Source organism: Oreochromis niloticus, linkage group LG15 (genome assembly GCF_001858045.2).
Source record: "Oreochromis niloticus isolate F11D_XX linkage group LG15, O_niloticus_UMD_NMBU, whole genome shotgun sequence".
In the NCBI taxonomy this organism is placed as follows: Eukaryota; Metazoa; Chordata; class Actinopteri; order Cichliformes; family Cichlidae; genus Oreochromis; species Oreochromis niloticus.
The window spans coordinates 22,980,309-23,124,487 of NC_031980.2; the positions used below are offsets into that span (position 1 = coordinate 22,980,309).

Here is a 144,179-nt window from a genome sequence, read left to right on the forward strand (position 1 = left end):
TCTGGAGCCTGAAGTTTGACACTGGACCTGCAGTTCAGCACGTTAAATGCAAATCAGTCATCATTAATTTTATTATTTACACCAGTGAGTTTCCTACTTTGACCTGTTAAAATGTCCAATAGCAAGATCTCATAATCAGAAGAGTTAGGAAAGTTCTGGTAGAGATATTATCATGGCCAGGTCATGGCAACCTAATGATGTTAATGGTGTTGATTGATTGAGAGGCTCTGATTGTGTTCATGTGTCCAGGCAAGAATGATGAGTCTGTTAAGGGACCCACAAGTGAGTAGGGAACAAGTGTTGTTGTCTTTTGCTGGACCTCGGCCACAAGCACAGCCTGATCAGTATAAGAGCGTGGAGACGTTGTAGTACCCTCAGAGATGACTTGCAGTATTCACTGAATCATTTATAAACAGTTTTGTCGGTGCATGTAAAAATATTAAAAAGAGCATTTTGTCCTTATTCACTTCTTGAGGGATTTCTTTATATTAAAGCGGAGTTTCCTTCACAATAGTCCGTCTCTTCATACTGTCTGATTTCTTTATTCACACTGTGGTTCTCAGCTACATGCATATTATTTCATTTTGAGGATGTGAAACCTTAAAAAACACACAAATGTACAGCCGATCGATTGAAACCGCTGGGAGATGAAGCGATTAACACTGACGATCTCATTACAATACATGGTTTTGCTGGTCAGCTTCGGATCCTGGCTTTCATGTGAATGTAAGACCTTCATGGCAACAGCACATCCAGATGGCAGCAGCCTCCCTCAGTGGTGCAATACCTCCTCCAAAACTGCAGAAAAAACTAGGAAACATTGAGAGAAACACGATGATTTATCTGCATTACTGTGGGATCTTTACCACAGCTCCAATATAAAGCATGCAAAGCATCTTGATGCAACTGATTACATTAATTCAAATATAAAACAGCCATAAGAAATTAGTATTTTAGGTTTGGTTACTGTCTTTCACACAATTTTGTTTGTGTTCTCTGAAATGTTTTTTCCAAAATTTGTTCTTTTCTTTTTGTTCTTGCATTTTGAAACCTCGAGGCCATCATAATGCGCATGGCATCTTTATTTTTTTATCTACACAAAATAACCCAGTCATCCATTTTCTTAACAAATTTTTCAGGTCAGGGTACCAGTCTGACACACACACAGAGACGTTCACATTCGCACCTGCTGAACAGGCAAAAGAGAGTCAACCACCACTCACCTGTGCCACAGATCAATACAAAATAAAGATTTCCTTTAATTGTTATAATTGTGTTGCATTAGAAAAATGCAGAAGAAGACACTTACAGGTAAATTAGAGTCTGATATTTACTGTAACTTTACTCTCTATATTTTTTCCTGGAATAACACAGACTGTTATACACTCACCCAAACAAATAATTACTTATGACAAATTTACCTCTGTGGATCTCAAAAACCACAGACACCCTTCTGGAAACTTCCCGTCGTTTGCAGGCAAATCCCATGAATAGTCAATAAGTTCAATGTATTTCCATAATGAGTTTTACTTTCATGGCAGAATCTGGGTTCTTCTTTTTTTTTTTTAATCAGAGTGGGCGTCATAATTTTGAAATGCTTGAAATCTCATTTTGGAGTGAAACTTTACAAACGCCGAGATGGCTGCAGGGGCGCTGAGCCTGCCAAACTTTCCACGAGGGCACAGATTGATTCATACGTTTCTGTCCACGATGCAAATCAGCAGGGAGACGAGATAATGAAGCCCCGGATGACAGGAACCTGCCAAACTGCAAATAGCTGATCCACTGATTGGTGGGTATGAAGGAAAAATTGATCAGACAGAGAGTCCGACTGAGGCTGTCGGTGCGTTCAGTGACCTGGCTGACCAACAGATTCATCCATCCAAGCGTTAAAAGCAGAGAAATGTAGTCTTTGTATCCTTTGTTGCCAGGAAATACCATCACATGGTCATATGGCCACAACGACGAAAGGGTCAGACTACATACATTTGCATACTATGCTTCAAATTTGTGAGCCCAGAGTTGGAATTAAGCTGATGTCAGCATGACTGATTAACATCAGCTCAAGGGAACAAATTGAGATTTTATTTTTAAAGATAAATGTGTTAGCTTCTTAATGAGCTGAGAGCTGGCGGGGTTTTGACCTCGAGTATTTTCTGATTTCATTGATTAGCACAAATTTACCCAGAGAGGAAAATCTGAGCCGCTGCCTCTTTGCTTGATTTGTTAAAGCAAAAAAAGAAATAAAAAATCAGGTCCCAATGGGAGCAAATTATTTAACAAATCAGAGAGAGATTTTGGCCAATGCCTTCCTCTTAGGAAACCAGAGGAGTCAATAAAAACCACAAAAATCTTTAAGAAACGTTGACCACAAGATTTGAATTATAAGGATCAGGACGTGCGGTGGGTCCGACCCCCCACTGAGGTAGTGAAAACCTCCCTTATAAGGGGAAAATATATATGGTATGTATATATGGTATGTGGGGGTGGTATGTTATCACTGAGGGTAACAAAAACAGACACAAGGAGCTCAGTTAACCTCGAGAAATATTCCCCAGTCACCTCAAAATTACCCTGGATTGGATTTTCTTCCTGTGGAGGGAGCTGGACACAGACAACTGTCATGGAAACAGATGCCACTTCACATCTCACCATCTTTGGTTGTGACTCCTTCTGTGCCCCGATCGCCACTGATGCCGTGCTGAGCTACACTTCTGCCTCATGCCTGATGAAAAAGGAAGCGCCAGTGACTGGAGAGATGGGGAAGAAATCATTTCAGAGCAGGAGCCTGGCTCATGAGCTCAGCCGTGATCAGACCCGCAACCAGTGATACGACCCCAGATATTTCTGACAATACCTCAGAGGATGACAGCAGCTACACCTGACATGAGCTCAGACTTACCACGGCTTCACTAACTCAGATATGAGGCTCTGGCATGCTCTCATCCTGCGGTTTGCTTCCTGTTTGGACCTATGAACCAACTGCTCTTGGATGTTCCCGGGTCCATCCCTAATTTTTCATAGAAGAGCTGCCCAGACACTCAGTGATTTTCAAAACACTCGCAAAAACCTACTTAGTCTCGATGGCATTTGTTTCTGGATTAGCAGAATATAATAGAAAATGATCATTTAAATGTATGTTCTATTGTGTGTTTTACTGCATTTCTATTGTTGATTTAGTGATTTTATAGCATGAGTAAAATTTGGTCAGCTGAGGTTATTTTAAATGTGCTATAGAAATATAGAGTTGACTCAGTCTTTAAGTGCTCAGGCTGATGCACCAAGATCGACTTACCTTCCAGAACACAAACCATGCATGTTGAAAATGACGAGTTGGGAGTGCCAGGCCCCTCTCACTAATGTCATAAACCAGTGTGTAAATGAGCCACAGCATAATGTGCATATCTCCCATTCACTGTCTGTGAATCCAGGCAAGCGTCGGATTCTAGAAAAGAGCAGGAGGTACAGCAGCTCATGCATTCTGGGATATTTGGCTGCACCAAGTCCACATAAGTCTCCACTGATGCATGCTCAATAAAACAGGAGGAGCGAGAACACATCTGGGAATTTTGAGCGTACTTTAAATTTGAACAGTACTTGGTCTGCGACTGATGACGTATCACAAGTCCACCAGAACACAAGTACACACAAGTACGCATACTGAGACACGGCCAGTTGTTTGCACAGTGGAAGCAGAGGGAGAGCACATACTGTGACACGCCCATTAAGTGTCCAGTGCTAAGCAGCAGCACAGATGCTCACATATGAAAACACCCCGGTGTTTATGGACTCAAACACTTAGACATGACTTCAGTGACTTAAGGATAAACTTTGCAATTATTGGTCCTGCACTAGTGTCCATTTTTCGTAGCTCTGCAGCTACATGGAGGGAAGGATCATAGGAATTCAACTAGCACAGAGTCCTCCAAAAAGCCAACAGCATGTAGCTCTGCGTTGGTAGACTGCTGACTGGTTAAAAGGTTTACCAGAACAGGGAAGAAGAACCACATCGGAGCTCCACGAAGAGGAAGAGGTGCTAAATAAAAGATAAAAAAAACTTGCATGAGGAGCACAGACAGCTGCTGCAGTAGAGTTTCACTTGTTTCCAACACTGTGTTTCATTTCAGTGGAAAGAAGTCAGCTGTGGCTGAAGGACCAGCAACAGGACGAAGATGGACACGAGCAGCCCACATTGCCAGTTATTGAAAATCTTCTCAACACTGCCCCTGCTGACAGAGTAGAGCTATAACATCTAGATGCGGGTGTGCAAAGCTCTGTGTAGCACCATGTGAGACACTTTAGCTTTAACCTCTAAGGAACTTTGGTGCAGCCTCTTCAACCTGCACACGACTGAAAGCAGGACCTTAAGTCCGAAGCCTCAAACTTCGTGAGACTTTACTTGGACTGGAGCGACTTGGCTAACGCAGCGGCGTAGGCCAGGTTGATTTCCTGTCAAGCGGCTGAACGCCTGCGTGAAGTTTTCTTTTCTCCCCGTCAGCACTGCGAGCACTTCAGCGAACATCCCCCGCTCAGTGTCAGACGGTTTGCGGTGTCAGAGAGTTCTGCAACCCCGGCAGAACATTGTGGTTTATTTTAGAGCAGATGATCTAAAAATTGACAAAACCTCCAGCTGAAGTGTGAGCAGGATGTTTCTAATGTCTGGTTAGTTAAGTTTCTTTGCAGTTTGTTTGGTCTTCCTCCCCTCCAGCAGGGCAGCGGCGGAACGATGCCAGAGCTCATTCTGCTAAGGAGGCATGTATGTGTTGAGGAGGAGTGCTAACGAGTCTCAGCCAACGAGGAGGTGAAGCTGCTGCGGGGTGACCTTTGACCCTCAGAGGCACTCTCTTTCAGACTGGGCTGCCTCTGGCGGGGTCGCGGTGCCCCACGCTTGCCGGAAGGCAGCGGTCGAGGTCAGAGCGAGAGACCCAGAGCCTCCGTCCTGTTTCCAACATCGACACCGACCAATCGAAAGGCTGCAGGAGAATGGAGGAGGAGGAGGAGGAAGGACAAATGAGTCTAATTCCTCTTTCTCCGTGTTGGAGAAACAAAGCTTTTCTCAGTGTGTGCAGAAGTTTTGGGCCTACAAGATGTTTCCATTTATTATCCAGTAATATCAGGGAGGCATCTGATTGGCTCTGAATTCCTTCTGAAGCAGCTGCAGATGAGGAACTAACTTCAGCCATGAGAAGAAAAACAAGGCAGAAGGTTTAGGCCTCATGGAGAAAAAGAAGACATTCAGATGGGTTTTCCAAAATGTTCAAAACAACATGTCTGCCAACTGCAACTAAGTGTCATTTTGAACCCTGTGAGGTCACAAACCTAAGCCCAGGTCTTAAAGAAAATGAAACAGGACTCATTTGGAAAGAATTTCATTATTTTTTGAGGTGTGTCAGTTAAAATATCAATTTTTTGCCCACTGATTGCTAATATTTGGAAGCACAATTTAAATAAATAATAAATTCCATGTTCTGATTGCAAAGGGTTATCACGAGAACATCCCACATGCTGGATCACGTTCCAGCTCCAATGCTGTCACCTCCTCAAGACAATGTTTGTCATTCCACAAGGAATATTTTAAGCATCTGATTCACTGAGCTTCACTTAAAATATAGCCGTGTCTTTTTTTTAGGCTTGTCGGGCTGCACAGACCAGATGAGGAGGCCGGGAAGCCTGACACAGGACATGCTGGTCAATTTTCAAAATAAAAGACTGGGTGCATGGGTAAATCCTCCGATTCTGAGGTGCTTCTTGTGTGATTCGAAGCTCTGCGGAGCTCTGGGTTTACTTGCCGGCTTAGCGGTCATCATCGATGTTAAGAGTTTAAAGGGTGCTTACGCCAAATATCAAAAGGACTACATCAATTTAAGGGACACAAGTGCACAACCTTTCACTGTGGTAATGACATAGTAGTTTTAGGTACTTTAATCTCATTCTGTGAGCATGTATGAAGAGTTAACCTATCAGCAGTGATGCATACAACAACGCGGCATATTAAAGAGACTGCACGCTGGAATGGAAATATCGGAAACTGAAATCTAACCCAGTGCAGCCTCAGATTAGCACTTTATAATTGGTTAATATAACTATATGTAGCTCCTGCCAAGTTAAGTAATAAAAATATAAAAAGACATATGTACTAAATGCACAGTCAAACATTTAAAAAAAATTATCCAGTCAGTTACATTTTGTTTATAGCTTCAGTTCACAGAGACATTCATCTCAAGGCTCTCCTTGTTGTTTTTTGGTCCCTCTTTTCATTTTAATTGCTTTTTGCTTGTTTATCTCCAGCGGCTTGACTTCCTGTCTTCGCCGCTTTGATTTCCTGATTGTTTCTACCTGTGTCAGGTTTCTCTCCCTTGATTTTCTCCCCTGCCCTTGTTAGCTTCCATTGTGTCCAGTCGCCTTTCTCATTTTTCTAATTTGTGGCTCCTAGTCTGCACCGTTCTCCTGCTTATGACACGTAAATCAGTCACAGTGCGTCTCAATTGTTAAAAAGCATCTGGAGGATGGAGGAGATATAATCAAGAGGGCACAGGTGTATCCTCAGAGGGGGAGGTTACCTTTAAGTATAAAATTATGCCACAGCACGGCTGAACTCTTTAAGCAGCACACGTTTAGTTAAATCACTGTTTTATTTGGGAATATAAAATATCCTATAGGCACAGGTAACATTAATTACCTCCAAGCACTACCTGGACTTTCATAATATAAACATCAACTTGAAGAAAAAGGCATCTTAACCAAAAGGAAACTACTGAATGTCCCAACTTACAGTAAATGAGGACTAAGATTTTATATCTTTGTTAGAACATTTATGTTATCTGTGTGATGTTTTTCTCATCTGATTTGGATTGAATTTGATTCATTTTGGTTGATTCTAGGATATTGAAGACTCCTCCTATTGGTGGGGTTTTCCTTGTGGAATTTTCCACTCTCACCTAAGTGGAAGTTTCCTACTGGTAGAGCACCAACTGGAAAATAGTCGGTGTGTTCATGGAGTCTGTTTTCTCCCAGGTGTGTGCGTGTGTGTCTAAACGAGTCAGAGTTTTAGGTTGAATATAATGATGCCATGAGATTAAGGAAATATAATTTCATATAAAAATGCTCCATCTGAGACATAAAGATTTAGTTGGGCTACTTAGGTGGTTTAAAATGCGGCTCTGAAAGAAGGATGCCTCATTAAGTTAAATGCCTGTTGCTTTGACTCCTCTGCTCCTCTCTGGTGGACTACAGGAAGGCTAAGAAGTGAGGAGATTAACTGAGAACGTACATTTTAAGCACTGAAAGGGGGGGGCTGTCCTTCCTCCTTGTCAGCTGTTAGTTCTACAGATGTCTTCCTTTCATTATTTATGCTCCTGTTTAGGATTCCTGTTTCTTTTACAATAACGGCTCAGTTGTTTTGAAAGGTGATGCCCGTCTCTGCATGGAGGCAGTGTCCAAGTCTTTAAAGATAAACTCTGTCTTATACGTCCTTGTAATCGGGTTCATGTGTTTTTGTGCTTGTGAGCTTTATAAGTGGCCTTTAATGTTCTTTATTATGCTTCTATCAATGATGTTCTTTTGTCTTCATCTTTGCTTTTCTTTTACCCTTTATAAAAACTGAGCCTGCATGACTGAAGTGTTCAATTTAATTAACGTGTCCTTTTTAAAATAAACTAAACTTGTTAAGGCGCCATGTCTCTTTCAGTCTCTGGGAGGTTTCGTGTTTGCCCTCAGCAGTATGTCAGTTTCCTCTGAGGGGAATTTACCTGCTGCTAGTGTAGTGAAGGTGTTTTTCACAATAAAACTTTATTTTAGAAAACTGAAATAAATGTACATCTTCAGTCCAGGAAACAAGGATTACTCTGATAAGCTGCCCATAAGGAGAGTTAATATTGTATAATGTGATAATGATTACTGGTTTGTCAGACTGGGAGTAGACATCTCCCAGTTTAATTTTGTGACAGAGCAACAGGATTTTCTGGATTCACACGCTGATCTCAAACGCCTTCGTTCTCATTTCAGTTTCACTGTAATAAACTTTACTTACATGTGATTTGAAAACAATATTCCCCAAGCACCGGCGTGTTTGGGACGACGTTCATCAAAATGTGTCAATCAGCACGCGAGGAGATCCTTAAATAAACCCCAAATCCTCATGAGCCCTTTGTCTGTGTTCCAATGATGACCTGGAGCGCCTCCTGCTGGAGGGCTGCGGGCATTACAACGAGACAGAATAAACTAAACATGATTTCCTCAACTTCCCTCTGCTTCTTAGACACAAGAACTGTCTTCTCACTTCCTGCTACTTCACATGAAACAACAGGTGAAACTTAAAATCTTTATTCAGACCCAAAACAAATCAAAATTTACATTTAACACAAAAAAGAAAAAAAAAGATGAGCATGTAGACTCTCTCCAACCTTCAAGCTTCAGTACAGTCACAACTGACACAACAAGAAACACAAACCTCTCAAATTTATTTGAAAGGTTTGTTTCACAGCTAAAGAACCAAAAAAAGAGCATTAAACAGTCCTGCAGCAGATTTATTTAAAGGTGCTCGTCTTTTTCTACTGCAGAGGCTTCGCCGCTCCTTCTCTCGACAGCCTGTCGGCCTCCTCGTTGCCTCTGTAGCCGGCGTGACCTGGAATGTGCATCTGGAGGAGGACCAGAACAGAAGACAAGTAAGTATGAAAACATGAAGACAACAACTAATAAACAATCACTTGGAAGCTTACTGAGCATTAAACACATGATTGGATATGACTGTACTATGCAGTACTAAGACTGTTTAGTACTGTGGTCTGTAATGCAGTCACAGTAAATGATTACTTCAAATTATTGCTGCTAAATCATGGTGTCCTCATCACATGTTGTATTTAAATCATTAAGACCTGCAAATGATCAGAAGATTTTTAATTACATCCTGATACATACAAGCTTCAAACAGGCTGTTTTTACCATTACCGGTTGATCCATCAGATAAGGCATTAACAATACTGCTGCTGCTTTCCTCTGACTGTTACTTTTAACTTGAACTTGTTACACCGTTCCCACATCAGACTACCTGGAAATACTCATTTCTGTTTGGTACACCACATCAAAAAAATCTACCAGGAGTGAAGAGAAAGAATTTAATAATGAGCTCATCATTTTAAGTTACATTTTCCAATTTCCAAATTTCTCTGGCTTCACCTTCAAAAACCCTAAATATTCACATTTTTGGGGCCTAATTTGGACTGAGGGGGTTGAATTCTTCCCTCACGATAAATCTAAACACTTTCGTAATATCTTTCTGGCATTCCCGTATTTTAACGTATATCTTACATTTTTAAGCATTCGAATAATTGAATTAGAAAATAAGTGACAGTCAGCTTTGTGTTAGCCTGACTTTGTACAATTAGAATAAAAACCCCGATGATCCAGCAGCAAGAGGAGGAATAAAAATGCTTTGGTTTAAAAAAAAAAGAGAAAAAGCACAGAAAAAGGTGAGGCAGTGCAGGAACCTTTTACACATTTGTGAGACTAGTCTGAATAAAATGTTGTTTATTCAACATTTATGCAAATTAGCACATTTAATTAGTACTAATGAAAGAAACATTAGCATATTTTAGTATAAAATGTGTACTTGTTGAACACTTAGTCTTATTAACAAACTAGGGAGTTACTATCATTTAAAATTTTTATCATTCAGAGCTGATTTAAGGAATAAAAATTTAGACGATATTTTCTGAATTATGAATCTAACGTGCAAACAAAATGAAACAGGAACGCTGAACCTGTCTTCAGCCGAATGCTCAGATTTTTCTTTTTTGAAGATGTTTGAAACAGGAAAATTATTTGGGTATGTAACACTTCATCTCCTTATCAAAAGCATAACAGAAAACTTACAATATAAGAAAAACAAAATATAATCATCTTAATCCAAGTAATCCACTGAAACTGTCCCTTTCATATATACAGTTTTAGCCCCTGAGGAAACCTGTTCAGCTGCTTACTCTGACTGTATTGAGCCTTCGGTGCCCCCATGTGGCCATTTTTCAGGCCACGGACAGATTTATCACCTCCCCAGCAGGGGGCGGTTGACTGCAATAAAGACTCATCCTGCGGTAAATGTAAAAACATTGTTTACTTCTGACCTGCATGAATCCAAAGAAACGCTGATACTTACCCAGACCACCTCCACCTGTCCATTCAGCCTGTCCAGTTTCATAAAGTCATCTTTGTTGGTAATCTGACCTCCAGATTTCAACCTCCAGCCGTTCAGCTTCCAGTTCTTCACCCAGCTGGTCACACCTGCATGAAGAAAAAAAATAAATAAAAACCTTTAACCATTCAGCGGGAAATTCAAAAGCTGGAATCTGAGTGGTAATGCAACATGACCGCAGCGTGACTCGAGTTTGTGACTCACCGTTTATCGTAAACTTGCTGTCGGTGTATAAAACCAGCTTCTTGATGTTATTCTGTTTGGCCTGTTCCAGCGCTCTGCAGGCCGCCTGTTGCAGCGAGAGCAGAGATGTCAGTTAGTTATGCTTTATAGCTTATAGAGGAAAATCCGAGCATAAAATAACAAACAGACATTTACAGGCCTGCATCTTGCTATTCTTTCCAATAAATAGGTATATTTACGTATCTGCTCCTTCAGGAAACTTTTCAGAAGGTGAGTTTAAAAGCTTCATTCTCGTGGCACCATTTTTAGTTTTGTTCCAACTATGACCAGCAGGTGGCGCTTCTTTGTATTTGCTGTACCATTTAATAAGCCTCTTTACATGTTGGTCCTCAGTAATTTAAATTGGTTGAAAGTGCCGCAGCCTCTCCTCTCTTTAACCCTAGCACACTAACGTGCAGTTTTATAACACTATCAGTAATGTCAGGTAGATTTTACCTGACACACAAAAAACATACTTCCCATTAAAATATATTAAAGCACAACAATAGCTGGCAAAGTGAAGTGCTCTTCTTTTATTTCTCTCTACACATCTCACAAAAGGAAAAAAGGCTATCATGGTGGTCCCTTTAAAAAGGTTCTAAAGCGACAGAATGGAAATCACCCCGTGTTAGTGTTAAAAATAAAAAAGTACTGCTTAAGTGCAGACCTGCAGAGTTAACACTGAGCTTTAAACTGCACTTTTAAGACAAACTCTCATGCTGAGGTGTAAATCTTACTTGTATCTCTGCACGCTGGTTGGTCTGCCTTCCCTGCAGCCTCTCTGCAACATTTCTATAAAGCCAAGAGGCAACAAATGTGAGAAACCGATGGGTCCATTTATGCAATTAAGATTTTAGGAACTGTTTAAAACACGGTTGTTGTAACACGTGCACATATTCTCACAGTGGGTTGTTGCATCCCCAGTAGACCCCGATGCCGGCCCGTGCTCCGCTCTGTCCGTTTCCTGAGCAGCAGCCATCAGTGTAAACGACCACAGCGTCACCTGTACGGAGAACGCAGAACAGCTCAGACTGGAGTTCAAGTTTTATTGCTTCCATTTTCTACGTTTACATTTAAATATTTCTGTATGTAGTAAATAACATGATTTTATACACATAACATCATGTTGAATGGAGTTAAGCTCTAATATTAAATCTTGCACATCTCACCCATGTACGTGAATCCGTCCGAGCGCTCTGATGACGGGTTTTGTGATGTCGAGTTTTCTGATGGCTTGACTCGTTTGGGCTGGTGCCCCACCGCCTCCTCCGAGTGACATCTCTTTTTGCCAAGAGGGATGTACTCGAGCGGCTCCGGGCCTCGTTTAGGAAGCAGAGTGACATCAGACTCCACGCTCTGAGTTACTGAAAGCCACAAACACAAAAAGTTCATCAAGAACAGTGTGCAGCAAGTACCTGATTCTCCACTTAAAATCACCTGTGAGCTTTGTGTGAATCCAGACCTGCATGCTGTATTACCATCCCCATCAGACACAGTAGCTGGGTTAACATATTCTTGGAATCCAAACTAACGAGCATTTCAGTGCCAAGATGCTCCAAGTTCAGCCTCAATCCCAGCTCCAATTAATTATAGATTCTCGAGTATGTATTTGAAGAGTATAAAATTAGAAAATATTCACCTTTCTTCACGTCTGGAACTGCAGAAGGCTCGATCCCTCTGACGAACGCCCAGGCATCTCGCTCTGAGGCAAACTTCTTAAAGGAGGCAGATGGAAATTTGTCCACTTGGCTCTTACACTCGTCCCTAAATGACAAAAAAATAAAAATAAAAAGTAAAAAATCAGAAGAATTAAAATTTTGAGATGTCTTCTTTCTCTCCTCCGGACACTTTAATGATACACCTTTTCAACTGCAACTCAATCTATTCAGGCACATAGACATGGTCAAGATGACCCACTGAAGTTCAAACTGAGCCACTGGAATGAGGAAGAAAGAGAATTTAAGTGAAATTGAACATGGCAGAGATTGTTGGTGACAGACACACCGGCCTGAATATTTCAGAAACTACTGATTTATGAATTTCCAGCATTCAAAATGGTCTGAAAAGAGAGAAAATATATAGGGCAGACTCCAATCCGGCCCACTGGACAGCTTTGGAGGATGACTTTAACTGTGTTTTAACTTTTGACTGTTTCCTACCATTTACGGTACATGAAACTAATTAAGTAACAGAAAAACAATAACAGAAATGTTCCATTCTTGTAACAATGGGTCCAAAGTTTCTTTTCTCAAATTTTAAATGTGTAGTTAAACTTCTGTACACTAACAGAAGGTGGAGTTTCACTGGTCTCGTCCTGGTGTGTTGTTTATTTTATTTGTATTTATTTGTAATAATGACAAACCAAAGACACACTACATTTCTAGTTTTGTTAGAATAAATCCATTTTAGCCCCATCCTACTCACAAATTAGCCACATTAATGGCGGAAATACATTTAACTGTCTGAAGGTTAACCACCTGAAAAACGTGAAAACGAAGTAGTGTATGTTCTGCTTCCATGCCGAATTAAAGGGTGGGATGTACTGACAGGGAAACATTGATATGATCTTAAACCCGGTGGGTTGTTTTACTGTAGCTCAAGGAGAAAAATAGATCTTCGTGTATCTGAACGGAAGCTGGCATCCACTCACTCTCACTGAAAGAACATGCACTTTGAATAGCCAATAACGCTGATTTTTATTAAAAACAAATGTGCAGGCATTGAGGTGTGTCCAGTCTCACCATGAAGTGTAGACTCCCGTTTTGTGTCCTTTCCTAACTGCGTAGAAAAACTTCCCTTTCGCCATGTCGTCAGCAGCGCTACAAAAGGTCCTGCATGCAACTCTGAAAAGACCAGTCAGCCTAAACATCACTGTCTGCCAACACACCGCAGGGTAACGAAGGTGGCTAGCATCGTGATATTAACTCAGACACATACAAATGTCAATAAATTTGAGTAGTCAAGGCGTGATTTGACATAAAACCTTGAAATATGGGACCAAATCAGCAGCCAGGTGTACAGATGTCCGGGAAAGCTAAACCCCCGAAAAAAGCCCAAAAAAGTATTCCTTAAATATATAACATCAGTCTGATAAGTCTTGCAGTCATCTTAGTTTCTTCATTAGCTGTATATCCCTATCTGAAAATGCTGCAGTAAACAAAATTAAAAGCAGTGCAATCAACTGTCTGTAGCTTCCCCGACTGTTTTCTACTAAACTCACGCGATAGTTCTTCTTCTTCTTCTACATTTTTATTGGCGGTTGGCAAACAACTGAAAGGTGCATTACCGCCACCAACTGGTATGAAGTGTGGTCTGGAACGTCGCTCAAAAAAACAAAACACACACACACACACACACACACAAAAAACCCTCAAATCCTTCCAAACAGTTTCCTCTCTCTTAGAAACTGAAATAAGGCCTGATAACTTTTACTTCCCGATTCCTTTTGCAATAAATCAATAAGATCCGGTTTAATTTTTATGTTACTGAGGTTTTGGATCATTGTCTCCTCTCGACCTGATACTTCTGACAATGCAATATGACATGTTCTATAGTTTCCTCTACCCCACAGTAATCACATTTCCCGGTATTATGTTTCCCTATCATAAATAATGTAGTGTTCAAGCCAGTATGTCCAAATCTCATTCTTGATATGATCACCTCCTCTCTCCTAGTCTGTCTTGTGGTTCTCATTCCTCCCACTCTCCTTTGAATTTTATACAGCCATTGTCCCTTCCTTTCTTCCTCCCACTGTTTTTGCCATCTTTTCCTCATTTCTTGCCTTACAATACTGTTTATCTCTGCTTGGCCAAAGCTAACAGCCATGTCAACCACCCCATGTTTTGTGGCCTCCTTTGCAACTCTATCTGTCCTTTCATTTGCCCTTACTCCATAGCGCGCCGGAATCCATAAAAAAACAACTGTAAGTCCCATCATGTATATTCGGAAAAGTGTTTGCTGAACTTCTGCTAAAACATCTGCTCTACCTTCTGAAGAGCAGAAGGTCAGTCATTGGTCAGTCTACAGCATCATTGGTCATGCTGTAGACTGACCAATGATGAACTAGAATCTGAACAAATGACTGCATGTAATGGCCTCATGTCTTCTACCCACTGAACAGCTAATAGCATTGCGAGCATTTCTCCAGTGTATACGGAAAGTCCATCATTAATCCCCATTAATTTTCCCTATTTCCACCATAAACTCTGGGACCACAACTGCTACACCAGTTTGACCGCCTGTGTTCTTTGAGGCATCTGTATATATTTGAACATGATTATAATATTCGTCAATGTAAGCCTGTACTGTATGAGGGTTTAAAATAAATGCCTTTTCCTTATTCTTCTTGTCCAACAATGTTAAGTCTACTGTGGCCACGCGATGGTTCTTATCTCTCTGAGCGTTTCTACAATTCTCGCGATAGAACAAAACGGTCGCTCCCGATTGGATTAATCCAACTCTCGCGATGTTCCGGCCTCTTCCTTGGCCGTCGTTGACAGAGGTTAGTCGTGCCATTTTACCCTGGACTGGCTTTTCTGTTTTAAAATGTACTTTAAATGTGTTTAATGGCAAGGTTTACCCACAGTAAGGCAAGTGAAACCTGTGATAGCTTAGATTGTGTGATTTGCAGTATCGGATGGCCCATTTTAATGTCTAAATAAGACATAGTAGAGGGGCTCTGCTCAATGAGTTCGGCAAGCGAGTAGCAGCTAGCAACAGGCCGTGCATGTGTTCAGTTAGCCGCCACAAAACCAAGGGGAGGAGAGCTTAATTTTCAGGTTCGGCGGTTCAGCTCTTTTAATTTTGGCTAAAGTAGTTAATATGTATGTGCCGTTTTATGCCCATTGGGCTGTTATATCTATCTCCTTTGCTATTGTGGGCTAGCCCGGTTAGCTCAGAGGTGTTACGCCTGGAGGTTAGCGGTGCTCTGGGCTTTCAATAAAGGGTGGATATTAAATATGTTCGGATGCCGGTGGGTCTAACCTAAATGTTTTTATTTCTCCGTGCAGACACAAAGGCCATGTTCAGTACCAGCGCCAAAATAGTGAAGCCTAATGGCGAGAAGCCAGACGAGTTTGAGTCTGGGATCTCTCAGGTAAGAAACTCTAACGGCATCACAGATCCATGTATTATTGAAGCTTCAGTCCAGCTGAATGAGTAACTGTGGGAGCTTTTGGGGAGAAAACGGTAAAGGGCAGCATGGATTTATTGATCATGTTACATAACTGCACTATCTGTTAATGTGAGGCCAATTTTACATCAGATAACATTTAATTAAAACGGCACTGATTTTTTTTTTTTCTAAGTTTTCAAAGTGTGAAGGGGTTCATGTACAGTAACAGAACTCTTGTCTGTAAGTGACTATTAAACAGGAATTGTACTGTTGGTGGAATGTAAGGCTGTGTGTGATTGAGTCTTTAGTGTGATTTAATTATGACTCACATTAAACTCTCAACTGCGGGTTCTTCTCAGTCCTGTAAGGCTGAGTGTTTCATTGGGACAGCCTTGTTTGATGGTCTTGTCCACATACTGGTTGGTGGACTGATGGGGTGATGCAGCCTTAAAATTATATCATATTTCTGCCGCTCCTTTTCCAAAGACCGGCTGTCGTTGAAGTGTCTAATTTGAAGTGTGAACCTATTGAAACAAAGTACCAGCAGCACCAGCATTGTAGTGCAATAGTGGTGATACAGTATAAGTTCAGTAAGCAAAAAAAGTAACCAAGGTCATGTTTTGTCTTTCAAAAAAAGAAAAGGCAAGTAAAATAATGCACCTGTGAGCGTAGATCTAGTCCTGTTCCACATCGTCGGACAGAAAGCTGTATCCCTGGCTTAACTGATTAGTTTAACAATAACTGAAGTGATGTTTTAACCCTGCTCACTAGGCGGCTGTGGTATTCCTCGTCTAGCGTTCCCTAAAGCTTACCTGGTTGCTCTCATGGCGATCACTCAGCTGTCTCAGATTCTAACTCTGCTGTCTTGGACAGCAGCTGGTGATGGAAGTCTTTCTCCTTGCTGTGGAGAGATGTTGGAAGGTGATGTAATTCTGAACCTTCAGCAGCTGAAGCTCACTGAGGCTCAAGAGCATGACCATCACCAGTTGGAGTCCAAGATGGTGGAGTTGTTAGTCTGTCTTCAGGATGAAGAACCTACTGGTGCAGCAGCTGATAATTAAGTCTCACAAAATAACTTTCATTTTAAAAAAAACATTTTTTTAAATGGGGTTCTTTCGTCTCCTTTAGCGACCACATGGAACAGCTGCCATCGGTGGGATTGGGCTCGCCTTTTTTAATGTTAGAAGCAGAAATATGAAACTAATAGAAAATGTTTGAGCCAGTCAGAGGTAGGATGAGTGATGTGGTTCTGCTTCCTTTACTCATTTGACTGGTCTTTCCATAGGCTCTGCTCGAGCTGGAGATGAACTCTGACCTGAAGGCTCAGCTGAGAGAGCTGAACATCACTGCAGCAAAGGTGAGAGTTCACACGAGCCTGTGTGCATGAGCTTCATGTCATTTAATTATTTACATAACTGATACACAGATTTTGTTTTAACAAGCATGTTGCTGTGTTTGCTGCTTTTCACTGATTTAAAATCAAGGTTTAATTTATCTTTATGATAAGTTTTAAATCTAATCCGACGTGGACATCCAGAGAGTTGCTCTCCTGGCTCTGTCCTGGTGGCGTATGGGAGCGTAGCTCTGAGCCGAGACGTACAGTCCCGTTCCACAACGTCGGAGAGAAAACTCTGTCCCCGGCTGCTGGCTGGTGAGGACGAGCGTCCTGCATATTCCTACATCTTCCCAGAGTCCTTTGGGGCCATTACTGGGGAGCTAAACCATGCAGTGCACACTTTTTGATACGTACTGGTGTTATAAGTTGTTGTGTTTTACTAAAATTCTTTCGTACTAACCTAGAGCTAAATGCATGTTCATCCGAGTTTTAACAGCCACAGATTTAGGAAACATTAGGGCGTTTTCCTTCAAGGATCCAAAGCCGGGACTTGGGCACCTCGTGGAGAGCTCCTGCCCTGCCCAGATGGCATCACACCACACTTCAGAGCCCCTGTGCTCTTAAATGACTGCTGCTTTATTCTTTTCAGGAAATTGAGGTTGGTGGAAACAGGAAAGCCATCATCATCTTCGTTCCTGTCCCTCAGCTGAAGTCCTTCCAGAAGATTCAGGTGCGCCTGGTGAGGGAGCTGGAGAAGAAGTTCAGCGGAAAGCACGTGGTCTTCATTGCACAGGTGAGGATACCATCGCTGTGACTGTCAGGTTGATGACTGACTTGATATCCAGAAATATTACGTTTTGCTTTCAACCTGGATGCCTGGAAAAATTATTTAAAATGCATAACCCTGTTAAGAACAGGGGTGAGCTCAGGTATGTGTCCATGTGTTGCGGTGATTCTTTTATCCGACATGGATATCCAGAGAGTTGCTCTCCTGGCTCTGTCCTGGTGGCGTATGGGAGCGTAGCTCTGAGCCGAGACGTACAGTCCCGTTCCACAATGTCGGACAGAAAGCTCTGTCCCTGGCTGCCGGCCAGTGAGGACGAGCGTCCTGCATATTCCTACATCTTTCCAGAGTCCTTTGGGGCCATTACTGGGGAGCTAAACCATGCAGTGCACATCTTTTCAAATCAGGGTTCAACTTGTAGGTTGATAATGAAATAAAACCATTTTATCTAAGCAAGAATATCAGCCTGAACCTGATTGTTATCTTCATGCTGCTCTGTAGTTGCTTTTGTTTGCCCAAATCCTCGTTGGATATTAATTGAACAATTTCTGACTTTCAGAGGAGAATTCTGCCCAAACCCACCAGGAAAAGCCGCACAAAAAATAAGCAGAAGCGTCCCAGGAGGTGAGTGCAGAGAGTTGGCTTTAAATTTGATCTCACAGATTTCTGCCGCAAACTCACAAGAGTGCTATAATGGATCTGGAGTCTTTAAAGTTAGAGACTTTCCAGCTCTGACACTGATTCAAGTGAAAGAATGGAGGGAAGATGGTGCAATGATGAGCATTTCCACTAATACTTTTTTTTTCTCTCTCTCTCTCTTTTCGAGCTCATACTAAAACACTATAATGAACTTTAGCTGGCAGCGTTTACACTGTGCATAGTTTACTTTCATTTTTCTGAAAGTCAGTGTTCTCTGGGTTTCTTTCTATGGTTTGCAAAGTGATCAATCTTCTGTCACCTTCTCAGACCCCTTTTATCAGTCCACCTTTGGGTAGCCTGGTGGTGGTTACATGCGATTTACCACCACCTTGTGGAGGTACTGATGCAATGCATGCTACCAGATGCATGTGATGAAAATTAAGTTCTTCTGATATTCATTTTCATCACATGACTTTCATGCATCTGCAGTGCTCTCTTTAAGCTTTAGAAAGTGCTTTGTGTATAAATGATTTAAAAAAAAATTAATGTTAATACTGTGTTGAACCATCTTTTTTGAGGTAACACCCTTAAGATTTATTTCTCTCTGTCCTTCAAAATAAAATGTGAGGATAACTGTAAACTTAAATCTACAAATGTGATTCTAAAAAAAAAAAGGGGGAGAAAGGTTTATTAACTGGACAGAATGATGCTATAAACCCGGTGTTAAATCTAATCCGACGTGGACATCCAGAGAGTTGCTCTCCTGGCTCTGTCCTGGTGGCGTATGGGAGCGTAGCTCTGAGCCGAGACGTACAGTCCCGTTCCACAACGTTGGAGACAAAGCTCCGTCCCCGGCTGCTGGCTGGTGAGGACGAGCGTCCTGCATATTCCTACATCTTCCCAGAGTCCTTTGGGGCCATTACTGGGGAGCTAAACCATGCAGTGCACAGACTGATCATTAATAGAAACCAAAGATGGTATGACTGAATGTTTTTATGTTCTTTGAAGAGCTCATTTGTGCTGAAAGTTGGATCTTTGAAACGGCGCTGCAGGTGCTTTAGAAGGAAAACTTTACTGCTGTGATTATTGGTCCCCGGTTTATCCGAGCTACATCTTGGTAAAACAGAATAATCCGAAGTTCAGCTCGGACCAGGCTGACTAAAACTCGCAGTAAGATTTATTTAGAGGAAGTGAAACTCATTAAGGTACAATAGGGGTGCCCGATGCTTCTGTAAGTCATGGTCTGCCACCCCTCCAGTCTGCTTGAGGTGGCGGCTGTCTAGATTGGCATCCTGTTGATTGGCCTGTGGTTGTCGTGCAGGTCTGCAGCCGCACACATCGTGCAGTGGAGGCAGGCCTGCAGGGACCCATGGCTGCCCTTGGGAGACAAGCTTTGTGATCAACACCATGCCTCAGGTGTTGACCCTCAGGGCCTCACTCCCAAGATTAATGCTGTAACATAAAACTATTATCGGGAAAAATGTTTTACTTTACTGAAATAAAATAAAAACCAGACTTGAGGAGGAAGAAATGTCTTGTGTTAGTATTGCTCAAAGTTATTAACACGAGCAGGATGTCAGCATGGTTAAGTGTTTCTGCCCACGATAAATACCCCACCAGTGTAGAGAAGTAATAAAAGCTCAAGTAGAACCTAAAGCTTTCAACCAATAAGAACTGAACTGAAGCGCGCAAACTCGCTGTGGACACACACTGAAACTAAACTGAGTTGGAAATGAAGCATTAATGATTTTTTTTTTTTTCTTTCCCCCCATTCTTCCCTCAGCCGCACTCTGACCGCGGTCCACGACGCCATCTTGGAGGACCTGGTGTTCCCCAGTGAGATCGTGGGTAAGAGGATCAGAGTGAAACTGGACAGCAGCAGGCTCATCAAGGTCCACCTGGACAAGGCTCAGCAGAACAACGTCGAACACAAAGTGAGTTTTAAAGCAGCGGAGGCGTCTGCATGTTCAGGAAACATGAATAACGATGATTTCAAATGTCAGTCTTTAACTTATTAATCAATGGATGGATTGTTTAGTGTGGAAAATGTCAGGTTGTCACACCAAACGCCTCCCAAAAACGTGATTTATTACAAGGATAAGACATGGAGCACGTGTCCATCGGTTAAATTTCTGGAGATGTTTTAAGTCAGAAACCTTGTTCCGACATGGACATCCAGAGAGTTGCTCTCCTGGCTCTGTCCTGGTGGCGTATGGGAGCGTAGCTCTGAGCCGAGACGTACAGTCCCGTTCCACAATGTCGGACAGAAAGCTCTGTCCCTGGCTGCCGGCCAGTGAGGACGAGCGTCCTGCATATTCCTACATCTTTCCAGAGTCCTTTGGGGCCATTACTGGGGAGCTAAACCATGCAGTGCACAGACTGATCATAAACAGACACTGAATTTATCGCTTAACTTGTTCTTTACTTTGAGTTTTATGCAGAGATCAAAGTCCAACTTCAGTTTCTGTTTGTGTCTGTTCAAGAAACCAAAATCCAAGGGTTGTATTAAATACAACATACTGGCATAAAAAAATCGACCTGTTTAAATCCTTCAGCTGCAGACGGGAGTATGTCCTGCAGCCTTACTTGTTGTTGTAGTTGTTTTTATATTATGTAAAGAAAAAGTGATGATGGTAAATAAGAGGCAGGTTAAGTTAAACTAACGCTGATTTTAATGTTTCCTGATTCAGGTGGAGACCTTCTCTGGTGTCTACAAGAAGCTCACAGGCAAAGACGTCGTGTTTGAATTCCCAGAATTCCAGCTGTAAATGCAGATGACAAAATAAAATTTGTTTACTGTCAATACTGCTGCAGGTGGTGGTCTTTGATTTCCTTTTCAGAGGACATGTTGGAGACCAAAGGAGCACTATTAAGCTTTTCAAACAATATATGTCAGTTATTAATAACCTGTTGGTATGCGGGAGCAAAATCTTCAGCCCTGTTGAGAATCCATGCAGGCAGGCAGGGATGGGACTTTATTTTGATTGGCACGCCATTCGCAAAAGCTCAGATCATACCATTACGGGAAAGAAATTTTGTACAATTATAGTCCAAAGATTTCATGCTGAAAGATTTCTTTGTCACAGTAGCTTTTTTTTTCCTATCAAGAAATGCCACCTTACTGTTTAAAAGGAAAACCTTTTTTTTTTAAATGACAAGAACTGATATAAATCATACATTTACAGACATCATACACACACTTCATAAATACTGATGTTGCCCCTGTGTGCATTTTACCTGTGGCCCTCAATCATAAACAGGATCCCAACATTGGTTGTCTTTAATCTGATGACACCTAGAGGCCAAATCCAGGAGTTTTAATAAAGCGTTTTGTTGGAGCCTCAACCTCCTGAAGCTGGTTTGTTGAAATCGCTTTTTCAAACTTGAATGAATGTGGAGAAATGTCAGTACTGGGTTCCTACAGTGTGCTGTAAAACAATGACTCAACAAAATGAGAAACTTCAAACGTTTTACTGCAAATATACAATAAATACAGCAAAACGCAAAATATTTACAGACTTTAAAACCTGTCTTTCACCAATGCAGCACCAGTTTAGACCCAGTTCTACTTTCAGTGCTTTTTGGGAACCTGTTCCCACATTTCCACCAGTTTTGAGAGCAGAATATTTTCACAGCATTTCTAGAGTTTATAGATGTATTGCATTCAGAAGACTGAATAGAACATGTTCTTACAGTGTTATTTCATTCCGCTCATGGAAACAAAGCACGCGTATGATGAAGTATCCTATACCTGAATGTAAAAACAAACGCATGAATTATTGTAAATGTTAAATCAAGGCATCGGCTTGATGATGAGCAGATTCAAACCCAGCGTTCGACCGCAGCCCCAGCTTTAATGGGATTTTTGTGTTGTGATAAAAATGTTAGACATCCCCAAGACGACACTGCAGTGAACAAGTTCAGAGGTAGAAAACAAGCTGCCGTAAAATCATTGCTTCAGACTTGTTCACACAACAAAGTATCAACAAATATAAACAGATCCCGCCTCTCCTTTCACTGAAAATGCATTTAAATCTTTGCAAACGTCAACATTTGCTTTTACTTTGAGTAAACTTTAACACTGCTGATAACTGGAAGGGACACCTGACATGAACTCAGCTCCTGAATCCAGATTAGTTGTAATATTTTATTTACAACAACAAGTTAAGGCGTAGAAGGTTCGACTCCTGGCTGCTCTGGTGCATGTCAAGTCGTCCTTGGGCAAGATCCTGAACGCTGAGTTGCTCCCGCATCCATCAGAGTGTGAATGTTAGATAGAAAGCACTTAGACATAGAAAAGGGTGGATGTGGATTTGTGTGAACGTGTTCAATAAAACGCTTTGAGTGCTCAGGAAGAGTAGATAGAAAAGCACTGAATAAGAACCAGTCCATATACTGAGTTAATGTCTACCAGATTTTTAAAATTTAAACAAAAGTATTTGTGAAGCTGTGACTCAACACGTCAATTTTTTCCAATTTCAAAGAATCCTTCCAAAAGTTCCTGAATCCAACACTTTAGTCACTTCTAAGCTGGAATGAGCCCCACTTCACATAAAACCATCATGCAGATCCATCATTACCTTTGGAGTATTCCTGCTAAAGAAACAAACTGAAAAAAGTCACACAAGCTACTTGGTGGAGGTCATCTCTTTTTAAATAAAATAAACAGAAATCATATATAAAAAATACATCCACAAAAATAAAGCAAACCTACTAAAAAATACAAATTAATCAAATACAAATTAAAGTTTTGGCTTGAAATTAAAAACAGTGTTTCCTAAGCCTTGAAGACCCGCAAACATTCCAATCTGCTGCGTGAATAGAAGTGAGGTGAAAAGCGTTGTTTAAAGGTTAACCTCAAGTAAACTTGTGGCATTGTTATTCGATCCAGAGTAGAAACCAACTTCCTCTCATCACAGGATGATGGTGGGGTTTAGACATTTCTGTCTTTCAGTGTCTTTCAGACTTCATAAGTGTGAAAACGTTACTGTACAGCAGTGTTGAGCAGGTCTAAAATCTCAGACACTATCTCTGTGAAGGTTCTCACTCATCCAGGTCATCGTAGTCAAAGGAGTTTGCAAAGAAAAGCGTCTGGACTTCTTTAAGTTGCTTGAAGATGTTTCACCTCTCATCCGAGAAGCTTCTTCAGTTCTAAGGTCAAATGGCCGAGAGTCCCAGATTTAAACCCAGTGGGAGTATCCCCCCAAGGAGGGACAAAGGACCCTCTGGTGATCCTCTAATCACATGTGCCAAGGTGTGAAAGCGGGTGTGGGACCTAATCAGCCAAGGTTTCGGGTGAGCTCATTGTGAAACCTGGCCCCACCTTGTCATGTGAATTCCTGAGGTCAGATGGCCCAGGATGTGAGTGGGCGTTAAGTCGACTCTCGGCCATTTGACCTTAGAACTGAAGAAGCTTCTCGGATGAGAGGTGAAACGTCTTCAAGCAACTTAAAGAAGTCCAGACGCTTTTCTTTGCAAACTCCTTTGACTCAGACACTATCCCGTCTGGGCTTTGTGGCACCCTCTGCTTCCTGGTTGCGCTGAAGGATATCTTGCAGCAGGATGGTGTTGGAGAGTCTCCACTCCCTGTACATGAGCGCTGTGAGATTTGGTTCATTCAGGATCTGCTCCAAAGCCAGCAGCTCGGACTCTTTAGCCTGAAAAACACGAGTGTTAGAAACATGCAGTGATCCTCCATCAGGCATCAGCTGATGGAGGAAACCAAACAGGGTGTAGATTACTCTAATGTTTATAGTTGTGGGTGTCCCCAAAAGCAGGTCAGTTCCCATTAACTCCCTTGTTAAAATGTCCAGCAATAGTTTGGAGATATTATTATTAATAAAGATAGAGGCAGTCACAGAAGTAGTCTCCTTGAATAAAAATCTAGGGATTTATTAGAGAGTCAATCTGCGTGTCAACATAGATTGACCCTGTATTATGCCAGATAGCTAGCATTAGCTGATAGCTTAGCAATTCAACATTGCAGTTGGCCATTGATCAAAGACCATCAATGGCCATGAGTACCATTAATTATTGATCACCAACCAAACTAAATTAACACGGCAGTCGCCAAAAACACTGTCATCGAGGCCTGAAAATGTGGTGTCTAGAAATGCATGGGTATCTTGCAGGCTTTTATGTTTTAAATTTACATCTTTTAAAGTTTTATTTTAATGACTTTATTACCTGATAAAGTTGACTTCTTGTTCTGAGTGAGTTATTTGAAGGTATAAGTACAAGTACATAGGGCTTGTAAAGTCAAATTTTAAAAGTCGATTAGTGTTTTTTTTAAATTGCTGTTACAGCAATCACCATGAGGAATGTGACAATAATATGAACAAGCTTGGTGAGCAAATTAAGACCAGTGGGAGCAGCTGACGGAGAGGTCTTCCAAACAACTCTGGCCGTGGTGAAAGTATGTGGATAATAAAGGATCTTGAACACCCTCTGCACCAGTTACCAGACATGCAGCCGAACACTAACATCTGTTACAGCTCTGCTGCTTCAAGGACAGGTGCAGAAAATCCTTACCACCATGATACCTGCATTCATTTTCAAGAATAGCTCCTTATTGTATCATATTCGTATGTGTATTTCTATGTAATTGACTGTTGTTACACAGTAATTTCCCAAATTTTGGGATAAATAAAGAATTTCTTATTTGATATTATCTAAGTATGTGGTTTAGCTTCATATATTAAACTGGCTGTAAACATGTTTATTTCGACTGTAAAGTTGGACACTTTACCACGTCTTTTGTGATTGACTCACTTTTGGAGCCAGGCTCAAGCAGCCATTAGAGGAATCAACACGCTGTTTGGATTCCTCCATCAGCTGATGAATGACGGCCCTTTGACATTTCAGCCCCAGGGTCTGCTGCTTGATAACAGTACGTGTAACTGAGTACCCTAACCCTTTCATTTTTTGGCATTTAGTTAAAGACAAAAGTTCAGACTCACCTTTAATGTGCTTTTGAGTATCCGGACCAGGTGAACCTTTTCATTGACTTTTTCATTCTTACATCGCCGGATAAACGAGGCTCTGAAGTCCCTCTGAAATTTCTGTCCAGTTGGAGAGAGGCTGGCTGCTTTCAGATGGTTGTAGAGGCTCTCCATCTCATCTGGCATTTTTTCTGGAAACAGGAAGAAATCAGTAAGTTTAAGTAGCAGCAGACGACATGATAACCACGTGTAGCTGCAGGTGTTTACCCTTGACTGTGCCCTCCTCTTTTTCCTCTCTAACATCAATTAGAGGAGGAGTCTGTGCTCCGCTGGTTTCATCCTGCTTGGGGAGGTCCAGCCAGGACAGACGACCGCCGCCCTCGGAAACTGGCCTTTGTCTTCGGTTTTTGCTCAAAGAGCTTGCAGCCGAGCTGGTTCTACTTCTGCTTTCAGTGATTATTGAGGAGACAGTGGGGAGTGAGGTGCAGGATAAAGACTCCCAGGGAGGCTGAAGACGGTTTCCCTGTGAAAAGGACAGAATGTGTTTCAGAATATGTTTTCAGTAACTTTAAATTTAGGATTAACCCTTGATTAACCCCTATCCCAGTGAGAGATACACCCTGCACAAGTTGTCAGTCTGTCACAGGACTAACACAGAGAGACAAACAGTTCACACTCACGGGCATGCTAGAATCATCAATCAACCTGACCCCATACACATCTTTGGAATATGGGAAGAAACTGGAGAAAACCCACTCAGAAATCAGGAGAACACACCTATCAAATGTTTAAACTGAGCAAGTGTACCATTTTAAATAAAATTATGATATCTCTTTATCTCTTTTTGAATCTTCTTTTCAAATTTTATGGCAGGAACACATGTCAGAATAGTCTGATAGAGGACTCTAGCTGCTCAGCAACTCTGGATCTTCCTTGTTGTATTTTTGGTTTCATGATGCTCCAGAGTTTCGTTGACCTACTAATGATCATGTGCCAAGGTATGAAAAAGGATGTGGGTCATTATCAGGACATGTGCGCGCCATGACCTCCCCTGTGTTACCCATTCTAGCCAACCTTTGTATGGAGGAAGTGGAAGTGGCTAGGTGGAACAGTAAAGGAACAGCACCTAGACACTGGTACAGATACGTGGATGACACCAATTGTTCACGTGAATCATTGTTCACGTCAACTCAGTGATATAACAAAGGATAATAGTTTGCTGTTTCTGGACTGTGCTGTGAACACTGAGGAGAATGGAAACCTCAACATTGAAGTTTACCGGAAGCCCACGCACACAGACCATTAACTAATCCTATACTACCACTACCATCTGGAAGAAACTTAGAATAATCAGGACCCTGCAACAGCAGGCAGAGACTGTTCCCTCTAAGCCATCAGGGAAAGAAAAGGAACACACACATGTAAAGGTTATCCCAGCTTTCATCAAATCAGCAAAGATGTATAGTTAAGACTTAAAGAAACTCAAAGAAGTCCAGTCGCTTTTCCTGCCAAGATCCTTAGATTATCTGAAATCAGTGTGCTGGAATAATTAAGTGAAGTTCGAGCTGGGATTCTGTGAGGGTTGGAGTAATTATTAAAGGAAGAGAATTACAATGAATGCAATGCTTTTGTTGTTTTCATTAAGTGCATAATACGTGGTCTCTCCTTTAAAGATGGACAAAGCTTCTGTGTCTACAAGTGAACCCTCTGAGATAGTCCAGCATAATTTCAGACCTTGGTTCTCACCATGCCAAGGTGTGAATTGTTTGTAATGGTTTTTCACACCATGTCATCATGGGTCAAGGTGTGATTGGGGGTTAAAACACAATGTAATTGTTCTGAAGTCTACATTAAATGTGGCTGCTAGTTGGTTTAGGATGTCACCACCTCTGGTCTGTGATGTGACCATCACAGACCAGGTGGTCTCACCTGTCTCATGTAATCAATCACATGATGAGAGGGCGGTCAAGCAACTTTGAAAACCACTTATAAGGTGACAAAACCACGAAAAGTTAAACACCTGGGACTAATACCACCTTCCAATTACCTTGGAAGTCGAATGGAAACTTGACAGTAATGTCACTCCTGAGTTTAGTGCGGTCCAGTAGTAGGTTGGAAAAGAAGAACTTGTTTTGGTTCTTAGAAAGGTAGATCCAATCATGTATCGTTCCCTGCTGCCATTGTTAACTTTGGGTTAGTTGGGCTGCTCCAACTTTATGAATAGGAAATCCAAATTGAGGGGGAATTCCAGATGAAGATCTGAATCTGGAACAAGGCCTAGGAGCTGGGTACTCAGCTTTTAGTGCCCCAGTACACCCACCAGCACAGGTTGCCACAGCTACGTACCATTTAAACCAGCATTTACAGTGTGCGCACCCACCACAGTATCTTTCTGAACAATAGGTTTTCCCATTCAGTCAAAAGTTCCACATCAGCACTGTTACAGAAGGTCAAAACTGAACACAAAGTAATCACAGAGTTTGAGGATTTTTTGTTTTCAGAAAGGGTTGGGGTTAAAAAACCAACACAGTCTTATACAAAATTGAGAGATGCACCACTGGCTGAAACAACACCAAAGCAACGACTTGTTCCAGTGGATGTACATCACTTTTGTCGTATGGCGTCAACCATGGGGGAAAACAGCGAGCATAATGTCCCCATCACAACTGAAGAAGACAAAATGTCATCAAAAAGTCCACTTGACTTCAAATCAAGTACTTAACACTACCACGACCTGAATGACTGAAAACCTACTCAGGAAGAAAAAACCCAACCTCCAAACCCCCCAATTCCCACTCAGAACGAGCCCAGTCAAGATCTGGTACCGGACCCCCTCAAAACATTCCCTAAAGTCTCATGTTCATCCCAGACAGGTCAGAACTTCTTTGGCCTCATCATGCACAAAGTCAGCTTGTATTAATGTTATTGATCAGTGTACATAAAGATGGGCATCATGATGACACCCCAAACTGATGCCAAGGTATTTCAGAAACTGGTGTTACCAACTTTGGTTTCAAATCAAATCAATCAAAATCAATACAACAGCCTGAACAAACTTTGCCAGAGTTTTCCTCAGTGGTCATCTGTGGTACTGCAACTAAAAATGCTGCAGCCCAAAGACCATTTGTTCCCAAATGTATAACCCCTCTACGGTATGGTTAGTACCTATTTTACTTTCACATTAAGCTCTTTTTTATGGACTTCATGCATTTACTTACATTTTGGGTGGCTACTGAATCCAGCTGAGAGTCAAGAGAAGAAAACGACATGTCTTCTTCATCCTGATCACTGCCCTCACTGTAGCGCTCTGCACACACATAAGAGAAATGCATAAATAGAGAAAATGTAAAGGAACCAAAGCAGAAAATAAATAGATGATGTGTGAAGGAAACTAGAGGATCAACAGATCGGCGAAAGAGATAACATGAGACAAGAAATGGGAAGACACGTGAAGATGTGATGAAAGAAAAAATGAAAAAGAAAGAAAAACTGAGAAAGGGTAAGGGAAAGGGTAAATGCGAAAAAAGGAATGAAACTGGAAAGGAAGATTTAGCAAAGGGAAAGGGAGAGGAAGTTTTTCAAGGAAAAACGATATGAAAAGGGAAAAATAGGAAGACTGCTTCAAAGGAAGGAAGATAGGCGAAAGGGACAGGAATGGGGAAAGAAATTTTAGAAAACCAAATGTGTAAAGATGGAAAGGAAAGCTGGGATGATCAAAGAAAAGAAGAGGGTCCAGTGTGTAAAAAGTTAGTAGTAAGACAGATACATTAGTGAGAAGTAACTGTGGTCAGAAGTTTACAGACACTCATCATGAGTATGTCATGGTATTTTTTGGCATTAATGATTCCTCTGCACAGTTCTTTTTCCACAGTGGAATGATTGCACAGCACACAACTCTAATGACTCTGAAAAAACAGGACTTTTCGAGCTTTTGAGTGTATCCACATATTTTCATTCGGGCTGAGGTCAGGGCTTTGGCCATTCTAAGAGCTTAATGTTAGTTTGCTTTAACCAGTTTTAATGTATTTGGGATCACTGTCCCACAGGAACACCCAAATGTGTTAGTTTCAAATGTAGAGTTGAGGCAATGTAGAAGAATTGGCAGATAGTCCTTCTTCTTTACTTTTTGTGGTGGACAGGGGTCAGTATGGGCACCCTGACTGGCCTGTAACTATGCACACCATGTGTATTCTGACACCTTTCTATCAGAACCAGCATAAACTTTTTCAGGAATTTAAGCTACAACGTCTCGTCTGCTGGATTGGCCACACAGGCCAGCCTTTGCTCCCTACGTGCATCAGTTAGCCTTGGCCCCCCGTGACCCTGTCACTGGTCCACCACCGTTCCCTCCTTGGACACCTTTTGACAGATACTGACCCCTGCAGACTAGAAGCACCACACAAGAGCTGCACGTTTGTAGGTGCTCTGTCCCGGATGTCTAGCTGTCACAGTCTGGCCCGTGTTGTTCAAATCTTTATGCCAGTTTCTGAGAACAAAATGTTCACCCTTATGTGCCTCACACACTAACAGTTGCCACCATGAAGATCAGTGTTATTCATGTCGCCCTTCAGTGGTCATAATTTTACGCCTGATTCAAAGAGTTCAAAGAAATTATTAAAAGCCCAGAGTTACCCTGACAGTCATGCTCGTGAGTGTGTGGAAACTTCAGCTGCAGCTGTGTCACCATCATCACTTTCTTGCTGTGGTAGATTCTTATTTTTAATCCTCTCACCTTCACTGTTGATTGCCTCATCTAGTTCAGCTGCTTCTGTTAGTTTACTGATCCATCTGGACACACACATGCGCACACACACACACACACACACACACACTGCATTAAATTCTATAAATGACACACAACATTGAACATACTACACAGTGTACTGCAGTGACTCAATAAAAAGAAAGATGACATTAAAACTCGGGGAAGAGGAAATGAATGTACTTTGTGACAAAGAATAGTGATAGTTATTAGTTCAGAGTAAAGTTTCTCAGCCACCACTGGCTGAACTGCAAATGTCACTAATTCGAGGCTTCACTCTTTTCTATAAAACTAATAAGCCACTAAAGTCAGGAGAGGACATTCTGAGACAAGCATGTCTGCAAAATCTCAACAGTTCCTGCTTTATGTGGATCAGTTTGAAAAGTTATAATGACATTTTCTGCTGGTATAAATCCTGGAAGTGGGCCTAAGATGCTGATTTCCAGCATCGCATGCATTACCAGAGTCAACGACCCCATTTAAGCCAACCTCTGATTGGCTGCTCTATGTGTAAGGTTTAAACAACAGATGTTAGGGGCAGCTCTATCCAAATCTCTATAACATCATTCAGCACCAAGTGTATAAAAACTGTCAAAAGCAATATTTTATAGAAGAATTCATTCCTGTAAGTGTACACAGTCAATGGCAGGAAATAAAGAGAAGCAGAATTGGTCAACTTTTTCAAAAATACATATGATAAAATAATAAAAATGGGTTAAAAGTACTCACTTATTCATTTCTATGTAGCTCTCAGCACCAATAATAATAGTCACAACAGTCGGATGACTGGCTGTTATGACACTGAAACACAACACAGAGCAAAGTAATGATAAATTCAATGCGCTATATAAAGCAAACAGTTGGTGAAGATGTGGAAAACAAATGCCTTGCAGCGGATCTCTCACCACTGAGATATTTTTTTAAGATGCTTTAGCAACAGAGGGTGCACAAACAGCTGAGTAAGTCTTGTGGTTTAAGAGGGGGGGAAAAAAAAACATGTCATACTATTTCTTCCTGGAGGTTTTGGCCTGTTCGATGGTAAAGCCTGACAGGTTGATGAATCCATCAGCTTTCTCAGCCTGCAGAGAGGAGCAAAAAAAGCTCAGAAAAACTGACTAGAAACCCTTTAATGCAGTGAAGTCTGCAGAAAACAACGTGTCTGTATCTCAGGTTCCTGTGTGATCTCAGCAAAGTGTCAGTGGTCAGAGTCAGAGGATGCACATCGCTGCGGACTGTGCTCTGTCTGTCTGTTTGGTTGCAGTTTGACCTACTTTGTGTCTTAGTGTGGTTTGACTATATGCTATTTAAATTTACAGCTTCACAGAAACAAAGGGATTTACATATAATTCTTAACTTATAAGAAATGTTTCTATTTAAACCCATTTATATGGAATATTAATTTGTATCAAAGCAGAAACTTAAAAAGTTTCAAAACCACGTAATTTAGTTATTAATTTTTCAAAAAATTGTCATGTGTGTCACACACAGGCAGCACTTCCTCTAAGGCTCACTTCAACAGTGAGTCAGGCCCCACAGACTCCCATGTTAAAACCTCAGCCTGCTTCAACAACAGTTTGGACTTCAACTGCAAAGGTTATTTTTGTGCATAACTCACCCCCTTAAAATCTATTTAGAGCTCCCCTCCACTTTTTAAAGCCACTAAACTAGATATCTTGGGCATGTTCATGGCTTTTGGAGCAACTTTGATGCAATTGTCTGACACATCATATCCAAAAGTTTCACAAGGTCACTGCGTGTACAGGTAAACATCGTGAGATATTTAGTTCTACTTTTGCTCTGCGTGATGTCACAGAGTTAGGTACCCATAATATGGTCAACTCAGACACCAAAAGCCCCACCCAACCTCTATTTAAACCTTTTTAGGAGGGGCAACCAATCAGAATTAAGCTGGCTTCAAGGTAGGGTGGGCAGCTCAAATAAGGATAGAGGATGAAATGAGGGGTATAAGATAAAGAAGGTTTATTTTGAACTGTGAATCATGCAAAGCTACTCTAATAGAGTCCAAGACTAAGAATACAGCGCTCATTCATGTTTTGCAAAGGCTGCACAAACCGGGAACAGATCTTCTGAAGCTAATCGCACCTGTCACACCTGAAATCTACTGCACGTTGTCTGAGCTGTAGGGTTTAACTGTGAGATAACTGTGGCTCACCATCTTGTCACTGTACCAGTACAGAGAGCTCCTCTGCAGGACAAACCAGTATCTCTTCCACCTGCTTCCCAGGAAGCTACGGCTCTCCTTCTTGCGGTGCAGCCAGCCCTGACAGTCCACCGCTCCCAGGTCTTTGACTGAAACCCGACGCCGACTCATGGCTGCAGATGACTCTGCAGGAGAAGGAGGAAGGCAGGTTAGAGGTTCAGATATTCAGATCAGAGGGAGGAGCCAACCAACAATGATGCTCCTTAGGGGCCTCACATGTACTCAGACAACTGGACAACTATTTTTACTCATTTCAGAGCTAGTTATTTTATATTATTTTTGATTTTATATCCATTTTTATTTATTCAGCTCCTTATTAAATTACATATTTATCTTTTTTAGACAGATTTTTATTGTCTGTTCTTCTTGCAGCTAATACCTTCCTGTATTTCCATTTTTAATTTACTTTTAACATTATTTTATTGATTGAAACTTATTTTTTAAATTTTAATGCATTCAACTGTATCAGCATTTTTATTTTTACTTTTATTTTATTTCACTTTGGTTTTTCTTATCAGTTTAATTTAAGCAGCAGTTAAGTAAATTTGTATATTTTTGTTACACTTTTGTCAAATGCCCCACGCTGTCTGGCTGCCTGCACCTGTGAGCAGCAGGCTGAAACCCACAGAGCCTCGGTGCAGTGGTCATCCTAAGTTGAGCCACTTTTGGTTTCCTGATTTGGTATTTATGAATTTTTAAACAGGCCCCTGATCTTCTCTGTAGACCCCAGTGTGTCCTAGAAATACAAAAGCCTGGGTAGTGCAAATGTTTTTAAATCATGCTGTCCTAATTCCACTGTTTACCTGTTTATCTGCACACTCTGACGTTCGGTTTTGACACTAATTTTAGAATAAACAACATCATTGTGCTGCTTTTCTGTCTCTTTTGATTAACTCATACAGATGAGACCGTTTCATTCTTTCTTTGTTGAGTCTGCCTTTTCATTTTCTATAAAAACAACTTTCAGGAAGTATTGAGAGATAATTTGTGGTATTATAATAACCATAGAGAACAAGCAAGGCGCTCTGTCATAAGATAAAACTTTTTTTTTTTTTTTACCTTTATTAGGATCAGTGATGACTTAGAATTGATGCATGTTGATAGATTTTCTGCCAGTCTGCTTGAAGAATCATCTCAAAACGTAATTTTACCTGTAGACACAATGCTTGCGCTGTTATGCTTGCAAGGGTTTGGGTTTTGTTGTTGGACTTCTACCCACCCCACTGAAGAGCATCTGTCACAAGAGCCATCAGAGCAACAAAACGTTTCCTTCCTTTTTTGTTTTTGTAAACTTTCATTTTTATATTTGTTGGCTTCAAAACAAACTAGAAAAAAAAAAGCCAACCTGTGCAGTGCGATCAGAGGTGCCGCCATGATAACCTTCAGCATATCTGAAATTAGGACCATCTCAAAGGTGCCGAGTGCCATTGTGGACCCTTACCATCCTTGGGGTTTGCTTGTTTAACCCCCTCAAAGGTGCCACTAATAGAGTAATTTTCTGTGTTTTTTCTGACCCTTTTTAGTATATTTATACTGAAAAAGTGGGGTATTTAGTGTCTTTTGTATGCTGCATTATCTGCATAGCAAGTTTCCCAACTGGGACATTTTACTTATTAACATCTGTCATATAATCTTAACTCTCACATTACTAATATTAATGCTCTGCAATTCTATCAGCAGAGAAAGTTAACACCTGAAGTCAACCTACCAAAGAAATGCATGACTCATACGCTTATGTGGTTACAATAGAGAACAAAAAAACATATGAACCAAACAAAAATAGGAACTAATGCTGTTCTCTTCTCACGTGAGCCAAACTTCACTCAAAGTGAAGTTTGCCCCCTGTTGCCCCGATGAATTTTGTCTATGTTTCGAATAAATTCTGTCTCTTTTCTCTCCAAAATGTATGTCACTACCAGGTGTAAGTCTTCTATATTATTGCTAACCCTGGGATAAGCTTTTGCAATAAGAATATTCGTTTAGGGTTTATTTGTTTACTTCTTCATTTCTATTTGTGTTATTTAAAGTCATTTCCCCCTGAAGGAGAGAGCCAAGAAACAACTGGCTCAGTAGGCATCCCCATTTCCCACACCCCACCACAGGGGGTGTAGGGTCAGCCCTTGGGTCCCCTCTTGGGGCTCATCTGCACACTGCGTCACAAGACCAGCCGTCCACTCAATTACGACAAACACACACAGCCAGGCTACAGAGGAAGTGACAGGTAGGTGAGACAGGTAAGTGGGGAGAGCTATGCTGGAGTAATGAAGTCATGAAGACCATGAACATGAGCATTAAATCGTTTTGTTTTTTTTCTTGAAAAGGGTAACCATATATTCAATGTAAAATGAAAAACTAACAAACAAACAAAAACAACAAGTCCCAGGTAATCCACCCACACTAATCCCAACCCTTGATTCCGGACAGATATGCATGACGGGTAATTACACACCAGTTTTACCAGCATTAAAAGTTCACTTCAAGTAAACCTACTAAAGGAATACATGACTCATGAACTTATGTGGTTATAAAAGAGAACAGATGAGTATATGTACCAAACAAAAATAGGAACAAAAATAGGAACTTAAGCTGCTCTTTTACCACAACAACTAAACTTAACTCAACAGTTGCTTCAAATAACACATCTAAACAAAATGTTAAGCTTGACCCATGAAAGCCATTCTATCTAATTTAGCATTTAGCAAAGACAAGGAAATGGGGTTTTCAACAATGATCCAAACACTAACCTGGTGTGAGTATCCTGAATGAGCCCCCATTCATTTCAAATGTGCGCACAGTATGTGACAAGAAGCTTTGCTCAAGTAGAAAATGATGTATTTACCCAAAACTAGCGACACACAAACAGCAAAGAAGACTGCTGCCAGACAGGATGGAAGAGAGACCTGCAGCAGCTGACAGCATTCTCATGTCAGCTGTCTGATGTTAGGTTCACTCACACAAACAGAAAGGAAGAGGAAATGAACTTATGTATTCATTTATATCACAGTGTGGAAGTTTGTTTCATGAATATTAACACGTTCACACAAATAGGATAGGGCAGGGAGGGGCATCACAGCTCTGCACTGTTCTGCATAAGTTATTGGGGAAACTTCAGGTTTAACCTTTCACTTCTAACGGGGGTGGTAATTCATACGTCATAGTAGTATGCAGAAGTCTCCATGTACTGTCCAGTCACTTATGTGTACATTATGTAAATTCCGTTGTTAAGTGTGCAGGTAGTAGGAGGGTCTGTAGGTTTTAGAGATAGTCTGACGTCTTTGAAGTCTTTGTCTTTCCTTAAGCATAATTTACAGGAAACACTGATTTTCTCTGTGTGTGTGTGTTTCCTGTAAGATTACAAACATTTTTTGTGTTAAGCATGCCTTGAATCATGGTTGCTATAGCAGGACACTTTATAATTGCTGACCTTGCAAGTAGGCTAAGCGGACTTCCTGGTCCGAGTTCTGTTTTGATATTTAAACTTCACTTGTCCTCAGCCTGTATACTGAGTTTCATCTCTGTGAAGCCAGATAAGGCAAAGATATCCTGGATATGCTGATCATGAATATGTTGAGACCAAAGTTTAGTATACAACATCTCTGTGGGCGTCATGTTCCACTGTTTAGTAGGTGGTATACATGTGTGCTATACGCTCAGGCTGCTGGGGGACTTCCCATGATGCACTGTGCACTTCTTTTCCACTCCCCATGCATTTATAGCTAAACATGTACTAATATTTACATTGAATTATTTATCCTCTTTTTTGGTCGTTTTCCCCATCACTTTGCAACCAGTCACAGCATGGCTACCCATTCCTGAGCCTGATTCTGTTGGAGGTCTCTTCTTCCCCACCATCACCAAGTGCTTACCTTACTTTACCTTACAATATAAAGCACCTCGAGGCAACGGTTTCATTGGGTGCTGTATAAATGCAACTGAACTGAATCACAAGTTTCTGGTAGGAAAATGTATGAACACATACCTGAAAAGATCATGTGGTGTAATTGAGAGGTCCAAAACAGGTAAAAATAATATATGATATCATGAAATTTGGTTTCTTTGTCTGTTTTTTAACACTTTATCTTGCACTTTACAGGTTCACAGTGTTGGAGATATTGCATGATGCTGCATATTTCATCTGTTAACGGTTGCCTTTTTTGTTTTTCCTGTGTACTGTAAAACCAGTTTACCTCGGTCAAAAAAAAAACAAAACCTCTAGAGACTGGGCAGATGTTTGTGGTCTCATTAGTCATAACTTTACATGTCTCTCTCTATCTAAGGTTTCTGTACACACGCCAAATGAAAAAGAGGGGGGACTGAAGCAAGAAACTTTGCCAAAAGAAGCGCCCTTACCTGCAGTCTGGGTGTCCGGCAGTGTAATGCGTTTCCTGCAGACAGACGCGCAGCACAGGAGGAACTGAAGTGTGCTCTGCTTGTGAGAAGTTATATGTTAACACAGCAGCAGACCACAAAGTCACAAAATCACACTCACGCTCTACATAAACGCACCACTCAGACTCCGCAGCGTCCTTCCTGTTTCGGTGCTCTTCGTGATCTTTATGCCCTCGTCTGTTTCTCAGAAACTTCCCGTTTGCTCTGTAGAAAATAAAACTTATTTTCAGCAGATTAAGCAAATTTATGCAGTGCTGTTTAGTTACAGGGGAGACATCTGGCTTCAGTATCTCACACCATTTTTCCTCTTACACTCAAATCAAAGAGACACATGTCATTGACATTCAGCCTTCTTGTAGGAAAAAATAAAACTTCAAGGCCGCCTTATTGCCAACTATAGTGGAGTGAAATGTGTTCATGCACCAGTCTGCATATTTTAGCTCTGAACATTTGCTTTCCTGAGCATCCACTCAAACATTACAGAAGAAAATATGGACTATTCTAAAGATACACCTGAGTCTGTCTATTACAGAGCTGGAGAGCTGAATAAGAGTTCAATAATAGGCACAAGTTCAAACTGCAGTTCACCACAGGGTCCACGTGATGGAGCTGTTAGCCTTTGAAAGCTTCATATGTGACCTTTAAGATTATTACCTGAGGGATTAGTTCAAACAGCAGAATTCACTAATTATTTACAAAAAAATACCAGAAATTCAAAAGTTTGATTTAGCATTTAATCAGATTAAAGTGGACCGGTTATCGCCTTTTCTTGTTTTCTGTCATATATCTACTCTTAAAATGGTGGATGTTCATATTAAAAATGGCCAAAATAAATAAATCAGTGAATGTGCAAGTATTTTCTGTGAGTTCAGATGGGTGTCAGACAGTTTTTTTCCTTGAGTCAGTGGGAGGAGATATTCCTAACATGGTCATCTCAGTTTTTCTTATGAAGGTTTATTTGCAGCTATAATACAACTCCAAAAATAAAATAATAAATAAATAAAAAACAAAATGCCAATATTTTATTCCCAGTGAAACATAAAAATCTATCAAATATTTAGATAATACCCTGTTAGCCCTGTGAGAGACTGGCAACTGTCCAGAGTATGCCCCTCCTCTCGCTCACTGGTAGCTGGAATAGGCTCCAGCCTCCCCCCGGCAACGCTGATAAGGATAACCAGAAGAGAATGGAAGGATGTAAACAAATACATTATCATATTCCATGAAAACTATGAGCTGCAAAAAAGATGCATCTTTAATTTCAGAATAAGGTTCCTCAATGAAAATCTGTGACCATCTCATGATCTACACTGCATAATATCATGAAAAGATTCAGAGAATCTGGGGAAATTTCAGTGTGCAAGGATGAAAGTAATTATCGGATGCCAGTGACCTTCATGCCCTCAGGCATCACTGCATTAAAAACAGATACAATTCCATCATGGAAATTGGTGCATGGGCTCAGGTACACTTGCAGAAATGCAGGTTAACCCTGTAACACCAGGGGTATCATAACTGATACATGAGGTTTTGGGAGTTTATGAAACTTCTATATCATCAGTGTGACACAGAATCTAGGACAGGGCGTGAACAGCACGAGTTGAATGGTTTTGTCATTTGTTAGTATTTAAATTAGCTGCAGTCACCAGATTAAAATGCTTCTTCTAAAATATATATTCAAATGTTTTATCCCATTTGACTATCAGGTATAAATAGAATATCAGTGTTCCTCACATTTATGAGAACCAAGGACCCTACTGAACCTCTGTACTCAAATTAATTTTTTTATGCCTACCAACATTTGTTTGGCATTTGAAGTTTTTGTAGCTTAAAACCTTTCATTATAATCCAGCTGCTAATTTAACTTAAACAAATATAAATCATAAGCTTTGCTATAACTTCCAAAAAATAAAAATATTGAACGCAAAGTTTCAAAATAAATTGCACTTTATTTTTCCAAAGCATTACAGAGGCAACAAAACGCAGAGCTCTGAAGAGAGACCATTTGTGCTTACATAATCAGACAGAGCAAAATCAGATTATGATGCATGAAGTTTGGCAAAAGGACAACTTTACAAACCACCTTCACTTTAGATCAACAAGAAACAAGGGAACTTCAACACTTCAACTATGTTATTGTCGCTAAACAGCTGTTGCCAAAAGTGGTCATTACAGGAAAATAAATAAACGTATACCCCTTATTCACTTCAGCTGATTTAAAAGGGATCAGCTCCACCCATTTCCACTTCCAGGTTTTCATTTTTCTCCACTGGGCCTTCCTGCACCTCCTCATCCTCCCTCTGAAATGAGGCATTTTAACTCCTCCGCCTTTATGGCTACTATACATTTAGATCAATTCTGCAACACCCCACTTCAAACACAGCATTACAGTTGGCACCTCACATGCTCTACAATTTATTTATGTATTTATAGAACTAAGCATGAAAAAAAAAAATCCTATTCATTTTTCTGCAAAAATAAAGGATGGTGTCAAACTTCTATTTTTCTCTACAAAACTCATTTACTTCACTCAACTACGCCCTACATTTTTAACCTATGTCATGGACTCTGGGTTTTGTGCCTGAGCTTGTACTCTTTGTATTAATATTTGGACTCTTCGTTTTTATTGTTCTTAGTTTTGGTTCATTTCTAGTCAAGTTTGGATGGTGTTGGTTGAGTTTTGTAATCTTTGTAATCTTTATGTATCAGATTTTTTCTGGTCGGTTGATTTTGATCTTCTGGGTTTGTAGTTTTTGTTATGCGTTTGTGATTCAATTTGGAGTTTATATTTAATTCACTGAGTTTCAGTTTATGGTGGCGGGTGTGGTTCTGTGCCTAACGTGACCATGTTCGTGTTATCACCTCTCAGTATACATAATATAAACATCCACAATCGGAACAGGAGACTTGGAAGAAAAGAAAAAGAGAAGCGGGTCCTCTTTAAAGGCTACTAATACTTTCGTAAGTTGCTAACAGACGTTCCTTATGATGTCACGCCAAGTAAAGCTGTAGCAGAAACTCAATCCACAAGCATTCACAATGAAGCAACTGTGTTTTCTATTGTGTGTTCATTTAAACTTTATTTTTTTTTTTTAAAAAGTAAAGAGATTCATGTTCACTTTTAAAAATTACACATTAAAGATTTTCTCAGAAACAACACACGGTTGCCATTTAAAAATTTCCTATACATGCTGAGAATCTTTTATAATGCTTGCATAAGGTTTCGTTTGTATAAAACCAAATAATGTGAATTAGAAAAACCCTTTAGAAAAGTTAAGACTTAAAAACAAACAAACAACAACAACAACAACAACATTTAAGTCCACAGTTCTTTAATATCAGTGGATCCAGAAAGGTTCCCTGAGGGACGCCCTCAGGAAATTTTTCATTATAGAAACCTTAAACCTGCAAAGAATTTCTTCAGAGAATATACATTTTCTTGAGTCCATTAATAAAAAGAAAAACAAATACTTGAGATGAGAAAGTGATCATTTTCTTCTTTTTTTAAAGTATACCTGAAATATCTAGCAGCTTCCTGCAGACAAATCCGCCAAATGACAAAGATAATTAAATCTTCTTATATCAGATACTTCAAATCTATTTAAATCCATTAAATCTGTTATCAAAGTTAATTCTAAATCTATTTTAGGGGTGTAACAAATAACTTAAACCACAATTAGCTACAGTGGCCTGATCACTCGATCATGACTGGATCATGAGATAAAATGAATTCCACTAATGTGCTATGCTTCCAGTTCATTTATTACCTCAATGTTTAAAAATCACAGCTTCCACAGTATGACAAGTTGGAACCACAATGCAATACTGGGGATGTTTCTATCCTGATTTCAGTTTCGGATTCAGAATTGTTCCACCACATAATATATTTACCAAGTCTACTCTGTGTCATGGTTCAAGTTTTTCTCTTTACTTTGTGTTTTTAGCACAAAGAATAAATCACAAAGTGTTTACATTCTGAGTTTTTACAAAAGGATGCAGCATATTTTCAGGTAGAGTAGCTTTAGAACTGCTTTCTGAAATCATAATCCTTGTACTAAAACACTGGTTAATCATTTCACTGTTTTTATTTGCTGTGTTCCCTCTGTTAAAAAGAAATGTGCATTTTTTAATCTTCTTTTTCACTTTCATATCCCTGATAAAGTTAGAAATGTATACAAATCTTAAGTTCTTTGAGAAAAGAACAAAAGATAAAACATTTTTAGAAACCATTTTATGCATACAAACCAAAATATCTAAAGAGGCACTAATAGTTCCTTAACTACAAATGGTGTTTTTACTAGAAAAACACTTCAACAATCTTAAACCTGAAGGCTCTGATAATCCACTGATAAGTTTTGAAAATTAAAAAAATAAAATAAAAATAAAACAAAAAGTCTACTGAAAACAAAGACCAGCTTCATCTTTAGCAGATTCAGAATGCTATAATCTGTCATTTCAGATTTCTTTAATGAGATCAAAGCCCCAAAATAGAAGTTTTGCCTTTAATTTGGATGGTCAACACGTGAAACCTTTATTATTTTCAATGTTAAAAAAAAAGAACCAATGCTGAGAAATGTTTTAATTCAACACTAAACAGATCAAAAACCGGATCTATTCATTTCCATCATAATTTCATTCTTGGACTCTAGTAGTGTCCATTTCCATGACTGGCAGTTCAAAAGAATCCTTATTTATGTGATCATGGGCCTTACTGCTGAATTACTTCATCCTCCTAAAACAAGCCGTTTAAGCTCCTCCCCCTTTAAAGCCTGTCTCTTTTCAAATCCAGTGGGTAGACCATGTAGAAGAACCATAAGTCAAAGCATCCAAATCAACCCACAAATTGGCCATTTTTAATTATGAGCAACCACTGTTTAAACAGTAAATATGACAGGAAATTAATAAAAGGTCCTCTTAAAATATAACAGTTAAGCTGTATTTAACATCAGTATATGATATATGATATGAGCGGCTAAATTTTCTTCTCCTAAAAGCTTGAAGAGGTTATTATTGTACACTGTGACAGAAAATAAAATCTTCCACATTAGAATCACAGCTTCGACTTTGACATAAACTAATTGGAACATGGAAACTCACTTCTGTTGGTCAACTCAGAGTAACATTTGAGCTATTTTCATTGTTAGCTGTTGCCACCCAAAGTATTACAATTAAAAAAACATGTCCAAAGACAAAGAAGAAAAAGAAGATTAAAATGAAAACAAAAAACCACTTTAGTTTGTAACCATATTGCCCAGTTTCTGTGGTAAGAGTCACTCTAGCAGCTTAGTAGCTTTTGCATAATGTTTCATTAGTAAAAAAGGCACCAAATATTCATGACCTAGAAACTGGGTAAAAATCTAAAAACTTGAAGAGTTCTGAGATGGTTCCCTGAGGAACGCCTTCAAAATGCTTTTTATATTTGAAGTTTCTGTCATGAAACATTTTTTTAAATAATCTTTAGAAAAGCCTTTCCTGAGGAAGATCAGGTTATAAAATTAAAACTTTAAAGGGACAATTCACCACAAATTCAAATCTCTATATTTGACCTCTTGCATGTAGTCCTCTGTATCTGTCTACAGACTGCTTTGGTTTGACTTGTCCAAGTGAGATTTTTTTGTGCTGTTAAAAGCGCAATAAACAGGCTCCATCTACCTGTGATGAAGCTGAGCAACAGAATCAAACATTAATTGAATCACCTTGGCTGAGGTGCATTTAGCTTGCTGCGCTCTTTGTTTAGGTGTCAGGTGTAGACAGTGGAAGGAAAACAGTTCCATAACGAGGTTTGCAGAGGTCTTTTTAGAGTAACTGGGCCACAACAGAGGTGACATTTAGTTCTGTAACATAGACTAGAAGGCAAAAATATATATATAGGTATCTAGATGAATTTACAGCACTACAGGCCAAAGGGAAAACATGGAAGCTGGAATTTTGCAGCAAACCAATCCTTCAAGCATCCATACATCTGCAGATAATTCTGCTAAATGACAGCAGCAATTTTAAAAGTAACTCTGAGATGTAACTTTCCTTTATGATTAAAAAATATATATATAAAAACTATAACAGTTGCAGTGTTTTCTTCCCCCAGGTGGCAGTTTTTCTCTTGAGTCTGTTGTTTTCAGCTTGGTGTTGTCAAAGGTTCCTTGACGACTTTGAAATCTTCCAATTTTCCATGACTGATTAATCAAACAGAAAATGAGCCTTCAGTAGATTCCAGTATGAGGTTCATTAAGGGGAAAGCACTATGCATTTTCCGGATTAGTTTTTTCCTTGCTGTGGTGCTAGATTTTGAGATGAATTCCTCACCATCTTAACATGTTCAGTTAATTCCAACAGTCCACGATCTGCTGTTTTTAATCCAGAACTATAAAATGATGTACTGCATTGCCTTTTATCAGGACCGTGACTTTTAAACGGATATTTAAAAGCAGAATATTAAAAACTCTTCCAGAAACCAGGTGAGAATAATTGTCTCATCTAATAAAATTCAAACGCAGCTTTTCCTCCTCAGTGGCTGAGCAGTTTGAGTCGAGCCAGCCAACCACTGAGCAGCGACGTGGACTGTTTGTTTACACCCTTAGCGGGAGAGACAGCGGCAGAAGTGGAGGCAGAAGCCTTTTTGGACCCCACTTCCTGGTAAGGTATGGTGGCCGTGTTGTGCAGGTTGGCGCTAATGTAGCACTGGCTGCCCCTGATATGGTCGACGCCGCGTACAGATGGGTGACCTCGGTACGGCAGAGGGAAACATGGCTCCTCCTCCGTGATGGTGCTGATGCCATCATTACTCCGATACATGTGCAGGATGTCCTTACCTGTTAGAAGACAACAGGTTATTTATTTAATTATTTGGCTTGTTCCATTTTAGCTGTGAGACCTTCAAATGACAGCTGTCATGTTGCTAATTACGACAACCTTGTACAGAAGAAATGAGGTAGTCCTACTACTGGATTTACATATGAGTGAAAAGACATAATAAGCAAGTCCTCCTCCCTAAACGAGCTTCTATCCTTCCATCCTCCCTGTTGAATCGTACAAAACAGCTAAAAGTAACAGTTGACTTGTTAAGTTGCAGGTCAAAGTGAGGCTTGTTAAAGAAACAGATGAGATAAATCTGGACATAACTGACGTTCCTGTTCCAATTGTTCATTTAAAAGAAAAATAATAATGCAAACAAAGCAAAAAAAAAAAAAAGAAAGATAATATTTTTAGAAATAAATAAGACGCTGAACTTCTTAGGATGACTCAACATTAAACCTCACAGGTTCATGCAGCAGTGTGTAAACTTCGCTCTATTGTCGGCCTCATGTTTGCCATCAGTGGAAAACAGCCCACCTCTTCACGTGTCTTTATTTAACCGTTCATTAACTGCATGTTATCTTGGACAAACTGCCAACGCGCACCGTGCTCGTCAAGGTGAAGTGCTCTAACGCTCAGACTGACCCGAGTATGAAATGAGTCGCGTAGATGCAGTGGCAGCTTTCGGGGTTAATGATTAACCAGGTAAAAATTCAAAGCACGCAGCCCATCCCTGCTACAGTCTGTCCTTGCCTTTTAATGAGTCGGACAGATGGCTATTACTGATAACTGTCAGATTACTGGCGCTCGCTGCGTCTGGTCCAGCTGGACAGGTGGGCCTTACCTTTCCTTCCCTGAGAACTGGGCCTGGAGAGCCGGTCAGACACGCCTGAAAATGCCTCCACAGGCATGGAGATGGGTCTGGGTTTACCTGCGAAGAGTCCAGAAAGAGCAAAACGTCAGCTCCATCTCAGAGACACTACTCCTCTACTTCCACCTCAGGCTGACACTGAGCCAGATATTAGAGCACAAACCAATACGGCCCATAAACAGCTAGCTGCAGTCAGTCGAACAGAGATGATTTTGGTTTTTTTCTTTTTGGGAGAATCAGGCTGGGAAAAATTTTCATTAAAATTAAAAATCTGCTGTTTTCTAAATCAGCGATTCATCTTTAAATCCTCAAGAACCACTCCTGGTGTAAGGTGTCCTTGATTACTATGAACCAATAAAGCTTCAAAATATAATACAATGCATTCAGGTTGCTTTGTGGTGACTCGAGAGACAAAGGTGGCACTATATCCCAGTGTCTCCAACCAAAACCAGAACAAAACTGCTCCAAACTCAGCAGGGAGGAATTACTGTTCATGAAATCAAGCCTTCAAGTCAACAGAAGCTCTTTGAAGATACCCAGTCTTATTAGTAGAAACGCTTTGTTTGGTTTGATGGGGCTAGATTGGGCCAGACACATGACATCATCCGACCTGCTATTCTCTCACATGAAATCACAGGGACTGAAATACAGAGCTGGCAGGATTGTAAGGTTAAAGTGAGCCTCTGACAAAAGTTCAGGGCTGCTGTGCATGTGTGAGAACAGTCTATGCATCAAGCAAAAAAAACAACAACAAAAAACACTTGATTGTGGTTTTATGTGCTCTCACTTCCTGTGGTAATGTAAGTGTTGTATAACTCATCATAACCCACATGTTTTTCCCCTCATTGTGATGCTTTTTTTGTCTTTGTGCTGTAATGAGCGGCTGCTGGCTGTCGCTTCATATTTTGACCTTTGTGCGTGGAATCACTTGACTTAGTCTGGATATTTACTTGAGTCAGAAAAAAATAAAAACACTGGGACAAGACTAAACTTTTTCCTTCTTATTCAAAGTATAGCTTGAGCTTTGTTTTCATTGTTAGACTAAGCTCTAGAGCAGTGGTGGGCAACTCCAGGCCTCGAGGGCCAGTGTCCTGCAGGTTTTAGATGTATCCTTAATCCAACACAGCTTATTCAAATGGCTAAATTACCTCTACAACATGTCTTGCGGTTCTCCAGAGGCCTGGTAATGAACTAATCATTTGATTCAGGTGTGTTGACCTAGGGTGATATCTAAAACCTGCAGGACACCGGCCCTCGAGGCCTGAAGTTGCCCACCCCTGGTCTAGAGTAAGGTTAAGATTAACAAGAGCCTTTGTGTCCTTACAGCGTGAGGAGGAGCGCTGCCTGAGGCGAACTGGGATAGGATGGCTGGATTCAGGTGGAGGGGCGACAGACGTCCGGTTTTCCTCTGCTACAGTGAAGCGTCGCTGCCGCACGTCTGCATCCAGATGCGAGTTTGGAGACTTGGGACGCATTTTCACACCTGGAAACACGTTTGTGTTCCCATCTCTGCCACAAGGAGCGGGAAACTCAGCAATACAGGCATTAAATTTAAAGAAAAAAAAAAAGATGATTCTGAAATCCTGAAGCATTTGTGAGGTACTTACAGCGGGACATATGGCGCTTCTGGGGGAGGAGGGATATACAAATCCAAGATGGTCGTCTTCCCTCTCTTTCCAGGAGCGTCTGAGGTTTCTGACTCTCGTGATTTATAGAGACTTGGCGCTCCCTGAGAGGTCTAATAAAGGAAAAGAGAAATTTAAGCCATTTTTATAAAGGAAACAAAAGAATCACATGTAACTAACACGTTTGGTTTGTTTCTTCTAATCTGTGTTTTTGGTTGCTTCTGTGTCTCAGCACACAGTGGACAATGACTTTGTGAACTGCGTTTATCTTCAAACAAAAGCGAAAGTCGTTCCAGCTCAGAGGAGAAAGAGCAGAGGAGGCTTTTCTGTTTCCTTCCTCACTTTCAAGTTCTCACAAACACAGGAACTTCATTCCGCTTGCTTTCTGTTTCACCTGCACTTTGAAAAACACGTCTGAAAGACGTTTCGATGCAGCCACTTTTAACCATGCCACAGTTAATCTAGTCTGGCGATACTGTGAATGTTCCTAATTGTGAAAAACAAAAAACAGCATCATAAACAAAAAGTGTTTCAGATGTTTAAGTTTAACCCTAGAACTCATGTACAGTTAAAACTAGCAAAAGTTTACTTTTTTTCCTTATTTAAACAGTGAATTTATTAACTCAGTGTTTAAATTCATTACGAAACAAAGAAAAAAAGGAAACAAATAAAGTTACTTCACAAATAAGCAAACAGCTGACGTCCTGCTGCAGTTTCTTATTTTCTTGCTCTTCCATTAACCCACATAAAACACGATGTTTAAAACACAGCACTGTAGTTTTTGGGACAACTTGTTTGTCATGTCAACTCAATTTATGCCATTTTTTCCCCCGTTTTCTGAGATTACCTTAATTCCCCAACACTGACAGATGAGTTCACCTGGGTGGGTGTGGCTCCAGTGGCGGAGCACTTGTCTCACAAAATAAGAATAAGAGGTTCCATTAGTGACCCTGGTCTTTGCTACTTGATTCAGTCATCTGTTCTTAACACCAAACTGACTGAGCTAACTTATTCTTAACTTATTATTACTCATTCTAATAGTTTCAGGGCTTGTCATTGTTCCCACTTCACAAAACAAAAGATAAACGAATGTAAGTGCAGGTGGCGTAACCTTTGAAGTGAATGGTGGGAGTGACGATGAGGTAAAGAGATCTCAGATCTGTTTTGAAAGACTGAGATTAGACCCTGAGCTCATCAGCTGAGCTACCCAGCGCCTTTCCGGATGCCTATCTCCCCTAAACACACACATCCTGGACCCCTGTCAGCACAAAACCCCTGAAGGTGGTTTGGTGAATGCAGGATTGTCACATTGTGAACTAAAAGTGTGAGTCAGCCACCGCAGATCTGACATCAACGCAGAGTTTTTCCTATCTTCCCTTTTTTCAGGAAAATGGAAGAAGGGCTCCATTGTTTCACCCGCTCACCTCAGAGTAGCTGCAGACTGAGCGGCTGCTGCGTTTTCTGCTCGAATCGAAACCTCAAAGCTACGACAACGGACTGAAAACCACCACGAGCAGCTTGATTTAGTTACCGACACAGTCTGCTTCACTTTCATACAGTGACGTCTGTCACAACACTACAGCTGCTGCAGGTTCAGGACCTGCGTCAACTACGCCTCACCTGGAAATTCTGCAGAAAGAATCCATTAACCTTCCACATTTACTGTTATAAACCGGAACTTTGTGCACTCGTGCTTTTTCTTCTTTTTTTCTTTTTTCCCCCCCACAGGAAAAAACTTCGACTTCTCTAAAATCAAAAACACAATCACTCCCAAATGTCCAGTTTGAAGCAGGAAAAAGAACCTCTCCTCACTTCTTCAGGGCCAATAGATGAATCTGAAGGCCAAAGTGTCAATAAAGTTATGTAGAGCTAATTCGAACTATGTTTCTTAATGCCATTATTTGTACTGACAACATATAAACATGTAGGAAATGATAAATGGTGATTCTAAATATCATGTTAAGTTGAGCTCTTCTTCAAGGTCAAACTTTCAGAAAATGTTGTATCTTTAAAATTTGCCCTTTACAAGCTCATTGTTTAATTTTAGAGGTTTACAAGAACATGCTTGCATGTTTTAATACTAGACGAACAAAAATAAATAAATAAATCTTAACAAGGACTTTATCAGACGACTTCTTTGTTATACAGTGAAGAGAAGCGTGTTAACAAGTAAAGGCTGGATTGTAATCAGTCAGTTTTATTGGGTGAATTTGTGTCACGGTTTCAATCCTGACGACAAAAACAGGAAAGTGAATCATAAAAGCTTTATTGTGAATTTTGACGTTTTAAAATTCTGTTGATGCGCATCAGGAAAGCAAGAGAGAAGCAAACAGGTTTTAGTACGTGTTATGCCAAGCACTCATTTATCTGTCGACGGGGAAATAAAACCTTCAGTTTCTCAGCACAAAAATGTTTTTGTGTAGGAAAAAACCAGGTAATGCAGCGTATTTGAGATTTCAGGATATACAGACTACCTGCTCAATTCTGCTGTGAAGTTTTTTGCTGATGGAAATTCTCTTTTCGTCCATACAAGCACACAAATAAACGCTCCTGAGCCGGGGGCTGTTAGGACTGTTAGGGAAGTCTGAATACTGAGCTCATGTTACAGCGAAAAAGAGAAGCGAGAATACATTAGAAAACAAAAGACTCCAGATCATGTTCAAGCGTTGCGTTTTACACAGAACTTTAGGCCTGAATTCCTCATTTTTATTGTGCAATCATTATATTTTTGGTTTCATCAAACTTGGCCCTCGAACTTGTAAATAAAAAAGGTAGAAAAACTGCAACACAAGTACTTGTTCATTTCTACTCCAGCTTGGGATTTCCCACATCATTTGACCTCTCCACGACAGCAGAACAATCTGCCACCACAGAGGGCCTCCGTCAGGAAGAATCAAAAGGAGGAGACAGTCCGTGGAGTTAGTCATTTATTTTGCTGAGAAGCACTTCAGCACAATACAAGCGGCGGCTCACCTGCACGAGCGGCGGCCTCCAGCGCAGGTTTTTAAGTGGAGCCGGTGCGAAGCTGGCAGAAGGTCCAGAGGGCCTCTTCTTCAGCATCAAGACAACACCTCCAGACTCTGCCCTCAACTTCTCCACCAGGTGCTTTAGCTGCCAGCCCACCTGAACCAGTCAGAGCAAATGTCAGAGAATTGCAGCCTCTAGAGAGCGCTAGCATGAGTAAAGACCTTAAACTTCACGACCCTGAACTTCAGCGTTTAATGAAGCATTTCATGTTCGGTAAGCTGTGAACTGTCATGAAACCTGCGGAAACGGATCCTCCTCTTATACTTGGCCTTGGTTTAGTACTGTCTGAAACAAGCTGTTTATTGGCTTACAGTCAGTTTCATGTCATTCACATCACATTTACACTTACATGATAATAAATATTTTATTAACATCAATGCATTTGCATTTTCATGATTGTAAAATCTGTAAATTTCACTAACAATTATTTGGAGAATGTACATTTAATAAATATATGATATCTACATTAGTGAAAACGTTAAAAAAAAAGTTTTTAGCTCCACCCCATAAAGCCAACTTCCTTCTGATTGGCTGCTCCTGCTAAAAATAGGCATATCTGAACTGCAGGTGGGTGGAGCTTGTGTTTTCATGAGTGTTCACTGTTGTGCAACTAAATATATGACAGAAAGGAAAAAGTCCTGTATGCTGAAAAGTCACAACACTTCAGTTTATACGTAAGACAAAATAAAGAAGATACAACTTGTTGCTTGAAAAAAAAGAGACAGCTGGACTTTGTGAAGTTTGTGAATATGTTTCATCTGTCATCCAAGAAGATTGTTCTACAGCTAATACCTGGGAATCCTATAGTCAAGTGTTGAAGCTACATCCTGCCTCACAGACGTGTGGGATCTTTCCATCTAAGAAAATGACTAAGGCCATTTCCCAAAATGATGAAAAACTTGTGGCTATTCGACTCACCACTGTCTGTTTGTTGACCTGAATGACTTCATCACCAGCGTGAATCCTCTGGGTTTTATCTGCCGGAGACTGAACAGCACACAAAGAGAAGCACAGAGTTTAACAGACTAACATTTCATTGACTGCATGTTTCCATGATCTCTGGTAGTGATGAAGACTTTTAGGAGAGATTTTTTTAAGTCTACAAATGGCACATGAGTGGTGAAGTAGACCCAGAAGCTCACTCACATTCTCTGTTGTTCCCGTGATGACATGAAGCCCATCGTAAGTGGATTTGATGTAAATCCCCTGAAAGATAAAACAGAACCTAAACATGGATCTTCTGCATAAATACACCTCCCACAGTTCCTCTGTAATTCCTCGCTGCAGCGGTGGCGGTGGGGTTTTCCTTTCTGGACCTACATCTGTTTCTGTTTTTGATTCAACGCTGGCTGTGGTTCATGGCGTAGCACTAAAATACCTGTTAGTGATTCTGAGGGGAAGTGGGGTCAGATTGTGGGTTTTTCTTTTTACAGCAGTCAGTACTTATTGGACAGCGGCGTCCCGCTGATAAAGCCCAACGGGGAAATGATCATTTGTGTATTTTCTTTTTTTATTCTATGCCCTTTAAAAAAAGAAAAAAAAAGGAAAAAAAAAATCCTCACCAGTCCCTCCCCAGGCTTGACATTGGTGATGTGGACCTCCTCCAAACAGGACATTTCCCTTTTTGCAGGGTCAGAAGTCGCTTGGACAGTCTTCTCACAGATGCTGTTGAGCGCTTGGGACTGAAAAACAAGACAAAATATACAAATAGGTTCAGCTTGTCCAATGGATGGATACATGCAAGTGTTCACCAAGTGATCAGGCGCCAAGTGTATTACAGTGTGTTATTACACTGCTCACTCTTCTGTCCCATACTGCAACCCCAAAAATTATTTCAAAAGATATCCGATTCAGATTTTATACACTTTTATAAAACTGGAAGCCTTTTTGAAACCACAGGTGTCACCCACCTGGTAGTTATTAAAAGAAATTCCAGGGAAAACATTGTTATTTTGTATAATCAGTGGTTTATAATTATGCATGTACGTGGGTTACATTGATTTTGTGTAGCGGTCATTCATTATATACGTGCGTATTTGTGTAGGTTTGCGATATATACACCTGGGCTTTTCCATCCTCAAAATGGGCCCGAGGTGGTGACTATGCACCTGACTGGTTTGTGTAAATATGAGTTAAAGTCTGTGTTGCCTTATTTAACACCAGTTTTTCATATTGCTGTTGTTGGTTAAACCCCACCCTGCTGCAGAAAAAACATGCGCACATGTAAAAATAGATGTGTTGGTTTGGATTTCATAATTGTAAGACTTACAATTACCATATGAAACAATGTCTAATTACATAAATAATAAAATAATAATAAAAAAATAATGCATTTCATCTGACTGATAACCTTCTGGAATCAAACTCTATACACCAGCTTGTACACTGCATGAGTTTCACGGTTACATTTTAAACGACATCAACTGAATATTTGATTTTATGACTTGTCTTGTGGTTACATTTTAGTGTTTTATAGCTTGTGTAATATCGTGGGACTGAAAACGAAACAAGGTACTTTTTGTCATGCGTTTTCTCTCGAATAAAGAATAAAACATGATTCAAGACAGAAAGCCATTGGCAGCATGGTGGTCTTAGCTTACATCTCCCATGATGACTCTAAAGTGCTCTAAATTTAGTCTGAAATGCTGAATCACCTCCTGCACCAAATCTGCCTGATCCAAAACTCTGACCTTTCAGTGGAAAAGGGAAAGAAAACCACAGATGCAACAGGAGTTGGAAAAGCATCCAAAAAAAGCTCCAAAAACGGACGTGGGGAAGGTGCTTGGTTTTGTTGTACGAGAGAAGAGCTTGAGGCCTCTGCAGAGCGAGAACAGCCTCATATTATCATCACAAATGACCAGACACCCAGGCCTGGAGCGCAGCACCGAGCCCGAGCTCATGGGAAGCAGAGAGCTGACCAGGAAAACACAAACCAACAGGAAATTACAAGTAAACCAGGAAAACATGCTCCTCTGGGGATATAACTGGTCAGCTTCCTGCTGTTTGTTTTTTTCAAATATGGTGAGTTTATTGCTCCCCTTACAAAAACGAAGTAACTTTGCTTCATAAATATTTATCCCATAAAGTACTGGAAATAGAACTAAAAAAATAATGCAAAACCAACGTTATACTTCAGTAGTTTTTAGGACTAAATCTTTAGTTCATGAAAGACACTTTTATTCACATTATACTCGCCCATCTGTCTCCATGAGGATTAAAACAGTGTGTGCATAAAACATCAGGTCCATTTCCAGCCACGTTCTGTTTACTGTAAGCTGAAGCTTTTCTGTCCACTTGTCACTATAAGCCAAGTATGCCCAAGTTAATGTCTTATAGATGTGACGCGTACAGAAAAAGTAGACTCGAACAGTTTTTCCTGTGTAAGAAATTTCCAGAGCCTGGACAAAAGGGTTCATTCACTAAAACATGATTTAATTATCAAATAAAAGACACAGGTTTGTATTGTACCCGTTGAGGGGCTATCAGGAGCCAGAAAAACCCTGATTACTTGCTGTAACAGCCCACAGCTGACAGGGAGCTGGCCTTCTTTAAGGTGACTGAGCTACTGTATAAAGAGAGGTAACACGAGAAACAGGCTATGAGAAGGAAAGTGACTGAACTTCATCCAAGTATGAATCCTGAAACAACAGGAAGTCTTATCTAGGACAGGAAGTGGATGTGCCTGAGCTGAATAAACAAACCTGCAGCTTTAAGAAATATATACACACACACACACACACACACGCACGCACGCACGCACGCACGCACGCACGCACGCACGCACGCACGCACACACCTTCTGCTATGTTCGAACAGAGGAAAGAAAAGCAAAAGCAGCACTCACCACTTCCAGAATCTTTTCCTCCATCTCATAAACTGTGCAGTCCTGGAATTACAGAAAAACACAGAGACTCAGATACCTCAAACACCTGTCCAGACATCTGCTTTATTATCAGCACAACGTGAGTGAAAAAAAGAAGAAAATAAAAAAAAAAAAAATCAGAGAAACAAGGCAGCCACTGTCTTTGGTTTTTTTAATTTTGTGCTTTTATTTTGAAGTGGTGTATGACACAAAAACAACTGATAAGAGTCGGGTAATTGCCCATGCTGGTAAGGAAAACAGAGTCACATGATTAAACTATGTGACCCAATTTAGTATTGCTTCAAAAGCAAATACTGTTCACACTAAATCGAATTAGGTGTCAGGATGGATGAGAAGTTCATGAACACAGATCTGAAGTCTGGAGATCACTGCTTCACCCTCCTCTTCTTTAACTCTTATTCTTACCGTTTTCTGATCAATTTTCTAATATTGTCATTTTTTGAATCATTTGCTAAATAAGGCTTTTTCCACACAACATTCTGGTGCCAAACAACTACAGCTGTGTTTTGCATGGGCTCTCACCTTGACAGTCATACCTTTACTATCAGTTATGGAAAAGAATTAATAGTCATGACGACAGTACATTTATTTTTATGTTGCTTTGTATTAGGAAATAACTTTCAGGTTAATATTACGTTACTGTACAGCAGACAGAATATTTTTATCTTGCTGGTTAAAGAAGTTGTTTGTTTCAGAAAACAGATGCAGTGGAGCATTTTCACATCTGGGGAAAAGGAGAACTTGAAGCTCTGCTCATATCAAATATGGCAGGTTTTCCATTCAGAAGCCAGAACTGTGAGTGTGGCAAACAGACACGGGACGGGAGAAAGGGAATCAGTGGCAAAACAAATATTTGAGAAATGACAGCCTACAGGAGAGTGAAACCAGGAGGCAGGGACGGTGAACGCCTCCCAGAGACACCGAGAGGATTCCTGCTGCGGTCGGAGAAATAACAGTTCCCCGTAAACACGCTGACAGGATGATTGCATGACAGCGCAGCAGGGCGACGCCTCAGAAAGCTCTGCAGACGCATGCAGGGAGGTGGCACGCTGCAGAAAACATTCAAGTGCACAGCTGCTTCAGAATACTTCAATAAATGAAGAGAAATCCAGCTTATTGTAAAATGTGAAGCTCTGAAACAAACTTCTGCGTCCCTAAAGGAAATTATAAAGTTTCAAACTAATGAAACGTCTGGCTGATTTGCAGCTGAAGTATTCTGTCGTTGCATAAAACATGTCTGTACGCCTCAGCTGCATTAATATGGATCATGTTTGAACTTCTCATACAATTAGTTCCCTCATATTTTGTGTGTAACCGAGTGTGACAGCACGACTGCCTCAGGTAGACTCTGCAACGATGTAAAGGGTTACATACAATTCATCACTGATTCATGACTTCATGCGTGGTTGCACAAGACTTTGTATAGAATAGATCCTTAAGCTGTGGATTTAGCATTGACAGAGCTGAGAAAACCTGATTTTTTTCACTTTTCTTTATGGGATAACTGATAGCTGAGAGCAAGGAGATATGAAACAAACTGTTCTGTGAAGCTAATTCCCCTCCTCATGGTAACAGTGAGTGACATTTTTAAAAACTCTTAAGTGGTATTAGTTTATGCTTGTGTATAATTAGGGGCCTGTCACTTTAAATGACAGGTGAATAGCACGTGAGTGGTTGTAGCCAGTTTCTGTTTGTTAGGCTTCACCTCAGGTAAACTTCCCAACTATGTTTTTGCTGTCAGTGCGTTTAGAGCATTTTAATGCAACTTTCTGGCAAATATTATTACTCTGTGTGGTAAAGACATCGAAATTAAGAGAAATTCTCAGATTTTATAATCAAGCCAGCTAGCATTAGCTGATAACTTAGCAATCCACTACCTCAACCAAATGGTCACTTCTGGCTCCAGTAAAGTGAGACTATCAAAATGTGAAACCTGAGGCTTCAAAAGGTGTTCAAAACCAGACATCAGGGGTATGTCCATCTTTTAAATACAGTCTATAGCTTACTCTGTCCCTTAATGACTGTAAAACAGCTTAGATGACATGTTCTTTGGGCAGCAACGTTTAAGGATGGTGCATGAATATACATTGTCACAGAATTTTACACAGAATGTAAAACTTTTAAAATGTATTCAGGACACGAACCTGACATTTCCCACTCTCCATGAACTGGTTTTGTTGCAGTTCCACATCGTGTGCTTTCATTTACATTTTAGTAATAATCTCAAAGTTTCTAAAGTATGAAACATGTCAGGATCTCCATTTCTTGTTTGTTTTGGTTTATTACAGCTATCGGAAGGAGACATGCCATCAAAATGACTTTGTTCATGTATACAGTAGTTATCTGGAGCTTCTTCATGATCATCACCACCACCAACAACAACAGATCCAGAAAATAAACATTTTAGTTCATGACCTCCTTCCTCTCTGTGATGTGTCTGTATGACAAGTCGCTTCACACAGAAAACATCAGAGATCTGTTTCTCTTTTAAGATCTCATGTGGAGATTGGATTTCCCAGAGTGGATCTGTTAATTACTCAGGAAAGCACAGAAACACTGAAGAAAACACAGAGCAGCATCTGAGCGTCACTGACCTTCTGGACGGTGGAGGTGAGCTCCAAACACAGCTGGATGATCTTGCCTTTGGTTGAGGTGAAGTCACTGGCACTCGACAGAGGAGTCCTGGCGAGAAAAGAGAAACTAAATTATAGAATCATGTCAGTGCTGGCAGACAACAAGGCAACGTTTTAAAACGGATTCAAAATACGAGCAGGGCCGCGGACTATTCAATCTTTATTTATACACTACCTCTGATCTTTTACTCATTCACACTGATCAACTGAACAGCCAATGGTTAGCAAGAGAAAAACAGTGAAACAAAACAGCATGCAATGATGAACACTTTAAAATAAATTTAAAAAAAGGACAGAACATCAAATAAATTAATGAAAATGTGACTTTCTGTAAGTTTTCATTAACTTCAGATCATAACAGCTGTTCAAACCCAAACATATCAAGTATGAAAACATTTTGGATGAGATAACTGGATGCAGACTGAATAAGAAGTGGCCCCAGGTGTTTCTGGGTGAGCGAGCTGACACACTTCAGATGTCAGGTGCATTATGGGGCATCCATGTTTGTTTCCAGCTGCTGCAGCCAAGCTGGAATGTGTTTCAAGCTGATACAAGCTGCAAAAAAGCTGAAGGAGTCAAAGCGGCGATGCAGTAAACTGGATCGGCGCTGCAACGAAACACGATACTAAAATAATCAGAATGGAGGGGAGAGTACCACCGCTATCTTAGAAGGAACAAAGTCGTGCACTGAGCTGCACATTATTACTGAACTTCTGACTGACACGTTAATAAAAACAAATGCCATGTTAGTGAAAGTGTTGTGTGAGTAATTATGACATCATGGTATCCAGTTGTTGTTTTTTTATGCTTTTTACGAGATTGCGGTTGTTTTAATTAGCAAATAATGTTTAGTTTTTAACACCAGGATACTCTGAATGCCGCCGTGGTTACCTGTCCAGCCAGGCTAGCAGATTCTTGGCGGTGCCGATCAGTTCGACCACGGCGGTGAGGAATTCATTGGTGGGCTGATTGGAATTTTTGCTGTGGTAGGCGGGGTTCTTCCTGCGCTGCGTCACGGCGCTGCTCAAGTTGTGGTGTGCTGTTCTCATCTTCCCCACCAAAGTCTTCAGGTTGTCCGACTCCACGCCATAGTTCTGTTAAAGAAAGATGAAAGATTCAGTGAAACAAACCTGCTTCTTACTCAATTATTAAGCATAAAGACTACACTTCCCATCAGCACTGTCAATATTTCCTGGCTCGCTAACCTTAGCACAAGTATGCTGCCACAGGAAACTCTGAAAGAGGCACTGCGGAAACGTTACACTGCACAAAGCTGCAGTTTGAGGAGTCCACATTGTGTTTTGCACCTCAAAGTACTTTTTGTTTAAGAACACACAACAATGTTCAGGAATGATTGGAGGGAATTTAGAGATTCCCATGACCCTTGACCACAAACACACCCCGTCTCCCTAAAGAAAACACACACACACACACAAAAACCCCACACACATTCCTGCAAACCAGTCACCATAGCGATTATGCGACTAAAAAATATTCCCCACCACATCAACTTCAAACTAAATGACTCAGAATGAAATGACTCATCAATGCCACGTGCTTAATTAATCAGTTTAATGAATCCGATACCTTTTTGTTTAATTTTATGAGTAAGTGCAGATGTGTTACGTTTATGTTTTACTACATCTGCAGGTCTGAACACGACCTTAGATTCACTTTATCGCCTGCAGCGATTCAGATGTTTGAGGCATCGTGACGCTCAAAGACAAACAAAACATCTGGAGCCAAATCAACGTTCCACCTTGACTGAATGCAGAAAACACATCCTTTGTAACACAACATGACACCTGACCTCACGTTTCAGGCAGAACTTTCAAATCGTGTTAGAAAGGATGTGATCACTAGGCGTCAATTAGAGAAGAGCTCGGGATGATGCCGGGCTGTGATGGAGTGAAATAAGGAGCATTCTTTTAATTTCATCATGATCCAAATAACTATCAAAAGGTTTTTAGAAAGTTCAGGTATTTTAAAACTTTCAGAAAATGACGGCACTGAAGGGAAAGATCTCTAGAAGTATTATAGATCAATCATTGTCTTGCATAGTGTTTCTATGCACAACAAACAAAATTTATAAGGTCATCAAAAACAGAGAAAGTACCCAATCTGCAAAAAATAATTTATAAAATGCAACATAAACCACAAATCTTGCCAACATCTGGATAATTAATATGCCAAACACATCAAAATCTATAGAAAATGTTTAATGTAGCTGTCAATATAAAACAATGCTCTTTTCCTCTTTTCTTCCACATTATTATCCCCAGAGCATCATCTCTGTAGTTTCTTTTTACATTTCTTATTTACGTCTGTTGTGGAACAGAGATGGCTGCCTCCAGTCAATCAGGAGATCTGAGCTGAAACAAAAACATCTTTTTCCCTCAACAGCGGTGAACCCAACTGCAGGCCTCCCTGATCATTGAGTGCATCATGATCGTAACACAAAATCTGGGTCATTAAGAGCCTGTGGCTGCCTAATGTCACTCCAATTATCAGAATAACTCTGTGGTATGTACTGTGGGTTAAAGTCGGGAGAGAAAAGGCCTCTCTTGTTCTGTTAAATGAGCCTCAGTTGAAAACTGATCATGTGACAAGATGCTGGAACAAAACTCTTCCTCTACATGCTGAAAACTGTGTTTGAATGTGTGTGTGTGTCAGGGGAAGGGTGGGGGGGGTCTTTGACAGGTGGGAGGGTCACATCTGTTTCCTGCTCCACCCCAAAACGCAGCAAACTCTGCCTCATGCTGCAAAAAATACCCACAACACATCATTTGACCTTGCTTGAGTGCTGCAGGAAAACGCTCCCTGAAACTTTGGAGCTGTGTGTGCTCTGATCGCAGCATTGATTGGTTAGTTTCAGTGTGATGTCATAACTGTATTTTTCCAGAGGTAAGTGAAAGCATTTCAGAAAATGACACGTCGCTTGTCCCCGTCACATGGCTGAGGGAGGATGTGGGATACAGACTAAAGCTCTGAAATACGTTACTGTCAGTGTCAGGTTGTTCAGCCTTACCACGGGTCAGGAATCGAATAAAGATCAGCTAATTGCAAACACATAGCGTATAAGGAGGGTTTTGACTAGCACTCTTTAAGTTACCTTTCCTTACGACATTCCTAAAGAGCCAAAAGCAGCCCTTCTTGGTGGAAGGCGTAGAGGGAACAAGGAGAATTCAGCAATCCAAAAAGTATTCAAAAAATTTAAACTAGGCTAAAAAAACAAAACAAACAAAACCTCAGAAAAAATAAATAAATAATTTTTTTTTTTTTTAAAGACTTTTCCCTGAAATGTTGGGAGTTTTAGGAATCTTATCTTGGTATTCTGTGTTTTAATGCTTTTCACATTTAAACAAACATTGAAAAGTTCAGTTATAAACAGATGTCTGCGTGTAAATGTCATATTATCAGATAGCAGTCAGACAATCTGACCAACTGTACTGGAGAAAAGTTGATATGGTGGACACAGTAATTTGTAGTTAGTGGAGTTGATAAGTGTCTGTTGTGGTTACTCGTTCTTTTATTGTCACCATTTGTTGGCGGGTACAGCAGAGTGTCAGTCTCCATTTAAAAAAGGCCACTGAATCCCATTCAGGCCAGTCACAACATTAAACCTCAGCACAGACTGTAAATCCTCCTTTTCACCACCACACAGACGTTAGAGCTCATAAACAGCTGACTGAGGGGCTCTGTGTGGGCTTCAAAACTTTAAACGGGTCATACCAAAGACTGCAGCCACCACACAGCCATTATGAAGCCTCAACGTTAGTTTTTCAGGGTCAAGAATTTACCATCTCTTAACGAGGGGGTGGTAAGGTAAGACCACAGACTGGAGGCATCTTCTGAAACATGCAAATGCCATAAAACTGCATTGTTGTCCAGCAGGGGGCGACTACTGTGGTTGATTCTGTTTGCCTATAGATAATTAGGGTAATTAGCCTTTTGTTGTTTTGCAGTACTTTTGCACTACTCTTCAAATGACTTCATGGGCTCAGCCACTAGTTTCAAGTAATACTGATTACAAAATGAAGTGAGTTTTATTAAGTGCAGTTATTATTAAAAGCAGAAAGATGGATTATCCATGATATGCTTTTGACTGACAAGTCATTAGCCAAGATGCGTGTGGTGTCACACTACAGCCCCTGCTCCTCACATCCTGTTTCAAATCACTATACGACTATTAGTGATGTCACAGTGGCTGTTTCCATGTAATACATTGTCTGTGGATAAGAACTGCTAGCTAGCAAGCTACAGTCATAAATATACATAAAACACATGTGCTAATTATGCCAAGTTATAGATTACAAAGAAAAAATATATACCAGAATGGCACTCTCCAAAAATGAAGCATAAAGCTGTCAGGTTGTAGCAGGGATCCATAACAAAATTCAGAAAACTACATTAAAAAGGTCTCAGCAGAGGTCCAGGTGAGACAGTGGGATTAGCAAAGGTTTAAAGTTAACAACGGGACCATGGCTCTGACTTTTAGCCTTGAATGAATAAATTATAATTATTTTTTGCACAGTTTACACATTTTGGTGTTATATTGGGATATTTAGGATGTCCTCTAATGACTACTGAGTCTCCAAGTTAAAATGCAAAATTTTAGCTACCTTACACGTTGACAACCTTTTATTTTAAGGCTAAGTAGACACAGTCGGGTGAGTCAGTCCTTCTAGGTTTGTTGATGGTGCCTGTTTGAGGTTTTAATGCAAATATTAAATATTAGTCTCACTCTCTGTTTAAACAAACTAAGAGAACTTCCAGAAAGTTCACATTCATTAGCTTGTTTTTTGTGTGATTCGCAGATACAGTCTGAATGTCTTTTGCTAACCAACCTACCTGCTAGTTAACTCCACCTTTGTGTCTGGATATGGTTAACCGGCCTTAGCTGGAGTGGCTTTCAGAATAATTTAATTTGAACATCACTACTGCCCTTTCTGTTTTCCTTCCAATATTAACTCTATGATAGATGAACTTTCCTCTTATGACGTTCCCCATGCTGAGTCACCGGATCATTTACTTCTGTCGTCTCTTTGTTTCAAATGTCCACGTGTCATCGGCTCAAGTTACTGATTATTTAATTCATTACTGATTTTCATGCAAAAATGATGTGCTTTTAAACAAAGATTTCTGCTCCTGTTTGACACCTTCTGGAAATTCTCGAAATCATATAAATGTTTGCCGCTGATGTGTTCGAGTGAAAACAGGAATACAGAACTTTTTAGTCACGACCAATTAAACCAAAACTCAGTTCCACTAAAGGCCACAACAGGAGAATCACATTAGGGCCTAACAAACTACTGCTAAACTTTCATTCATTTGTGACATTAAACCTAAAAAAGCCGAAGATAAACTCAGTAGTTTCCTAGAAAACCCCTCTCTTGCTCAGTTTTCAGACTTTCTGAGAAAAACTGTCCAAATATATCAGACGCAGTAGGATTCTGATCACAGCACTGGTCTTATGATTGTTATGATGAACATTGAGCTGTTTTAATGCCCCCTTAGGCAGCGTGTAATGTGCATGGTGGTAGCTGTGGTGCTGTTTTTAAATGCAATGAAAACTTTTATTTAAAAGACACAAATCTTTGCTCTAGAAATTTTTACACGAGGTTTAAAGCACTGCCATCAGTGATGGACAGAAAAGGATCATCTTCTGCTCTGCTGCTGAACTTATAAGCATCAGCCAATGAGTCTAAGCAGAGATTCCCAAACCTCCCTCCTTCCTGGACTCTCCAGACTTTCCAAGGCATTTCCAATCCTGAGTCTCCCCTGGAGTGGGCTCCAAGGAAAAGCCAGATAAACATGACCATGATCTCAATGTGGACAAGTGGCCAAAAATGGATGGAAGCTCAAACTTAGATCCTCCCTTTACGGATTGTGAAATCTAATGACTCAGTTAACTCGAGTGCATGCATCCGCCTACAACATTTTTATGGTTTGTAACACAAGGCAGGTGTTTGTGGGGTCCAGACAACATCTCAGCAGAGTCTCACACAGAGAGAAGCTTTGGCAGTTTCTCATCAGAATCACTAGAAACTGTTTAATTGAACCAGAATTGGAGGTCAACACTGCTAAAGACATATCTCAAAGGACCTGAAACAGGTATATTTAACATGCTGACTCATGAGTGATGACAGCGGACACTGAAATCCACAGTTATATAGTAGAGGAACATTTCTAAACAGGAAAGTATCAGAAGTAAAAAGAGAATTTGGGATTTTCTGATTTCTAACTGACCAGAGCGCAGAGCAGATCCACGGCCTCCAGGATCAGCTCCTGGTGGCCGACCCTTGCCACGCCCAGAGACAGCAGCTCCTGGTGGGACATCCTGAGCAGCTTCTCCCCATCCACCTGCAGCTGTTGGAAGGATGGGATGTACTGCTGCAGGCTGTCATCCAGACCTGAGAGAGACAAAAAGACAATGAAGCACATTTAATGTTCACAGAACAGGTTATTGATGAAATTCACCTTTTTAATTCAGCAAATCTTGGGTTTGAGATTTATTTGAATAAACTGACAAATTCATCAGGGATGCAATAAAATTAGTGTTTTATAACAGAAGTGCTTTTGATCGCTCACATTCCTAGGTTGTATATCATGGATCACCAATCAGCTTGGAGTTCTTAAGGCACACACGCGCACACGCACGCAAGTAAACCAGACAGAGCATCACTTCAGCATCTGAGTTTCAGTGAAAGTCGTCTCTTTATGATCCATTCAGGTTGTACAGCAAACACAGCTGCTGAGTCAACATCGCCTTATTGACTCGATCAGTCACTGTGACAGCCAACAGCCTGGCAGCGTCCTGCCAGCTCACCAAACCACACCTTTTCTTAAATCCATCACCTCGGTCAACCAACCAACAAGCAAACCATTTGTGTCACCTAATAACAGACCAAGAAACACATTCCTGTATAAAGGAATATGTTTCTTTCAATAACTTACTATAACTTACTATTATAACTTACTGTCTATAATCAGAAACCCTGGGTAAATAAAGATGTTCGCGCCAAGCTAAAAGTGCGGACCTCTGCCTTTAACTCCGGGGATGCTGATGCATATAAAGCAGCCAGGTATGACCTCCGTAAGTCCATAAAAAAGGCCAGAAAGGACTACAGGGACAAAATGGAGTCCAGCTACCACAGCTTTGACACCAGGCGACTGTGGAATGGACTGCGCTGCATCACTGACTACAAGAAGGCCAACGCAGTCAGTGTCCAGCCCACTGCATCTCTCGCAGATGAGCTTAACAACTTCTATGCTCGTTTTGATGCAGACAACAGAGAGCAGATCCTCTACCCTCAGGAGGACAGTGAGGCTGCAACTTTAACTCTGAAAACAGAAGCTGTGAGATGGACCTTTAAAAAGGTCAATCCTCACAAAGCTCCAGGACCGGACGGCATCCCAGGCCGGCTACTCAGAGTGTGTGCAGACGAGCTGGCAGAGGTGTTCACCAACATCTTCAACCTCTCCCTGAGGCAGTCAGTGGTCCCCACGTCCCTCAAAGCATCCACCATCATTCCCGTTCCCAAAAAATCAGTGGTCTCCTGTCTGAATGACTACCGTCCTGTTGCACTGACATCCGTCATCATGAAGTGCCTGGAGCGGCTGGTCAAAGGTCACATCTGCTCCTCCCTCCCTGACACACTGGACCCTCTTCAGTTTGCCTATCGGACAAACAGAGCCACAGAGGATGCCATCGCCCTGGCAACACACACCACCCTCACTCACCTGGAGAAAGGGAATACATATGCAAGAATGCTCTTCATCGACTACAGCTCGGCATTTAACACCATCATCCCCTCAAAACTTGCCACGAAGCTCATCGACCTTGGGCTGGGAACACCGATCTGCAGATGGATTCTAAACTTCCTCACAAACAGGCCCCAGGTGGTGAGAGTTGGTAAGCACACTTCCTCATCACTCATCCTTAACACAGGTACGCCACAGGGTTGTGTGCTTAGCCCCCTCCTATATTCCCTGTTCACACACGACTGTGTTGCTAAACATGAGTCCAACATCATCATCAAGTTTGCTGATGACACAACCATCATAGGCCTCATCATAGGTAATGATGAGACGGCCTATAGAGAGGAGGTGATGGCACTGTACGAGTGGTGCCTGGAAAATAACCTGACTCTCAACATCAGCAAAACTAGAGAAATGATAGTGGACTACCGGAAACGACCAGTCAGGGAACACCAGCCCATCCACATCAACGGTGTCAAGGTCGAAAGGGTCAGCAGCTTCAAGTTCCTTGGAGTCAACATCACTGAGGACTTCTCCTGGACCCTTCACACAGACACTGCTATCAGGAAAGCTCGCCAGCGGCTTTACTTCCTGAGGAGGCTGAGGAGGTTTGGCATGAACGCCAGCATCATCTCAAATTTCTACAGGTGTGCAATCGAGAGCTTGCTGACGAGCTGCATCACAGTTTGGTACGGAAGCTGCTCTGCCAGGCCGTAAATCACTACAGAGGGTGGTGAAGGCAGCAGAGCACATCACTGGCACGAGGCTTCCTGCCATTCAGGACATTTATCACCAGCGATGCCTCCGTAAAGCACACAGCATCATCAAGGACCACAGCCACCCAGCACATCAGCTGTTCTCCTTGTTACCATCTGGCAGACGTTACAGGAGTCTGTCTGCTCGGACTACAAGACTTAAAAACAGTTTCTACCATCAAGCCATACGACACATCAACCACAACACTTAAACACACACAACACAGGACTCAGAAGCTACCCTGCAGCTTCACAAGTACTCTGTTTAATCTGCACTGGTCACTTCACTTTATTGTTATTGATATTTATATTTAAAAAGTGCAATACTGTAATTTTCTGCTGCTCATTCCTGTGCAATATCCCATCTGCCCTCCCGTCATATTTCTTTTCAAGATTTTCTTATTTAATCACTAGTGTACATATATTTATATTTATAGATACATATATATTTAGTCATCTTTTCTCTTTTACCATGTCTCTCTAATATTTTGTTCTTTACTATTTTTCTATTTGTTATTTTATTTTATTATATTATATTATATTTATTATATTTTTTCCTACTGTATCATGCTGCTGAGAGACCGCTGCTCGTCAAACACATTTCATTGCGATGTTGACCCTGTGCTAACTTGCATATGACAAATAAAACTGAAAACTGAAACTGAACTGTTTTTTAGTCCTAGACTTTGTTTAATCTATAACAGTTTTGTTTCAAGTATAATGTTTTTCTGATTTTATTTATCCATCTTTACCTACCTGAGTAGCTAAAGATAGCTAGGACAATTTTAATTAGCCCCATTTTGTTTTTTAAAAACAGTCTCTCTGTTACAGTTGCCTCATTTCGTTGTTTATTACAATCTCAACACTTCCTGTATATTTCAAATTAAAAGTCCTATAGCACTTGTAACTGTACAGAAACCCTTCACATCTTAATGAGGCTTTTATTGTGAAACATTTGCAGGAACAACACAATAGTAATTTGATTTGAAGCAATACATTTGACACTTTAAGCAGTAGTTATTAATGCATGACTTATTCTATCACAACAGGGAATATGCAAGAAGAGACCTTTACTGTGAAAGGAGGGAACAGGATGAGACCTTTTCCCACCACATGTGTAGCACAAATTGAATTTCTGGTGTAAATCAATCCTTGACAGCCAACTCAACCACACGCGTGCATGTGAACATCGTTGGGGAGCTCACGTGTATTGAACTCGTAGCACTAATCCTCTGTACCATCGTCACAAATCTACGGCTACTGTCACTGAAAATGTCAAAAATACTCAGATCATCAAACCACAAAGTGCTGGTTCATTTAACATTTAATAGCTCTGCCAGTAGTGGTTAATACGCAGGTTTGCATGCTTAATGGCATCTTTCTCTTTTAATTAAGGATTTTGATCTGTAAGTTACATAAATAAATAAAAGCACAGTTTTTCACATCCTCACTGCAGTCCCTGTGTCATACTGGGCAATATTGGGTCATACCGGGCCACCAATATCCCACTTTCAGTCCCGTGACCTCATGAGACCTCGAGGGAGATGGCGCCCGTTTCAGCGGCGCCACTCTGCACCCAACATTCACCTCTGACCTCTGTGAATGAGTTCAAAGAGTTCTCTTAGCTGGATCAATAAAATGAGCCATCACGCACCAGTTACTGTCTGACACACATGAGCACAGAAAATGTTCGCTGTGGGGTTTTTGGATGCGTTTGGTTGGGAAGAATATGAAAATCTCAATAATGGGAAAATATTAAGCATACGTGCACACACTGTACGCTAAAGAGAATAACTGTCTACAGCAATTTAACAGTTCAACAGCCTCTACAACTGTCTGTCTGCCAGCCTGAAATCCTCCATCTCAAAGTTCAACACCCCACAGCATTGTTTTTGTTCAAAACATTTCAACAAGATTTAAGTTCAGACTTTAATGACCCACAGGAATCCTGCATCATACTAAAAATAAATGTTAGAGTTTTAGCACACAGAGCTTTCGACAAATGGCAGATGATGATGATGTTATGCAGAAGCCGAGCAGCAACTGGCCAACAAAATGTCTGGGAGGGTGAGAAGAAAACAACTGCCCCAGCATGTGGTCATTAAAGAAGCTGCGACTCCTGTTTGTGTTCGGAACGACAGATGGCCCACGCTTTCTCTCTGACAGCAGGGAGGAACATTCTTCCTTAACTAACTGCTGACGGGACACCGAGATCAGCAGACTCTAACACAGAGTTGCACCGAGAATACAGAGCATGTTTGTTTGCTTACTGTTATTACAACGGTAAGATTCGATTTATTTTGGCCTTTATAATAAAGGCCAGAATAAAGACTCCCTGGATTTCAGCAACGTTTGAGGGGGTCTTGGAAGGACTCCAAATCAGGCCCCAGCAGGAGGACACGGGTCGTCTGCTCATCCCCCAACAGGGTAAAATTTAGACCATCTGGGGGAGGGATGGGCAACACTTCAGGACATTCTCAGAGGGCCAGACTTTGAACAACTGACTTAAACATGCTTTGTCTTTCGATCCCCTTCCTATTATTTTGAAAGTTAAGCACTCTCAATTCATCAACCTAAAAGAAAACAAGATACTACTGTGACAGCCTTGAACTTGTATATCGGAGATCTTCACACATTTATTTTGGTTTCTGCTCCAGTTCAGTTGCTCCTGAAAGTTTCTCAATACACCCCAATTGAAACTGTGACCATACTCCCAAACCTTCCTCAGGTATATATCCACAATTCCTACTCCTTCTAGGTTGTAGCGCATCTCCACACTTCAAACTAAACTCCCTCTGCTGTTGGTCAGAGCTGGACAGCAGTTTGCAGTCAGCAGGAATGTGTTGGTGACAGCCGGGATCACATTACTGTCACCCGAGGAAGCCGATAATCTCTCAGCTGCACAGCAGGGTCGGCTAAACGTCACACGGGAGCCAAATCGCCCGCTAATGAAAGCATGATAACAAAAGACTGAGTCTCCCTGCAAAGCAGAGACAACCACCATCATAACATGAGCAAACATGAGCTTCTACACGCGATTCTTCCTGTGATGCAGAAAGATCCTGCTCAGACGGGAAACGTTCGATAGTTTCAGGTCTGAAAACCAATGGCTTAGACAGTTTGCTTAAATTATGGGAGATTAACACGTTAAATAAAGCAGATAAAAGAATAAAAACTCAAGTCCAACATTCAGGTCTGGATCCAATGTTCCCGCAATACATAAAACATCATTAATTTCTGTAGCTGCTGAGACATTTTTATCATTCCTCATCTCAGTGATTGCTCTGTCGGGTTTGGCGCTCAGCCCAAACTCTCGGAAAGCCGTTTCAAACCTCTGACAGGCGCCGAGGATCGAGCAGGATTACCACACTGTAACACTGCTGAGCGCCTTGTGTTGGCGGTTTGGTTGTTTGGTTTGTGAGATGCTTCTCAAGCAGCACGAATAATTAAACACAGCAGACGGTAGCTGTGTGAAAAAGCACCATAAGAAACACTTACTTTAGGAAGAGTTGGAGAGAAAACCCTTGTTTATTCAGTAAATATGGTCTGAAACAGTAGGGAGTAGGGTTATCTCCTGGGTCAAAACTGAACCATACACCATAGAGGTCCATTCATCTCTTACTGAGCACGAAATATTGAAGAAAAATGCTTGTGTCTATGTAAAGAGATTTGGTTGACATCTTGGTTTTCCCCTTTGGTACAAAATGTTTGATAATTATTGCTTTAACATGATCATCTGTAGGTGAGGTCTAAATGAGAACAACATAATTCCCTACTGCATAGGTGGGAAAAAAGCAAGTGTATCTGCACTTTGTTTGTTTTTTTAGTTCATCTAAATTGTACAGACTTGTAATGTGAATGTTTCACAGTGTACTCTGAGCTCAGGTTCACTGATGAATTATTCATAGCCTGTTTCAGAGGATTGATTTCCAAATAGGTGAGAGGAAGGAGGAGGGACAACGACACCGGGAGCAGATCAGCTGCTTCATTCACCGACATTTACAGACAAACAACTGCCAGTGACTCACAGTTCCAAGCCCATCCGAGGCCACGGAACACCTTTTCAAAAGACATGAAGAAACAGTGCACGTATCGAGGGGCATTTCCTTGATGTCCATCAATACGTCCTATGTCAGCTAGAATTGTGTTGTATCATATCGTCTGGGATAATCCCGGTATTCATTTTTAAATGATACAAAAATGTCATATTGTGATACGATTGCTATAGCAACTCCATGAGCTTGTGTTCCCTAGTGCACACAACAATAAAAAGAGCCCAGGCATGTCTGAGAGGAAGTCAGCAGCTGGTGATGTGTGACTCAAATGTGAATAAAAGACTCCGAGCATGGCTGAAGCGCTCGTCAGCTGGGCTCGAAATAACAGGAAACGCAAAAAGTGGATGGAAATTACTGATGTGGTTAAAAAACTCGACCGCAGAACTGTGCAGCTCGTGATGAGCTTCAAGGTCAAGTTATTTTAGTCATTGTTAAACTAAAGTGTGAAGCCAGTTATGTTGTACTTAACATTTCCAGGGAAAATACTGTCTACGCAGCACGGTGGCACGGTGGTTAGCACTGTTGCCGCACAGCAAGAAGGTCCTGAGTTCAATTCCACCATCAGGCCGGGGTCTTTCTGTGTGGAGTTTGCATGGTCTCCCCGTGTTTGCGTGGGTTCCCTCCGGGTACTCCGGCTTCCTCCCACCGTCCAAAGACATGCAGTTTGAGGGGATAGGTTAATTGGATACTCTAAATTGTTACTAGGTGTGAATGTGAGCATGAATGGTTGTCTGTCCCTGTGTGTTGGCCCTGCGACAGACTGGCGACCTGTCCAGGGCGTACCCCGCCTCTCGCCCTATGACAGCTGGGATAGGCTCCAGCGCCCCCGCGACCCTGGAAAGGATAAGCGGAAGCGAATGGATGGATACTGTCTACGCTACTTTTGTGCTTACTCTAGACCCATGCAGTCTTATTTCATCTTTTTTCATTGGAAAAAGATTAGTCATAAATACTGCAAACACTGAACACAGTTTTACTGAATGTTTAGTAGTTTTGTCTGTATCATCAGAAATGCTGTTACAAGTGTTCTTTAAATATACTGTCAACAAAAGAAAACTGTCTTTAACTTTCTGTTTTTAACCTCTGATTTTAAACTTACCTGCTCCGAGTCCACTGCCACCACAGCACAGTTAAAATGAGAGAGAACCATCTCAGTTTTTCCTTTGAAACTTTCGTGTTTGTTGACAGAATAAATTCGGCTTGACATGAAAGGCCGTTAGAGAGCAAAGTGCACAGACACTCTGAACTCTGACATGATTCCTGAATTTCTATATTCACTTTGTTTAGTGTATTTCGCTCTTTTGATGACCATATTTTCAGAAATTTTGATATAATTTACCATTGAGAAATTCACTGAAGAATTGCCATTTTCTAAAATAACTTGAGAACATGGGATAGGCTCCAGCGCCCCCCGCAACCCTGAAAAGGATAAGCGGAAGCGAATGGATGGAACTTGAGAACATTTAATGAAGCCATACAAAGGTTTACATACTGGGATAAGCTTTTCTTTGGTACTGCTGAGTCTTAGAAAACTTGGTCCATTGTATATTTGTACTGGCCCTTGGTAGAAGAAAGAAAGAAAAAAAAAAGCACATTTTCATTAAGTTATACTATTTAGTATCTTTATATGCACCATCCATCCATCCAGAAACACTGTCACTGGTCCGAATCAGCCCGCAGCTGGACCATTTGTTGATGAACTCTTCCTCAACAACGTAAGTGCTAGTCCCAGCGTTTTAAAATGTGTGTTTGTTCTGTTTAATGAGTTCCACTTTTTTTCTCTTATAATGATAATAAAATATTATAATAATTGTGAGAAAAAACTGGAACAGTTTGAAAATCAACCTGCTCCGATGCCCGTGTGTTTCTAAAGGCCCCATTTTCCAAAGTTTACTTTAGTCACAGATGTAAGAAAAGCTTGTTTCTCCATCTTTGACCAGTCACATGTTTGCAGACGACTCTGGGCCTCAGCCTGTCTGTCTCTCAGTTGCTGCTGGGAAACTGTGTGCCGACAGGAAGCAGCAGCTCAGGGTGGGAAAGTTTTCATTGTTACCGTAATGACAAAGCTACACGACAGCCTCAAACCCATGAAAACTAGGAGGTTAATCTTTGATGGGTCATTACTTCATGTGTCTTAATTTTATCTGTCATTTTCTCTGTTATCAATCAAAAGATAGCAGCAGTGCTACGGGCTTGGTGACTAATTTTGCTCTGCAAGATTATGAAAACAAAATAATCCAACAAACTTTGATTCTCCTTGCCACCCTCTCCACCCACACACAGATGCGAGATGAGCTATACAGCCACAAAGCATCAACTAATTTGTGTCAAACTCCGAACAGATAGCCCTAGCATCCCCGCTTCATTCATCCCCATTTATCCATTTTCCTTTGACGTTAAAAGAACAGAATTTCAACTTCAAAAAACATCCCTGTAAAAGACACTTTAAGTTTAATAAAAGGGTAAGACAGCCATGTTTTTAGGGGTTTTCCCCCCAAAATTTTGGATTGACAGACAGCTAAGTTTATGAAGAAACTGTTTAAACAGTTCAGTGTGAAAGACCTCTGACCTCAACCCCCCTCCACACCATCCTGACATCTGACAGGAGGGGTCTCCTTCCACAGCTCTCCAAATCCGATGACGCAATGTTCACACCTACTTCACACCAGGCCTGACCAGCCGTGCAGGGGTGAAAACACTGCTTCACCTTCTACATCCATTTTTCCCTTCTTAGAGCAAATAACGCACTCATTATTAATCAAAATCACTAATAAACATTTTTTTTGGCTGAAGCAACCTTTAGCAGCCTGATACCACATCCTGAAAAAAAGCCTTAAAAAGCAAAGACTGTAATTTGTTCATGAGTAATGTTCAGATGTATTATCATGTCAGTTCTCCTACAGCATCAATATGTGTATCATTAAACATATTTTTTAAAAGATTTCTTGCTGTACTTCCTAAGCTGCAGTGCAGATTGAGTATGACGTTAAAGTGATTGTCAATAAAATAACCACTGTGGGTGTTTACAGAGGTAAACTCGGGAGGTTACAGAGGAGCAAAGTAGAAGTCGATCACTTGACTACTGTTAACTACTAATCGCAGCTTGGCCCGCTTGTCTCGTAAGACTGGTTGTTGCTATGACAACAGAAAAGATGCTCCACACAGAATTCTCAGGCATGGCTAGCAAGTGTTAAAGCAGTGCCTACACGTGGATCATACGTAGCTGAATAGCGTTGTAAATAAGCAAGGTTAGACAGAAGACAGCCTCAGTCCTATGACGCCGTGACTGAGTAAACGAGTGGCTTTATGTAAACAGTCTCAGGGGAAACCAGTCAGCCGTAGCACATAACGCACGTTAACCTGGAGGAAAAGAAAGCTGCTGTGCTGCTGACAGGTAAACTTGGTAGCGCCGAGCGGCCATGGTGCCAAATATTCAGGGACATTTAAAATCAAAGAAACGTTAATTAAAGAACAATAAGGGTCTTAATTACACAAGTAGAATTTATATGGCCAATGATTAACATCCTCTGTCAGACTTTAGACTAAAATTTGACTGTTAGGGAGTATTTATAAGACTCGGTCATCATAAAGTTGGTTATTCTAGCCATCTGAAGCACGGGAGAGAATATCAAAAAAAGCTGCAGGTGAAACTCCAGCTGCTCATCAACAGCCGAGTTAATCATTTATCAAAAAGATGAAAACAAACATGATACCTCCCACCTTTAAAGAAAACACGCGAAAACCTAAAGACATCCATTTTGTTTATTCAAGCAGAAATGAAAAGAACTGTTTCTTGGTAAAATTTTGCTTTTTTAATAAAATACTAAAAATCAATTTGGGTTGTTGAATTATGATTACTGTAATTTTTAATACAACAATTTAAACTGCATTAAAATTCATTGAAACTACTAAAACAAGTTTAAATACCTACTTATAGATGCAGTTTATACCCTTTTTAAACTTTCTGTATTGAGCATTTGTCTCTGTTGAGGTCTTAAATGGAACAAATAACATGTTGAATTTGTTAAATGTGTAGATCTAACAGTAGTTTTCAGGGCTTAGAGTTTGCATTTTTAATATACGTGTAAAAACAACTTACTGGGCAGTTAAACGTGAAAATACCCTCAGCCCTTATTTTTTTTAAACCATTGTCTCAGGGCGGGCCAATTTTACAAGCAGTCTTTAAATAATCCTAACCCTGTTATAATTTGTCCTAGAGGTAAAATCCAAACAGTTTCAGAAAGAAGAGAATAAAGGTTTTAAGAGTGTCACTGCTACTGCTATACAGACCAAAAACTCCACTGTGTCTAGATTTTACTATGCGCTCTACCATTCTGGGCTGAGAGAAAACTGAAATGATTCCTGAAAGATGAGAATTATTTTGTAATTTTACAGTCAAAAATCACAAGTTCAGTTGGCTTGTATGACACTCGCATGATAAAGCTCAGATATCTCCTCAGACACTTTCTGTACTGAAGGTTTATCCCTGTCGAGGTCTCAGTCACCTCTTCATTACAACAAATGACACGTGTTGAGTTGTTGAAGCACAAAGATGGAGCTCAGACCCGACACTCCCCAACTGGGCGAAACAAAAGGAATCTTTACACCACCACCCAAAAACAACAGGACGAGGGTGGAGGGCTGCGAGGAAAAGTGGTAAAAGAGCAATGAGGCTATTCATAGCCTGACTAGGCCTCTGTCAAACCCTGCACTATATCTCACACACAAACACACAAACACACACACACACACACACACATCCTGACCATTCATCTGAGGGGTGTGAGGCAGCCTTCTGTCGAACAAACACCATTCAAGAGGAAGAAGGATTTCCTTGAGCGCCGTGTAGATCTGTCCTCAAAAACTAAACAAATGGGAACTGTGGGAGTTGACTGACTGAATAACAGACCAGACCTACTGTATCACAGTGATTTATATTAAACTTTCATATTTATCTTATTATTTACAAGTAGTGGTGTAAAGTTATTGTGTTTTAACAGTTACCATCCAGGAGTATGAGGCATAGTTATGATACATTTAGCACTTATTTCAATCACATCCAGAAAAAGTCTACACTTGACCCCACCCTAAACTCTTTAAATATAATAAATATACTAAAGTTAATGAAATCGTTACCTTTATACATGTATACCTTTTACTTCATAAAACACACACATGTTGGTCAAAAGCTTCTGAAGCCCCAGAGATAACCACAAAACTTTTAGGGCTTCACATCTGTGCACCGATTCTGAAAAAGAAGGAATCACACCTACAAGGTGAGCCTGGTATCAAAGGTGAAAAACATAAAAAGGAGACATTTCATATACGATAAATTGTTCTGACCATCCAACTACACCACATGGAAAACACACTTCGAAGTTTTCGAATTAGTCAACTGACCCTGACATGTGGAAGAGACCTCTCATAATAGAGCAAAATTCATCTCAAAACACTTAAAAACATAATGTGCTCACGGGTGAGTTTCTAAAGGGCTGCTGTCGGTGGTGTATCACTTTTTTTGAACCAGTCAGACAAATGATCAATAATTCAGCTTAATTAGTGAGAGATATCAGCTAAACAGCTGAATTGAAGTAAAAGTAAGTCAAGTTTACGGGGGTCAGTTTTTGGTTTTGCAGCCTGTCTAGTAAACAGTACGCTGCATGATCGGTGTATTTGGATATCTGGACCTGCTGATATAGCTAACGTGACTCGAGACACTCTCTCTACTGAGCGACCCAAAAGTTGCTCACAGATGGAAAAAAGGCAGGAAGAGGCGCTCGATGGAGATATTCCGGCTGCTTCCTGTGATTCACCGCTCTTCCCTGGGTGAACTCAACTTCACTGATAAGAAACTAAGAGAAAAAAAAAATAAAAAATAGAAACATCCACCAGCTGGTTCAGTCTTTGATCAAAATCACACTCCTCGACAATCAGCACTTCTCATTTAAATCCATCTGGTTAAAGCTGGTGCATTTACCAGGGTAACATTTATTCATGACTGAAAAGCACTCTCTGCAAACATCCAATAACACCACAAAGTACAACTAAGAATGAAAAGAGTTATCAATATCTCTGGCTACGTGAATCATCAATCACTTATTGAAGCAGAACAATCACTTTTCTTTTTTGCTTATTTAAGACTAAACTGGCTGATTGATTAAAGTAAGTTAAATTTAATGACTTTTAATGATACTCTGAAGAAAATTGTGACAAACTGTCGAATGAACGAGATAAATTCTCAGGCAGGACACTCAAACTTCAAACACCCAATCCTAAAAGTAATTTCTAAAAGGTTACTGATGCTGCTTTGCTGTCATTCTTTATTTATTTATTCTCCCCATGAATTTCGGTTGATATGATAGATTATCGTGGTCGTAACCCAACATGTCCTCAGTATCCACAACAAGCTACTTCATGCAAGTTGATTTATCAAATCAGCTTCTTTGGAAATTGTGAGAAAAACATTGTACCTGAAACACAAAGTGCCTTGAAGTAGGGCTGCTCGATTATGGCAAAAATGATAATCACGATTATTTTCACTGAAATTGAGATCTCGATTATTTGACGATATTTATTTAACAATAACAATGTATTGAATAATGGCTTTAAAGATTGTCAAAAAATAATATAAAATAGTGTGCAAATACTGATTACAGTGGAAATGTTTGCAATATAAAAAAATAAATGAAAAATGTAAACATCTATGTTTAGTGAACTTCAAAATACTGCACAATATTTGATCCACGTCTGACTCCGCGAACCCAAAATGTTTCCACACCACTGAAGTCGTTTTACCTCTCTTTTCAACCAACGGCATTCTTTCTTCAGCAGCCGTTATCCTCTCCTCTACAAATAACTTCTGCTTAGCTTTCCGAGCTTCCCTCGGGTCCTCTTAATTGTTGTGACGCGTGTTCGAAACGCAGAGAGGTGCACTCGATTTGCCACATGTAGCAGCGCGAGAGTAAAGCACGAGGGAGGTGCTAATAATCGGCTCAGTCATTTTTAATGATCGTTGAAAGCCCAGATCGTAATCTAGATTAAAATTCGATTAATTGAGCAGCCCTACCTTGAAGTGCCAGTTTCTACTAGCAGCACAGTGGTATGAGCATCCAGTTCAACACAATTTGAAACTTCAAAGTCAGGGAAAAAAGAAAGAAAAGAAAAAAATCAGAGAACCATACTTTGAATGTCTAAGATGTTCACATTTTAGACAGATTAGATTTTTACACTGACCCTATGATGGAAAGCCAGACACAAGCAGAGCAGATTAAAGATTTCATTTTGTCCATGAAGTGCATCTCTGATAAGAATTTTACCCCCAGCCTAGACTGTCTTATGCTCTTTGTGCGGGACTACACTGATTAAAGGTTGTCGTCCCCACTAAACAAACCAGATGACATGGATGTCGCGTCCTCCTTCTCGAAAACAAAAGTTTCAGTTATCCCGTCTTACTGGATGAGACGCCGTTTATTTGGATTTGTTCCAGCTGATGAGTTTAAACAGTGAAAACCTGTCAAACTTCACTCGTGTGAGTCTGGATACACAAGAAGACGATCGTTTTCTTTTAATTTGATGATGTGTTGAAAGTCGTGACAGGCTCCTCAAAAACACTTTGGACTGGATTACATTACAGAAGCTCACTTTCAGCCATGTAATCCTGTACTTATTTCACATGCCATTTGATAAATGGCCATCCTAATAAAATACCCGTCAATCCAAAATCCATTTATTTGTGATTAAAGCCGTTTACTTATGTCACAAATCACAATCTTGCAACGTTGCAAAAACTGTGAACTTAAACTTTTAAAATTGATTAAACTGTGAGAGAACTAGACTTACCACAGCTCAGTGAGCAACCTGCCAAATTCAAAGTCTGTGGGAAACTAAACTACAGTCTGTGTTTGTCTGCTTCTGTTTCAACTTGTTCCTCAATCTGTAGCTTTGTCTCTCTGTAAAACAAATCAGGGGTGGATACAAGAAACTTAAGACACTGCGTTGCGTTTAAGCTTCGAAAGCCTCTCTGCTGCTCGCTGTGTGAGAGACTGAAGCGCCACCACAAACCTCAACAGCAACCTCCTCACTGTTCTTTGGTTTATAAGTCCAGTAAAAAGCATTTACTTGAGTCTGTTTGATTTACAGGTGCACTCATAACTGACAGGCAGGTAACCATTCAAACTGCCTGACATATTGTTAGGACAGGTATGCTGTTCTTTGACTTAGATATTAATACGATATTGGGGAAAATTATCAAAATCCTCATTTAGGTTCAAATAAAAATCTTTATTTGGTCATGAAGTAAAAATGATCAATTTCTTTCAAGTTTTTTCCAGGCATTAACCATATCATGATGTACAACACCGGATCATTCTGCACTTCTGAACCTTTATTTAGACACATGCTGTTTGCACAAACAGAAGCTCAGGTAAACACAACAAAGCTTGTGGAACAAACCTGCAGTGTCCCTTGTCTTCTGCCACATAATCCCCTAAATTTGTTTTTGATCAAGTTCATTCACTGGCCCGTTACACTTCAGCTTTAAATGCTAGTGCCTCTGTTACTAATGTAGCTCAACATCAGCAGTCCAGAACCATGATATAAATTAATCTACATATGAATTCATATCTCAGGTCACATGACTGAAGCGTCCACTCGAATAACTTGATATTCAGAAACAGTGACCTTTATTGAAAGTCAAATCATCACCAGTTTTTCTAAACAGGCACCAGTAGAGCAGGGCGATATGACCAAAAATATTTATCACGATATACATTTGAAAATTTGCGATAACGATATAACTGACGATATAATTGACACTAGACAAAATACTTTACAACTCCACAACTTTATTAGTGCAAAAAACCCCATCAATGTATTTTCACTTAAACAAGCAGCTGTTTTTTTATGTGCATTAAAGTTATATAAAAATGTAACAGTGCAAATTCCTTGCTGACAGTTTAACCAAAAGGCATTTCCAGTAGAAACTGGCCGACATATCCTCAGCATAACCATGTAGAATATCCACAAAACTTAAAAAGAGGTTATACACACACACAATACGGTAATATTATGTTGAAGCACAGTACGTATCACTCCGCGAGGCGCCTGCCTACGATAGCCGTAATGCTCCAACAATCCATCAAGCGGTGCAGCTTCGTATCTTAGCAAAGTCGTACTAAAACGTGACAGATTTTCGAGCGCCGTGTACCACATAAAATCGTTTCGAGGTCAGTAAACACAACCAGAATTCATACATAAGGCACACGGGATTATAAGGGGCACTGTCAATTTTCAGAAAAATCAAAGGATTGATTTTAAGTGTGCCGTATTTTCCAAACAACACGGTAATAACGACGGCCCGCTAGCATGCTCTACCAAAAATAGTGCTTTGTTGTGTATCTGACGGACGAAAGCTAAACCAGTTCCACACCACTGAAGTTGCAGCATTTTTACAAACCTATTCTGGTTCATCCGTTTCATTTAACGATCCACTTTCGCTCTTCTCATTCTGCGTCGCCGCCATGTGCGTATGTAAACATAGGCACTGCGCATGCGCGTTTTACCCATATTCTATCGCGATATTTCATTTTCCTATCGTTGCCCCAAATTACACCGGTATTACGGTGAACGGTATGATATAGCCCAGCCCTAGGCACCAGCACAATAAAGGTGACACTCTCAATAATCACTGGCCAACACTGGTCTGTTTGTTCCTGTACTAACTGCCAATAATTACGCTCTTTGGAAGTCATGTGACCCATTTAAAAAGACTCCCTTTAAACTGAATCCAAAAAAACAACAAAGAAGTTTCCCTGAGTCACCAAAGACATGTGGAGGTGGTGAAAGTGATCAATGTAATCTGACCAGATTGCAGATAACAGATGTTTCCAGCTGCTGCTCATGGCCCACACTTTCAAAGTCTGATTAAAATGGCTTTCACGAGTGACAGCTGTAATCTAGACGTTTTGGGGTTTTTTTTTGGTTTTGCTTTTTTAAAGAGCCGACAGGAAGCTCTTTGTTAGATAAAATTCCTCAAACTGAAACCACAGTGATGCTGATTTCTGGCAGCTTTCTGCTGATCGACATTTTTAGAGATAAAATTGTTTATTTTGGCCAAAAAGCATTGAGAGTGAGGAAGAGGAGGGTCAAAGAGTCAAAGTCCATGTTAACGATCTGATTTTACAGACTCTGCATTTCCAACCAGTCGGATTTAAAACTTGAAACTAAAAACTGTTCAAGTCAGTGAGTTTGTTACAACCAGTTTTACAGCCCAAACAGGGAAATCTTATCAGTTACATGCATCTATAAAGACGTCATTACCATTGTCAAAGAAGTTTGGCTGCTTGTAAAATAACCGGCTGGAAACTACTTTGACAATAAAACTCTCAGTAACTTTACAGAGTCCAAAACAAAAACATGGAGTGATACAAAAATTGTGTTTTTGGATTACAAACTAAATTACGGTATTTTGGGTTGTTAGTTAAACAAAAAACAAACAAACAAACAACAACAAAAAAGCTTCTGTGAAGCATGCTTGACTCCTGTCAAAAAAAAAAAACCTACACAAATGTTTACATTTTGATTTTTTTAATTAACTGGTAATTCTCCTCAATTCCAAGAAAACACCAACAGAAGTCTTCTTATATACTGAATATACTGAATTCAAGGACCAATACTGACTTAAAAAAGAGAAAAAGTGATCTAAGAAACAAACAACACTGTAAATGCATTAAATACGTTACCATGCTGTTACCTATTCCCTATGTAGTTTCCTCCAGTCTACTTGTTGTTCATTGACTTTTATTTCCCGCGCATCTCTCCATAAAGAGGTCATTGACCTCATATTTAGAGTGTGCCAACCATCTAACCAGCCCGTCGTCATGTGTAACTACACCTGTCGGGAGTAGGGAGGTATGTGGATCTGTCTGAACACGTTCAGTTAATTCCCTGAGACGTATGTTTACCAGTGAGCGACAGCTGTTTGATCAGCCTGCACAGAAACATGGGGTAGACTCTTATTGTACCCTCACTGTATTTATTGTAAGTATTTATTTATAGTTCACACATTTCTTCAGTTAGATCAGGGGAACATGGTGTTGGAGGACTGCTCACATTTACATGAGACTAAACACTGATGAGCCAAGAGCTTTGAGGCTGTACTCACAGCACTCTCGTCCTTGCAAGGTTCATCAAGTTTTACAAGATTTTAATGTTGATTTAAATAGAAGAGAAAAGCATGAAAGCAGTGGTTTGATCATAAGATGAAACAGAAGCATTTCAGATGAAATGTATGAAAACACAGCCTATAAATCTACTACCCAACATTAAATAACTAGAAATATTCCTGATGGTTTAACATGGATAAAGATAGTATCTTTAAGTCCCATTTTTTTTTCTAAATCTGCCTGACCTCCACTACGAGCTGGTGGGCCACGCTTACATTCCAACCTGGAGCAGGTGGAGAACTGCTGATGCTACGCTGAGCTCAATGCTGCAGAGGCGAGCAGCGACTATCATGAAAACTGCCGAACAAGATGGAGTTGGAGTGTGATCTCCAGAGTAGAACAAGAACTACTGCGGTCCAAGATGTTGGAGATGGCATCTGTGACCACTGACCACTCAAGCAAGAGACGCGAGACAGTGGACTGATATCAAGGACCACCGTAACAGCAATCCAAGCAGGCTCCTCGTCGGGAAACACGAGAAGGGAAGGACCCTTTAACCTGCTTAGCAACAGCTCAACTTTCAAATTAAGGGCAAGTCATCAATAAATAAATGAGACCTGATGACACAATTCTTACCCACCTTTAACCATCAGGAACATTTCTAGCTATAGAAAGTTAGGTGATAGATTTTTTTTATTTTACAGGAGGATGGACTGATTATTGGGTTGTTATTTATTTTCAGAGAATGCATATAGTATCATTTATTCACTTAGACACGAGTCTACACATGCCTTACTACAGTCACAAAGGCAATGAAATCCTTTGTCAATGAAACACTGATAAAAAGCTGGATGTGCCCCCTGGTGGCCACTGAAAGGGATCCATGTTTAAGAGACTTCCTCAATGGCTTGATTTTTTAGGGCTGGAAGCTGTCCTTTTTTCTATACAGTCTATGTAAAAAGACAGCAAAACTAAGAGCAGAGGAATAAGAAACCAGAGTGACCAAAAAAAGTGGCTTTAGTTGGAGGTCAGGTGGAGAAGTTCATTGGAAACCTGCTTGTGATTTTACTGTAAAGATGACTGAACGAACTTTCCATAAAAAGAACCTCTAGCTTGGATCGCATGAGTCGAGCAAAGATACACAACACACACCCCGACTGCCTACAGCCAGCGGCAGCAATCCACTCTGTCAATACTACAGCAGGATCAGAGCCAGCAACACATCTAATTTGTAAGCTTCTGACTCTTTGCCACTTTACCAACTCAAGTCTTTTTAACTTTGGAAAATAAAGGAAAATTATCCTGATAATCACTTTGACAATTAAATAAACAACTGCATTATTTTCTAAGAAAACAAAACCAAACACTTTGAAGCCTTTCAAATGTAAAGTCTGAGGTTTTTTCATTGTCATTCGTGATCAAACCATGGGACTGACGCTCACGTGTCTGTCATTCATTTTCACGCAGAACAAAGTCACATGGTCAGATTTGGTTTAATAGCACCTCCAGCATCACGTTGACCTTTTCACCCGGCACATGACAGGAGGCCCACCACTTTACTGCATTTAGCTCTGCACTGTCTTTACTGCTAAATGGCCAGTGTACTGGTATGTATGCATGTGAATGACTGTATATGTGCATACTGAGGCAAAGCTAGGCTGAATGGTTTTCTCTCAGTAGTGTAATAAACACATACAAACACAGGCTGAGATCCTCCACAATGACCCAGGGAGGTAAAATTACAAATCTGGACTAAAAATAAAAACATAGCACAATTTTTTTTACAGAGATTTGATATTGGTTTAAAGAGTTTGATATGAATGTCATTACACCTTGGTAAGTAAATGTCTTTTTTCACTTATGGTATGAATATCAAGAGATTCTGGCAGGAAAATTGCCTGTGCTGTTTTTTTTGTTGTTTTTTAATAAACAGTTTTTCATAGTGGGATTGAAATACAGGAAAATGCACAGTAAGGCAACAGAGGCTCACTGACTTGGCTAATTATCCCTACCCTGCTTAGTTTACCTCAGATATCAGACTATTAATACTTTAATAACTCTTAGATTATCAAACTTATCAACTTCAGAGGGGTTAAAAGGTCAAAAATAAAATTAAAATAGTTTCCCTGAACTTGTTCTTAAATTTTTCTATAATGGGTCATTTTACACGGGAATTTTCTGTTTTTTCCAGGAAAGCTGCATACTTGCCTTTAAAAACCATGGAGATAAACTGCTTTTCAATAAAGTACTTTATGCATTTATGATGAAAATTGAATAATATAATAAAATTAATTATAAAAACAAAAACAATAAAATGATAGTCATCTGCCAAGAGTCACGTCCTGGTAGGTAAAAACAGGTCTTTATTAAATCTAAGTGTCGTTTTATGGCAGATGTGCTAACTGGTCATGCCTGTTTATTGCTTAACAACACTGTTAGTGATGAATATGAATACTTGGCTCAGTGAATGTGGGAGTGTAAATCCCACAGTCAGTAAACAACACTGTAACCACCACAGAGTGTTTCCTTATCAGACAGTCTGTCAGCCAACAATGTTCAAGTCTAATTAACCTGCACTATACTTGGGATTTTAGGGGGGGTTTTTGTTTGTTTTAATCTGTGTTTAGACTGTGTTCATTTTTCAGTCAGATTCTTAAATACAACCTAAAATTATATTGCAAAACAACAATAATCAAGTTTTCAAGTATATTCTCAAGTAGAACTTCGCATTCTTACTTATTTAAATGTGCTTAAGAAATGCTTTTCACATAATAAATGTTTCTTATTGCCAATGTCTATATGACGAGTAACTAAATTAAATAAATTAAAATGTTAGACCTTCCTGCGAATCTTAGGTACCTCTAACAAAAAATGTGGAATGACTTCCTTTTTCAAGGACTTGGAACAGACTTTCCAGTAATATCTAAAAGGATTTAACGTTAACATTACCACTTAGCAACAACAGCCAATGTTTGCTAAGAAATGCAGCCCACTAAATAGTAACTTCAAACAACAACATGAACTCCACAAAAAGGAAAAACAAAAAAAACAAACAAAAAAAACAAAACCTGATTTGGCTTCACACTGGATTTTAAAACTGGCAATGTTAGTGAACAAGAAAGAGAGTAAGTTAATATCAAAAAGCCATCGTCTACAGCAAGCATTTTATTTATATAGGGTGTTTAGTTTTTTTGGTATCAAATAAAACCCCAGCCATGTAGCCATGTAGTAAAATAACAACGTGAGTGGATATGGTTGGCTTCTATATCTAATCTCAGGGGCTTACATGGTAACCATAGCCTAAATCCAAATATCCAATCATCTGTCAATTCAGGATTATTTTAGCACCATGTATCTCTCTCTTATAGTCTCTAAACATCATCAGATTTACACAGCATAGGCAAGTTATTGCTAGCTAGCCAAGTATATATTACTTTCTAACATTGTTCGCCACTGTCGGGGCTAATACTAGCTCCCTTAATAAATGAGGGTGTTATTAAGAACACCTTTGTGGCTGTACTTAGATAACTTTTAATACTACAAAATGATTATTTTTATAAATATAAACAAAATGTAACTAGGAATACATTAATATACAATCCACTATCATCTACATATTGGCAAATCTACAAACATGAGAGCCATGTATTACAAACTATTCAACCATTATTAGGTCATCTACATTATTATGTAAAATAACAAAATAACTTAAAGCAAAAATCTGGAAACATAAAGTCCGAAGTCTTTATATTAAGGGCAATCAGTCAAACAATATTGTTTGCTCTGGGTCTAAACAGAGCGAGTTGTGTGTGACATCTTCTTTTGCGCATGCGGGCCGCTTTGAGCGTTCACATTGGAGAGCGTTTGATGTCGCATTTTATGTGTAGTGTGAACAAGCAGACAAAAAAATCGGATTTGATCAAAAAATCGGAATTGAGCATTATGACCTGCAGTGTGAACGTAGCCTAAATCATACACAACACAAACAGAAGTAAAACATATAGATAAAAGGAAGAAATAGTAGAAAAACTATTATTAGATTATCGTAAAATATTCAAAAAAATTTCAGATATTTTAAGAAAAATACTATTTATCTGTTGTATGTGAATTTTGCTCTGACTAAATATATACATGCTGTGAACTCCTTGAATCTAAAAGCAAAAATTACTTCAAGACACAAGCTTCCCAATTAGCCATAAACTAGAAACGTCTTTAAAAAATATTAACTTTTAAAAAGAAAAAAATCACTTAAAGTAGTAGATTTTACGCTTTACAGTTTATGGGACCGAAACTGATCCATAAAGGTCAAGAAGAGTCGTGCATGACAAGTAGGTTAAGGACGGGAAAAGCAGAACTTTAAAGTTAACCATTAACTCTCCCCTCAAAGAACCGTTCATTCCCTCCAAAAAGCGCCCCCACTACCACTCCCACCCCCGGATGAAGTTAGGTCCCACTCTTCAGCAGCCTTACCTCTCATCCACTCCACCACTTGTTGCGGGTTCCACTTGCTCACAGCTTCCATTTTTCTCCAAAGCGCTGGGACCACCAAGGTTTAATTTAACTCCAGAACCAGCGAGACGAATCCGTTAATGGGACATGATTATGTCACAGAGAAGAACACAAGAAGTCCATTACAGGACAGAGACACACGGAGAAACAACGACCCACCGGTCCGCCGCTCACTGACGGACTGACCGCCTGCTGCTCTGTGGTGACTGGTTAGCAGCGCGTGGAGCAGGTGTCAGGTTACCATTGCTTTGACCACGCCCCGTTATTCCTTTACGTCCAATCACATGAGTGTAATCGGGGCTGTTGTTAACTGCTGTGGGGAAAGGGGGAGTGTTGTGGGGAAAGGGGGAGTGTTGTATGGAATGCCATTTGTGTCAACGTCTTGATGCATTCTCAATCATCCAGGAAAGTAAATCAAATTCCCATGACCATTGTTGATCAATGGTCATGGGAATTTGCATAATTATGATTAAGGAACTGACCTCACAGCCCATTGTTCCTTCAGTGGGCTGGTTTCAGTCATTATGCAAATGTACTGGTTATAAGGTTTTTGGAAACCTGCAGTCAGCTGAGACTGAAGAAGTCACTTGGATGAGTGACGAAACGTTTCTCCCACAAAACGCTACGTCCAGATGAACAGATTCAATTTTTGGACATTTGTGTCAACATTAAACGTTCAGAATATATATAAAAATATGTATATAGATGTGACCGTTTTTGAATACTCAAAGGTTAAACGACAGCATTTGAAAGAAACTAATTTTTTATTGTTTTATTTATTTTGTTTTTTTGTTTTCCTTTTTTGTCTAAATACATATATCAAACGAACAATTAAGCAACAAAGCAACAACAGGATTACAAAAAACTGATGAAAAATTCAAATTAAAATAATCAAGCTTTATTGTAATGTGTACAGTACTTAACAAATTTATTAGACCACCACCCAGTGTTATGTTTATGCCACAGCTGCCCTAAATATTAGCCATTTCCAATTTAGTTTTTTAATGTTCTGTACTGCCTAATCCACCACAAACACTTTCCTATATAATTTTTGCTGTTATCCTTGAATTTTCAAATTGCCTGTGAAGCGCATTATTATTATTTTTTATTAAGATGCTACATTCCACTTAGTTACTTGCATTCTTAAATACAAAATTAGTTTTAGTTGTTTAATTTTATGCTTAATTATTTTCTGACTTCTCAGAGTATAAAAACTTAAATTCAGTTTATTTGCCATCTAAATAACAATATAGTTTTTAGTGTTAAACATATTTTTGTACAGATTTCTAAAATATTTGTTTCTTGTTTTGCCCCTTGCCCCTGTACACCCTATCAGGGGCTTCATTTTCATCAATACCAAACAGAGATCAACAGGAAAAAAGAGACTAATCATATTTGCTTGTTTTGTCAACTTCCACTTTTAATCCCAGTTTTCACCTTCACTGAAAGTGTCCCAACCATATTCCAATTATGTTAATTATGCCCTTTTATTCCTTTAAATGTCATTTTATAGACATCAGATTTACATTTCGAATTTTCTGTGCAGTTTTTAAAAAAGGGCTTTCCCCATCATAACATAACATAATCATAGTCACATTTTTTCAAGTCATACTTTAGGAAAATGTTTACAAATGTCAAATTCAGGCATTTATTCTTTATATGACTGTTTATGGGATGAGAAAATAAGTAAGAAAGTAAATACTTAGGTAGGTATAACTTCTGTCTTTACTGGATTAGGGTCATTTGCTTGTAAATGCAGCTGCTCGGTATCAGTAAGGAACTTTACGTTTTATTATTGTTATTAGTGTAAATCATGTACATCACTGTTCTCTACGCTGCTGTTAAATGTCCCTCTCTGTATGTTTGCCATTGGTTTGTTTTTATATTAAATCTCACCATGGACGACTTCCCTGTTATCTGTGTACATGTACTGTACACATGTGTAATAACCATAATCAGTGTGGTCTTCACTTTCTCAACATATTATTATTAGTGTTCCCAGCATTTACGGACACAACTCAGAAAACAAGCTTTTGAAAACGCTGCCCCCATTTCCCGGAATAATCCCAGAAGAACCTGAAGTTATTCCCTTTTAAAGGATCGTGAAAATGTTTCTCTTGGTCAATGCTACTCTCTCAATCTCAGGGAGATTTTTACTTGCATAAAGAAAGAGTATATATAGAGCATTCATCATATAAAATGAGAGTTTCAAGGTGTTTCAAACCAAGAATGTAGTTGATTAATCTTTAAATTGAGCCTATTTGAAGATTCGCAGCAGCATTTTCAGAGGTGTGAGGTTTAGCTGCTGCATAGCTCAGAAGCTTTGAAGATAAGTAGACAGTCATCCTAAACAAAGACATTTATCATGAATGAGATTTTGTTTCTAAGATTTTACATTTCTGTAATGTTTCCTCCCATCATCCAGGATATCAGAGTTCATCCCAAGTAAACATTACAAATATGCCCATTTTTGCTGTGATATAACAGTATGTATGCTGTTTGCAACCCATAGATGTTTATAACCAAAACAACAACAAGATATGTGTTAAAGTCCAGATTGGTAGACCTCTTCTCAGCCTCATATGAAACAAAGCCTCTGCACGGCTGATTATCACATTAAAAATGTTTCTTCTGGCCTGTAATCAGATCTTTGATCTTCTGAGCTCCACAGCAGCTCTGTCATGTGTGCTGGGTGTTGGCTTGTCAGGACTTTTTTTCTGCTGATGTTTCCCATGGGAAGAAGAGCTCAGCAGACTCTGCTCACATGGGTGAGAAGTCTAAATCGTAATGATCGAGGAGACAGATGTGAAATGAAAGTAGAAAACTGGAAAGAAACGAGGGTTGCTAATCAAGATGTACGACCACAGTGCTTAAAGAACCCTGAGTTAATATCTATGGGTGGACTGTGCAGGAGGAAACATGGTGGGGGAAGTTTAACTTTCAGGGGACCTTATTTTAGGACAAAGTTACACTGAAAAAGGTTTATTGCAAATGTGTTTATAGTATTATTGCTGTATTCATTTACAATACTAAACAGGAATTTGCACTACCATTAAGATAATTTCGTTTACATTATTATTATTATTATTATTATTATGTTATTATTTTTGAGTAAAGTTTACTGTAAACTGGTTTACTGCAGAACTAATGTAGTTTATGGTTTACAGTAATACACAGGACAACAAACAAATAAAGCATCAGGAAAAAATATTAGTACTGCACTGTTGAGTGAAACATTGGTGTTGGTATCTGGCCAAGATTTCACTAGAACAAATATGTTGTGAAGATATTTTCCGACATCTACATGAATAAACATATGGCAGTTCTTTTTTTAGAGAAACACTGCCCTCTTTTGGCAGAAATCAGACCTACATGACTTTGACTCCGCGTGGAAACAAACTGCTTTTACTTCATGAGCCACGTGCAGCCCAGTCTGATCTCGAGTATCAGACAGTAAAAATGTCCCATAATAGCCTATATTTAAAAAAAAAAAAAAATCTGTTACTTTTTGTAAGTGTGAAAATACTTTTTGATAACATTCACACGAACCATAGATGAGCTTTAAAAAACAAAACAAATTTAATCCACAAAAACATGAGTGGGAAATCCTTTACACTACTTCCTCGAAAGATTGCCAACAGATAGTTTTTGTTTTTTGTTTCTTTTAAAGATCTATTTACAAAACAGGTGATTTTTAACCTCAGATAAAGAAAGTAACCCTACAATGTCAACATTACATCTCACTTTTTCTACATTTATTGGATATACTATCTTTAAATGTGTATTACAGTGCTATTTAAAGTAGAAAGACATAAAATCTTCACATTGTGCTTCCCACTGACCCCCTCAGAATCAGAACACCACACTGAGGGAACCTCAAAGTAATCCACCAGGTGGATCAGGTACCAAAAACTTCAACAATAACTCAGTAGCACAATGAAGCTAAAAGACATCAGCACAGGAAGACAGAATCCTCGAATCCAGACACTTACAATTAAAACAGCTGATTGTGCACTTCACCTCTAATTTCACTCTTTTAAAGAAAGCTGTCATCACCATACTAGTTGAAGAGGTATATTTAATACTGTACATAATGATTTAACTGACACCCCTGATCTGCAAATTTAACATTAAACAAATAGATAAAATAATATCTTTTATTGTTATTCAATAGAAAAAAAATCAAAACCATTTTTTATGTTAAGGAAAAGATTAAGAGAAAATAGAAAGGCCAAAAATGTTAACTTCACAATAAAATGAGTACTTTTGATCATCAAGTTGAGAGAAAATTAAAACTCATTAATTACATGTAATAATTAAAATCGTTCTTTTTACATTAAAATACATAATAATAATAAAGCATTGTTATGGAGGCCTGGTGAGGGAAAACGGCTAGCATTTAAGAAATTAAATTAAGAAAGCAACATTTAACTTGGTCTTTAAAGTGATCTTTGACCCTTGGTTTACATTGTGTTCCTGCTTGCAAGCTGTTTTCCTTTCAGCTGTAGGATTCCTGTTACAGGGGGACTCAACTGTAGTAACCGAGCCTCTGTGTTTACCCTGAACCAGCTGCAGAGCTGCAGATAAAGCTGCAGCTGAGACTGGAATGATGTATATTAATACGCACATGGTGTTTCAGGAAGAGACCTGCCAATGCTGCTGTATTTTCAGGCAGACAGCAGCTGTGTAACTTTTCATTAGAACATATTCAAGTCATAAATCTGGGCATTGTTCCCGGCAGGAATAACAAATATTTACATTAACTTTATTCATTGTCCTTGTTAATGTTCACTCAGTTTGTATGTCTGTGTGGTTATTAGAACTTATTTGTTTTTACTGTATAAAGAATCAATGACGTAATGTACTATTTTTATTAAAGACATATACTTTTAAAAATTATTTTAAAGTTGTTTTTGGAGAAGTTTTACGAGACACGTCGTTTAATGCGTTGTTTTCAACAGCGGATGGCGCCACAGAGCCACCTGTTGAAATTTAACGGAAAGCGCTGAAGCTGCCTCTGAGATTGTCTATGACATGAAGATGATTCACTCTGTGGTCTAGTAGAGGAAATACTAGACGCTAATACTAGACCAGGAAGTCTTCCTGGGTTCTTTATATATTTATATATATTCTTTATATATACAAACTGTATATACTTTCTAGATAAACACTTTTTTGAGGCGGTCTTTGGAAGGCTTATGAATAAAATTTACCTCTCTGTCTCCCAGAGGTCTGGCAGCGTGAGGGTTCAGACTCTTATCTGGTCATAGGACCAGAGGACGGAGACCTCTGATAAATCTGATGGAGCCACTCTTTCAGTCTGGTGGGTTACATCTCGTAATGCTCCTGTCACAATAAAACCACTTTAGTCTTTACTTTCCACATCTGGTCCAGCTGGTCTTAAACCCCTGGTACTTTTTCGGTTTACTGTCAGAAACCTATATATTCTGTCAGGTTTACTGTCAAAATATATAGGTTTATATATAAATATATATATATGTATATTTATATATATATATTTATATATATATTCTGACACACAGATTTGGTGTTTTACTAAGAGGCAGCAATTTGATGAAATGCTGCCTCTTAACACATGATGTGAATACTGTCTGTTTTTAAATGTATAAAAAGTTCATTTATGACATCCACAGTAACATTTCTCAAATATAGACATTATGAAATTAGCCCAATAAAGGTTGTCATTTGATTGGTAGGGTTTGTCTCCATTATTGTAGGGTCTTTACTGTATGATATAAAGCACCTTGAGGTGACTGTTATTGTGATTTGGCGCTAAATAGATAAAACTAAATTGAATTCAATTTTAAATGAATTGTTTTTCTTTTTAGATAAATGCTATTTTACTTTGAAAGGTACCAAAATGTGACTTATCATTGTCTCAAGTACTCTCCATTTAAAAGAAAATCATAAGTGATTTATCTCTGTTATGTTATGTTAATGTTATTTATTATTATTAACTCAATTTCTCAAATGTAAACAGTAGAAATGTTTGTAAAGCAGCATCTTTTCCAAAGTTTGTGCTGAAATCTTTTGTGCTGAAATGCTGTTAGATATTTGTTTTACTGTTTACGTTTATGGACATGAATATGAAAATACAAAATATTAATGTGCCGGAGAGAAGCAAAGCAGCTCATTTACATCTGTGTGTTTCACATAAAACTATGTAATATATAAAATACCCCCACAAACAGACAGACAAAAGGCAATGCTTAAGTTCAAAGTGGTTTGAAAGTCATGTTGGGAAAGACTTTTAGCGTTTTCTGATGCTTCAGCTGTTCAGTCTTTGCTTACTTCTCATGAATCCTCACTTTTAATCTTTGTGCTGCAACCGAAGCCATGACTGTCTGAAATCTCCGTTAGGGGCTGATTATGGAGCCTCCATCATAAAGAGCTGGGCTGCGGAGACTCCAGCTGTCCGGTCCCTGAATTTCCTTCAGAGTGGGACCTCCTCCTGCCGGTGAGAGCTGCCCTTTTTGCCTCTGCGTGTTTCGCAGCTGATAATCATCAGATCCGCATGAAGCTGGAGCTGCTCGGTCGGACTGTGGCTTCCCGGGAGAGTTTAGAGAGAAAAGAGTCAAAAACAAAAGTCCAAAGGTGCTTCTGGCTGCTTTTAACTGTCGCTTTCAGTCCCAGCAGGACCTGCTGTGGAGGACTCGCCGGGTCTGTGTTCCTTAACTCGGCCTTTTTGCGGTCCGAGCTGCCGCTGGATGGGACGCACATTTTCTGCTCGCTTGTGCTGCGATGGAAGCGGAGAAACCACCGGGCTCTCTGAGGTACTTGTGATACCTTTAACTTCTGTTTTTCATCCGTGTGAGTGCTGTGAAAAACAAACAACCTGTTGGCAAAGTTCAGTCTTGGTGCAGGTTCAGTTAATTCAGAGTTATTTTATCATCTCATCAGTGAGCGAAAATCCAGATGTGCCCAACTACAGTTTACAGAGTGATCAAAAGGAAACGGCTCATATTCATGTGCACGAGCTAGAGGTCGACTTTAATAAATGTTTTAAGTTAAAATCATACATTTTACACAATCATGAAGCGACGGTTTAATATGAGATTTTTATTTCAAGTTAAACATAACAAAAACAATATCTTTCATGTCAAAAATCAATATTGCACCGCTTAACTTATTCAAACCACGAATTTAGTTTCGGCTTCAAATGAAAACTGTTTGTAAATAATGCGATAATCTGACTCTGATGTTCCTGCAGTTTAACCGTTCAAAATGCAGAATTTATTTATAGAAAGTTTCTGCGTAACCACGTCTGAGATGGATGGTAAACAGCAGATGAGCAGCATGGGTCCCTTTTATGGTTTGCCAGCTTGCCGGCAGCCACAGTTTCTGACTTTAGCACCTGTTTCAGACGTTATTATGCAATTAAATTCTATAAATAAACTCTGCTTCAGAAGTCAGAAAGTGTCGAGATGATGAAAACAAAGTTTTGAAGTCAACTCGACGGCGCATGTGCAAGCTGTCAGACACCAAAGGCGTCCGGTAATGCTCATCTGCTGTTTAGTCCCTATTTCATTCATATTGTTATGCAGTGATTGCAATGCTGGCAATGCTCATGTCCAACTCTGCTTTTTAGTATTGGAGCTCTATTAGAATACATGTACATGAATAAGGGTTCAAAATAATCTTTATATGCTCCTGTCAGCCTTCTCTTTAAAGCAACGTTTTTTGATTGGACAGCTTCTGGAAACCTACAGAGGGGCAGCAACAGGCCTTAGTGAGCTCTGTTGTTTGTACAGACATAACAGATGGCCATATATTTGGGGGAAAAAAAGAAGTCTTTAAGCATGCAGTGCAAAAAGATGGAAATTAAAGGTTTTTTTAAAAATAAATAATATTATTCAAATGAGATAAAATAAGATTAAAAAAAATATCTCCAAAACTTCACCAAAAAGTTTGCACACATGTCAAAAGTGAATAAAATCTTTGTATTTTATGGGTTTTAAATATGAGAGGTGCAAAATGGTCCCATAGTGCTCCCTGCAAAATGTCAATGCAGTTGCCCAGTTGTTTTGCTTTGCATACATGTATGACATTTAATACATGTGTCTCCAGCTGTATGGAAAATCCTCTTGGAGCCACGCCTTAAACCCAATAAAAAGTCCACTATTTTGAATTAAAGAGCCAATTTTAGTGAGGTTTTTTTGAAATTTCCAGGTGTAGCACGTTCACAAACTCAACCCAGAGAGGCATCAGCGTGATCTTTGGTCGGTCTACTAGAAACACATTTCTTCAAAGTTTTGAAGTTCTGTGTTAAACTGAGTATAGATATTCTAGTCTGTTTCAAACTTCACATGCTTGACAACTCAGTTATTGATCCAGCTGCGGGGACGCCTGCATTACAGTAATGAGTCACAGTCACAGTGCCACCTACTGGCAACAGGAAATCAGCATCATGTGATCCCTCGTACAACATTCAGCGTACGTTATGTTTGCGTTGTGTGTTTTTAAAAAAAATCATTTGCAGCAGTATGATGCGTCCTTTGTGGGTGTTGTATAATGCAGCATCATGGACACAGGAGGTGACATGTTTGTGCAACACCCAAGAAGATTCCAGGCTTTAAAACATCGAAATGGGACCTGTGCTTAGTTTATCTGTGACCTCAGTAAACACTCTCTTGATGAGTTTTTGGGCTCAGTCACTAATTTCAGGACATATTTAATAAAATTGCTGAAGTTCATTTTGTAAATTACGATCGTTATTGGAGTCAAGAAGGAGGATTATCCAGGATGTGCTCATTGGCCAATGACCTGTAAACTCACGCATCACTAGGCTCACTTTTCATGCCCAGATCCTCAGTAAGGAGGCTTCTCTTCTTCCATCTTTTCTTTACAGTCAAGTGGGCTTCATGCTGAGGGACCAGTCGTCAATGCCTGCATCTTTAATAAAAACCATGTTTATTAATAAATTTAAAGGTACAACAGAACAGGCTTTTGTGACGGCTGCAAGAGATCGGAAGTTTTACAAATTTGTCTTTAACCTCGACATAAACAATTTAAATCATTTACATTTTCATGGAACTAATGACTTATTGAAAATTAGCTGTGCATAACACACCTGCACCGTTTTCCACTTGCGTATTTATGGTCATTTATTTTTTATTTTCACATGTATTTAAGTTTAATATGTTAACATAAGATTTCACAATATTTAGACATTCATATTTTGATATTGATGTTAAGAACTGTTCTGCAGTTGTTCTGATGACGCCACATGAAAGGACCCGGCTTTCGAGCGTATATTGTTATATTGTTGTGACGTTTCCTTTCATCTTTCCCAGTCTGTGCACTGTGACCTTTAGCATAGGTAAAGATGTAAAAGTGCGCCCCCTCTGTGGCATTACACAAACATTTTAAGATGGAATAGTTCAGTTAATCATTACATCATCAAGTTAATGATTGCGCTTTAACCTCTTGAGTATAAACATTTTTATTTAGCTTCTCCAGTAAGGATTTCAGTGCCACCAAAGTTGACGTCTATTTATGTGCAAGTTTCTTACAGATTTTAAAGTTTGAGAGAGTTTATTTTTTCCTGACTGATTCATCTTTCCTCTGTCTTTATTTCTAGCAGATGTTTTGAGTGAAAGCAGCAGAGACGGGGAAGATCTGCTGCATTTCATCGTTGTTTTCTTGCTCCCGATCAGCAGTCTCATCCAGCAGGTCAGAGGATTTATTGAGGATTTAACTGCGTTATAAAACTCTTTAAAGGCGATCTCCCTGAGAGCTCGGGCTTTTACTTCAGTCTATTTTTCTTCTGGTTGGCCTCAGAGATGCTCTGCAGTGAAAGGAAGCTTTATTCGCAGGATTTCAGTGCTGAAAAATTGGGACAAATGATTGGACGCACGACGCTCTGCTGACCGTTTTTTCATTTTTTTCAATTTTGGATGTTCACCTTCGAGGTCGTTCTCCCACCACCACGTCACAGATAGCAGACAATGTCTACCGATAACAGCCCGCCGCCCCTGCCAGCTTCTCCGAGGTCGTTCCATGCCCTACCTCATCACCCAGCCCCACCCACCCCATCACCTTCCCCCAGCCCGCCGGCCACCATCTGCAGCCGGCTTTCCAATGGCAGCCAGTCGGCGCCTAGCCCCACGAACTCGCGGGGCTCGTTCCACGGCATCTCCTTCCTGCTTCAGATTGGACTCACAAGGGAGGCGGTCACCCTCGACCCCGGAGATGTGTCGCTGTCCTCCGTCAGGGAGCTCGTCTGCTCCATCGTGGATCAGAAGGTAAAACCAAAGGGTTTTTTCTGTACGCTTTCCTTTTTTTCCTCTTTTTTAAATCCACAACCTTAAAGCAGAAGTTTTCAGAATTTAACTAGCATGTCTCACCTTCAGGATTCAAAAAAGTTCACATCCCACATCCACCCAATTAGTTGTATAGAAATGAGGCTCAGCACCTTAGCATCCCTTTGTTCTCCTCACCCCACCTGCAGAGGCTCAGTGCCACACAACTTTCTTTTTACCTTTCTTATAAACTTATTGGTCAAAAGGTCAGAGTTCAGGCACCGGTTTGGCACACAAGTTGAGCAGGTGACCATAGGCTGCAGGGCTGAACACAGCGACACAGGTTTGATTCTGAGCTGAGGCTCTTTGGTGACTGTCTAAACCCACCCTGTTAGTTGTCACTGCACTATTTAATAAGCAGTCCTAAAAAATATTTTAAAAAATCCGGTGTGTGTGTGTGTGCACATAAATAAGCATGATTCGATTCCTTGGATCAAAGTAAGGCTCAAGCATGCCGATGCTGCTTTCCACCCCAGTGTAGAACCCGCTCGCTGCTGAGGAAGCCACAGAGGGGAGAGTTTCCAAACCAGCAGGATGCCGGTCTGTTTGCTGTACCTCTTTTCCTGATTACCTTAAGAGCTTTAAGGAGAGAGTGCTATTTGGTGGAAGTCGTAACAATTATAATCTGTGCTGACCAACAACAATCCCAGCGACTGAGAAAATACAACCGCGGCACGTCTACGTGAATGGAAAACTGTTCTGAAGAAAGTGTTTTCCTCCTTTGGTCAGCCTATAGAAGGAAAACTCACAGCGTCAGTCTTTCTAATTCACGGCATCAACTTCTCCTCCTTTTTTTTTTTTTTTTTCTTTTCCCTTCACTGCCCTGCTGGAATCATCTTTTCTAATCGTCATGTGTCGAGCCTGTCACATTCTGCACTTCAACAGATCTGAACTTTGGCCGCGATATCTGCTAGAGCTCGTAAGCTGCAAGCATTTGATTGCATTTTTGGAGGAAGGAGTGTTAAATGTTCTCCTGCAGTGATGAGTTAATAACGATTAGTCCGCTGCCTGTCCAGTGACTCTGTCAATCTCTGCATGATCTCCAGCTCCATCTTCTTGGTAGTCATCACTGAGCTCGGAGGCACATGAACTGCTCTTTACCTGTTTCTTGTTCGAATGGCCGTCCAGCTCACAGGGGATTTCCCAAATACACTAAGTGTTACTGTGGGTAGGTGCATTCCAAGACAGTCGATTAGAGCCTGTCTAAAGAAGCGGCTTAATAATATGAAGGACCATCAAAACAAATGAGAACCGAAGCACCGGGGTGAGATATTTAGAAGGTAGTTTGCAAACGAGGTGGGAATTGTGCTTGTTTAGAGACTGCTGCAAACCCCCACAGGCAAGAAGTTAATCCTATGTGGACACAAATAATTATCAAGTGTGTTAACTTGTGCACGAAGCCCAATGTTAATGGTCTGATGCCAAAAAACCCTTAAGTGGTCCTTGCGTGGTTGCAGACGGTGATATACAAATATACGAGTCCATCGCATAGCGACCAAGGCAGGCATCATTCTGTCAGACACATCTAAAAATAAAACCCAAAAAAATTGCTGAAATCTGTCGCCAAATATAAGAAAAGTGGGCAGGCCGTCACTGTTAGACGCACTCGGGGAAGCATTCAACTTTATGTCAGAGCTTCTTCGCAAGCTTCTTGTTTCCGCTCTGAGCCTCACCTTATCTCTCACCATCTACTGGTTTTCTGGTTTTTACCACTGCTGAACGTACCACCTGCGTTTACATCACTAAGTGCGTTTCCCAGCAAGCTACAACACGCACTCACAGACACACAAACCCAAATGAACACGCACTGTTTGCAGCAAGTTTGCAGGGCATGATGGGTTGGAGATTAAAACGTAGTGATGCTCTCATTTTTAACTTCTTGCTGCAGACGCGTTTCCAGCACTGGTTGGGTTGTGCGAGCACATCCAGTCTGTTAGGCTGTATTTGTTTGCAGCTTGTCAGTGGCTGAGCTCCTCAGCAGAGGAAAAGTCTTTTTCACAGGGAATGTCACTTCCTGGTTGGCATTGCTGTGTCAGCGGCTGCACTTCCTGTTTCACAGTCGTGTGTTTGGGGTTGGAGGAGCAGCAGGGTGGTCAAAGTGAAAGAAAGTGATAAAACAGCCAGCTGATAGCCTGTATTTATTGTTATTGCACATACTGGCGACCAAAGGAGTGTTTTTTGTGCACATTATTTGGCCTAAATGCCAAAAAATGTGCACAAAGAAAACACTGAAACATGCGTACGTCCAGGTCTCACCACTTCTGTGATATGAAGACACGGCTGCTATGAGGAAGTTGATTTCCAATTTTTAACATGAAAATGAAGTGATGGAGGCTTTGACTCTCATGCATTCTCACAGTTTAGCCGACAAAATCAAAATCATGTTTGAATATTTGTTTAAAAAGCTCCACACGGGTGCAAAATTTCTTTAAAATCTCTTCATTTCTCACTGTCAGGTCTAAGCATTGAGATTTTTAAGATTCTTTCTTTTAATAAAAATGGAAAATAATCAAGTTTTATTTCTATAGCATAACAGAATAAAATAGTAAATCGAGAAAAAGAACCCCTCTCGACTCGCCACATCATTCCTGTTCTGCAACAGCTTCACTGGCTCCCAATTAAACTTCAGATTTCTCCTACGGACATTCAACCTCACCATCTCTGTCGGACCTTCTTCATGTTCCCACTTCTTCTCGCAGTCTTAGATCTTCTTCCTCCCTCCACCTGACTGTTCCCTCTGCCAGTCTATGTTCTGGGACCAGACCATGAAGGGCTTTAAAAGTAATGAGTAAAATCTTAAAATAAATTACAAGAGTTCTAAGGAGCCAGTGTAGAGTCATTAAAACTGGTGTAATATGTTTACGTTTCTCAGTTTTTGTAATAGTGTTTGCACTTTAATGCTTTATGACTGATACTCTTTGGAAAGTCATTACAATAATCTAAACAAAAGGAAAAAAGCATGGATGAGGGTCTGTGTCACTAACCTGAGCGCTGAATGGATCCTTGCAGTATTCTTAAGGTGGTCGTAGCATGATTTTGTCTCTCAAAGATGAGATTAGAATCAAAGATGGGCACAAGCTTCAACAATGAAGCAATACGCCTGCTGGCAAGATGATTTTCAAATATGTCTAAAAGAAACGGGGGAAAAATGAGAACTACAGTCATACCTGTCCACTGAAGTTCACTTGTTAGGGTGGGGGTTATGGTCTGATGTGGACAAGGACACTGATGGAGCAAATATTCTGTTGTGCAATTTATGGAATATTTGTTGACGGCTTTACAGCATACTACAGTGATTTTCAAACACGCAGACGTGTATTTATACCATCGCTACTCCTTCTGAAGTTTTCAGATAAAGCCACATTTGATAGCTTGTTTCCAGTATCTGCTAATATGTATCATCACACCTACAGCGTTAGTTTTCTGTGGTTTCCCCCACACAAAAGCATTTTTTTTTTCATCCCCTCGCTAAGAATCACACCTGTTTAAAGTCTGCTAATGTAGTAAATATGCATGTAATTTGTTGGTGCAGACATTTTCTCAGAATTCAAGGGCAAAGCTGAATTTACTGGCCTGCTGCAGTCAGTCAGCATATGTAGGCAGATATCAGCCGACAAACTGCAAACAAAACATGAGGTCTAGGTGTCACAACTGAGAAAAAGAAATTGTGACATGTGCAGCAGGAAAAGAAGAAGTGAAAACGGGAAATAAAGTGACTGCAGAGGATTTTTCCAGCTCTTGCAGAATCTTCCTCTCTTCTCTGCCACCTGGGAATCTCTGTGCATCTGCATTTTAAAAAAAAAAAATCATAGAAATGCATGTAGAGACTGACCTGCTTGCCCACTCCTGCCTCCAGGTTAAGAATAATGATAGATTAAAAAAATATTGCAACTACAAAAATGTTTTATTTGCTTAAACTACAGTATAATTTATAGTGTCATTTCTTTCTTTGGCTGATTGAAAACCCAAAGTAGATGTTCCAGCAGGAACGCTTAAAGAGGCGAAGAGGTGGAAACTGGTCTCGTTTGGTTTGTGCCGAAAATGACTCGATCGCTGGAATTTCTCAACTTTTTTCCTCCTTTTGCATCCACATCATAAGCTGAGAGCTCCGTCTGTGGGCGGGTGGATGCATCTGCTCTGATTTACTGTAGTCCTGCCACTGCCGTGTGTGTGTGTGTAGGAGGCCAGAGGAATCGTGGCAAAGTATAGGGAAGTTCCCCTCCTCTGCAGGTCGCCTTGCTACACCCTCATCCCATACCACCCTCACCATACACACACACAGTCCCATCCTGGATTGTGAAACACTGAAACCGCAATATTTTTAATCATCACTGAGCAGGCGATAAGCAGCGATAAGGTCGCAGAGAATTTTTCTCCTGCAGCTTTCAAAACTTTACAGAGCTTTGCAGCCTCCTGGTTTTGGTCTTGCAGCATTTTTTTAGTTGATGTGTTGCATCAGCGGCAAGTTAGCAAAGGAGCAGCAGCAGCATGCATGGAGTTGTAGGAGACTTGTATTCTGACTTTCAGTCTTATAATCTGTCACTTTTTCAGAATTGCAAAGAGTCTCCTTTACTGTGAGTGCAATAACGAACAAGCAGGCCGGGCACAGAGGTACTGAAGGGTTAACCAGTTCATCTCCGAAAAAGGCAGCGTTAGGGGCTTGTTTTGCTTTTAATTAACTGAATTAAAGATCTTTTAGAAAGGACCTTTTTCAGTCACCATAAGTAAGTTTACCTGTAGTGTTCTGCAAGGTTCGATTTTAGGTCCTCTTTTATTTTCTACTGATTTTCTACACAGATGGAGTTTTCCTTGAGACTTGGTGATCCTAAAAACCCAGCCTCTGTTTCAAACTTAATACCTCAAAGTCACAGTAACCTGTTACCATCAGAGCTCTTGTGTCAGAAACTCAGGAGTTTGATTTGGTTGAGCTCTCAGCTTTAAACCAACATACTTTAAAATAAATAAATACATTTAAAAAAAATCCAGACCTGCTTCCTCTACATTTGAATAATCTTGAGAATAACACCAATGCTTTCACAGTCATACCTGGGGAAAGTCATCTGTACATTTATCTCTCAGGGCTTGACTCATTGTAACTGCCTCCTTTGTGGTGTGAACAAAAAAGTCACTCTCGCCTCCAGCTGGTGCAAAAAGCAACAGTTCAGCTTCTTACGCACTCTAGCAGACGGTGTTACATCACCCTGATTCTGGTCTGGCTTTCTTCTCTTTACTGATATCTTTTAAAGCACATCTGGGTGTGGAGCTACAGAGTAGAAATATCTCCCTCATACGAGCCATCGCTCACCTTAGACCTCATGTGGGGTCCTGCTGTCTGCTCCCAAGTCTGGAGGATACTGCTTGCTGTTAGCATTACTGTTAACAGTAATAAGAGGAATTTTCCTTTAAAGACAAATTGTCCTTTAGTACAAAATGTACAGAGAATACTTGATCTCCATTTGCTTCATCATTTGTGACCACTGTGAAAGTTGCAAGCATTAATATGGATCAGGAATGAGGAAACTCCTTTAAATCTCCCCTTTTAAACACATTTTTATTGACTTGCTTTTGGGTGATGTCTTCTTACTGTCTGGTTATCTTTTAGTTGTCTTGCTTACTGCCTGCCTCAAATCTTCAAATGTCCTAAATAGTTTTTTTTCCTTTTAAATTTTGTGCAACTTTAGTGTTTAGCTCTCTATAAATCTTCTGTTTGGGTGTCCTTCTGTTGCGTACGTGTCAAAGCACTTTGCAAACTCTATTTAATTGTAAATCATTATATGGCTAATAATTTTGAGTGTCTTGACAGGTCTGTGAGAAGTGCAAACATGAAAGGAACTGATAGTAGATGGCTAGATAATTTGTGGCATTGTTAGTGGTTGCGTTTGTTTTGACAGTTTTACGCTGTTGAAGCCTGCTGCTGTCTCTGTTTACCTCATTCCCACCAAGCTCTGCTAGCATTTTAAGGGGCTGCTCAGAAAGGCCTTCCCCTGATTAGGTGCTTTTCTTCTAACCTGAAAAGACCCTGAATCTGGCCCTATAGGGGGCATTTTCAAACCTGAACCAGCCCACCAGTTCCTGCACTGGAAAGCACCCTATTAACGTACTTAATCCCAGCACTAACAGCCCTTCATCACTCAGCACATCCTACAGCAATTTATGAAGCTTAAAACTTTTAAAACAAGCAGCTTCGGTGGGGTGAATAAAAAGAATACTGTCTGTATTATTTCAAAATTTGGATAATGTGATATTTACACAGTTACAGTTTGAACTTCACTAACCTGGATTATGACCTCTTAATGTTTCTCAGGTTGTTGTGATCACATCCAAATGCTTCTAAATTTCGCATTTGAATGTTAGAAAACTTGAAAAAGTCATGTTAGGTTATTTGACAGTGACCAGTGGTTCATGTGTTAAATTTCTTCCTCAGCAACAATAACCAGCATTACAAAACTATGTGCTTGCTTTTAATAAAGGATATCCTTTAAAGCAGTGTCTCTCTTTGTTGTGTCCTCTACTCTGCTGGTTTCCATGGCTGCCAAGGCCAGGTGGTGCTTCAGGTGGAGACATGAATGTTAGTAGCACAGGTATGTGAGAGAGGGAGTCAGTGTTATGGTGCTTTTAAATACTTGTAACTCTCGTTGTCGTTGTAAATCTTCAGGTGTGCAGCTCATGTCACCCCAAACACAGAATATACATGTTGTTTACACCAAAGGCAAATGGTGATTAACACAAAATGCATGAAGAGAATGAAGAGAAAAATCAGAAATTAATGTTCATTTTGCTAGCAGCAACCTCCACTAGTTTTAAAACATGAAACTAATGCATAAATGCCAAAACTGCAGTTCCTCTAACATTCACTCCAGTAGTGAGTCAGTCTTCATAGACTATTTTAAAATAGCCTCAAACAGCAAAAGCAAACATGTTTACAGCTACAAATATGGTTCTTGAGGATGTATATTTCTTTTAAATTACTCATATGCAGGACTTAGGACATGCTTTTAGCTTTTTTCCACATGTAACTGCTCAGTTTGGTTCGACTTGACTCAGTTTTTAGGGTTTTCCACTAGTTGGTAGTACCAGGTACTTTTTTTTGTTTTTTTTAAGTACTTACTTGGCTGGGGTTCCAAGTGATCTGTGGACGTCCAAAAATGTGATTGCATGCCACCGATTGGCTAGTCAGTGGCGTCGCTCGATGATTGATGACAGCATCTCCTTCACGAAAATTAAAAGCACCATTTTTGAAATCCAGAAACACAAACCAACACGGCAGTCCCCGAGTCTGACAAAAAGCCACTGATCGAGCAGCAGGTATACCATCACCTCAACAAACATCCTCCATTGTTGTGGTGCTCGTGTCGCAAATCGATAACATCACTGGACTTACGGCTGTGTTGCTATAATGACCCCACGCTTATTATGTCCTACTCTATCCTAATGGAAAACAACCAAAACTGAGTCACATCCTGTTAAGTTTAATAGGTACAAGTGGAAAAGAGCTAGTAGACTAGCCGCCGTATCACCAGTTGTAACCGCTAGCTGTCTGCATGGCTTCACCTTTTGACCCCTCTGCTATGTTTGTTTGTGTGTTTGGTTCTTGTTAGAGTGTTTTTAATGGAATTATCTGACTTTTAATATGGTTAAAACTGTGCTTAAGTTTTAATGAGTAAAATACTAGTATGTCAGCAGACTGTTTGTTGCAAATGAATATTGGCTGATAACTTAGCACTCCACCCTCTGGTCCAGATGTGGTCACTTCTGACTATAAAAACCAACATGGTGGTTTCCAAAATGCTAATTATGGGTCTTCAACATGTAGAATCCAAAAGTCTCTGCTATAAACTGTGCAGATGGTCTGTGTTGGCCGAAAAAGAAATGGGGTAAAATATTGACTTTACTCTTAAATTTCAAGGTTTTACTGTTTTTAAAGTGAAATAAAAGCCATTTAAAGCACTGTGACAGGTTCCGTCATATATCTCTGTAATAAATCAGCTACATGTGGGTCTAGAGGTCTGCACTCTCGCCTCAAAGCAAGAAGGTTGTGGGTTTAAACCTGATTCATAGTTGGCTGAAGGTGCAGGTACATAAAGCAGTGGGTGGGCATTAAGTAATAAATCAAATAATTTCTTTGGTGCTTTTTTATTTAAAAAAAAAAAGTCTACTTTTGCCCCTTAAAATACATAATTATCACCAGAAATTCAAGACTAGTATAAAGGTGAAAGACTAAATTATTTTCTGTGTACCTGTTCCCACGATCATCAGATGATTTGAGTGTTGAGTAAGGATTTGGGTTAGGGAAGTAGTGCTTGTGGGTTATGGTTAGGGTGTCTCCAGGAAATGAATGTAAGTGGATGTAATGTGTCTCTGAAATGACCCGGCTGCTGTCTTTGTGTCAGATTTATAGAGCTTCACGTGCGTCTGGTTCTGCTTTTATATGAATATCATTAATCTCATTGCGGGGCTGAGTGCATCTGCACATATGCTTCATTTTCACCAACATGTTGTTGAAATGTTAAAATGCACAAAGGATTTAAATCACCTAAATCAATAAATGACTTGATGTCAATTAAAAATTAATGCAGTTAAGTGCAGAAAAATAATCTAACATTTTATATTTATCAATTAATCCCTCTTTATATTGACTTTATAATTTTTTTCACATTTGTTTTGTTCATTCATATTTTTTCCTCCCTATTTTTTGTTTACATCATTTGTTTTCATTTGTTTTCATTTATCTACATACATTTTACGTCTTTAAAAAAAAATCTCTGTTCTCTCCCGATTCAGTATGCAGATGAGATGGCTATTACAGGGTAGATAAACTAACAAGCAAACCCTTAAGCAATGCATTTAAGGAGGAACTGGATTAGAAACGAGTGCCTCAGCGGGACAGCTTGGAGACAAAGCTAAAGAGGAAAGGGTGAGATGGTTTGGAGGTGGGATATATTGGACAAAGGATGATGAAGATTGAGGTGCCAGGCAAGAGGAAGAGATAAGTGGAGATTCATGGATTACATAATATCCTTAGGGATTAATAAAGTATTCTGATTCTGATGTAGTGAAGGAGGACATGCAGAGGGTTGTTGTACCAGAAGAGGATATAGGAGGCAGATGTTGGCGACCCCTAAAGGGAATGTCTGAAAAGGAAAAAAAACATAATGAAATGATTTATTTGTGTATTGTTGTGGATTTTGGCAGTTTTGGCCCTCTGTAGAAGCTCTACAGACACACATTCATTTTCATATTAAAAACCTCTTTGATAGATATTAGATGGTGGGTGAGAAGAGCAGCCAAAGATCGAGCTCAGGCTAATATCCTACAGCAGCAAGATAGATGTCTTCACCCAAAACTGTTTTTTGTTTTTGTTTTTTTTTAGGGGATCACATGATTCTACAGGGTAAGACGAATTTAAATTTCCAAGGTTTTTATTTTAATAAGGTAAAGAAGAAAAGTATGGGCCCCACTACAGAACCCTGTGGAACTCCATAGTTCCAGGTGTGTTTCAAGTGCATAAGAGTAGATGGCTTATGTACATAAATTGATTTTGTTTGTGTAAATAATCTGCTCTCCATATGCAGTACATACAGACAGTGTAAACGGGTTACTACATAATCCAAAAAAATATATAATTATAAACGGCAATCATAGGGCTACATTAGGGTGGTTTAAAAAAATGAGGAAGTCAAAATCCAGAAGTTAAATCAATTAAAGAAATGTAAAATAAGATTAAAATTCATAATATAAGAAAAAAAACTATTTTAATGTGGTTTAAAGTTTGGAATATGCCAACCTTGATTATGATGCTTAGGCAGCATGGAGCATATATGGTAAACGTGTGTTCACCTGTCTTGGTGCAGAGCCGCGAGTAACCAGGAGGCCTGATCCAGATGACCTGAGCAGGGTCGCAGCGTACGAGCACATCTGAGACCATGCAGGGTCTCAAAACCAAGAATTACAAGTTTGACTGCTCAATTTTACAGGAAGCCTGTGCAATGACCTCACTACAGGTGATCAGTGGTCACACTTACTTCTTTGAACTAAACCAAACTCAACAGTGTTTAGTATGACTCACACAATGTAGTTCCTTTTATCCCAGTAATGTTTTCCAGTCTCAGTAATAAACTGCAGAAATGGGTCCATTGTTTGAGCCTGTGAGAAGCTCATTAATGACTTTCTCCTGGGCTCTTTCTCTGCTGATACACTCTTCAAATAAGCCTTTATGTTTCATTTCCAGGTTTTTCCAGAATTTTATAAATTCTTAATAATAAGCAAGGTACAGATGACTTAATAAGAAGTTTAATTGCAGCCAATGTGCACCAAGGCTCAGCATACAAATAAAATTAAATAAGGATTATTTTGAATAGAGAATAAAGCAAAGTCACTATACTAGAGTCCCCCCCAAAAAAACTGAAGCGAAGAATGAATAGTTCGACTTGAATTAAATTAAAATATTAAAATTATATACTTTTATAAATGTTAGTGATTAAAAATGCTATTAAAGGAGTAAAGTGTTCAGTTTTAGTGTTTTAAATGTGAATGTGAGGAGGTTTAATCCTGTCACTTACTTCCTTTTATATAAGATGTTGAATTAAAACCCATTAACAGCAACTCTTTTTTAACTTTTAAAATCCCAGCTTAGCTTTTCGAGCTCCATTTGTCGTCTCATTAGTCAAGAAAATCCCTTGAAAAGCACAAAGTTTCCAGCTTGAACTCTGATCCCGATCATCACACAGCTGCTGTCTGAAACTAAAAGTGTGTTATAAAATCTTTTATTTATTTTGTTGAGTGTCTCTTTAGATTTTGTGTCCTCGGATGCTTTAACTTCTCCGAACTGTCGAGTATTTTGTGTGAGCCCTAAACTCCCACGCTCAGTCATATTTTCTCAATATGACTTTAGACCTCATGTTTTTGATATTAATTTAATTATTTAATATATAGTTATAGTTAATATACAATCTTATAGGTTTTTTGTTTTATAGTTTGTTTATAGATGTAATGAAAAGGTTTGAGTTTCGGAGCTAAGAAAGAATGTTAATAAGAATGTTGTTTGTTGATTGTCATTTAATTTTGTGTTGTTTAGTCCGTTATAACCGGTTCTGCACTGTGGTTAATCGATTACTGGTTGTTCTACGCTCCTGTGCTCAGTTATGACCACGAGGTGACCGAAAGCATGAGATCCAGAATATGAGCAGTGGAAATGGGCTTCCTCCAAAGGTTGAGGCACACAAGGGGACTAGGGTGGAGCTGCTGGTCCTCAATATCGATAGTGCCAGTTTAGGTCATTTGGCCACTTGACCAGAATGGCTCTTAGGTGACTCCTATGCGTCTACTGAGAAGAGTTCCCAGGGCAGCCACAGAACATGTTAGAGAGGTAGCGTCCCTCGGCTGGTTTGGGAAAGCCTTGGTTTCCCCTGGAAGAGCTGGAGGAGGTGACCGGGGAGACCCGGACCCTGGATAAGTGGCCATTGTTCATGACGGGACAGTTTGGCTTAGATACAGTAAATGAAGAGCCAGATATTAACCAGCTAACATTAAACTTTAAGTGCTATAATTTATTAAAATCCATTAATGACAGATTTCTTAAAATTAAGCTGGGATACTTGTTTCAAAGTGTGATTGTCAGGGTTCCTGGGTCGGTGACCCAGTGTTTTCAGTTTTGTCGTTTAGGTTATGTTTACATTATGTTGCCACATCAGTGTTCTCACTTCCTGTTTTTCCTGTGTCAGCTCATCTCTTGTGTTATTAGCCAGATTATGTTCAGCTGTGTACTCACCGGTCTCTCATTATCATCCTCATCAGTCTGTGTATTTAAGTCCTCTGTTTCCACTCGTTCACTGTCGTGTCATTGATGTTAATGTCGTCTCTCCGCATGTATGTTCAGATCAGTCAGCCAGCCATTCAGTCCTTCAGTCAGTCAGTCCTTCATTCGTTCATTCAGTCAGTCATCCACCCAGTCAGCCATTTCAGTTCATGTTCTGTTCATCCAACCTACCTACAATAAACCCCATTATCCTGCACCGTGAGTCCAGCGTTTGGGTCATCTCTTCCTCGCCTCCACACACGACACTCCTGACAGTGATCAACCTAAATGCTTCCTACGTTTGTTTATTAATTGAAATGCACGCCTCCATCAGTAAATAAAGGACATGTTCATAGATGCAAATTATGGACACATTTTTTTTTTGTATTCACTTTTTTTGTTGTTGTTTCTTTTCATCATTGCAACGGGCTTACTCTTATTTTGAAAGTTTTGGCCTAGAGACTACCTTTATCTCGGTAAAAGTGTGTGTTCCCCAAACAGTTGGTGAGGGGTTCCAGTAGCGCAGAGGGTGCTGCACTAAAAATCTCATTATGAGTATTTTGGCTTATAGCAGATTATCTTGATCAACGGTGGTTTGAATGGAAGATGCCGGCCTGCTTTGCCAACTCTTCTGCGAGCAGCAGTGAAACTTGGACAAAGTGCAAACAGGAAATGGAGAGCGTTCACCTTAGCTGCTGCAAAAGGTGCAACTTTTACTTTAAAGGCGAACATCAGTACAAAGAAACGTATCACTGGGCTTATCTTACATTTATGTGGTATTATTACATTTTTATTTAACAAGGAAGAGAACCTCAAGAATTTAATTGACTCATTTGTATGATTTGCGATTCATTGCTTCCTGCGGCAACATGCAGTATACACGTTTTGTTTTGTGCTTTCCTGGCCAATCGCTGGGGCCCAATTAGCCCCTCTGGTGAGCTGCACTTCTGCTCCAGCTACTGCTAAACTGAGTAATAGTACTGAGTGAGAGGAGGAATGTTTGAGGTCGATGATTGAGAGGTGAATGTTTGCTTTTGGAGTTCGAGCGTCACCTTTAACCCCTCACATCGATCTCACACTTGGCATTTTCCTACCTGTTTTATGTAATTAGTATAGATAAGAGCAGAGCTGCCACCACTTTGCATGGACTCTGAGTCAAGTAGGACCCTTCTCTCTGACTACAGTTTGGCGAGGTGAGCTGTACGCTGGCCCGAGGCAACGACGAATGTCTGTGAGAAAAAAGGCACATGTTCCAGTCTCATATTCCCTGATCCAGATGTGCTAGACGAAATGTCTGCACAAGTGTTTCAACATCATTTTATATTAAAACGCATGTTTGCAAAGCGGTGAAAGAAGTATTTACACTGGAGGACAGTAGTAAAATCTGTAATAAATGTGTGAGGAGAGTTGTTTTGCCTGTAAATGTGTAGTCAGATCTGTTAATGTGTTCTCAGCTCTCTGCATGAGCTCATTTACCTGCCAGAAGCTTATCCGTGTCCAGCAGGAAGTTTTTATACATAACAGGCTTTTGCCTGCAATTGAAATAAAAGAGGTTGGGTAATTTTTCTCCTGAATTGAGTCTTGCAGGAAGTGCAGTGAAGACACCTGCCTGCAAGTTTGTTAAAATGGCAGATGATCAGCAGTAATAGCATCTAATTACAACGCTGGTATTCAACTGCTAAATGTCAGCACGTGAGTGACCTGGATACTGACCTCATTCACCTGCTTCCATTGTACCTGCCACTGTGATAAGAGCCAGGAAGTGGGTTTGTTTCCGTCTGGGCGATGTCGTGTGATCAGAAAAAGGAAATTGGTTTGCGTTTAATGTTTACTTAGCTCTGTGCAACCATGTCGAATCTAATCGGGATATCTGCAGCTCATTTACATCCAATTTGTCAGGTGAGATGACATCATGTGCAAGGATCACCTTGTCTGTGTCTGCTCCTCTCAAAAGGGGGGCTTTATGTCCAGTTTTTAATGTCGAATGACCAAAGTTAGTGTGAGAAGTACTGGAACGGTGTCTGTGTTAGTGGGCTCGCTGGTAGGCAGATGTCTTCCTGTGCTTGACAGCATGATCTCTGAGGTCACCGTAAGTGGGGAAACTTGCTGCTTCCTTAATTAAAGTCCTGGCCATTAAAAGTGATGACTGAAAAACCACAGTGAAAGAAGGAGAAGTTAAAAAAAATGTTGTAATATTAAACGTATTGGACTCGTGCCTCAAGCACAGAGGGCGAGTCATGCAAGAGATGTTAGACTGTGTGTATCAGAAAACTGCTAAAAATGATACTGTTAATGTTCAGAATGTACCCAGGCCGGCTCTGATTAGTTACTAAAAATAAAATACAGTATATTAGTTTATTTAATTAATGAGCTGGGTGCTTGAGGTGGTTTAAGTGACTTTGAATGGTTGGTGGTATCAGACGGGCTGGTCTGAGATTTCAGAAACTGAAGATCTGCTGGGACTTTCCCAAATAATCAACTCTGGGTTTACAGAGAGTGATATATAAAAGACAAAATGTCCAGTGAGTGACAAAGACCAGGCTGTTTAAGGTCATAGAAGGCAACAATAACTCAAAGAACTACTCATTACAATCAAGGTCTGCAGAAGAAGAACATGTCAGACTATAGCAGCAGAAGACCACACCATGTTCCGCTCCTGCTTTGGCACACTTTGGACATTTTGAGACCGAATGACAATCGTGTAAACCCCACAGCCTACCTGAGTATTGCTGCTGACCACATCCATCCTTGTATGACCGCAGCGCACCCATCTTCTGATAACACATCATGTCACAAATCGTCTCAAACTCATTTCCCTAACATGACAATGACTTCTCTGTACTCAAACGGCCTCCACAGTCAGCAGATCTCATTCGAACAGAGCACCTTTGAGATGTGGTGGAACTGGAGATTCACATCAGAGATGTGCGGCCAGGAAATTTGAACCCAAAATCTCTAAAGGAATGTTTTCAGCACCGTGAATCTGTGCCACAGAGAATTAAGGCGATCCTAGTATCATGTAACTAATATAATGGCTACTGTTGTGGAGTAGAGATGAGCAGCTGTAACACCTCAGGTACATTTTTACAGCAGATTCGTGAGCTGAAGATTACAGTGGGGGATGTTACCTTGAACATTTTTGGTCTCCTGCTGTATTATTCACCCACAGAGGGTTATTATTCATCAAACATTCCTGTTTCTTATGGTATAAAATAAAGACTTCAATACAAAAAGTTTTGCAAAGGCAGTGTGCAAACATAGACAAATTTTCACCATTACCCTTTGGTCTTCTGTGGTTTATCTGATGATGTTTTGGTCACAAACCATTAAAATCGTCTGTGATCAACTTCAAATTCCATAATTCCGATCTGAAATGAGACGCAGAGCAGAATCTGCTGGTCCTTTTGCCTTCAGCTGGAGTTTGAGGAGCGTTTTGTGTTCTTTCTCTGTGGTTTTTCAGCAGATTTTGCCGTTTCTTTTCAGATCTGGTCACACTATCGGCTGTTTCCATTTATGTTTAAGAGATTGTAAAATCTGGAGTTTCTGCTGCAGTTGTGAACTTTTATCAGTAAAAAGTCGCAGCGCTGAGAGGCGTAAGCTCATTTGTGAAATCTCAGCGCTGGGCGGCTTTGAGTTGGTGTCGAAACCCTTTCTTTTTTCTTTTTTTTTTTCTTTTAACTGTGGTCGTGTTGCTCCTGAATGAATGCAAAGGAAGCGGTGAGGTCAGTTTAACACACGCGGGGGTATCTGAGGAGGGAGGATGTTTTTGTAGTGTGTTTTCGTGTGCATGTTCTTCATGTTGTAATGAATCTGACACACACAAAGTGAGTCTCTGTAACGCATTTTGTGAGATTTTACTATGAAATTGCTCCAGTGACTGCGCTGTGGTCGATGTCCTCTAAACTGCAGGAAAACAAGTGGATGTGTTGTGGTCCGACTTTAGGCATCTTTGGAAAACGACTGTGGAATTTTATCGCTGTCATCGTTTACATTGCAGCGCTAAGATTTAAATAGAAAACGTGAATGAGAGCCACAGGAGCCAGCTTTACAAACCAGTTTGTTTATGGTTCTTGCCTTGGACTTTTTTCATCTATCTTTTTAAAATAGTAAAGAGCGCCCTAGTAAATTTGTAAATCCAGTAAATTTATGCAAAGTTAGGGAACTTAGGCATAGTTACAGCAGGTGGTTGGTGCCATGCCCGACTCCGATAGGCCGTCAAAGACCGCTTGGTTTGACCAATGTGCATGCCTCCCCGGTTAGGCCAAACATAGCCTGGCTTACCTCTTCAAGCGACATCATTAGTGCGATCGCTGTCCTACACTTCTTCGACAGATGGCTGGCTCTGCAGAAATCACTAATTAGTAAATATGTGAGAGGACAGTGTGTCACTTCTTCCTCAATTAATCTGCAAAATGCAAAAATCACGAAACCTGTGCTTTGCAAGCGTGCATTTGAAAAGCACCTGTCTGTGCGTCAAACAGAAAGTGAGTGCAAAAGAGGGCAGAGAGACTCAGACTGGATTATAAGTTATCGTCGGGCACAGTACGAGGCAGCGGTGCCTGATGTGAGCACACCCTGAGCGGATTCAGCTGGTTTCTCATAATAAAACAGTTCTTCCCAGTTCCTTCCTCACGGCGCCGAACCCATCAGTCCCACCATTTTCTTTACTGTTAATTATACAATAGGATGGGGCTGGAAGATCAGGAACCTTCTTGCTGTGAGCTGACAGTGCTGACCGCCACCCCGCAGCTTATTAATTTAACGCTGGTATTGGATCAGGACTGTCGGCAGTATTATAGCAGAGGTGGTGAAGTTGGATCGGTGCATCGTTGGCAGCCAGGATCAGATTATCAGATTTAGTTCAGCTCTCTGGAAACTTTGAAGTTCAACATGGTGTACATCTGTGAGGAGAGTCTTACCTGACTCAGAGTCTGTGTGAAGATCTGCTCTGCTTCCATCAGATACTAATTACATAAGACAGGTAGGAAAATCCCAAGTGTGGGATCGATGTGAGGGGTTAAAGGGTTCAAACTCCAAAAGCAAACATTCAGCTCTCAATCATTGACCTCAAACATGCGTCTCTCAGCACTGGATTGCTTTCCCTACAAAGAAACATGTCACAGGGCTTATCTTACATTTGTGTAGTATTATTAAGTTTTTATTTAACCAGGAAAATACACTCAAGATTAATAAAGTCCTCTGTTAGTCCCCTGGCCCATGAATTAATCCATTTTCATTGTGGTTTGCAACTCATTGTTTCCTGTTGCAAATGCAGTAAAATCTAAAATCCTGCTCTTTCCTTATTTAATACTTTTGCAAAGCCAATCACTGAGCCCAATTAGCCCCCCTGGTGGGCTACACTTTTGCCCCAACTAATACTAAAGTGAGCACCGAGTGTGAGAATACGAGTAAACGTCTATATGGAGAACCTTCTCCTACATGTATGTTATTTATTTAAAACGAGAGGAGAAGATAAATGAGTAACACTATGAAACTGAAAAGTCCGACTATCATCTAAAAATTGAAACTGAGCCGATCTAATACTGATCTAAAATCTGTTGTTCTAAAAGTGGATGATAGCTCCGTGACAGCAATTGATTATAAGCAGTGATTTTAAAAGTAATCGGTAAAATCTTACATTTTTAATCTTTCCAGACAATCAGTGGATCTAACCATCAGTCAACACTGATGTAGACTTGTGAAAGATGAGCTCAATCAGCAGTTATTGTCCTTTATTGGCAGCAGATAAATGGATAAAGTAATACGTGCTGATGAATTTCATACCAGCTGTGCCAGACGTGGTGCTGCGAAGCTTTTATGCGAGGTTATTAGACTGGAAGACAGGGGAATCAGGTGGCCTTAAACAGCTGCTGCAGGAGGGTGTTAAATTAAAGGAATTAATGATTAATTTATGAAGATTGCAGTTTGGTCTCCTGCAGTCACCTCCGGATATTCAAAGCGAGCAGCAGAAAGTTCAACCTGAGCTCCTCTTTGGATAAAAAAAACAAATAATAAAGAGTTCAAAGGTCTCAGAAAGAGAGCAGGGGACAGAGAGTGTTGTCCATGAGCCAATTTCATACCATTTAAACTGATTCAGTCCTCACTCAGGTAACATAAGCACTGTTTTATTAATGCACAGCCATGATTTGGTGAGTTTTGTTTTCATATTTTGCATTGAGCACTGATTTTTAACAAGTGGATGAATGAAACTCCCACTCGCTCTCACTCGCTCTGACAACCTTGGCCCTCTCTGTGCTGCATCCTGTTGTTTCCTGAGCGAGGTGACAGAGACGAGCGGATGCCGGGGAAAACACTCGCAGCTGTTTGCCTTCACGTTTCCCATCAGCACATTTTACCGCCGTCCCTCCAGGCTAATTGCACGCACACGGCAAGCGCGATCGAGAGTTTTATTGGAGCGGCGGAAGACAGCAGCGGTTTTATCTGTTTGTGCTCTTGACGTCGCTACCGGCCCAAATGTTTTCACCTCCTGCTGTTAGGTGTGACACAAACAGCAGTTGCTGTGCCTTTTTTTCCTATTTGGTCCAGAAATTTCTGGGCAGTGACACAATTTTTAGTTTTCTGCCTGTAGATGATGACAGCAGCAACGGGTTAAACAAAAACACTGTATCGGCCATCGTCGAGTAAAAGCCTTTTCTATACACAGCCCTCTCTCTTCAAGCACTGAGATGTAATTGGATACATAAACATGATCTTAAGCGGCTGTTTTATTGACCAGGATTATTTTTAAAGGTTCTGTTTCTTCATCTAAAACAAGCAACCAATCACAGTGAAGTGCTCGTAGTCCAGGTGCACGTCATCCGTCTATGCTTTGGTTTCCAACAAAGTCATTTTTTAAGGTAGTGTTCAGATATTTTCTGCAGAAACATTTCTCTTTTAGCTTTTGTATTTGCTTCAAGGCTTTTAACACAGTAACTTAGCAACTTCTAGGATTTATCTCTTATTCCCTGTTGGATATTGGTGTTATTAACAGCAGATGCAGGTAAGGGAAATCTGTGGGAGCCAGAAGTTTCAGTTTTTCTTCTACTTCTGTCATCACACCACCAACCCAGCGTCAAAGTTGGCCACTGTGCAAACACAACCTCACAAAACGATCTACATGAGAAGTACCATCGGCATTTAAAACACCCCAAGGTGCAGGAAACAAGCTGTTAATAGGGAGATATTGTTAATGCTAATGTAAGCAGAATAATATTGTACAAGACGCCTGCTAAAATTAAACTTTTTTTTTTTCACCTGCTGTACTTAAAGCACACATGGGCCTAGAAGCACCTTTTAAAATTGCGCGTGTGGTTTCTGTCATATGTGTCATAGTCTTTAATAAATCAGGAGTTTTGGCTCCACCGTGCTGTCTGGAGGTCAAAGGTTAAAGCTTAGAGCCTGCAGGTTTTGCCCTCTGAGACCCTTGATGACCAAAATCAGACTGTGGAATTTGGTGATAGCATCAGAGAAGAGTTAGAGAAAATTACAGTGTGTGTGTTTGTGTGTGTGTGTAAACCCGGTTAATGGAGGATTACCCATAAAGAGAGGATCAGTGTGTATTAAACACACACTCTGGTGCATTAACGGTCCCCTCAGTGCGCTTCTCTGCTCACCTCAGAGCAAACGTCAGCTGACAGCTCCATATCCAACACTATTGGATGGAGACCAAATGCATCGTCATGGCAGCTGATCTGAAGTGTTTTCACTTCTGGTTCAGACCTCACCCAGTCCGCTTCCTGCTTTAGTCCTGCTTTCAGAGGTTTCTTTGGTCCAGATGATTTTCTGAAAGCTTTTTAAAAATAAAAATAAAAGGTTGAAATGCTTCATTCGGTTTGATTAAAGGGGCCTCTATCTCCTGTTCCAGTAAGTTCGTATTAAACATGGTTTCATATGGCGTATGATTAATGCCTGTGAGGTAAAAGTAGAGTTGGTGTATTTTCAGGGAGAAAATAAAACGTTAATGTGTGAAAACATCATTCAGGCAGAATGGGAGAGGAAGATGTAAGATTATTTCAAAGCTGGAAGTGTGCATGACATGTTGCTGATGGTATCTGATTATGTTATATTGTGAAATGTCTTTTATAAAAACATGCTGGACAGGAAGTGCACGTCCGTGGTAAAATTTACATGCAGCCCGGGGCGCCCATTGTCATCGTTAGGTTAACAGTCATCAATTTGAATATAAGCTGATGATGCTCTATAGTGTCAAAGTCCACCTTTATATACTGGCCCACGGGCTATTTTATCTCATTCAACATCTGGCTGAATATTCTTGTATTCAGGTGGCAAAATTATTAAAGAACAGCAGGCAGACGAGGAAGAGGAGCTGACACATGCCCAGTAGAAGTTCACAACATAATAGTAAAGATTTTCTCTGCTTTCTATATCTAAACTGTAAATTTAGCGTATATATATATTTGCTCAGTTTTTATTGGATTTAATCTACACACATTTTTGTCACGGTGAGAGCTACAGCTCACTTCTCATTGATGCAGAATTTCAAAATAAAAGCTTGGTACCTTCCACGATACGCTTGCTTCAGCTAAGTTGTTGAACTTGTCCGCTGTGAGATAACCACGGATTATTTCAAACCGTGAATCATGCAGGAGGTGTGTTTCTGCATGACAATAAAAAAAAACTAAACATATAAAGCCAGAAATGTGCAGAAATGTTTTTTTTTTAATTCATTTTATGTGTTAAATCTATATTGATGTAGAGAGGACTTTCTCTAATCTAATGCATGTTTTGTCATGTTTAAAGAATAAACGTGCAACTGAAACCTGTTCTGCTGATTATAGAAGCAACATTAGGCCAGCTGAGTGACTGCAGCATCGTCCTCCACCCCCTCTAGACACAACTTTATTTCCTCCTATTGGACAACGAGTCAAAGCAGAGCTCTTATAACACAATCCAAACCTACTTAGCTTCAACTTTAGAAAGTAATAACTGATCAATAACAGAGTTCATGAAGTTATTTTGTCTTGTTTTTTTCCTTTAATCAGCGTTGAGTGGTTGACCATTGAAGAAAAAAAAAATTGCCTTCGATGGTCCAAAACCCTGCAGCTCTCCACCAGCACATAAAGCATGACCACACATCACTCATACTGGAGTCCTGTCAGTGTTAGAACTGCTTTTAATATTTTATTGCTTGCCTTTAAGTCATTGCATGGGTTTCTGCCTCCTTACCTCTCTGCCCTTTTAACTTTAAGTGCTTCCACGGGATTGCTGAGAATGAGGTGCCCCTGGTTGTCCAAGGTTAGGGCCTCGGTGGTTGCAGCAACTGAATCGTGGAATAAACTGCCCCTGACTCCAGCAGACATGTTTAAAAACAGTTTTTAATTGAAATTTTTTAACAGCAAGTACAAAGAGCCACAAAAGGATTAGGGTTGCAATGTTTTCAGAGGATGAGCCCATCACAAGTAGGCCAACTTGAGCTGAGTTTCATCTCCTGTGAGAACTCAGACACCAAATAGTTTCTACGGCTTTTTTGTTGTTGTTGTTTATCGTGTCCCTGATCAGACCATCCTGTTCCCGTGTTTCTGACTGTCAGCGTCTCTGTTTGAGAGGCGGTGTGTAGCCGCACGCCTAATGACTGCAGGGTGTTAGTGACGAGACCTCAGCCACAATTCATGATGCACTTTGTGTGTGTGTGTGTGTGTGTGTGTGTGTGTGTGTGTGTGTGTGTGTGTGTGTGTGTGTGTCTAACGTGATCCACGCAGCTTGTGCCTCGTCACCTGTTGGGTTGTTTCCTGCCGTCACAGCAGCCTGCAGGATCCACACTGCATGCTTTCTGCACGCTGCTAACATCCTGCTCAGCTCAGCAGGAAGCTGCTCCACCTGCTCCGTCTGCAGGCTGCAGAAGCTGCTGAACTCCAAATCCACTGCACACACACTTTATCACAAAAACGCACACACACTTTATCACAAAAACGCACACACACTTTATCACAAAAACGCACACACCCTTCACAAAGCTGCAAGAGCACAAACTCTTCAAATTAGCTCCTTATTTTCTCACTAATCAAGTTACTTAGAAGATTTGAGATGGACTTTTATCCACCCGCATGAATTATGATAGAAATAAAAAGGAAAATTAAAAACACCATCAAAGGACGGAGCCGATTAGTTATTTTAAAAAATGTTTTAGCTTATCAATAAATCATAAACCACTGCTGCTTGTTACAGTGTTTTAAATACACTATACAGGCAATTAAGAGAAACACCATATACATCTTTACTTATTGCAGGAGCAGCTGTGAGTGAAGTCTCAAGTGTCTGAGTGCCATTAAGTAGAGTTTGTGCTCTCAAAAGCAGGAAAACCTCGTGCATCAAAATGGCCATCAGTGAGGTATATACGGTTTAAGGAACTAAAACCTGCAAAACCACTGCCATGTTTCCTTTAAATGAAGTCTTTACTTATAGATGTCGTGTCGCAGAGAAGTTTATGTCATTATTTCTCAGGAACTGTGCAGAAAATAACAAAAAGGAAACGGAGAAAGTCGTGAGAGGTAGTGAGAAGTTCCATTTTTAGATGTGTTGGTGTTTCTTTGTAACTTCTATTGATTTAATACAAACGTATCGGCGTGTCTTTATTAAGCCAGTATGCATATATTTAAACTTCAAATCTGAGTACTCCATCAAGCTGAGTGATCTGTCTGGTGGTGTTTTCCCAATTAAAAAAATAAATCTGTCCAAAGAAGGCCTCCTGTTTGGAGGCTACAAGTTAGGTCCATATACAGTTCTGATAAAAGTTTAAGACCACTTGAAAAATGGCAAAAAAACTCATATCTTGCATGGTTGGAACAAGGTCCAAGTAGAGCTTCAACATACAACAAGAAATGGGAGTGAGACAAAACATTTTTTGACCATGCAATTTATTGAAAACAACGCTTGAACTGAAACAGGCTGTTTTACAGCTGATCAAAAGTTTAGGACCACATGCCTTTAAAAGGGAAAATCTGTGCAAAAATGTGGATTCAGTTTCTGTCAGGTAGTCACACTGTTGTGATGTTCTGATGGCAAAGGCAAAAAAACGTTTCCTTTTTGAACGTGCTCGGGTTGTTGAACTACATAAGCAGGGTCTCTCGCAGCGTGCCATCGCTGCTGAGGTGGGATTTGCTAAGACAGTCATTTGAAGAAAAAAAAAAAAAAAAGACAGTCATTTGGAATTTCTCAAATGATCCCGAGGGTTATAGAATAAAAAACTCAAGCGGAAACCCCCAAAAAATTTTTTACCAGCACCGAACTGGAGGATCCAATTGGCTGTCTGTCAAGACACTGGACAATCCTCCACCCAAATTAAGGCCGTTAGTGTTGCTGACTGCAGCCTCATAACTATCAGATGGCATAAGAGACTGAAGGGCTTCAAAAACAAAAACAAAAACGTCTTCAAAGGCCTCGTCTCCTTAACGCCACAGAACTGACTGTTTGGACTTTGCAAGAGAGCTCCAAACATGGGACATTGAAAGGTGGAAGAAAATTTTTTTTTCTGATGAGAAAAAGTTTAACCTGGATGGTCCTGATGGTTTCCAACGTTACTGGCATGACAAGCAGATTCCACCTGAGATGTTTTCTAGGCACCACAGTGGAGGGGGCGCCATAATGGTCTGGGGTGCTCTCCTTCAGTGGAACAATGGAGCTTCAGGAGGTGCAGTGGCGTTAAACGGCCACTGGCTATGTCCAGATGATGCAGAGAGCATCCCTCATGACTGAGGGCCCTCATCTGTGTGCTAACGACTGGGTTTTTCAACAGGACAACGCTACCGTACACAATGACTGCAGGAGAAGGGGCTTCTTCCAGGAGAATAACATCACTCTTTTGGACCATCATGTGTGTTCCCCTGATCTAAATCCAATTGAGAACCTTTGGAGATGGATGGCAAGGGAAGTAAAAAAAAAAGGACAACAGTTCCAGACAGTCTTCACCACTTGGAGAAATGTTCCCACTCGCTTCTTTGAAACGTTTGCATCAAGCATGCCGGAACGACTTTTTGAAGTGATCAACAAAAACGGTGGAGCTACTCATTACTGAGTCCATGGTTGAACCTTTCCTGCTTTGTGGGGTTTATGGGTTTTTTTGGAGGTGTGTTCCTAAACTTTTAATCAGCTGTAAAACAGCCTGTTTCAGTTTAAGCATCGTTTTCAATAAATTGCATGCTCAAAAAATGTTCTGCCTCACTCCCATTTCTTCTTGTTGCATGTTGAAGCTCTACTTGGAACCTTGTTAAGATCCAACCATGCAAAATATGATTATTTTTTTTTGCCATTTTTCAGGTGGTCTTAAACTTTGGATCAGGACTGTATATCGGATGAAGGGTTTAGGAGTTTCAGCTCCTTTACATGTGCCACCCTCTTTTTAAATGGACCAAAAGTAATTGGACAGTTTACTCAAAGGCTATTTAATGGGCAGGTGTGGGCAATTCCTTCGTTATGTCATTATCACTTAAGCAGATAAAAGGCCTAGAGCTGATCTGAGGTATGGTGCTTGCATTTGGAAGATGTTGCTGTGAACAGACAACATGCGGTCAAAGGAGCTCTCCATGCAGGTGAAACAAGCCATCCTTAATCTGCGAAAACGGGGGGGGGGGCGAACCCATCCAAGAAACTGCTACAATAGCAGGAGTGGCAAAATCTACAGTTTGGTGCATCCTGAGAAAGAAAGAAAGCACTAATCAACTCAGAAACACAAATAGACCTGGACAGCAGTGGTGGATGATCACAGAATCATTTACACAGTAAAGAGAAAAAACCCCATCATGACAGTCAGTTATGGTGGTGTCCATGGGTTCAAGACTTCAGGCGGTCATTGCCAGCAGAGGGATTTCAACCAGGTATTAGAAATGAACATTTTGTTTTGTTAGTTATTGTGTCCAATTACTTTGAGCCCCTGAAATGAAGAGATAGTGTTAAGAAAAAAACCCCCGCTTTAGTTTCTTGCATTTTTATGTATGTGAAACTCTTTGTTCAACCCACTGAATTAAAGCTGAAAGTCTGCACTTCAGACTGAGTTGTTTCATTTTTAAATTTACGGAGGTAATGTAAATAACCAAAATTAGAAAAAAGTTGTCTGTCCAAATATTTATGGCCCTAACTGTAACTCTGTGTAGGACTAACACACAAGCAAAAGCTGGTCCTGCGAGGTCCTGTGTTTGTGTCTCACTGTTCTCTGTTTTTACTCTTGCTTTCACTTTCTGTAAAGTGCACGTGGTTAAGGTAAGGCGACAACCAAGGTATGGATTTAAATACACTCCATCACACTAATGATGCTTGTCATTTAAAAAACAATACTGTTTGGGAATGACAGACCCATCTCACTAATGCCAAAATATATGACTTTAAGAACGGTCAGATCAAGTGGTTAAGTTTACTGCTAAAACCCGGATTTTTATTTATTTATTCATGGCTTGTTTTAGGCACCATCTGAATGATACATGGAGGAACCGGCCAAACCATCACCAGTATGTTTCTAGTTCCAGCTCCTAATTTTCATTCTTGGACTCTTCTAGGGTAGCTTTGCATGATTCATGCTTCAAAATAATCCCTATTCATCTAATATTGGTCTGAAATGAGCCTCTTTCAGCCAGTTTTATTCTGACTAGCTACCCTTCATAAACAGATGGCTTGGACAACAGGTGGGCGGGGCTTCTGTACCTAAGATGACCAATTAGAAAGGAGTTCATGGTCCCACAAATATCTGTCTGCGTACATGTTACCGTTTATCCAGCAATCAAAGAGAAGTTATAACCCCCGCAGTTCTCAAAAATCCAGACTGTGGGTTGCTGGAAGCAGATGATGTATGCGTCTGCCTGATGCTGATTGGTTGGCAAGGGGGCCTGAATAACAGTCACCAGGCATGAGAGAAGCATGAAATTAATTTCTCCATTGACTGAGGAGCTCTCTGCAAGTAAACAGGTCATCCCCAGACTGCCAGCAGACTGCGAAGGTGTTTTCCCTGCTGAACCATAAATTCCACCTTTAAGAGATCCGGTCTCACTGACATCCAGAGCCAAGTAGAAAAAACCATCTGAAACCTAGCATTCAAGGCAGCTTGAAGCCTGAGCTATTGTACTTTAAACTTTTAGGCTGTATTTTTATGTATTTTCAAATACATAATTAATTATGATGATTGGAATCAAATGCACACCTGATGTAAATATGCAATACATTTAGTCCATTTTCCTTATATGGACTAAATGCTCAAATAACAAGTATTAAGAGAAAGTTTTACAAAAGATTATTGGCCTGTTTTTTTTTTTTCCCCCTGCAGTGGCATTGTGGTCCAAGCAAAGCAGAACCGATTCAAACATTAGATTTTCTTTGGGGTTTTGTTTGGTCTGGGAACTAGAGTAACAGCCTTGCATTAGACATGGACAGTGACCCAGACGTGGACCTGTCACCACAACATTTGTAAACTTCCTGTTAAAAGAGAAAAAGGAGCTGTAGCTGCTGAGGAATCTTCATGCTTTTCAGGAGAAAATCTAATTCTTGATTTAATTCTACCTATTTCAGCTGCTTTGGGCTTCTGGTAGTTTCCCAGTGTGGCGTTTCTGCGAATTTGTTTCATCACTTGTCATGTGTTCCTCATACGGAAAGGTTAGGTAATCTTTGACTTTGGAAAGAAGCCGGACCACGACAGGCGATGAGGTCATGATTTTAACAAAAAAAATTCCGTCTAAGTGGAAAAAATTGTTGCAGTGAGAATAAACTGATGAGAGTTCACTGAAAGGGGTCAAAGGTCAGCAGGCTGGCGCAGCTCTTTTACAGATAGTTCAGTGCGGCTATAAAACGGGTAGAGCACAGAAAATTTCCAATTCAAATGAGAGTCGTAAATGTTGGTGTTCTTCTTCCTAATACACTTTATATTCATAGACCTAAAATCATATTTATTGATTATCTGGGTTTCCTGCACCAGTTTTAAAGTTCATTCTATGTTAAACAAAACCTTCTTAGGTGCTTTATTCACTGACGATCTCCTGTTTTGCATGCTTGTGCTCAGAATGGCACAAAATATAAAGACACTAACTACTATCACTGTATCCCCACACATACACATTACCCAAGTATATTAAGAGGCTCATTTTAAATTATTTTTTTTAAAAATCGGTCTTATTTTGAAAGACCAGTTGCTGCTAACTGTTCCAAACACTGAGTCAGGACTTTCTGAACAAAATCCCACAAACGAGACAGGAAGTGGCCTGCCTGAGTGTAAAAAGTGCTTTATTACACGTGTTTACGTCTAAAAGTGTTATGTGTTACAATCCATTTATCTCTTTCATCACACAGATTATGATGAATGAGTCTTCAGTCATATTTGATGGGTTTTCCCCTCAGGCTATCATTTTAAAAGCCTACCACAGGAAAAAAGCCGCAGCAGACGGTGTAATATTTTAGATAGCTTTCTAATAAAGCAATCTAGTTCCTAGTTGGAAACGAGTTACCACTTAAAGCTGCCCTAAAGGCTCTGTGTAAAGTGAAGCCATTAAGCTAATCTAGCAATATTTATTGGCCAACAGGGGGGCGCCTGCTCTGGTTTAAAAAGAAGTGTGAGGGGAAAGTGACCTTACCTTTGACTGAGATCAAAAATGAAGTGACCACTTTCCTGATGGCTGCATAGTCTCGGTCACTAATTTTAAGTCTTATTGAATAAAACATGTTTACTTTCTCAGTTTTGACACTTGGTTTCTAAAGGGACAGTAAAGCAGGGTAGGCTTTAGTGTCACTACAGTATAAACATGTAATGTCCGTTAGTGTCACTGTTAGATCCACTCTTATTCATGATGTTTCAAAAGCTAAATTGGTCATACCTGAAATCCTCAGATTGATTCTTAAAAAAAGGACCAGTAGGTGAAATCCTAAAACTATTTGTTAACTAATCAATCAGCACTCCACCCTTTTGAGTAACTGTGCTCACCTCATGCAAGTGAAAAATTAAAAATGGCATATCCAGCATACATAAAACCAAAATTGAGGCTTTAAAACTGCTGTTCAAACTAATGGGTAATGTCACAGTGGATGTGTCCGTCTTTTATATACAGTTTGTATTCGGCTGTATGTTGTAGTGATCAGCTGAAGGGGAAGCTGGGGGGGGGGCATGTGGTCTGTAACTCAACCACCACACCACAGGAGTCAGGTGAACATGTAAAACCACCATGAGGCTACGACTGTGACTGACTGATTTTTATGAGTTTTGCATGAATATAGCGCTTTCTGTTTTTCTGTGTTTAATTCTCTGGATAATTGTTCTTTTAAACTGTAGCACGGTGTTTTGGAATGATCAGTTTTCTCTGTGAGGGCACAAATGCAGTCACCTAGAGTCCCTAAAACCTTTGAATAGTGCAGCACGTTTAACACTACCCGTGTGTCTGTGCCACGTGAACTCTGAGCAATAACACCTCCCCATATCCCTCCTCAGTTTCCTGAATGTGGATTTTTTGGGATGTACGACAAGATCCTGCTCTTCCGTCACGACCTGAGCTCGGACAACATCCTGCAGCGTCTGACCTCCGCTGAGGAGATCCAGGAGGGCGACCTGATCGAGGTGGTGCTCTCTGGTAAGGAATTAAGTCAGTTTTCTTTTTTCCCCTCAGCAGGTGGACATAATGTTCGAATTAAAAACATTTATCAAATATGCAAAACTCCAAATAGTGATAAAATCAAGTGTGCATACATAGCCAGTAATACTCCAGCCCTACCCATCCCCAGCCCATCACTCCAATCCTGCCCCGTCGGAGTTTAATTTTAAATGTAGCTGATCTGGTGTAACTGATCACCCCGTGCCAGCCAGTTTGCGGCCTTGCAGGGATTTTATGCTAAATGTCGTCACAGCTGCAGGCCCGTGGTGCACTTGTGGTGGCGTTTCAGCTCGTCGTACACCTGATTTCTGTAATCTGACACATGTAGCAGTGTCTACACGATGCATCAATGCACGAGGATGGAGATGCTGAGATGGCACAGAGCAAGATCTCTGCAGCATTTGAACAGAATGCCGAAAACGTGCATGACTGCTTTGTTTCCTGTTTCAACTTCTTCTTCTCCTGTTTTCAGTTCTGAAATGGTCACGTTTTTCTTCTTGGATTGTTTAGAAGCAGACTGAGAGAGAGTCCAGCTTTTATTGTCCCCTTAGTGCTTTTATTAGTGTTTATATTTAGACTGAATCCCCCTTTTCTTGTTCTCTTGAGTGTACCTTAATTTTCTCTTTTTTTCTCTTCTGAATTTCATGCTTCAGCTTGTTGGACTGAGCATGTGCTGTATAAATAAAGTTCTTTTAAATTTTGTCAATAATGATTGTATATCCTTCTCTGGTAGCTGCTGAGTCTTTCCCAGTTTTTAAGTTCTTAATTTTCAGACAAGTAGATGATGTCCCTGAGATCTTCATTAATGCACAGACATTAATGAAATAAGCATGAGTAAAGAAAGAAAGCATGCTGCAAAAACAGAAGACACACCTACATCTGCATGTTGTTGTTTTTTGTGGGATTTTTTAGGACTTTCTATAACTCATGGTTTAATATTTGTTAGTTTGCACCTGTTTTCTTAAACTCCAGCTTCAGGAGAGCTCAGGACCATTTAAGGTATGAAAAAGAAGCAAAAATGATTCCAGCTAATAATAAAGAGATTAACTTTAAAATCTGCAGTAAGAATAAAATATTTTTTTATATATATATTTTAATGAAAAACACGGTCCGTTATTAAATAAATCTTCAAATCTTGTATTTGGGTTTCACACTGAAGTCAAAGGTAAGTTTTAAACATTTAAATTTTATCTTTATTATTTATTTTTGCCTAAGTTTCGTATCCTCCGGGTAAAATGAGGCTGGCACAGATCTCGTTTCCTCTCCGCCAGCGCCGGCTCCCTGGGTCACCCCATTCGCTCTAAACATAATATTGTGCATAGGATTGTCACTTCCTGACTCATGTCAGCGGGTTGGGCTGTGAAAACTAAAACTGACACCTTTACAGCCGAACACCCAGACGCGGAGCCGCGCCAGGTTTAAATTACACAGGAGGGTGAAAACATATCGCAACCACACAGGGTGCAAACCCACGACCACTTCCTCCTCCTTGTGCACCTCTCGCTGCTACTGCTGCAAAACCCTGCAGAGCTCAGCTGGTTTATTTCACTGTTACCATTCGAGCTGGTACCAGAGCGCCGAGCGATCAAGATGAAGCCGGCTCTAGTGTGATTCTTGCTGCTCGGTTAAGTTGTTTTCCGGCTTTTATACACACAAGCAACACAAAATGCTTTGTGTGGTTGTGTATATATGTAGTACATACACATTACATTTAAAGCAGATGAAACATTTTCAAAAAATGCAATAATTAAAGGTTGAAAATGCAAACCAGACATTCAATAAAAATATGTTTTTGTGTGTTAGGTTGAAGAGCGAAATGTAAAAAGTTCACAATTCAGCCTGATTTAAGCACTTTTCTCTTCTCTTTACTTGCATATTTGAAATCCTGTGTAACTTCAGACAAATAATACTTCAGGGTACAACTATTCCATGTGAGGCTTTCTAGTTTTGTAACGCCAGAAAGACTTGCCAGACCTTGACAGTTAGTGTATGTGTGACCATTTCTAGCGGTAAATTCATTTGTCAGATTGTAATTCTGATACGCTCGCGCTCGGAGCCCGAGCATCATCGTGTTGGTGGACCATCTCCTCCTGGTGCGGGTGGAAAGCTTCCCACAGAGACAGTCATAGTCTGACTGCGTGTGTGTGTTTCTGTTTCAGCTCTCGCCACAGAGGAGGACTTCCAGATCCGACCTCACACTCTGTACGTTCACTCCTACAAGGCGCCGGCCTTCTGCGATGACTGCGGGGAGATGCTGTGGGGGCTCGTCAGACAGGGACTCAAATGTGAAGGTGAGGAAGCACTCAGGAAGCTTCTGTGCTTTTACTGCTGCTGACATGTCCGTTTCCGCTCGGAGAACCCAGAAATTTTAGTCCCGGGAACTGTTTTTCTAACACAGTGGCTGAAAGTTTTGTCCAAGGAACTTTACATCCCAGGTATTTTTATTCCGGGAGCATTTAGTCCCAGGAATGTCTTTTCAAGGAAGGGGTTACTCCCACAGCTCTAACTCTCAGAACTTTTCCTCTGATATGCTGTGATGTACTTTGTCCCCTTAGAAAAAATAGTCAAAGACTCAAATGCTGTTGCAGAAACTGTCTTCACAAAGAAATAATAAACATTATAAAGCTGTTATTTAAATGCTTAATGGATGTGGGCAAAAATAAATTTTTAAAAGAGTTCAGTCTGCATTTTAGGCTCGCCGTCTCCCACCGGAAGGCAAGAGCTCATACTCGAGATGGAGGATGTGCGAGGGGTCTGATAGAGCTCCCTGTGCCAGGAAATTTTATTCCCAGAAACGCTTTTCAAGGAAGGGTGGTCGGAACATTTAGTCCCACAAAACATTTTCTAATGGAAGGAAGAGACAGGTGGCCTTACAGACGGAGGAGCTGAATAAAACAAAACAGGGACTGCACCAAGGCTCCCTATAAAATAAACAGGATTATTTTGAACTATGAAACATGCAAAGCTGCTCTAGTAGAGCCAGAGATGAGTTTTTTGGAGATAAATTCACACAAAAAATTGCCCCAAAAATGACCAGAAACAAATATATTTGTGCAGTGAATTTTGAATTTACAGTTCTTGGCTTACTTTAAAGTCTCATTTTCTCCATTTTCAGCAAAAACATGTTGTTAGCAGACTTTCATGGCTGTGCCCGCTGCATGTTCAAAGTGAGTGTTGGACCCTGCCAGGGATCTGGTTTGGTGTTTGATTTGGGGTTTGGTGAAGCGAGCAGGATGAGAGTCAGCACGTTAAAGTCCGAGGCTGTGCTTCTCTGCCACCACTCTTGGGTTGAGGTACAGTTTTAGCCCCGAGTTAGGGGGGAGGGAGGGAGGTCGCTGTGGCACTGGCAGCAATGTGAGCGCTGTACCAAACTGCTTTTACCCTCACCTGGTCATGGGCTCTGGTTAGTGACTGAACAAATGATTGGCAAATCACTGCATCCAAAATGATGTTCTTCTGTAGGTGGGTGGGCTGAGCCGGGCTTTAGACAGTGGGTGAGGGGCTCGGTCCTCTGGACGGAGCTCAGAATAGAGCCATTGCACTCTTGTGCCAAAAAGCCAGCTCAGGTGATCTGTAAGTCTGTAAGCCCCAGACTTACAGATCCAGGACTCACCGGAGAGATGATGGGAACACCTTGGGTTATTCTCCCAGTAGGAACTGGAAAATGTTAAAGAGGAAAGAGGCCTTCTAAGAGCAGTCTAACGATCATGAGCATAAAGTCTCAGATTTAGTCATCAGAAATCATTTACAGGATGTGTGTGCATTAAAATAGGCTCCTCATTATTTAAACATTATGATGGGAAATGATGTCAGTGATTCAGCAGGGATGTAATAGAAGTCCGGCAGGCTGTGTGCTATTCCCTCTGAGTGACCGATAACTGGACCTTCAAACCTATAAAACTCGACTGTTTCAACCTCCATCAGAGTTCACAGTGATGTCATGTTTGCTTTAACACGTCTCATAAAGTTTTATTTTCCCTGAGGTAACACGTGGTGGCTTCTCGGGTTTCCACCACGTCCACGCTGACCAAATCATCACCTCGAAATAAAAAGAGGCACGCACACATACACACTCTGATATTCACACACTGGTTTTCAGACCTGATTTTAAAGCTGCAGCGGCTCGTCGACTTCTTGCAGTCATTTTTCAGAAAAAGTCTTTAATGTTTTGATCTCGGCACTCTGTTGTGATGCCGAGCAGAGAGACACCCGAGCAGCTGATGTTTGGTTTCCGCTTGTACGTTTGAAACGGTTAAAAATGAAAAGTTCCCAAACCTGAAGCAACAGAAAAAAAATAGAAAAACAACCTTGATGGAAGAAAATTTTAGCTTTTTTTCCCTGCACATTTAAGCTTCTGATGTTGTAAACAGCTTTCTGAACCACATCCTGGACTCAATAAATTCTGCGTTTTTAAGCAGATGATTTGGCTATGAGAAGATTGTTGGGCATAAAGGAACCTTTAGAAGAGTAAATTAATACTCTGACACATTTTAATGCATTTATCTGATAAATAATGGGGCTCACTGTGCCCTTACTCGTACAGACAGATTTAATTTGAGGGATGAAATTTTCTTCACTGAACCGTATCCATATTTCATATAAGCCAATGATGTTGAGTAACCTGGTTTTGCATAGAAAATGGACAGAAAGGACTTAAAAGCCCGGCCCTGTTTGAAGGGTTAAAATTCCCTTGGTAAGAAAAATAAAAGGTTCATGCTCTGCTTTGGCCCTGCCGTGTTTTATCAAGAATCTGCATTCCTGAGGTTTAGTCTCAGCACTTTTTAGCCACAAAAGGTACAAAATAGCCCTCCTGCAGCACAAGACCAGACATTTATATTCAATTCAATTTTATTTATACAGCACCAAATCACAACAACAGTCGCCTCAAAGCGCTTTATATTGTAAGGCAGACCCTACAATAATACATACAGCGAAAAACCCAACAATCATATGACCCCCTATGACCAAGCACTTTGGTGACAGTGGGAAGGAAAAACTCCCTTTTAACAGGAAGCAACCTCCAGCAGAACCAGGCTCAGGGAGGGGTGGCCATCCGCCGCAACTGGTTGGGCAGAGAGAAAGAAGACAGGATAAAAAGCTTGTCGTGGAAGAGAGCCAGAGATTCAAAGCAGCTGAACATGGAAGCAAAGCTGCTGATTCACAGGTTTATCTGCGTTTCTACCCTTATCTGTGGCTCCGAAACCAAAAGAATGAAATCATAGATCATATCTATCATTCATATCTTTCTCGATTGTTGTTGGGGCTTAGAGAGAGGGTGAGACTAGGATGCCTCCCAGGGAGGGCCTTGGTGTCATCCTGGAAGAGCTGGAGGTACTGGGGGTGTCTCCTAGAGGCCATGGGTCGGACTCGGTTCCTTTATTAACTTTGGGATCAGAACTTTAGTTGAACTGTGAATCTTAACGATGGTTCCTCACCTGTGCAGGATGTGGACAGAACTACCACAAGCGGTGTGCGTTCAAGATCCCCAATAACTGCAGCGGTGTGAGGAAGAGGCGACTGTCAAATGTCTCCCTGCCAGGCGCCACCTTGTCTGTCGCTCGTCCACCTTCCACTGACTTCACCCCAGCACTGCAGGAGGAGGTGGGTCTGCTGTGCTCACACGAAATCTCTCATTAGTCGTTTTCATTTTAGTTGTTTTTTTTGTTGTTTTTTTTTAAATGTATTAAAATGTATGCACAGACTTCACATGCAGTTGTGCAGCCCCAGCCCCAGTACACACACACACACACACACACACATGCACTCTCTGTCTGATGGCTCGAGGCAAACCACTTGATTTTTCCATCCGGTTCAAGCCAACAAGCAGAGAGAGTCACAGTCAGATTCTCACAGGCTGAACAAGCACACAGATCAGAGGGGGACCCGAGCACAGTCAGACCCATATATGTGTCTGACCTGAGTGGACCCGAGCAGCATGTTGCACAATCAGTTAGTCTGATTGATTAACAAGCAGCCAAGCGAGATTTTACAGATCCCACAAAGAAACTGTTCCTTTAAGAGACCCGACGAGTGATCACGCTCGGGCAGCAGATCTTAAAGAAGTCTCGCTTTCTTCATGGACATTTCAGATAATTTGGACTTTGTTAGGAGGTCTAGAGGTCCACGTACATGTGGCGAATCAGTGAAGTGAGAAGTTTGATTATCCAACTGTTCTGTACTAATTCAGGCCCATTGTGTCACATGCTTCCTGCTCCTGCCAGGACAGTGGCCTGCAAGCTGCACGCTGTACAAGGACAGTCATTGTTCTTGTTCTCATGGATGGAAAAGAGTTTGTCTGTGCGCTGCTTTCACGATGAGTGAGCAAATCTCTAAATTTGATGTTTCAGATCAACCTCTTAAGCTCTGATTACTCCCTTCATTTCCTTTTAGAACTAAAAAAAAACCATCAATCAAAGACCAAAAACGACCTAAAGATCAGCTGGGTGATCCCGCCGCAGTCCAAACGCTCGCTCGTTAGGTTAATTGAGTGTTAGTTGGCTTTAGATGTGGGTGTGAGAGTGTCTAGTTGTGTGTCACCGTGTTAGCCTTATGGTGGACTTGTTTCCTTTAAGGTTTCCTAACTCTGATTCATTAGCAGCTCAATCCAGACACATACAGCGGAACGCAGAACAAACTCTTCACTGTTTTTGGTAGCGTTTGTGTGTTTGTGTGTTATTCTGTCTGTGAACACGATAGCTCGAAAAGTTTTATATGAATTCTGATAAAACTTAAAATTTGGCTTACATCCACCAAAAGCTTCCGGCCAACATAATGGTTTAAAAAAATCCTCATAGCTCAGAAACTATGATTCTCACATATATATCACGTTTGACCTCTGACCTCTCCTTCGACGTCAGTAGATTGCTATAAAGAGTTAAAGTTTTTCAGACTAACAAGAACATGCTGTTGACCAGCACGCTGGGCGATCGGCTCCAGCAGATTGCGTGTTAGAAGGAGTTTCAGGAGGGCAAACTGCAAACCTCATAAAGTGCATTTAAAAAGAACAAAGAAAGCTAAATTTAATACTTTTCCCTTAAATGTAAATGGTGCTAGGAGAGTGAGTCACCTCAGCACAGGTTTGTGCTTCTTGTTCACATTACGAACACAGAGCACCTTTACTGTGATAATCAGTAGTTAAGTCTGCCAGCACCCACGTGAAGCTGTGCATGCATGAGCGCAACAACATAACAGGCTCGCCTGTTTCCAGATTTAGCTGATTGCCTCTTTCAGGATGTTTGTGGTAATTAATAAAATAACTTGCATAAAAATGGAGAAAAAAAGAAGACTACATCATTTGTTGTTTATATTTGAAAGCTGAATCCACAGATGGGTATCTTGTTTCTATATCGGTATAAAATACTATAAATTGAAGTTTTGCCAGAGGCAGAAGAACTGAGATAAAATCTGAACTCTTGACCTCATCAGTCAGAGGATCTGGAGGCCCTGCTGGGAGATGAAAGGTCACTGAAAATCAAGCTAAACTGGTCTCAGTGATCACTTTTGATTCTATGAAAAACATTTCTGTCCTGGTGGAAGTCGTCTATTCCAGTATGGCAGTGCCCTACAGATATAAAAGATACTCTAGATAAGGGTAGGAATTATTAAACACTTTCTTCCTCCAGCGTCTAAGCGTGATGTCTTTTAATGATTTGTTTTTACATGAAGAACAAATTTAAATAGAAACTAAAATGAGTTACTGAAGCGTTATTGGTCAGTTTGCTCTCTGTTTGGAAATCTGAGCATAAGCAGAAAAATAAATCCTATTTCTTCTTCGAATTTTTATTCCTGTTCTCCGCCACTCTGCAGCGCCCTCTTCTGGGCGCCATGAAGCGCAACTCCTTGCTGAGCGGCCGGCCCATCTGGATGGAGAAGATGGTCCTGGGTCGGGTGAAAGTCCCCCACACCTTCTCCGTCCACACCTACACCCGTCCCACCATCTGCCAGTTCTGCAAACGCCTGCTGAAGGGCCTCTTCCGCCAGGGCCTGCAATGCAAAGGTGACGACACACACGCAAAAACGCACACACATGGGAAAATCTTAGAAAATAGAGAAACCAACAGTCCAAACTCCAAAGATATTCAATCTGCTGTGAAGTCCTAACCGTCCTTCACTTTCTTCTTAATCGCCCTGTGAAGTGTGTGGAGAGACTCTGCAGTAGTCTGTAGGAACCATCGGTTACTCTTCATCACATGGTTAGTCAAGAAGTTTAAAATGTTTAATATGTTTTTTGTATGTTTGTTTTTTAGACTGTAAATTTAACTGCCATAAGAGATGTGCAGCCAAAGTACCTCGAGACTGCCTCGGCGAGGTCGACTTTAACGGAGGTGAGTCGGTTTCACTTTTACTGCTTTAATCATCTGAAACCTTTGGTGGGCAAAATGTAATATCTGCAGACAGATTCTGACGCTGTAGGCAAAGAACAGGAGATTTGCTCTTCGACTCTTTTTAGTTTCTTCCTGTTGTTGGATTTTTATTGACCACTGAGGACACTTTGGTTTCATACAGGTAAAGAAGACCAAGGAGGAAATGCAATCTCAAAGCCGTCAGCTGCCATCTCATGACAGTTTATTCTATTAGGTTCTTCTGACCAGCACAGGGAACAGGAAGTTGGCTATACCAGATTCCATAAAACAGTCACAGTTGTGCCCAGAGGCTAAAGCAAAACCGTTAAATGGACAGTTAAATGGGTTCCCACCCTGGCTACTGTTTATCTGTAACACCATATCTGATTTCCTTTTTTATTATTATTTTAAAGAAAACTCCAAGCACACCTAAAATTTACTGATGATTCTTTAATGAGTCACTTTAGATGCAAACAAGTTTCACAGTGAACTAAAACAAATTTTAAAGACTAAAAATTACATGTGAGGAAATATTCTAACTAAGAAATAAAAACTAGACTTTTGAAAAAATTCAGACTAACTGAAACAATATTTTATTTGTCGAAAACAAGAACTAGTTTTAGTATTTGCTAGTTTGGGAAAAAGTTTATTTCATCCTAAATGATGAGACTTAAATCGACGTGTTTATTGAGACTTTATTTACAACACTGAGCAGCTGCTTTCAAGAAATGTTGTTTTCATTGGAACATATGCCCTCCATACAACAATAAAAGACAGCAATTTAAATAATAATTAAAATGACTAACACTGAAAAGAAGTCAAAAGAAAATAATAAAAGATTAAATAAATAAAATTAGAAAACACAAAACTTTGTTAGCTCATTCCCCCTGAGCACTAAAGAGCAGCTTGCAACACAGAATTTCTTGCACTCATAAATCAGTGATCAGTTATTTTGTCTATTAAAAGGCAGAAAATATTTAAAAAACGCTCAACTGAGGTTCTCAGAGTTCAACGTGATGTCAAAAAAATGTCTCGTTTTTGCAGCACTGATGCTACCAAACTCTTAGCAAGTTTATTTTGATAGAAAACAAAAGATGACTTAATTTCGCTCCCTGATTACCCTAACAATGATTTTCCTGTAGGTGACCTGCTCTACGAGACAATGAAACGAGTGAAGAGTCCATATAAGAAATAAAGGAGACAGAAATCTCACGTTTGCAGAGCTCAGACTTTACACTGATCACGTCAGAGTATTTTTTATCTCCTTTTGGTCCCTTGTAGGCCCCTCACCCCATAACACCATATTTTTTTTAAAGTGGATTGAGAAGCGTTTTCATTTCAAGTCTTTGGCATTTTACACCCAACCCCTGCTGGCCATTAGAGGAACTGCAGCTCAGTGAAATCTTGGGATGGAAGTTTTAAGACATGTTCCCAGACTCTCATGTTTTTCCTGTTTCTTCAGAGCCGGCCAGTCCCGGTGTGGACTCGGAGGCAACAATGGAGGTGGACAACTGCGACGTGAACAGCGATGGAGGTCATAGCATGGACGAGCAGGACGAGCAGTCCACCGAAGACAAGATCTTCTTCGAGGGTCCCTGCACAGACTGCGAGAAGGATGACGAGACGGTCAGAACAATCAGGTGAAGCAGACGACTTTCTTCAACGCCACTTATGCAGTTTTCTCTCTAATCACTGGAACTGGTGACGGGGTTTGAAATAGCATTATAAAAATCTTAATTTATCCTCATCAGAAAATCTATTGATCCTCAGTATTGGATATTTTGTCATAAGTAGAGAGATCATGATATGTGTCATGTGAACATGACAACAATTCCTCTCGGATATACGGTACAATTTCAAAGTGGCGTCCAGTGTTGGATGGCATGTTTTTACCTCTGTCAGCAATAAACCACAAGCGTGGCTCACCCTCATGTGGTTTGTAACCGAAATCTACAAAAAACGAGTCTGTTCAATGTTAAGAGAGCATAGAGCTGGTTTTAGAGAACAGAAAAGAAGGAACTCCTCCAAAGACTTGAATACATTTTATTTTTTTATTTGAATCTTTGACGTTCTCATCAGTATCTTATTTTTGTGTGGGGTTTTTTTCCTTAAAATGCTTCTTTGCATGTTTTTATTTGGTTTCACGCAGCCCGTCAACCAGCAGCAACATCCCTCTGATGCGTGTGGTCCAGTCCATCAAACACACCAAGAGAAAAAGCTCCACAGTGGTTAAAGAAGGCTGGTTGGTGCACTACACCAACCGCGACAACCTGGTAAGATGAAGCACAAAACACAGACAAACTAAGGGGTCTTTTGTGGGTTGTTAAAGCCTTTGGGTGCCTGACATAAACACAGCTGGTCTGTTTGCAGGAACAACAACAAAAGCAGGAAATATCTGAATTAATTTTATAATTAAGTAAAAATATCAATCCAGTCCAATCCTTTGGCTCTCAGGAGCGGCAAAAAAATTTCCGAAAAACAGACACAAACACTAAAAGCTTAAACATTTATAGGCAATATTCACACACAAGATACATGAAACACAATGCAAATATAAAACGTTAGTGCTTACAGTGTGATGTACAAACTGGCTCATGTGAATAGCATTTTTCAATAATGTGCCTCGCAGTAGGAGTTAAATGAGGTGTGCAAACTGGACGAGCACTGGGAGAAAGGCAAAGCCTTCACTAATCCCAGCATCGTATTTAGAAAATGTAATAAAAGTGATGTTAATCTGCACTAAAACTTAAAAGGTTCTTTCTTTTTTATTTTCTCTACCTCACTGCCAAATTTCAAAAATTTTAGCTTGGTAGTTTCTGCAGATGAACAAACACGGGGCACTGATAACCTACGTCCGCTTTAGCACTGCAGTCTGGAAGTTCGAGGTGCTTCATCAAGTCAGTGCAGAAATTATTAAATCCATTTTAATCACTGAGCTTTGGTTACTGGTTTAATATATCCACACAATCTGGAAACATGCTCTACATGCAAATGCTCTACTAGAAATTAAACTGACTACCAGTTAAGTGCATCATGTGAACACATCTATTGTCATCCAGGGAATTAAATTATTGGCCAACAAAAAGACTGTCCTATATATAGTACTGTTTGAAAAGGTTCCATGTACTTCAGATACTTTCATTCATATCCATCACTCAAAACTTCAAAGGAAAGTCTTTGATTGCTGGAAACTAAAAGAGATTTAAAGATTTTTATTTTCTCTCTGGACTCAGATTCAAAGCATTCTCCCTAATGACCTGTTTTGTCTTTGCAGAGGAAGAGACATTACTGGAGGCTGGACAGCAAGAGTCTGACTCTGTTTCAGAATGAAAGTGGAGCCAAGTATTACAAGGTAGGAGACCCGGTGAGCCCCGGATCTAGTTTCAGCTGCTCGGCCAAACAAAGCAGCGACATGAAGAGAAGAGCCGGAGGGAGTCGGGTTCATACCGTAACACAGCATGGACCTCATAAGACATTAACACACATCACTGTCTACTTATAACCACATTGTCCACTGTAATTGTTCCAAGAGCAGGTTGTCTATCATTGGTTGAAAGCTCTGTGTTGATAATGTAACTTAATATATTTAAAGAAAGGTGGCAAAGAAACACTTAAAATATCTGTTGTACCAACACTGACATTGAATTGCCAGGCGCATTGCGATTGTAACAAGAACTGGGTTCATACGTTTGAATTTATTTTAGACTTTGTTTAATCCAAGGACAAACATATACATTTACTCACTCAAATATTTTAAGAAGTGGTGCTGACATTTCTACAATGTCTTAAGTTCACGAGGCTGAGGCCTGTTAACTGTTGGTGATCAAAATTGACTTGAACTGGTAGTTCCTCTTTGCCAGCATAAAAGGATTTGTTTGACAGCACTCACTGGACTGACCCATACTCAAAACCATGGAGAAGTCCAAAGAACTCAGTGAAGATCTAAAAAGGTCATCCAAGGTTCAAGATCATCATTCAAAAAAATTGTTGTTTGGATATGTCACCACTTTGCTGAGGTCTGGAAGACAAACCCAAACTGTCACCCTCGGATGATGGACAACCCAGGAACCACCAAGGTTGAAGCCTGCCATGAACTGGAAACTGGTGGAACACCAAGCATCACTGTCGACAGTGAATTGAGTTTTACGTCACTAGACTGAGTGGTTGCTGACCAAGAAAGAAGCCCCCTCTCCAAAATCAGCACCGTCAAGCTTGACTAAAATTTCTAGCTGCCCACATGGACACACCAAATAACTGCTGAAGAAAAACTATGATTTATACGAGATAAAGATTGATAAGAGGTGTTTGAGAAGTAAAGGTGAGGTTTTCAAACCTACTGTAAAGTATGGTGGTGGTAACATCATGTTCTGGGCCAAAGTAGATGAAATAATAAACAAAAAATACCTCAAATCAACAGATAAACACTTGCAACTCGGATACAATTAGCTGTTCAAACAGAACAGGCTAAATTTAAGCTTCTGGAATGGGCTTCACAAATCCTCGACCTCAACCCCATTAAAGATTTGTGGGCTATGCTTTAAAGCCATGTCCATGCCAGGAAACCAACCAGTTTGAATGAACTCTACCAATTCTGCCAATAAAAGGGGTCAAATATTCATATTGAACCAGAAGCTTGTTGGTGGCTACCAACTGTGGTCAACTTGCTAAATATTGGGTGTGATGATATATGTTTATATTTGAGCCTGTATGTAGACTTTTGACTATGTGTGAATTAGAGAAAATCCAAAATAAATTCAAGCTCACAATTCTTGTTTTTTTAAAGTCATTAAAGATGCATGCTGCGCAATCATTTAACTGGAAAAGCAACAGCTCAAAGAAGTCACTAAAAGACCCAAATTACCACGACATTTATGCCCATGACGAGTGCCTGTAAACTTCAGCTGTGTAATGAACAGCGAGAGCAGCAGTGTGCTCGGCGATGTGTGTTTAATGGCAGTGCAGATTTGTGGCTTTTATTTATTTTTTTAATCCAATTTTGAACTTCCAAGTTGGACTAAATAGTTTCCTTGAAAACTGTGATCACTGAATTCAGCTGCAGCTCCATCACTTCCCTCTCTCATACCTCATGTCCTTTTATCTCGCGCCTGCCGCCGACCTGTTGACCTTTAGCACAAAGCGCAGCATAAACCCTCCTTTGAAGAGAAAGTGAGGGAGGGGTGGGGTGGTTGGGGTGGCGGTGGGAGGGGGGTCTGTGGTGGTTTTTGGAGATCTCGGGTCGCTTCCTGCTGCCTCTTTGGGTACTGCCACACTGCCAAGTGCCCGAAGCTTCTAAGGCACGTCCTGCCTTTTAATCAGAGGATGAAAAGATGGTGATGGGAGGGCGTGGCTCGGGGTGAACTTGGCAAAATGTTCAAATGAGTCCGAGGAGCGCAGAGACACCACTGAGCCAATCGCTCTTTTTGAAATGTTTGATCTGGCATGGTTAAGGGTTTGTGGAGGGGTGCAGGGTTTCTGCGCTCTGCCAGAAAGGGAAGGAAGAGAAGTTTTAAACACTGACATTCAAAGAGTGTCTTAGTTTTAGCGAGGAGAGGAGAGGTGCTAGGATGGAGCCCGCTGGATAATTTCAAGACCTCATGAATGATTTTGACTCTTAAAAAAATAATAAAATCAGAGAAGACATATCTATAAGTGCTGAAATTCAAGTTCAGGCTAAAGGGACGTTTTCAGATTACTTCATCCACAAGACCCAGGATTTAAACTTTCTTTTGTACTCCATAGGAGATCCCCCTGTCTGAGATCCTGCAGGTGGAGCCGGCGCAAGACTTTGGCAGGTTGCCTCAGGGCAGCAACCCACACTGCTTTGAGATCATCACGGGCAGCATGGTGTACTACGTCGGTGAGGACAACGGTGGCCTCTACCCCAACCCAGCTTTGGCAGCATCTGGCGTGGGACGTGATGTAGGGCAGAGCTGGGAGAAAGCCATCCGGCAGGCGCTGATGCCCGTCACGCCCAAGGCTAGCGTCGGCACGGGCCCAGGCCAGGGGAAGGATCACAGTAAGTAACGGACCCTCTTTAGTCATTGGTCCTGTTCTTGGTTTTGCCTGTTCCTTCTGTACCTTCAGCAGGAAATTCAGTTTTGTGTGAAAAAATATGGATGTGACCGCTGTGTCTGAAAAGTCAATGTAGAAGTTAATAGCCAAAAAAAAAAAAACCCCAAAGAAGTCCAGTCATCTTCTTTTCAAGCTCTCAATACTACCATGAACTGAATGGATGAAAACCTTAATAAATATAGAAGTGTCATAAACCTGCATTTATTCTAACGGCCAGCAGGGGGCGCTGGGTCTTCCTGTGATGGAACATTCTCATTTTTTTTTACTATGACTTCAGTAGACATGTAATGCTAGCTGCAGGTCATACTGAAAAAACAAACAAACTAGGAATTAATTTTGTAAAGTATTGTAGGGTCAAAAATGAGAATTAACCAGTGACTTGTCAGACACAATTCAAAACACCAAGATGGCGACTGTGACTTTGTTTAGTTCGAGGCTTCGCAAACCAAGATCATGGTGGCTACACCAGTCTTTACTCTCTCTATGGTTTACAAGCATGTAAAAAGAAAAAAACAGAATATTTGAGGAATTAGTCTTATTCATGTTACATAAGACCCAACCTCTTGAAGAATGGCAACCAATCAAAAATGTGAACCCAAAAAGATGACGCTCATATTGGCTTGTTCATTCCAGCTAAGTTAAACGACTGAAAATGAGGAAGCACCGTCAGTTCTCTTCCAAGATTTAATGGTCCATTGGCTCCTCAATGTGGTGAAGTCGTTCTGTACAGTCAGAAACAGCCCCAAAGCGTAATGGTTCCACCTCCATGCTTGACTGCGGGAATGTGTTACTGATGGTCTTCTTGGTGCCTTCAGATCATTAACAAGCTTCTCCTGTGTAATTTTGGGCTCATCCTCCAGCTTTCTCATGAGGCAAGCTATTGTTTGGAGCTAAAGAACGAGGGTGACTGATGGTCATTTCAGATTTCTTCCAGTTCCTAATTATCACCTTCTCACTGAGCTTCTTGTTGCTCGTCTTGTAGTCTGTTCCAGTCTTGTTCTTTCTACATCTCGTTGCTCTTGTCCGTGGTGGTGGAGAGGTTGGAATGTTTGAAACCGATTCTGTGGCGAGGTGTACTTTATACACAACAAGGAGAAATCAGGAGTATCTGTAATTGATTAACTAACTCTAATCTGCGTACCCAATTGGCTCACAGCCAGTCTGTGGGAGCAGGAACTCTAGCTGGGTTACAGGGGATCAAATACATACCTCACTCAATGACACAAATCAATTTAACTTTTATGTAATGTGTTCTTTCTGGAGTTTTGGTTGATACTCTGTTTCTCTCTGTTTAAATGAAACTATTGTAAAAATCAGAAACTGTTCATTTGTTTGTAAATGAACAAACTTACAAATTCAGCAGGAGATAAATTATTTCCCCCATTGTGTGTATACTTAGAGACATGTTTTTAAGCCTGTGGATGTTTGCACTGATGGATTGCATCTACTTTTGTTGTACATGTAGTAGTAGTAGTAGTAATTTGAAAAGCGTTGTTATGGTTTGGTCTACCTCTGACGACCTTTCTGCTGCATCACTGAGCTGGTGCACTTCAGTCTCGATGTGTATACGCCGTCTTTCTATTTTATATTCAGTCTGTATATTTTTAGAAAGATGGAATATCTTTCTAAATTTTATCTTTATGTAATAAAAGGCAGATGTTTGATAATGGAGGCACACCCAGTGAGGTTCATGCACACTATATTAATGCCCATCTTTGCCCTTTGATACAGTAATGGAGTCGCTTCTGAAATCAGATTAGACTTTTTATGTTTTAATGGACGTGCGTTTGTTTGTTTGCCTGCGAAAAGCTTCCAAATATTGTTTTAGGAGGCCACCGTTACACAACACACACACACACGCACACGCAGACACACGCCGTCTGCTGGCATTTTAACATGATTGAAGGGATTTCAGAGGATTTTCCGCTTCATCTCAGCTCCGATCCATCTCAGGTTAAACTGTCTCTTTGTCTGAAAATAAGAGTCTTAAGTTTCATCCTTTAAATTAGAGCACCTAAGTGCACCTCATGGAATTAAAGTAAAAGAGCATTAGCTGTTATTGAGCACAGTTGGTGTGTTATAAAAGTGCGGCGCTTCAGGGGACGCAGTCAGCAGTGGCGTTTACCACTTGTTGAGTAATTAATGGGGAGCTTCAATTTCCTCCTGAAAATGGATGTTTTGTTTTTGAAATCATGGCATCAATAAGTTAATGCACCGGTGATGTAACACCACTTTTTTTTTTTTTATTACCTCAGTGACACACAGACCCCTACTGGACCTTTATAGTCATGTATAACCGAGGGAAATCCACCCCCCACCCCGAAAAACAGAAAAAAAGGAAAGAAATTACACTGCTCTGATCCAGATGCATTAGTGTCAATAAAGTTATATAAATGGAAGTGATCAGCAGGCATGCAAACACTGGTGCTGCATTCACAGGCAGTGGTGCTTTTTTTTTTTTGTGGTGTACTGTGGAGATTATTGAAGCATTAAAAGACTTCATGTGATGTTAACCAAATTTTTTTTTTTCCAGTGGTCCAACCATTTTATTGTTGTTATTGTATTGTTATGAAATGTTATTCTATCCTGACGAATGATTATGCGACATAAACTTGCAGTGGTCTGGGTTTGTCTTTGTTAGGGAACAGCAGTAATCGCACAGATTTAGACGGGAAGAATCATTTCGTCAATTTAAGAGTCAATATTTACAGAAATAACCCTTTTTTCATAACTGATCCATCCCTGCAGTCAAAGGTGATCACAGTGTAGGGGCTCTTGGTTATCTACCTGTTTTTTGTTTTTTTTTAATATTGATTATAGATTCTTGGTCGGATTAAGCTCTTGGGAATTTCCACGCCATGGATCCAAAATGTTAATTTGATGTTCTCACTTTTGCCTTGTGACATGACGCTCCATCTTCCTGGAAAATGCAGATTGCCAACAAATTGCTTCTGGATCGCTTTCATTTGGCTCATTTCATGGAAAATCAGTCACCTGACCCCCTGAGAATCATCTGTTTTTGTGCAATAACTTTAATATATTTGATAAAAACATGCTATTAGTTTATTCTCGGGTGAGTCTCTAAATCTAAAGACAAAATCACGTGTTTTTTTTTTTCTTAGCACTAGTTCAATGTCTGATGTAGAGGAACAGAAAAAAGCATTTGCACTTTGTATGTTTGATCTGATACGTCACTGGAAAAAATGTCACAAGGTGCGCAGGAGTGCAGTCCTAGGAATGTTTTGGATGCTCAAACTCTCAGGCCTCTAGTGAAAGAATTGCATCCCTGTGTCAAAATTCCTCGGCACTCTTTGCGGTTGTGTGCTTCCCACTGCTCGATAAACCTACATCAGCTCTGCATGGTGACCTAAATATCAACAGGCTGCCTATCTACATCAGACTGCAGGTATTGATCGCAGAGGGGTGACCCGATCAAATCCCGGGCAGCGATCCGAAATCGATGTCAGCTCATCAGTTTTCTTTGCACAGAACGCGCCGTCGGCTTTTCAGTGTCAGCCTGAATTAATGCTCCCATCACATGAAAGGAGGAGACAGGAAACAGAGGCTTTTATTCTTGTGAGATCTGGAAAACGATTTGGAGATCGTTGTCGCAGCTGGCAATGTCGTCAGGGCTCTTTTCATCATGTGGTGTACAAAGAAATCTGCATGTTTGATCCCAGCTGGAAATCACCCGTCACCTCTGTCTTTGATTAACAAGGAAATGTTGGAAATGAGATTTTAATGATTTGGAGGTTGGGGGAAAAAAACACTTGTTTGCTGTAAGTCAGGGGGTTTAAATACCTGCAGATTTCACATTTATATATATTTATTTTGTGTCTCCTCAGAGGAACTGTCTATCAGCATATCAGTGTCCAACTCCCAGATACAAGAAAATGTGGTAAGCCATCACACACAAACAGATTTTTTTTTCTCTTTATTTCAGATTTGTCCCTTCTTAAAACACAATTAAGGATGTTCTCACAGTCTGAAGTGCTCTAATCTGTCTTGTTCAGGATATCAGCTCAGTGTATCAGATCTTTGCTGACGAGGTCCTCGGCTCGGGACAGTTTGGGATCGTTTATGGAGGTGAGAGGTCGTGTTAAAATGAGACATATTTTATATGCATTACAGGCAATTAAAAAGGACAAACAATCAAATGAAAATCGATCTCCTTTCTCATTTTCTGCAGGCAAACACAGAAAGACCGGCAGAGACGTGGCGATCAAAATCATCGACAAAATGCGGTTTCCTACTAAGCAGGAGAGCCAGCTGAGGAACGAGGTGGCCATACTTCAGGTGAGACGTGGCAAGCTTTATTAATTTAATGTGAGATTAAGTTAGGGCTGCACGATCAATTAAATTTTAATCTCACAATCTCGGCTTCCCACGATGAACGCAGTGATCAAACAATATTTAAAATGAGGCTGAAGATGTAATCGAGCATCATGTTTGAGGAATCCTTTTTATAGTTTTAAAAAATGGATAACATCTTTACAAAACTGTTAATTACTTCATTAGATTGCTCCAGTTGGAATCTGGTTTTCACAGATTGTCTCCTATGTGTGACAGAACCTCCACCATCCAGGAATTGTTAACCTGGAGTGCATGTTTGAGACGCCCGAGCAGGTGTTTGTGGTCATGGAGAAACTTCACGGTGACATGCTGGAGATGATTTTATCCAGCGAGAAGAGCCGGCTACCCGAACGCCTCACCAAGTTCCTGGTTACACAGGTGAGAATGTGAAAGCTCAGGCGGAAGGAGACACTTTTTTGTCTGTTTGCTTAGGCAGGGTTTATGTGGATGTCTGATAGGACTCTGATAGGAGTCATTCAGTTTGTGACTGTTGGCTCTGCAGATCCTGGTAGCCCTGAGGCATCTTCACTTCAAGAACATCGTCCACTGCGATCTGAAGCCTGAGAACGTCCTGCTGGCCTCTGCAGAGCCATTTCCTCAGGTTAGTACAAATGCACTTTCCCACACTAAAGAAGCTCACCCAGGTGTTACAACAGCCAGACTTGGTTGCTATTGCGCTGGTCCTTGATGTCATTCAGCTGCTTTCCAGGGAGCCTTGTCTTTCGATCTGACAGTACTCCACACCGGTGCACTGCAGACCACAAGAGCCAGAAGTTTTCATAGTACCGATCTCACCAAGGGTCCAGAGCAGAACGATAGTCGCTGCCACCGCTACCTTCTGTTTAATTATAAATTAGAAGGACGAGGAACTCACAGGAGAGCCAGTGGATTAATGCCGCATTTTTTCTCCCTCTCAACCAGGTGAAGCTCTGCGACTTTGGTTTCGCTCGTATCATCGGGGAGAAGTCGTTCCGCCGCTCAGTGGTCGGCACTCCGGCCTACTTGGCGCCCGAGGTGCTCCGCAGCAAAGGCTACAACCGATCTCTGGACATGTGGTCGGTCGGCGTCATTGTCTACGTCAGTCTGAGCGGGACGTTTCCCTTCAATGAGGATGAGGACATCAATGACCAGATCCAGAATGCCGCCTTCATGTACCCAGCCAACCCCTGGAAGGAGATCTCAGAAGAGGGTAAGGGAGCATCTGGACTTGGGTTCATTCATGTTCACATTTGTAACAATTTGTGTATTTTAACGCTGCTTGACTATTCTTCTCCGACAGCCAAAGACCTGATTAATAACCTGCTGCAGGTGAAGATGAGGAAGCGCTACAGCGTGGACAAGTCGCTGAGCCACCCCTGGCTGCAGGTAACCAAACTGCTTTCTTTAGAAGAGTCTGCAGTAGCGCAGGAGCTTTATTAAAGTAAATAAAGATTTAATGAAAGTAAAACATTTATTCCCCCCTTTAGGAAAAAATGTAATGAGGTCACAGAGCAAGAGGGGTGAAGGCTGGTTTCTCATTCACTACTCTTTGTGTAACCACAGGAGTCGCCCCCTGCTGGCCATTAGAAAGAATGCAGATTCATGTTGGCTTCATATTCATGTTTCAGACTTGGAAGCTGTGTCCATCTTTTGTGTACAGTCTGTGATGCAGGACATAAAGTTATTATTTTAACTCTGTTTTTGAATGATCAAATCATACCATAAATCACTGATTTAAAGGGACAGTTGACCTCTATATCAAATATACAACTATAGATTTTCTCAGACATGCTTCTTAGCAGATTTCCCTATTATGGTCATGTAACACAGCCGAGGGGCAACCAATCAGAAGAAAGGTAGCTTAATGGGGGGAGGAGGTATAATGGCTTGTTTCAAATAGAGGATGAACTGGTCCGGTCTAACATAAATAAGGATTATTTTGAGCAATGAATCATGCAAAGTTCCTGTAGCAGTCTAAGATGGAGTGAAAGCTGAGCATAAAAAAAAATAGTGTTTAATGTTGTCGTTATCGTCCAGGACTACCAGACCTGGCTGGACCTCAGGGAGTTCGAGACACGACGAGGTGAGCGATACATCACTCACGAAAGCGACGACGCCCGCTGGGAGGAATACGCTGACGAGAGAGGCTTGCACTACCCCAAACACTTCATCATGTCGCCCAACCTGGATGACATGGAGGAGGACCCCTAGAGGCCTCGGCCATGTTGACTTTTCTTAAGAGGGTTAGCCTCAAACCCGGGAAACTGTTGACAGAAGCGTCCCTGTGTAGGCCGCGGGCTTTCCCCCATGACGGCGTGTGATGACACACGAGGACACGCTGATCAGGCAGCTCACTGCAGCGATAATTCAGGTCCAGAGAATTTTAAATTTTCCAATATTTGATCTTTTTCCAGTTTCTTTTTCTTTTCTACAAAGCCATAAACAAACGGACGCTAAGAGCCGAAACACGGAAGCATCGTGTTTTTTCTCCCCAGAATTCAACTTTGGGCTTCAACGTACGTCAGCACTGCCAGCGGAGCCGTGGAAGGGCTAATCCAAAACCAAACCAACTCAACTCACTTTTACAGCTGAGATAGCACAGTTTTAGCAGGTGGTCGTTACATTTTAGCTCTAAAAAGCTGTGTAGATGTTAATGTCGTCTTTTGTGACTAACTGGAACTCACGAGAAACAAGCGCTCTCTCCTGACTGTAGTTTTTATTGATGTTGGGATGTCTTTGCACTATTGGGAAACTTTTTTTAATGAGAATTTCACTGTCAGTAAGTCTCAGTTTGGTCATCTGCAAAAGTTTGAAGCCATGTTAGCGCTCCCTTGAGGCTGCAGTTACAATCTTAAAATTAGAAAATGAATGTTGGCCAAATAGTCCACAAAAGGTTTATTCAATGCAGATTAAATTACTTTTATCCGACTACTTTTGAGAACAGATTTGGTCTTTAAAGCATCAAAAGAATGTCAATGCCACGTGCCAAGACCTGCAGTTCCTCTAATGGCCACTTGAGGCTGGCCCTGCATCTAATGATGGTTCTTAACTATGAAGTTTATTAAATGAACACTTCCTGG

General features: G+C 40.4%; 4 protein-coding genes, 1 long non-coding RNA gene and 4 other non-coding genes across 12 annotated transcripts in view; 6 read left to right on the forward strand and 3 right to left on the reverse strand.

Moving 5' to 3' along the window:
• Positions 1-538: 538 nt before the first annotated feature.
• On the reverse strand, positions 539-4,181 carry LOC102083310 (uncharacterized). The gene is made up of 3 exons (XR_003214077.1): positions 3,296-4,181; positions 2,653-2,725; positions 539-810 (listed from the first exon to the last, which is right to left on the reverse strand). It is a non-coding gene; the product is annotated as an uncharacterized LOC102083310 (long non-coding RNA).
• A 4,125-nt stretch (positions 4,182-8,306) lies between these two features.
• rnaseh1 (ribonuclease H1) lies at positions 8,307-13,643 on the reverse strand. Of its 3 annotated transcripts, none has more exons than XM_005452407.4 (9): positions 13,392-13,643; positions 13,150-13,251; positions 12,048-12,172; positions 11,578-11,772; positions 11,312-11,411; positions 11,146-11,200; positions 10,391-10,475; positions 10,151-10,275; positions 8,307-8,636 (listed from the first exon to the last, which is right to left on the reverse strand). In XM_005452407.4, the coding sequence occupies exons 2-9, from the start codon at positions 13,212-13,214 to the stop codon at positions 8,550-8,552; spliced, it is 837 nt and encodes a 278-aa protein (XP_005452464.1). In that variant the 5' UTR covers positions 13,215-13,251; positions 13,392-13,643; the 3' UTR covers positions 8,307-8,549. The 3 variants fall into 3 exon arrangements, with proteins under 3 accessions (XP_005452464.1, XP_003446665.2, NP_001272841.1); NM_001285912.1 differs by having other exon boundaries at positions 8,505-8,636; positions 13,346-13,453; XM_003446617.5 differs by having other exon boundaries at positions 13,150-13,643.
• Positions 13,644-14,799: 1,156 nt separating this feature from the next.
• Positions 14,800-21,083, forward strand: rps7 (ribosomal protein S7). Its single transcript, XM_019345832.2, has 7 exons — positions 14,800-14,909; positions 15,418-15,503; positions 16,807-16,878; positions 17,507-17,650; positions 18,201-18,265; positions 20,064-20,214; positions 20,971-21,083. Exons 2-7 carry the CDS (start codon positions 15,429-15,431, stop codon positions 21,046-21,048), a joined length of 585 nt encoding a protein of 194 aa, XP_019201377.1. The 5' UTR covers positions 14,800-14,909; positions 15,418-15,428; the 3' UTR covers positions 21,049-21,083.
• Positions 17,042-17,259, forward strand: LOC112842547 (small nucleolar RNA SNORA73 family). The gene has a single exon (XR_003214359.1). It is a non-coding gene; the product is annotated as a small nucleolar RNA SNORA73 family (small nucleolar RNA).
• On the forward strand, positions 17,820-18,037 carry LOC112842549 (small nucleolar RNA SNORA73 family). The gene has a single exon (XR_003214361.1). It is a non-coding gene; the product is annotated as a small nucleolar RNA SNORA73 family (small nucleolar RNA).
• Positions 19,015-19,232, forward strand: LOC112842548 (small nucleolar RNA SNORA73 family). The gene has a single exon (XR_003214360.1). It is a non-coding gene; the product is annotated as a small nucleolar RNA SNORA73 family (small nucleolar RNA).
• On the forward strand, positions 20,443-20,660 carry LOC112842550 (small nucleolar RNA SNORA73 family). Its single transcript, XR_003214362.1, has one exon. It is a non-coding gene; the product is annotated as a small nucleolar RNA SNORA73 family (small nucleolar RNA).
• A 336-nt stretch (positions 21,084-21,419) lies between the features above and the next one.
• cnksr3 (cnksr family member 3) lies at positions 21,420-83,893 on the reverse strand. The gene is made up of 23 exons (XM_005452411.4): positions 83,628-83,893; positions 61,674-61,837; positions 56,316-56,518; positions 55,386-55,473; positions 52,753-52,794; positions 50,471-50,590; positions 50,055-50,114; positions 49,827-49,895; positions 48,855-49,004; positions 45,864-45,994; positions 45,581-45,765; positions 44,230-44,316; positions 43,101-43,402; positions 36,555-36,630; positions 32,157-32,329; positions 30,989-31,062; positions 30,713-30,784; positions 29,954-30,009; positions 28,440-28,528; positions 25,489-25,744; positions 25,240-25,412; positions 23,781-23,937; positions 21,420-23,309 (listed from the first exon to the last, which is right to left on the reverse strand). Exons 1-23 carry the CDS (start codon positions 83,677-83,679, stop codon positions 23,299-23,301), a joined length of 2,790 nt encoding a protein of 929 aa, XP_005452468.2. The 5' UTR covers positions 83,680-83,893; the 3' UTR covers positions 21,420-23,298.
• Positions 83,894-90,170: 6,277 nt separating this feature from the next.
• LOC100705149 (serine/threonine-protein kinase D3) overlaps positions 90,171-144,179 on the forward strand; it is a 54,414-nt gene continuing 405 nt past the window's right edge. The window contains exons 1-19 of one of the 2 annotated variants that reach the window (XM_003446654.5): positions 90,171-90,460; positions 93,271-93,931; positions 122,194-122,332; positions 124,513-124,644; positions 127,797-127,954; positions 130,160-130,349; positions 130,600-130,677; positions 132,158-132,335; positions 132,845-132,968; positions 133,970-134,047; positions 136,435-136,711; positions 140,613-140,665; positions 140,781-140,853; positions 140,957-141,063; positions 141,337-141,498; positions 141,623-141,721; positions 142,042-142,309; positions 142,400-142,485; positions 143,137-144,179. The exon at positions 143,137-144,179 is cut by the window's right edge and continues 405 nt beyond it. In XM_003446654.5, the coding sequence (XP_003446702.1) occupies positions 93,635-93,931; positions 122,194-122,332; positions 124,513-124,644; positions 127,797-127,954; positions 130,160-130,349; positions 130,600-130,677; positions 132,158-132,335; positions 132,845-132,968; positions 133,970-134,047; positions 136,435-136,711; positions 140,613-140,665; positions 140,781-140,853; positions 140,957-141,063; positions 141,337-141,498; positions 141,623-141,721; positions 142,042-142,309; positions 142,400-142,485; positions 143,137-143,310 (2,673 nt within the window). In that variant the 5' untranslated portion in view covers positions 90,171-90,460; positions 93,271-93,634 and the 3' untranslated portion in view covers positions 143,311-144,179. Of the gene's footprint in view, positions 90,461-93,267; positions 93,932-122,193; positions 122,333-124,512; positions 124,645-127,796; positions 127,955-130,159; positions 130,350-130,599; positions 130,678-132,157; positions 132,336-132,844; positions 132,969-133,969; positions 134,048-136,434; positions 136,712-140,612; positions 140,666-140,780; positions 140,854-140,956; positions 141,064-141,336; positions 141,499-141,622; positions 141,722-142,041; positions 142,310-142,399; positions 142,486-143,136 lie in introns of both variants that reach the window. The other variant, XM_005452412.4, reaches the window with a different exon arrangement.

Coding starts and splice junctions, on each gene's coding strand:
- rnaseh1 (XM_003446617.5), bottom strand. CDS start 13,277: ATGTTTAGGCTGACTGGTCTTTTCAGAGTTGCATGCAGGACCTTTTGT. Junction 12,173..13,149: donor ACGGGAGTCTACACTTCATG/GTGAGACTGGAC, acceptor TTTGTCATTTAG/GGACGAGTGTAAGAGCCAAG. Junction 10,276..10,390: donor CAGCAAGTTTACGATAAACG/GTGAGTCACAAA, acceptor TTCTTCATGCAG/GTGTGACCAGCTGGGTGAAG.
- rps7 (XM_019345832.2), top strand. CDS start 15,429: ATGTTCAGTACCAGCGCCAAAATAGTGAAGCCTAATGGCGAGAAGCCA. Junction 17,651..18,200: donor ACGTGGTCTTCATTGCACAG/GTGAGGATACCA, acceptor TCTGACTTTCAG/AGGAGAATTCTGCCCAAACC. Junction 18,266..20,063: donor AAGCAGAAGCGTCCCAGGAG/GTGAGTGCAGAG, acceptor TTCTTCCCTCAG/CCGCACTCTGACCGCGGTCC.
- cnksr3 (XM_005452411.4), bottom strand. CDS start 83,679: ATGGAAGCTGTGAGCAAGTGGAACCCGCAACAAGTGGTGGAGTGGATG. Junction 52,795..55,385: donor TCACCTCCACCGTCCAGAAG/GTCAGTGACGCT, acceptor CTGTAATTCCAG/GACTGCACAGTTTATGAGAT. Junction 50,115..50,470: donor TCAAGCCTGGGGAGGGACTG/GTGAGGATTTTT, acceptor TTTATCTTTCAG/GGGATTTACATCAAATCCAC.